The 144,179-nt window shown below is 38.9% G+C and overlaps 3 protein-coding genes across 8 annotated transcripts; 1 reads left to right on the top strand and 2 right to left on the bottom strand.

Moving 5' to 3' along the window:
• Positions 1-8,259: 8,259 nt before the first annotated feature.
• MRPS27 (mitochondrial ribosomal protein S27) lies at positions 8,260-51,066 on the bottom strand. Of its 3 annotated transcripts, none has more exons than XM_030968255.1 (11): positions 50,958-51,066; positions 49,073-49,151; positions 43,432-43,502; positions 41,470-41,528; positions 20,254-20,368; positions 19,699-19,777; positions 18,315-18,430; positions 16,722-16,824; positions 14,422-14,564; positions 12,768-12,923; positions 8,260-8,679 (listed from the first exon to the last, which is right to left on the bottom strand). In XM_030968255.1, exons 2-11 carry the CDS (start codon positions 49,122-49,124, stop codon positions 8,440-8,442), a joined length of 1,134 nt encoding a protein of 377 aa, XP_030824115.1. In that variant the 5' UTR covers positions 49,125-49,151; positions 50,958-51,066; the 3' UTR covers positions 8,260-8,439. The 3 variants fall into 3 exon arrangements, with proteins under 3 accessions (XP_030824115.1, XP_030824117.1, XP_030824116.1); XM_030968257.1 differs by lacking the exon at positions 50,958-51,066 and adding an exon at positions 50,805-50,924; XM_030968256.1 differs by lacking the exon at positions 50,958-51,066 and adding an exon at positions 50,589-50,781.
• PTCD2 (pentatricopeptide repeat domain 2) lies at positions 50,632-68,650 on the top strand. Of its 3 annotated transcripts, none has more exons than XM_030968254.1 (10): positions 50,632-50,846; positions 53,599-53,691; positions 55,938-56,067; positions 56,841-56,958; positions 58,293-58,371; positions 59,716-59,807; positions 62,540-62,653; positions 64,024-64,149; positions 64,917-65,030; positions 66,400-68,650. In XM_030968254.1, the coding sequence occupies exons 2-10, from the start codon at positions 53,652-53,654 to the stop codon at positions 66,622-66,624; spliced, it is 1,038 nt and encodes a 345-aa protein (XP_030824114.1). In that variant the 5' UTR covers positions 50,632-50,846; positions 53,599-53,651; the 3' UTR covers positions 66,625-68,650. The 3 variants fall into 3 exon arrangements, with proteins under 3 accessions (XP_030824114.1, XP_030824112.1, XP_030824113.1); XM_030968252.1 differs by lacking the exon at positions 50,632-50,846 and adding an exon at positions 50,929-51,200; XM_030968253.1 differs by lacking the exon at positions 50,632-50,846 and adding an exon at positions 50,929-51,200 and having other exon boundaries at positions 64,075-64,149.
• Positions 68,651-101,392: 32,742 nt separating this feature from the next.
• On the bottom strand, positions 101,393-134,820 carry ZNF366 (zinc finger protein 366). Of its 2 annotated transcripts, XM_030968766.1 has the most exons (8): positions 134,743-134,771; positions 127,587-127,716; positions 119,711-119,774; positions 115,539-115,664; positions 113,075-114,400; positions 111,048-111,239; positions 105,202-105,376; positions 101,393-103,295 (listed from the first exon to the last, which is right to left on the bottom strand). In XM_030968766.1, exons 4-8 carry the CDS (start codon positions 115,557-115,559, stop codon positions 102,760-102,762), a joined length of 2,250 nt encoding a protein of 749 aa, XP_030824626.1. In that variant the 5' UTR covers positions 115,560-115,664; positions 119,711-119,774; positions 127,587-127,716; positions 134,743-134,771; the 3' UTR covers positions 101,393-102,759. The 2 variants fall into 2 exon arrangements, with proteins under 2 accessions (XP_030824626.1, XP_030824625.1); XM_030968765.1 differs by lacking the exon at positions 127,587-127,716 and having other exon boundaries at positions 134,743-134,820.
• Between the last annotated feature and the right edge of the window lie 9,359 nt (positions 134,821-144,179).

Below are 144,179 nucleotides of genomic sequence, written 5' to 3' on the forward strand. Positions count from 1 at the left end.
ACTTAAAATATCTTAAAATGATTGTGCAAAGGAGACCAGGTCAAGCTTCAATCCCAGTCATTCACTTGCAGCTGCATAGCAAATTTGTGGATTTGCATAGGTGTAACAGGGGCCAGGCCTGCCTGGTATGTGGTGTTTGGCTTGGTGTTTCTAGATGCCACATGAAAGCTCCTTTCTTCAACACAGCTTAAAAAATTCAATAAGCTTATGAGGTATTATTTCAGATTCCATGGGGACATGATGGTTCCTCTTTTCAGTCTATAAAAAAGGCAGGATCTATCTTGTGGCATCCGAGACCGGTAGGCTATTCATTCTTGATTTCTAGTCTTCTGAGGATGGGAGGAAATTTTAGCTTTTCATTGTTCCCAATGTCTTGGTTTGAAAAGACAGGTGTCTGCTAAGGAAAGCAGGAGCCTCCCTTAGGATGGTAAATGTAAACCCCCTCCCTTCAAATTATTGTAATTTTGAAATTAAAAGGCTCTCATGCAAAGGTATGGGAGTAGGAATAACAGTTCTTTATTAGGAAAAACATAAAGATAAAAATGCAGTAATACAAAAGAATACTGACAGAGTCAGAATATGACCAGGGTGTCAGTAGTAGTCTGATTAGATGTTGGCTGCAGTCCTCCTGGAGTGACAGATGTGGTTCTGTTGAAACAATGAGCCTATAGAAAGGGACTATATTTCCTCTGAAGGTCCAGTGGCAGTGTAGATTGGTTTGGTCTTCCTCTGGGAATCCAATGGGAAAAGACTGCTCTGGTGTTCCAAGTCTGAGATTATATCCAGGTAGGAATGCCTGGCTCCTCCCCATGGGCGGAGCATCTCACAATGGGATGATGTAATTTTATCAGTCATGCCCTGACACTCAATGGGCCATTAACAGAAGATATTTCCCAGAGGGAGGATTGGTTGTGGAAGAGATAAAGAAAACAGCCCCAGCTGGTTTTAACAGGTGGCCCAGCTAACAGAAGATAACTGCCCCACCTCTAAGAGATAGCAATAGAATACACACCCCTGGCCAATCCTGCATTTGCAACCTAAGACACTCAGGATGTGGCAAAAAAGAAGTGTTGAGGGGTCTGATTAACAGCTACAGTGACATGCCATAGATCCAGCTTGTGCCCAACATTGCAACAAAACTCCTATGATGCTTTCTAAAGCATCTCTGAGCCCACAAGCATTGCCCATGTCCTTTATTCAGCAAGCAGTTTTTGACTGCTGCCTACTGTTGTAGTCACTATTCATCTTCCACAGATGTGACTAGTCTGCACTAGCACGTACCATGCTCTGTTGTGCTGTGTGTGCCTTCTTTGACACCATCTCCCACTGCACATCCCTGGCAGAGCTGGCAGCCTGCAGCTTGGACAGGACCACCCTTTGCTAAGAACTGGCTAGATGGCCAGGCCCAGAGAGTGGTGGTGAACAGTACTGCCTCCAATTGTGCTCCAGGGGTGTCCCACGGGGATCAGTGCTGGGGCCCAGTTCTATTTAGTATTTTTATTGATGAACTTGATGAGGGGATTGAGTCTACTATGATCAAATTTGCAAATGATATCAAGCTGAAAGCAAGTGTCAATCAGTTGGAGGGCAGGAGAGCACTGGAGAATGACCTGGACAGGCTGGATTGATGGGCAGAAGCCAAGAGTATGAGGTTTAACAAGACCAAGTTCTGGGTCTTGCACTCTGGCTACAACAACCCCAGGCAGAGCTCCAGGCTGGGGACAGAGTGGCTGGGCAGCGGTCAGGCAGAAAGGAATGTGGGAGTGCTGGTGACAGCAGCTGAACATGAGCCAGCAGTGCCCAGGTGGCCAAGAAGGCCAATGGCATCCTGGCCTGTGCCAGCAATAGTGTGGCCAGCAGGAGCAGGGCAGGGATTGTCCCCCTGTACTCAGCACTGGTGAGGCCACATCTCAAATCCTGTGTCCAGTTCCTGGCCCCTCAGTTTAGGAAGGACATTGAGGTGCTGGAGCATGTCCAGAGGAAGGCAATGGAGCTGGTGAAGGGTCTGGAGCTCAAGCCCTGTGAGGAGCAGCTGAGAGAGCTGAGGTTGTTTAGCCTAGACAAAAAGGATGCTCAGGGGGACCCTCATTCCCCTCTACAACTCGCTGAAGGAGGGTGTAGCCGGGTGGGAGCTGGGCTCTTTTCCCAGGCATCCAGGGCAAGAGGACACAGTCCTAAACTGCATCAGGGGAGGTTTAGGTTGAACATTAAAAGGCATTTCTTCACAGAAAGGGTGATAGGGCACTGGAATTCCCAGGGAGGTGGTGGAGTCACTTTCCCTGGAGGTGTTCAAAAAAAGACTGGATGTGGCACATTGTGCCATTGTCTAGTCGACCAGGTGGTATTAGGTCATCCTTGGACTTACTAATCTCAAAGCCTATTTCTCAAATATTTTCCAGCCTAGTTAGTTCTGTGATTCTGTGATTCAGATTCAGCCCAAAACTACCAGGAGCTGCATAATGCTGACTGCCCTCATGATAGCAGGAGGTTTTGCTGGTTTTGTGACTGTTTGCTTGGCATCATTTCCACCAGATATAAAATCCAGAGGAACAATACAGAACTAAATCAGCAGGCACTATAGCCTGGACAAGAATTTTTCGCTGGTCCTCATGGATCATTACCACCTGCTTCTCTACACTTCAACAATTCCTGCATTACCAGTCCCAGTATGAATTGCTGGCAAGGTGGAGGTTGACTGTGCATCTGATGCCAGCTTCACTGCCAAAACAATTGCATGGCATGATTTATATACATCATGGCATGATTTATATACATCATACTGCAGATTGGTCTATCACCTGTGCTTGTGAATCACACAGAAAAGATAATTGAAGTATCTGGAGCTTATGCCCTAATACAAACAAAGCTAAACATACATAACAAGGCTATATGCACTAGAGTGGCATCCTCTATACCTATTAAGGTCCAGAAATTAATTTTGATTGAGCTTTTACAAACCTCATGTTATTTTACCACTGCTCACATGTGTTACTTTCCTAACAGCTGAAGGTACACTGAACCACCAAGTCAATTAAATACTTAATATAAACCCTCCTCGAGAATGCAAGTCAGTATACCCAGAGAGAATTTACAGTTTCCAAAGATGAAATTATACCAGGAGTTACCCTGCGTAAGGATCAGAACAGGCTTGAAAATTTCTTTGCCCAAATCACTTAAAGGAGGAATTGTCAAGATTTGCAATAAGCAAGATATATTGAAAGCTGAATTTTGTCATGTGCTAGTCATTGGGGCTCTAATTCTAAGATTATTTCTGTGCCTGGGGCATTTTCAATTTTGAATGGGTAGAATGGACTTGAGTTCGTTAGAAAGGTTTAAGAGTAGCATGACTCAGTACTATGCAATTGCTAGCTGGGTTCAGTGGCAACTCTGATTTCTGTGGGGACACTGATGCAGAGTAGGTGGCACAGTTTTCTACCACATTCAGCATCTAAAGTTACTTTTGAATTAATGGTTTGTCACTTAGTTTTGACCTATACTTCATTCTCCATGGTTTTATTGTGAAAGAGTCACTGTCACAAGTTCAGGTTGTCAGCAGTATAGCAGTAGCTTCTCTTCTACAGTTGAAAAGCCTTTCCTCATCTCAACAGTTCCTATCATTACATTTCTGGAAAGGTAAATTTAACTCTACTCTCCACAGATGTGTTCAAATATTCAAATATACTTTGCAGGGCCGAATAGTAGTTTTTACTGACCCCAGAACCTCAGGAATTGTAGTTTAAACTGACCCAGGAACCTCAGCAAAAGTGGATGCTGTTCAGCAGACCACATCTTGCATCCTTTTAAATTAGTGGTGCAACTCCCTTTTGTAACTGTTGACTCCAGCTTCCTGAGGAGGCAGGGGAAGATAGGACACTTGCTAACCTGTGTCCCGGACTGTCTTCCGTCTGTCTCAACAGCACAGTGATGACTGCTCAGGTCAGAAATCCCCTTGTACCAGCCAACCTTTACCCAAAGCTGGCAAGCATCATCATCATCCTAGTCCTATTGTTTAAGAGTGACCAGAGAACCCTGGGATGGGCAGGCAAGCAGCTGGGACAGGCCACTTAGGGAAGGAACAGGTGCTTGACATCAGCATTGTGTGTAGGACACAACATATGACCCAGTCTGAAAGCATCTTGTAACCTTATCTTGGCAAGGTCAGGTGTTACCACAAATAGGGCCCATCTGTGCAAGGCTTCTGGCAACATTTATTCGAGCTGCAAGGGTATAAATATGTAATTCTCTTCTTGTGAATAATGGATAATGACCTTCAGTGCTTTGCTGGAACTGTTCTGCCAGTAACACTGGCAGTTACATATTTGCTTGCCTCAGCAGCAGCATATTTGGTGTCTGCCATGGGCTTGAATTGGGATGCTGCTTTTTTTCAAGAGCAACCAAATTCTTACCAACATACCAAGCAGGTTTTGCATTTGTATTGGCCTCTGTTTCTTTTGGCTAGTATTGTTGAAGGGTTTCTCCCAGACTTGGGAAAACATGGGAGAGCTGTTCATACTGGCATGTACAAGTCTGGCAATGCTGTGCCACACACACTACCACAGTCAGGTATTATTTGGGCTGCTTGTCACAGCTCAGTGACTATGCAAGCCAATGCATATACCAATGGGAAATTTTTCCCTGCCTTTAGCAATAAAAACACCCGGAGAATGAGCAGGGAAATTATTCAAAAACTTGCAAGAATAAAGATGCACTACTGTGATTTAGAAATATACTGACAAGGGGAAAACTGCAATAACTTTAATCCTAATCACAGCTGTAGTCAAACGAAAACAGGATGTGAAGGAACATTTCCAGGAGAGGTGTTCCAAAAATATGAGCTAGTGTTACTACTAAGAAAGATTTTGGTCTGTCCCCTCCAGGAAGTATTTAGCCAGTCCTATTCATGTATAGAAAGGTCTAGACAGCTGTCTGAAACAGGACAGCAAGAACCAGAAACGCTTCAAAAAGCTTGAGAGTACCCTAGCATCCTAGTAGAAAGTGCTCATTGGGTTGTGAGCTTGCATCAGACATCAAAAAAAGCACCAGGGAGCAGGGCTGGATGAACTCAGAGCTTTTTGTGTTTGTAGAGCACAAAGATAATTTTTTTATATGCATATATATACAAATCCACACTCTTCCCTTAGCATCAGAGCTCACATTTAAGCAGCCGCAGATCAAAAGAAGCTGTATGACTTCCCTGCCTCTCCTCCTTTTAAATGTGGACAGCTGCATCACAGCAGGCGATGGTGAACACAGCAGAGCACACATGGCTGCAGGCGTCTGGACAGAAAGGCTTTTGACTACTTGGGGCCCAGTTTCACTCCTAGGTGCTGCTTCAAACTTCTTTTTTAAAAGTAATTCAGCAAGCAGGTAAAAAAACAGATTCTGTGTGCAACATGATTTATGCAAGGGGGCAAATAACCAAGTCTTAGATTTCCTGGGGTGGAAAGAAGAAAAGCAGGTAAGTTAAGCCAAGTTAGCTGATATTGTGTGGATTTTTCATGCTGTTGCATTCCTGGGGAAGACGAACAGCACTGGGCTCTGAATTAGCCTGTCTCACAACTTGTCTTACTGTTGACCTTGCTCAAAGCCAGCAGGCAGGAGAGAGCACCAAAGAGAAGAGTACCTTCTTCCCCTCCCTCCAGCTTCATTTGCTAATACATGTTTTGAGCATCTTGACATTCAGCTGTACCCATGGTCCTCAAACCACAGGGTGCCCAAGCACTTGGTACCCCAAGCTGCTTGCACCACTGAGATGGGGCTGCATGGCAGAGACATGGCTAGCCTCCTTGGAAAAGGATAACAAATAAATGTGAGATGGTACATAGGAGGAACTCGAAGGGAATCACAGGTGAGATCAAAAAGGGAGTAGCAATGAGGATTGCTGGAGAATTCAGGAGGGTGCAGGTACACATATTGGACATGTAAGGATTTACTAAGTGGGAAAACACTTTGACTAGACAAAACATTAGAACCTGGCTGCTGTTGAGACCATGGTGAAACCTGTGGTGGGGAGGAGCAGGACAGTAGCTACTGGACCATGGAGAAATACTTAGCTGGGGTCTAAGGGGAAGAAGGTCTCTAGTGTGCAGCTGGTCCAGCTGGTCGAAGTGTCAAAAGTGGCATCTCACTCAGAGTGATACCAAGGGGACAGAAAAATGTGAGGACTTGGCTTTTGGTTCATGTCACAAATAATGTGGATCCTCTGCTCTGGATTCTCTGGTCTTGGGTTTGATATCCTTCATCTCGCCCCATGAATCTGATTTGCTGCCTGCAAAGCATTTTGCAAAGAAATCCCCTTCTCTCAGGGGCAGAGGGCTATATGAGAGGAGACTGGGGAAAAGGCAGAGAAAGGTTGTATCTACTGGTTTATGCTTTGAACTGTTGTCAGAGGATTCCAACCCACATGCCTGGAGTAGAACAAAGAGGCAACCTATAATATTCATTAGCGGGCTACTCAGAGCTCACAGGAGGATTTTTTTTCTCCTATTGAGTTAATAGTTAAGTCTAAATAAATGGGAAGGGGGGGCAGTTGTGGGGGAAGTGAAGCCAACTCTGTGAGACAGCAGGGACACAGCAGCTGGCAGCTTGCTGGAGCTCAATTAGCATTAGCAGCCTGGTGTATCTACCAGCAGGCTGAGGGAGGGAGGGTGGAGGTGCCCACGGAAACACGGCAGCTGCCCACGGCAGCTCCTTGTGCTGCCAAGAGGCCAGCAATAACCAAGGAGAAATGTGTAAAATTGTAGTGTAGTGAAGATCCCAAGAGCTGATGCCTGTAGAGAGAAGCTCATAAAGGAATTTGGATGCAGGAGTGATTGCAAAACCTTTGGAGCTACAGATCATGTTCTGAAACTGAATTACTGAAATAGTGGTCAGGGAAGGGATACTCCATTCTCTTGTGTCTCAACTAGGAGTGACTATGACCTTTTTAAAATGACCAGTTTTAAGGAAATTGTTCTTAAAAGTGTATTTGGCCTTCTATGCTTCCTTACAACTCCCTAACTTCTCCTAGTAATCAGAAAGCATTTAGACCAACAAAGAGAAAAAAAAAATCAGGAGACTTTTCTCAAAAGTGTTCCAGGAAACTCCACTGCTAGGCAAGCCAAAAAATCATCCACTTACCTGGCTGGAGGCAACACTCTTATTGCTTTATGGGATAAACTACGGGAGATGCTGACAAGATGGGGTCAGGGACCTTAGTATCAGGTTTCCTAGACATGAAAGAGCAATCAGGTTCTGAGTGTGTTTGCTGGGAATTCTAAGAAAGGTGTCTGGTGTATTGAATGTATGCTTTCCTACACTTAAAACAAATTCACAGGTTTGCAGCATGTTCTTACTGGATTTACAGTGGGTTTGTGGTGTGAGTTTTATCACTGCAAAACTACACAGATGCACAATAAAACTTGAAATGCTTATTTAGACCCTGTGGTAAAGCACAGTGAGACAACAGTGCTGCTGCCTTAACAAACTGCAATTACAGCACGGCTGTTGCTCAGGTCTCCTTGTTTAAAAGGATCTTGTCCCAATGTGCACTCCAAAAAGTTGCTGGCTGCAGCTGACAAGATTCAGTGGGAATGTATGAAGGGATGGATGCTGATGCATCACAACCACAATCAATGCACTATGATTCTTTCCTGCCTTGCCATTTCCTTGTGCTGTTGTGAATAGCTACATTGTTTTACTGATCTGAAGAATGGGGCATGGGACCGTGAAGGGAATTAGGTCAAAAACCTCATGAAACAGTGCCCAGAATATAAAAGGAAAGTGCACTGCAGTATGAGGCTCCTTGGTGCGTGCTGAGGTGATTGCACATTTCTCTAGTGACTAGAAATAGAGCAAAGCAGCACCACTAAATGCAGAAATTTCTAACATCCTCAGAGTAAAGACACATCTGAATGCATGTTCAAGTGCTAACTCACTAGGCTGAAACTCCTTGTGGTTTTAAAAATAGCCTGAAGTTAGGCTTCCTACCTTCCTACTCCATACACAGAAGCTTGAATTTTCCAAATGGGTTGGGAAAAAGAAAAAAACCCAATCAATATATGTTAATCCTCTTAGTGTCTGCAGTTCAGAGTGGCAAAGGCATTCTTTCCTGTGAGAAACCCCTTCAGAAACAACTTATGTTTGAAATTCTTCCCTTTTCTTTTGTTCTTTCCACCCTCTAGAGCTTTCGTCACAGGCAAGCTACTCTTTATGCCTTTGTTTCTTTGTGTTGTCTCTATCCCATCTCTTGCCTGGCTGACGGTAGAAAGAAAACACAGCATATACAGGATGAAGATTTCTAAACCACATGTGCTTTACTTCAGGAAACAGAGAAAATGGGATGCTTAATTTGCATATAGCAGTCACACCTGCAGCATGACTGAAGTGAAATAATAATAATGGTAAGCACTTCAGTTCACTGACACAGGAGTGCATACCACTGCATTCCTAGTTCCAGTACTAAGCAGATGCTTTAGCTAGCTTCCTAGCTTCCATTTCCTGCTTAGCCTGTTCTCTCATCTCTCTTTCTCTCTCAACGAGAAGTACTTGTAGTTCTTCCCACTTCTTGAGGTTCTGCTCATATTTTGCAATGTCTTCCACTTCACATTCTGGCAGTTTCTGCTTGACAAGTTGGGTGGTCAGGGTTATCAGGCTTTCAGATTCAACCTTGCCAAGTGAATGCAGTTTGGAGTACAGCTCCTGTCGGAAAAAGAGATTTGGTAGGAGTGTCAAGGAGAAAGCCAGTCAATCACAAAACAATCAGACACAAAATACTTCTCTACAACCAACATATCACTGAATTATTACTATTATTATTATTATTATTAGTAGTAGTAGTAGTAGTAGTAGTAGTAGTGGTAGTATTGCTGCTGCTGCCATACAGGCCAGGTTACTATCACAGAGAAAGTGTTTCAGCTGTGGTAGTTGCTACCATTTCCTGAAATGCTAACCTTGAGAGCATTTGTCTTTATAGCAACAAAACTGAACCAATGAAATTTCATTTTTGTAAACTATTCAAATTATCTTCTTTTTCCAAGTCTGGTATTAACAAAGATCAGCTGACCAGTCAACCACAATAAATATTATTTAGACACCTTGGGTTTGTGTCTTGTCTCAAAACCAACTGCAAGATTTCAGCCACACTCTCTGCACCAGCATCCTTCCCAACAGATGCACATCACTTCAAATGTTCTCCTTCTAACTGCATACTAAGTAACTCCCATAATTTTTCTTCCCAGCTTACTGTGTCTGAGGTGTGATTACACTTACATAGATTATACAACACTGCTAAAGCAAGTGATATTTCTTCAGGGATATTCTATACTGAAACAGAACAAAGCCTCAGAAAGGAACTCCAGTTTTCTTTCTTAAGCTTTACTTATATAGATTTCCTGCAGCATAAAATGTTAATACACTTAGGATGGTGAATCATCCAGTGATACTATTTCTGGCTTTCTCTGATCTTTAGCCTGATGGCTCCTTAACATTCTGATTAATTGCCTTGAAAGTGCAGATACACAACCAAGAAGATGATACAGCACTGGAAAATTCTTTTTGCCGTGTTCACTCATTAGGTGAAAACACATTTTCCCAACCCTTCTTTCAAATAAAACATTTTACCCAGTCCAGCACCTTCAAAAATGTTTAAAGTAAGTATGTGCTTTAACGAAATGTACATCTGTATTTTCTTCATTTGAATGAAACTCTTTTTGCATTGCAGTACAATGGAACAAAGATGTGAGGATCATTCTCCCCCAAACAAAATGGCAATTCTAGAGCCATGCAGATATCCGTACTTCCAGTTATCACTGAAAGTTTATGCACTATGCAGCTGATCCACAGTGTTCCTCTTATCCAAGCTCACACTGGCAATAATCTGAAAATGCATATCCCCTCAGCTCCTACCTGCAGGTTCTGCCTTGTTCTTAGGCAGGAAACTATTATGTCCCCTCTCAGGTCCCTCCACTTCTCTCTTCCTTAGCCAACACAACTGCAGGCTTTGTTGTGTTTTACCTTGGAGGTCTGCACTGGACAGACAACAGACTCTCTAAAATGCTAGACAGGCAGGTCTGAGTGGCTTGCATATTTAGTTCTGTCTCTTTTTTGATTTAATGACAAAGAATGAAGACAAAGCCAATGTCTTCAAAGCCAATGGACTAAAACCAAACTCAGTAAAATATTTATGTGTATTAGTCTCAGTAGGTACACAAGGCATCAGTGAGAAAACTGAACAGACTGTACAGCTTGGGTCTGGGGAAGAAACTTGACAACTATGTTCATAGATTAGATATGTAACTAGTTTAGAACATTCACACTCTTCCTATTAAACCCTATCAAGGATGTGCTGAAAAGGGGCTGAACTTAAACACAGGAAATTGAAATACAGAAAGGCAATAAATTATAAACTAGCAGGTCTTGTTTCCTAAGCCATTACTGGTATCACTGGTATCCTGGAATACTACCTGCTCTTCTCTTGTACATTGGTAATACTGATTTAGGAAAGCAGGCTCTATGTCCCACAGGTACCAAAAGAGCACACTCTTAAATGGTTAAATCATGATTTTTATACGCAGTCTCCACAGCTCTGCATATAGACAAGTTAGGGAAGAAGATGCATTGCTTTTGGAGAAGGTGTTCCCAGCATTTATGTGATAAAATGTTTGCCGCCTACTGATCATTGACACAGATGGAAAGAATTGCCTGAAGAACACTATAGTGAGCAGTGAGCCTCAGCATACATCTGAAAACAGGTAATTACAACCTAAATGAATGTCTAGATTACAGCTCTAACAGCTTTTCCTGAAAATAGCCAAATGCCCTCAGGTCCTCTTTTGTTTTTAGTGGAAGCAAAGACAAGTATCCATACCTTTTAGACTTCCATGCCTTTTCCAGGAACTTTACAAATGGTTGTTCTGAAGGTTGGTACGAAACAGAGAGACCATTCCATGGAGTACCACGGAGGAGCCTGTGTATGTCTGGAGCAAACCCATATGCTTTTGCCTGCATTCTGCGGTGTATGGTTTGTGAAGCAGAATTGGGAGTGCAGGAGGCAGAAGCAATTGGATTTGAGGTCAAGGAGAAAGACTGGAGCATCCTGGCTAATTAACGCAGGGATGGACAAAGTGCAACTGCATTTTTTTCAGCATCAGAAGTGCAAACCCTCTGCTGGGGTTACACAGAAGGGGCAGATGATCTGTGCTGGGACAGCAGCTGGGAATCATACATCACTAGGTTGACTCAGAGCTGCCACCTTCCCTCACAGTATTTGTAGTGCACCATGAACTACACCTGTAAGTGTCCCAGGGCACAACTGGGAAGAGCCGCTGTGGCTGGCCTAATGGATTTGAGAGAAGAATCTAGGAACTCCTTCAGGCTTGGCTGAAATGGCATACTAACTCATGAGCTCCTTTTCTCATTCACACAATCAGAGATTTTGGCTTATTACTGTTGGATGCCTAGATGTCACATGGTGGCTATGTCTTTTTAATATTCAGACTTTCCTGGTCAGATTTTAAACACTGGGACTAGTTTTTTGGCCAAAGGTCACTCACTGCCACACCAGGGAATGCCTGAATTGGAATTAATTATGAAATTTGTAGAAAGGCTGAGCTGAGAAGAAAACTAGGTTCTCGGCACTAGTCCCCAATTTGATATTCAGACCTCATTTTGAGCACTCTGCATTATTTTCTTCAAGGCTAGACAATGGATAGACAATAAGAGACACATAAAAAACTTCTCACTCCCTCCTTCAAAGGACATTTGCGTTTACCTAATTCACTGAAATTCATCCAGGCATTAATTACCACATGCTGAATACCCACTGATTCCCAAACACTTCAATTAAAAAGTTTTAACTGCCTACAACACAAGTTTAGTATCTAAAGATTAGTGGCAAAGTTATGTAAGTAAAAATTAAAGCAAGGAAAAGTGTATGTGTGTGTGAGCTGAAACCATAGGATACTAGTCTTTTAACTTTTGAAATTTCTTTAGAACAGTCTGTATCCAGCACAGCTGTCCAAGGTCACAGCCATCCAGCAGAAACAATGGAAACTGATGGGTTATGGAAAGAGCACTGCTCCTGGAACTGTAAGCCAGGTAAGTTTCAACCTGAAGTACTTGATTTTTACCACAGCACAAATCAGAGTTGATAAAGTAAAATTAGCTCATTTAGCTAATTTTTAGATGATCAAATAAAATCAGATGATCAAATTAAATGCACTTATTATACAGATGTGTCCTAATGAACAGCCTTCTGTGTTTTTTAACGTTATCATCAGCATGATGATAACAACCTAAAGATAAAAGGAAGGTGATATGAACCTGATTTAATTCTCCAGTCTGAAAGTACAAGATACAACATTCCATCCATACAACATAATTATAATGTACACAAATTGACAATTAATTCAGGGTAGTCTCACACCCATTACAATTTATTTTAATGAGCAAGAGCCCACACAAGGTCAGATAATGGGTCTCTAAAGACATAGCACTTTTGCAAACAGGACTGGAGTTATCATTTTCAGGTATGAAAAGTGAAGATAAAATTCCAACAGACAGACAAAAGACAAGTAGCCTTGAGCATTATGTCTTTGTAGGCTGCTGCTTCCTGTTTGGAGAAGTGAAAATGTAAGGTGACATTAGTTTCAAAAATGCCAAACAGAACTCCTGATGCACTGAAAGGGTGTCAGTCTACCAGCCATAGTAAGTCAGCATCTGTGTTTTCTAGTATGCATCACAGAGATCTACTACAGCTTGGAATATTTAGAGACATTAAACTGTCTTACCTTGAATCGGTTGTAGTACTCAGGTACTTTAGATTGCTCTGTTTCTTCTGACTCTGCACATTGTGACTTCGGCTCTAATTTCTTGGCTTCTTCAGCCGATTCTGGATCAGGTTTAGCTTCAAGGACAGACTGCAGAATGGTCTCCAAGGCATCAATCTGAACAACAACATTTGTCATGGTTAGAATCAAGTGTTTGGGATTCACTAAATAACACAACTGTCTAAGTAACACAACTGTCATGCATTCAAACAACTTAATGAATTACCTTATATTTTGAGTTGACTTCTGTATATGCTAAACAGGAAACTAAATTCTAAAAGGAAATGAGACAATCTTGGAAGAATTTCGTACTGTGCTTGGGATCTTGGAGTGTGTGGCTCTCATTCAGTCAATGCATTGCTTTTTGGGATCTACAACTGGGTATGTACAGAGATGCAGCATTCATAAAGAATCAGCAAGAACTCTGTTTTACAAATTCTTAGCTATTCGCTGAAAATAGTAAAAAGTACCTCTATACAGATAGCATTTCTAGGTATTAATAGCATTTACTATTTTCCGAGTATCAGCAGGCAGACAGATAGAATCTTCTATGGACCTACAGTACCACAGACATACAGCCCTGTTTCAACACCAGGATGTTCATCTACAACCCAGAGCAAGATGAGGAAGTCTTGAATTCCTCAGAATTCAGGAAAAAAATCACAAGTGTATTAAGGTGAGTTCTTCAGACTTGAAGTAAAAAAGATACCTCCAAAACCACACACCTGAAGAGGTAACTCAAAACTGGTGGAAGTCGCAGACATGACCTGTCTCGGACTGTCCAGTATTATACTGAGAAGCTTCAGAAAATAGAGCAATAGGTAGGAGTACCTGCTGAGCAGTGCCCCAGACTTCTGCTTGTCAGGGGAGGCTGCAAGTTTAGCAGTGACATGAGCAAAAGGGAGGCTCCCATCATCAGGGACATCTTCAGGAAAAAGTACCAAGAAGGAGAGACCTCGGTGATGTTACCATGCTCCAGCCCATGTGGTAGTGACAAACTAAGTTACTCCTAAGCTGTCTGATTCCAGAATCAGCCTGATTCCTCACAGCACTCCTAAGTCCCAAGTCCCTTAGGTAGTGCCAACCTAATCAATGGATTGAATCTAGCCATCCTCCCTGACTGAGGGCAGTACAAACCTTCTAGAAATCATTTTGTCAGCTTTTTGGACCAGTACTACTCAGGACATCATCTGAGGGGACAGAACACATACAATTAGCCATAAGAGCAAGAGATGTGGCAGTTCATCCTCACTGCTAAGAAATATGTCTCTGAGTAGTTTCAAAAACTTGAGAAACAAAGGCGTCTTCCCATCCCTCCAGACACGTGTTTCCTGTGACACAGACAGAGGTGTCTCTGAAAGGAGGGCAAGGCTTAGAAAACTTAAATGGTCTGTGGCAGTAGCACACACTCATTGCCAAGGACATGCCAGTAGACATTATCACTAGCTCATCAACTTAAGCACTGATTCTGTTCTAAACATTACTTCTCCTGTCTTGCATAAGGCCTCTGAAGTTTGCAGGGCATATTTTCATTAACAAGGCACAGAATTCACAGGTTTTACTGTAGTTTTATATGAAATTCCCTGGTTCAGTGGGTTATAGCCTTTATACTTACAGCCTCTTTACAGATTTTGATGTCCCCTGACAATGAAGCCACATTTTCCATCACTTGCAAGGCTCTACTCAAATACCCAGGTGTCCACATCAGTGGCATTAGATTGTATACAGCTCTTAATCCTTTCGTCAACTCCACCTTCCCTGTGATAAAAACACACTTTATGGTTAGTGTTTCAGTATCTGAATCTTAATGGAACCTGTATAGGCTGGCTCTGGTTTCTAGCAGTTACAGCAAGTGTCTTGGCTTCAGTGGGAAAAACAACACACTTATACAAAGTTGCTCTGACAGAATTTCCATTGCTCCAATTTTATTAATGTGCTTTTTTTTTGCTCAACTTCATCTAAGTATGTGCATGTTTCTGGTACCTCCTCATTCACCCTCACCGAAAAATGTTGCCCAGATGGAAATCAGAGTAAGTGGCCAAGTTTTATGGTTGTCAGGCTTTCTAACAGCAGCTTGTAGGATGCCTGAAGATCTCAGACAAATGTCTCCTTAGCTTTCACCTGACTGTGGAGCATGTGTGCACTAAATCTGATTCTCCAGGTTTACCTCTGTGGCCTCTAGAGTTTACTCACCCATAACAGCACATGTTATGGCTAAGTGTTCAGCTTACTACCCCTGTTTCTGCTGAGGTTTCCCAAGAGGAAATGCAGGACACCTGCCAAAAAGGAAATTCTGGTTCTTGATATAACACAATCTGTGCAACAAGGTGTTCATTGATTTTAGCAGGACCTGTGATGTACTGCACCGCTTGCAATGTGGCTTTTCTTCTGAGTAATTACTTGAGATCATGAAACTCCTGCATAACAGAGGAAACAAACATCACATCGCAGTAGATGCAATTTACAATGTTTGTCACTCTTGGGCTTTGATTTTGTTATTGTCAGCAAAACAGATAATACTTCTTCAAGTGTAGCTTACAGGAGTTGTGTCCAAGCTCTCAATCCAATTTGCACTCTGGCTATAATAACACAAAACTATGAGAGATACCCTCTTTACATGGAAGAGAACAGTTTAGGAAAAGCAAGGTAATAAGTGCATAGACAGAGCCTATGGACCATGGCTAAATTAAAATAGCTGAGGTGCTTGAGGCCACTCTGTGCCTGTAGACATCTTTTACTCTCTCAGAGGTCAGTTCCGTTAGTGTTGGCAAGACTTTGGAATATGTGACATAACAGTAAATAGCTTTTGATCCACTGAATGTCAATGTCATGGACCAAGCACTATTGCTCTCAGACAAGAGTGAAGTGCATTTCTGAAATACAGCCACTACTCCACTAATCTACATGACATTTAAAACTCTCCAAACTGAATTCCAACTGGACAGCAAAGTCCCTGTTTGTAACAGTATCTCCACTGGATTACAAACTACAGTGCTATGAAAAATCCTGCTTTCAAATTAGTTTTCACATTTATCTGTCTTTTTGACTGAAAATTAGTTTTTTGTTTTACAGCCATGATAAATACAAATCAGCATCCTAACTCTGCCAACACACATCATATTTTGAGGTGACATTTGAAGAACAAATTCACTTTTGATTACCCTCAATAATGCAGTAATGAAACAAAAATTTACAATAAATTGTTGACTACTTACTTTCTAGTAAATAGTCATTCTGTAGAGAAGAACAAAACCTATCTATACCATATTCTGCTAAAGAGTCAGAGGAAATTCAAGAATTGTTTGCCCATTTCCCTTCCCTTCAATTCTGAATATACTCTGATCTAAATTCTCTTTAATACTATATAGCAAGTTATTAACAGCAAAGACTTCTTAACAGATACAGGATAAAGGCACTGCTATCTGCTGTTCACAACCCCAACATTCACTTTACAGTGACTAGTAGAAGTTCTAAACATAGCGTTTTCCAGGGTGTGCTCTCCCATCTCATAAGGTTTTAAGATATTCTATTAACCAGAAAAAGAGTCTGTTATCCATAACCTTATATTGTGTGTCACAGAAATCTGTACTTTAGGGTATTCTTTTTTAATTTGTTGGAAACCAACAAACCAATCCCACTGCTATTTAAGAATATCTTCTCTCTTTCAGCATCTAACCCAAACATGCAGGGAGCCCTAAAATTGGTTCTGAAGCTGTCTGATGAATCAAATTCAAATCCGTTGCACCCTCCAGGCCTACAAAACAGGCTCACTCGTAACTCTGAAATTGTCCTTCCACTATTTCTTTTTTTCCTTTGCCTTCTCCTTGATTACATTTTAATAAAACAAAGATGCCAATTTAATTCAGCCACTGAAGACAAGAGGGGAAAACTGACAATGAAGGAGGTAAAACTTACCAAGGAATGCATAGCCATAGAGCTGGGAACTAAAACCCACAGTGTTACTTTGCTTTAGACCCGTAAGCAACAGCGAAGCTCCAATATTTCTCTCTTCTTCCCACTGCAAATAATTTATCAACTAAGTAAGTGCTCCTTTAACAAACACAAATAGGAAACGGCAGCAAAACCAGCATGCATGGCTTTCATCACATCTTAGCAATAAAGTAAAGAATCATTAAATATGCCCACTGTTCAGTTACAGCATATCAGTCCTGAGGAACAGTACAAATCGCACTGAGGAACAACTCTCTTTGCAGAAGACTAAAATGTGAGTGGTTGAAATTTTGCAAGAAAGTTCTTCTTACTATGTCTACCCCTAGGTCTTAAAGCAAACACAGAAAACTGGTTCTGAGCATTATGAGGCATTGAATGGTACTTTGAATGGTGTACACAAATAAAAATATCATTTCACTGCTGTCTTTGGATGGGATTACTTCAAAATGTATATTAAATAGGTCACATTTATATAAATAAGCTTGCCTTGAACATGTCTTATGTTCACACCACCTTTGCTTGCACATTCAGTTTTCGTGAAACACTACACATACAAATGCTTATCTCTGCAGTACGGATATACAAACATGGACAAACACAATGGAAAAATGAGATTTTCATCCCTTTGCTTTTCACATACAAGTCACTAAGCATACTTTATTTCCAGGCAATGAAGAAAATATCCAAAATGGTAAATGTGCTTTTCTCTTCTTTGGTGAAAACTCAAACTACAACCCAAATGGGTAAAACCTGAAGGCAACTGTAAAAGGTATTTTGGAAGATGCTTCATGTAACACAGATGGAGGCTTCAAGCATTTGCTATATATATGACAACATGCTATTGAAGGCTTGAGCCAAACTTCATTAAAAATAGCTTCCTACAAGAGATCATGGCAGACCTGACTGAGCCCCTTTACTGACTGAGCCCCATCTGAAAAGATAGAATGATGCCACTTCCAAGACCCTGAACTGTCATTCTGACCTGTATTTACAGTAAGCTGTAAATAATAAACCCATAATCCTTGGAGATAGGAGAAATGTAATAAATTTAATTTTAAAACAGATACGTAATAAGAAGCAATACACCCAAAGCCAATTGGAATTCCAAAAAATCCCTAGTAAAAATGCTTTATAAGTCTGCAACATCATCATTATCAAGCTCTAATGGTGAGCAACACCCAGCTTAATGGGGTTCTATACAATAGGTGACATATTTTTTTGGTCGTAATTGATAGAGTCTGCTTTGAACTGAAGTATCAATCCACATCCTTCAAATGGGCATACATTACAACTACAAATCCCTACACACCCTCCCTTTCAGAGAAAGGAGCAAATAGGGTGACAAATTATTTGATGGTTTTCATACTTGGTTGTTTCTTTTTTCCTTTCTTTCTTTCTTTCTTCTGCAGTTGCAAAAATAATGAGAAAACGGAGCATTTTTTTCCCCAGATAAGCTTAGGGGATATAAACTATGTTCATGACTGAACGTCTAATCGACTGCACCACAACACTTGGAAGCAGAGGCTCTGTGTATCATTCTGAGTGTGGTCAGCTTACCGTATGTTCAGACTTGGTTGCCAGGTACTTGTATAAAACATAGAGAGAAAGAAGCTGTGTTGATAACTCATCAAAACTTTCTTGGAGCATGATCTCTGTTACTATTGACATAGCATCTATGGAGGAAAACAATGCTTAATTATTATAGCTTCCAATACATATCTTCCTTTTGCACCCACTCGTGTTCACTAATGCTTTATTGCTGTGGTATGCTTTGAAATAGTTGAAGAGGAAGTTAAACATTTATTGCAACTAGAACATACCTACAGAATTAGTCTTATTCCTTTGGGTTGCTCAAACACACTGCGAGAGAGAAGAATGGGTTGAACAGCATGAAACTACTGCTAAGGAGCTCTCAAAATTATCTTAGCTCTACACATTTCAGTTGGCTCATCTTTCCTTAGCTCTTCAATCATTAAAAAAAATTAAAACTATTTCTTTGTTCTTGTCTTTTGATTACAAACAAGAGAAGACCGGCTTAACTTCATTAGCCTTAGGGTGACAGGAGAGTACAAAGGATAAGAAATGTTATCACAGATCACCCACAGTGGTCTATTCAGCAAACAGTGCTCTAGAGGAGTTCTATATGGAGTTCCAGTGACACTCCCAATCAAGAGGGACAGTTTGGAAAAGGATCTTCAGTTTCACACAGAACAGAAATATGGGTAAAATAAGGGGAAATTCAAAGATGGAGGGGGTATGTCTCAAAATAAAAAAATTACAGGTATTAATTTGTTGTTTAGCAAAATCTTCAGCTCCTTTCTGTTATCTGTTTTATAAAAGCTTCATGTAAAGGAAAGCTTACTGCAAGGTTACAGTACTAGAAAACCTGAAGTGAAATTAAAATCAGTCATCAAAATTAGTATCTGTCATCAAACATGAGAGGACTCATCCAAACACTTAAAACAGTCAATAATGAAAGGTAGCCCCAGTAAGGCAATTCAGCATAGCTGGCTGCCCTCAGTGACAGACAGGAAGCCTACACAAATAATTTATATATGTAGCTTTTTGAACAGCTAAACGTATGGAAGATGAATACCAACACACATTTTGATTCTAGTAACACTCTAATTAATTGTCACTAATAAGTCCTTTAATATCATTACCACATATGTCAGACTTGTAACTGAAGAAGATGGTTTACACTTGCAGTAGGATTAATAACAGTAGAAACTGTGAATCTCACAAGTTTCAAAACTATATAATAAATAAAATCCCAAAAAAATGAGAGAAAAAACATGCAGAAAATACTTCAAGGGAAGGTGAAATTGTGTTTTATGATGAATTCAGAAAAAATATGGCTATAAGTTTTCAGTTTAAAGAAAAGCTCTGTAAATGTAAGAGCATACAACTAAGGATGCCGTATTGGTACGTGTTTTCTTACCTTCATATTTCTTTTGCTTTATAAAGCAATCCAACAAAATATTGAATGTAAAATTATCTGGAAAAATTCCATACTGAACCTGAAAAAAAGAAGGGAAAAAAGTTGTGTGCAAATGTGCTGCAGATACCAGAAAGAGCAGAACCACGACACTCCACACTGATGCAATGAACATAAGCAACACAAGAGATCAGCATGGCTCCTGTGATATAGGCCCTCCAACTTCTGATGCGTTGGATTTGTTTTAGCTTTTTATCTGAGCCTTTTAGACAAGGAATAGCACTGCCTATCACGTTATTATGCCTCCCCTGCAATTAACATGTTTTGGACACCAACACTATTTAAAACTAAAGAGCTTTCTGAAAAAAGACAGGATTTAAAAGCTGTAAAAAGGCTATTGCTAAAATTCAAGTGCAACAGTAATTTGTTATTTGACGAAGAAACCTGAACTTAAAATCACAGTCTACAGGCCCTGGCTGCAACATGAATTCCTGTCAAACCACACTTGAATCAAAAGCCAATCCAAAATATTCATGTCTCTTCCTTGGTAAAACTTACCTTGTTTTGTATTGTGTATAAGGCTTTATCTTGAGCACCATATTTTAAGCACTGTCTGATCCAGCTGTGAATGGTCCAGTCTCTCAAGTACCAGGAATTCGGGCTATGCCGAAACCTAAAGAGGACAAAAAGTTCTGGTGATAATATGACTCTGATATCACGGAAACAAATTCTGTAATCAACACAACTATGAGTTTCAAAACCTCACCATTCATGAACTCAGACATAAATTTCTCTGTGCTTGACTTGGCAGTCAATCATCACTCTCTAAAGAGCTCCAGATAGCCCTTTCAAGTTAGAGAAACCAAACTTTGACAAATTAATAGAATGTACAAAGGGAAATCTGACCTTTTCACAAATGCATACTATTTAAACTTCTCACTTTCCAGAAAGCCTAGTGCTTTTTTCTCAAAAAAAAAAAAAAAGAATACCAAAAAATAACATTTTGGTGTATTTATGAAGGCCAACTGAGACTGGTATAAATACTGTAGTATTTTTTGACCTTGTCCTTGTGATTCTGTAAGATTGTATTGTGTAACATTTTGATGTATAATGTTGCTGGGCTTCACCAAGCATCAGAATTACATCAAAATATAACTGCATCTGAATCTTTGGAATTGTGTAATCTGGTGTCTCTCACCCTCTCTAAATCATGCCTCACTTCACCAGTTAAGAATTCATTATGCCTCAGCACAGGTCATCCCTGGGCTGCTGCATGCTCCATTTGCCTCAGAAATGCTTCATCAGTGAGGCATACCTCATGCACAGGGAAACTCTGCTGGAAAGCCTTTTCCTGCCTCCCTGCACTGGTTTAATCTATCCTAAGACACCTCATGCCATGACTTCAGCAGTCTTCTAAGGCAACCCACTCCAGTGCTTGACCAATTTGTAAAATTAAATACTTTTAAATTCATTTCATCCTAATTCAGACACATGCACTTTGCTCCACATTTGAACAAATGGTGACAAAAAGCACATGGAACTTCAGCTTTGGCAAACATTCAAGAATCAGTTAAAAGTTCAGTGGTAGGAGCTGCTGCCTTGGTCCTGAGCTGAATTTCACACCCACATGTGAAGAGATGCATGCAGTCTTTCTCAATTCAAATGAAAACTGATCTGAGTCCCCAGCACAGAAGTGACTGCCACTTTCTGTGAAGAACACCAATGACTGAGCTGAGCTCATGTGCAGATGCTCGCAGCCCCAAGCCAAGATGCAGCACCATTTAGAGGCAGGGTAGACTCTTCCATCTGAGTGAGCATGCTTTCCAGAACGTTTATCAGATTAATGTGGCCACCAACCCTCTTTCCCCCTCAGTAAATCTCTTGTCTATCACTGAGGGCTATACAGATGACCAAGGCTGGAAAAGTACTGCAGCCTAGAGAGCCTTCAAAACAAACACAGCCATGCCAAAAGTGAAGCTAAACAACTACAGAATCTAAATGTAAGTACTTGTAAGTGGCATAAAAATCTCCCCATTAAATTAAAATTTAATAGCAAAGAAAAGCATGCTTTGAATATTAAGTTGCAAGCACCCATTCTGGTGCTATAATTACTTTCCATTTTCTTCTCTCTGGAGTTCAAATACTGAGAGTAGCAAGAATGTATATTTGCTTTCACTGAAGTCCTGTGTCATGGACAAATGCTTTCAGGAAGTATCAGTAACAGGAATTTGGATTTTAACATATTTTGATGAAATAATTATCTAATTGCTACAGACTCTTTCACCAGCCATTTAAGAAGGGTCAAGCTGGAACACCAGCACCCAGTAATAATGATGCCAACATATTTTAAAATTTCATTAAATTATTAATATTGTTTTACAAGTGGAAAACAACAGACCCGTCTTTCAAAAAGCATGACACTGATTGTCTAAAATACTTAGGCTTTCTATTGATACAATCTTTGCAAATGAAAAGCAAGTATTCAAAAAACAACAACAAAAAACCCAACCAGCTGTTTTTAATGTATTTGAATATCCAACTTTTTTCACAGCTCTGTTTATTCTCTTGAGTACACCACAGCAAGAGAGAGCACTCCATTATACCCTGTACCTTGGGATTGCTAAAGCTTACTGTAATGGAAGCTTCTAGGTTTCAAAGTAAAATTGGATTTGGATAGCAAAAGGCCTAACAAGGATACAATACGGCCTAGAAACAGAATGAAGCTGATCCAGTCAACACTCATTGCTGGAATCAATATAAACAAAATCCAGAGGCATGCCATAAAACCTTGTAAAAAATCTGTACACCAGCTTTTATAGAGCTGGGACTGATTTTTGCATGTGTGCACACGCATGTGATTTTGTGTGTGTGTGTGTGTGTGTGTGTGTGTGTGTGTGTGTGTGTGTGTGATAACCATAGGATCTTTCAGATATAATTACTGCAACTATGTTACTATTGAGATCTTTATAGTGATCTTTATGCTCAGACCAGATCTTGCCTGCCCTAGGTGCTATGCAAACGAAAAGTAAAGAGCTTCTCAACAAAGTAATTTTCTAGTTAATTCTAACAATTAATTACAAGTCAGGTGCATGGGAATGAAGAGAGGAGACTGGTGCATGAATGCAATATATATGCATGTACAAGATCCCTCAACACAAGACACTTCCATTAATCCACGATGTGGTAGGAGAACTGGAAGTGAAAAGGAAACAACTACACTGCAAACTTTAATTGTTTCTGATCCATGTAATGCTGAGATAAGCTCTGTCTCTATTGTACTAGCTGAGAAGAGAAACCAACAGAGTATCTGTTTTTTACAGTTATCCTAGGCAAATCAACCAAATGTTGTGGCAGGCACTTGTATTTGAAACAGAATCAGGAAAAAGAGGAGGTTGCTTATCATTTTGACAAGCATTAACATCCTCCTCCTTCTCTTTGTCCACCAAACAGGATATAATTAAGCAAGGCAATATGTTCAGGGACAGATGAAAAGACAGAAGGAAGTTAAAACTACAGAAAAAAAGAGGATTCAGAAAGAATTAAAATTAAAATTAAATAAAGGAAGTCTCTAGCAACTGCTGTGTGTTTAATGGAGAGACCAGAAGGTTATCTTGCAGATGCCTGGTGCTGAAATTCATTTTTCTTACAAGTAATAAAAACCAGAGAAGCCCAAGATTCTTACAATGTGTTCAGAAAAGACAAGAAGGAACTCTTAGAGAAGCTCTCTGTTGGTACACTTTAATGTTAATGGCTAAAGAATCAATATGGTCATCCTTCCATTGAACTAAGAACATCTGCCTCCATGGGGAATAAAACCAGAAATATTTGTAATACAGGGAGAGCCTGAAATATCAAGGTCATTGTGAATCTAACAGCACACTATGCAATACTCTAGAGAATTATTTTTATTTTTGAAAGCTTTTCAAATTATGCAGTCCAGAAACTTGATTTTCACTAACAGTTGCTTTGTACTTGCAAAATGATGATAACTTGGAAGACACAGAAGGAGTGTACAGCCTCCAGAACAGGAGGCAACCAGAACATTTTTAGCTAAGCAAGTACATTCTCTTGCTCACAAATAGGCCAGCACATCGGGCTACATTGTCAGTTTACTAAGTTACTGCATAAAGCCTGGTTCCTCATTATTTTCAACAGTGCTGGGGTACTCATGCTGTGTGAAAGAAACTAAACAATAAAAAAGTTTAGCAGACGCTGAGAGTGCTTCATGGGGTGCTGTACTACTACAGCAAGCATGACTTATTTATATTGGTGCACTCACACACCGCAGAAAAGCTGAATTCCTGCCCAGCTCATTTATTTCAGTCTTGCAACTTTGTTTGTGCCATCAAGTGGTGATACACTCTAGTTGCTTTCACCCACCCTGTCTTCTCAAGGGAAGTAATGCAGCAAACCTGAGAGCAAACAGAACCACCCCTTGCTGGTCTGCATTCTTTTTCCTAGGTTGATAGAGGGCACTTCATTGCTTTGGGGACAGTTACAAATGAGGAAGATGGTGAAGGGAAATTTGCTGCATTACAGAGGAGAAAGTGCTGTAGAAGTGACATACCATGAGAAAGAGCTCTGCTTTGCTCTTCCTGGTAGTATAGAGGGAAAACCAGCTCAGCATATCGGTTCCATTATTTGTTGACCACAAGTCCCATTTTGGACTCCTACCACATCGTGGCTTTCTTAAGGGCCAGTCCAATTCCTGACACTGCCAGAAGCTATCCTTGTGCAAGACACACTTTTTTCTCTTCCTCATTCTCCCCCATTCTCAGAAGGAAGAAACCCTTCCTTTCTACACCTTTACCTGGCCTAATGAGAAAGCATCTTGTAATGATCCACACATCCCTACACTTCCTATCTCTCATCTTTAAAAGTAGAGAGAAACATGGGTCTGCATGTTCATATATTTTCAACAGAAGGGAGAGTCCCAAATTACTTCTCATCCACTTAAAATTCTACAAAGTCCCAACACAAAATGTAAAGAGACTTAAAATGAATAAATATAATAGGAAATATCTCTGCAAAGATGAAACTATCTCAATGGAACAAATCCAAAGCAACTCCACATTTTACACAAGTCATACAGGGCTGAGAAGGGTATTAGCAATGCCATGTTTTTTTCTTCCCAGGCACATTTTTTCAGCTACAGTGCATAATGATCAAATGGATTCCAGGCAGGCTTAGCTTGGAAACTGGAAGGCTGTCACCCAAAACTCTCCCTTTGTTTGTCATTTCAAGCCACAAGCCTTGGGGAAAATCATCTACATTTTAAATGGACCCAGAGGCATTGCTCATACATCAGTGTCAAAGAAAACAATCCTGGAAAAGCAATCATTATTGACAGAAATTTCCTTTAAAAAATGAACAGAACTCTATTTTTCCATCTCTTCTTTGACTGCCATTTTAGCCTTCACCTTTTTTGTATAAATCTTGTAAAAATTTCATGTGTAAACCTACCAGTCCTATAGGAAATCCCACAGACATTAACTGCCTACACTCAAAAACAGAGGGAACACATTGCTTTTGTGTTGAAATAAAAAACTCAAGTAGTATATGTACTATAAGATATCAATTATCAAAAGCAGTAATAGGACAGGTTAAAAAATTAGACATGGTAATTATAACAGCATAGTCTAAGGCTGAGACAGCATCTTACACAAGCAGAAAATTGGTTTGCAGACTCCCAGAAGAAAATTCTACATTCAGCCCCTATTCTATTTTAATTTTTATTGACTTTCCCATCTTTTATTTTGAACTAATTTAACTTGATTGTTGTGATGCTAAAATTAATTCTTCTGAATTAAGCTCTCCCCACCTCCACATGAACTCATATTTCATGCACAACATTTTTTGTTCAAGATTTGCACAGAGCTCTTACACCACTAATGCATGTCTGATTATGGCCCCAAAACAGACCAGATGATCAGATATACAGAAACCACAGTACAGAACCACAGCCAAACATCAAGGCTGAGCAGGAGACTTTAAGGATATTTTAAGTATCACATCTTGTTTCATGTTATACCACATTAAGTTTTAACTTCTGTCCACTTCAATGTTACAAGTTCATCTATTTCTTAATCCATAAGCTTAGGAATAAGACTAGATTTGGAAAAGGAGATATTTTGTCTAGAAGAACCTACTACACAGTTATTTAGGAAGACTCAGGATATCACCTGGGTAACTGTCCTCTACCAACAACTGAAGGGAGAAAATTCACTATTCAGTAGTTTCAGGGTAGCTATTGCATTGCTCAAAACTACACAGAAACCTCAGCTTCACAAAGACTCTTTCTAACAGTAACTATCAGCTAGGGTGTAGTTTATTCTTTACTGACCTAGCTATTTTGACCGCTTTTCTTTTTTTTCCTGCCCATTGCTGTCAGCCTGGTATCACTAAATGCTCTTCCTCCTTTGGAAGAATTTAAGGCACCCTCAAGAGTAAAGCATAAGGAACAAGCCTTATTACATTAAAAGTTTAAAAAACAGTACGATCAAAGAATTGCAAAATCCTAGATAAATTTTATACATTTCAAAATAATGCATGAATGGACAAGCAGTTTACCACAGCATGAAAGAAATGCTTTGCTTATACATAAACACACCTAAGAGCTATCACAAAAGAAATAGCAATACAACAGATACAGAGCCTATGGCAAGTTTGAAGCAATTTATTGGTATTCCTGGTATTGCAATATTTTAAGCAGCTACGGGTATTCCTGAAAAATATCTGAATTATTTATCAATCCTTTCATCTAGAGGCAGTCAACCTAACAGGACTGCAGTGAAACTGCTCTTCCAACCTTCTGCCAGCAGGTTACACCAAGCAGCTCTGAACCTCCCTAGAAATATTTGCAAAGCACAAAGCAGCAATCCTTCAGACAACCTGATTAATATCCCACATGTTCACCTTAAATGCTTCAAATCTTTATTCTAATTAGTACAGACTGAAAAGCAAAGTCAAGGCTCAAACAACATACACACTCAGTGCACTCTTTGTCCCTGGGAAAACTCTTAAAGGCTGCTAAATGTGTTTCCTAAAAAGCTTAGAGGAGCTTTTTCACGTGGATTCATAGTACTTCAGAATTATGCATTCCCTGACAGAACTCCAATGGAAGTTCACTACTAAGAAGTGACCTAGTGAAGAATGTGAACTAGTCTGTGTCAGTTCGGCTGAACATGCTCTATATGCCTAACCTGAAATAGGATGACATTAGTCACAGGCCTTATCTAGCTAGAAGCTAAAGACTTTAACATTTAAAAATCCAGTATCAACACAATTCCTTGTTCTAGGTTACAGGGAGGGTCAGCAGCTAGCTCACTAAAAACAGACATTTGGGGTTCCTCACTGGGTAGGTCAAAGAATGCTGCTACCAAGAAAAGGTGGTGATGCCTGCTTTAGTCTCATGAAGGAACATTATAACATCTCATTATCACATTCAATTTTATTTCAAACGCAAACTATGAATAAAGCAACCCCCCTTTCTGACTTAACGAAATGATGAGGTGAACTGCAATGAAGGCAACCAAATAAACAGATTTTTTGAATACAGTACTTATATTTTTCTCCTTTTCCCAGGAAATTAGTTACCCATCACCCTTCACCTCTCTCACTCCTTTTAAAAAAAGACAATCAGGAAAAATCCAGTTTTCTTCTCACACATATAAAGAATCTATACTACTTTCCCCATAAAGATGAAATTCACTCAAAGAGTGACAATTAAGAAGAAAAGGTTGTGTAATAATAATAACCATAATGAAAAACCCAACATCTCCCCAAACTACTGACTATAAGGGACACAGCCCTCTGTGACAAATGCTTCTGGACTTACAATTGAAATGATTGGTTTTGAATATAAATGTCACCAATACTGTATAGAAAGTATCACAGGCTCAGAAAGCACACAGGGAATGATGAAGTGAGCTGTTGCTATAGTGATTCTGATAAGATTCTCTCAAGTGCCTTTCCTTTTCCCATGCAACCACAATCAGGTCTAATTTTAAACCGACTCTTCCATTAATTATATATTTTTCTGGTATTCTGGCATACAAAACCAGACAAATTAAGAACCATACAAGATACTACATGTCTTGCTTCAGGGATTTTTTTTTAATCTCAGCAGTTTCAAAGTGCACCAGGATAAAACCTGCTGTTTCAAAGCTCAACAAAGGGTCAGTTCTGCTGATACTTTTACTTGGATCTCTGAAAACCGATTAACACAAGGCTGTAAAAAGGTACATATAAGTAAAGCACTGATTTGATTGTTACCATTTTACTAACTCAGCGATGCCCGTCATTACTTCAACAAATTAAACTTATCTGAAAGCTAGTATACAAGTTATAAACTTGTTTCTCAAAATGAGAAACAAACGTTGCAAAAGCCTGCTTGCAATTTCTAGTTACTGTTACCACCTTTGCATCAAGTTCACTTTGCCAAGTGACAGACCACTAAAGGCTGCCAGAAAGTTGGCTTCCAGCAGAAAGGTAGCTCCCACTGCTTCACTTCAAAAGTAAGTTTAAAATCTTTTGTGTACCAAGTAGTACTTGTGTCATGGACTTTCTTCAACCACAGTTAACTTTACGTAATTTGAGGGCTAAACTGCTTAAAAGCTCATTAGACTTAATTTTTAAAAAATAAATTACTACAGATGTTTTAGAAAACCTCCATCTCTAAGCTACCAAGTACTGCAGGGATGTCACAGTGAAGCTTGCTTTCCAGTAACCATTAACCAAGCTGGACAGAGATGTAGCACCAAGGGCTTTCCATGCAAACAAAATAGTGACTCTAAGTTCTGTGATAGCTCAGCATCAGAGAGAAGTGCACCACACATTAAGGTGTTTCTGCCTTTTAGCACTAAGCCTAAACCATGCGGGAATACCCCTTTCATGCCATATTAAATAGGCATACTTCCTGTGTACACATAAAAACTGCTGTCAAGAAAAGCAAATAATGACTTCTTGATTTTATGGCAGGAAAAAAATCTCAGCCTTTAACAGACATTGCTATTATTGTATTTGAAAACAGCAACTTTTTAACAATGCCTAATATTCAGTGTAAATTTAACCTGGGGCGAAAATAATGTAATTTTGTTAGAAACCAAATCAGTGAGACCTGCAGTCTACATTGTAACTATGTTGCATTTTCCATTTATTTTACTCAAATTCTTTATGGTTCACAAAATAGCTCCCAGAAATAGATCACACATTAGCTTCAAACTACAGCAACATTTCACCGACTGACATAATCTTTGACACTTTTCAGTTTGATCACAGTCGAACTCACACAGATGATAAGTGATGTACTTCTGTCTTGAGTGTATCAAAGGCTGCAATACAGAGGTGTACAAACCGAACTGTTTATTCTGCAGTTTGTTTCACACCACAATCAGAGCAAAAAAGAGGTGCTGGGAATACAGCACCTCTGAGTGCTTCAGGAATACAAATACTGAATGGAACTCAGTAACCAACTTAAGCAGGGGAAGAGCCAACCTTGCATTTACTGCCAAACACTTCCCAAACTAGATATGCACAGTACAGGTTTTACCTTTCCAGATTTGCTGCCACAGGCACATAATTCAAGTTAGCCTAATTTTGCCCTAATACATTTACATTTTTCACTGCTACAGTCTGATGTCCTCGTGTATTTGCTCTCCTTCTGCACCCCATGAGTGCAGGGGAGGCAGACAAGAAGGCTTTAATACTAAATGTAAACACCTAAAAAGAGGACAAAACCCCTGATACCTGCAGTTTCAGCCACAGCCACTATCAATAAGGCAACCATTTCCAAAAGATCGATCATTGGTGAATAGGCCAGGGCTACCACACAGTTCATCATTATTCTGTTTACTTTTCATGTCATGTCTCAATGAGCAATGCTTACTGGTATTTCTTTTTTCTTCCAACCTTGCATTTTCCTAATAAAAATACTTTTAGCAATGAGTAACAAGAAATGCTCAAATCCTTTACACATTTTAAACTGTTCTCTAACCACAGTACCCAATCACAGCTCTTCTGAGGCATCTAGTTAGCATACCTCTTAGCATATCTAACTTCTGAGATCCGTGAGACCAAAATGTCCTTTGCCTCGTTGCGTATGTCAATCCCAAGGAACAGCAAGTACAACAAGGATAAAAATGGCAAACTGCACTCAAGCATTTTGTAAGGCAGTTTGAAATTTGTGGGCTTTTACCAGCTACATGATTGTTTTGTTATTTTCAGAAAAAGACTATGCTATCAAATCTGTTATTTGAAGAGAGACAGCAGGTACCGCTCTTTAAGTACTGCATGTACTGTAGGACAAATGCTCCCTTGCATAGGTAGCTGCAAGTAAAATGAGGTCATGCTATCCAAAACAGGCAGAGGATTTTATAATCAGCAAGAAGGTATTTTGTAGTTTTTCCACTTTTGAGACAGAACACATCCAAGATTGCTAGTTATAAATATAGCGGTGACAGCACTGAGCCTGTCAGAGTCCAGTAAGCATTTGGACAATGCTCTCAGGCACACGGTGTGATTCTTGGGGTGTCCTGTGCAGAGCCAGGAGTTGGGCTCAATGAGCCTGACTGGTCCCTTCCAACTCAGCATATTCTATGATAACTCACTAATGTTTTTGGTTCTGCTAATGACTGGCCCACAATGCAAGGCCAGGATGACTTGCTACTTTGCCATTTTACAGTGGCCTACTCAGACCTTGTATTCAGGCTCCAAACTGACATTCATACACCACTTAAGGAAAACTGCAAGAAGAAGTAAGCACTGCAGGACAGTAAATTCAATGAAGGCTAAAACTTCTTTTTGCTGGTGAAGTGGACTGTAACACTCCTGCTGCACATGTTCTGCTGTCATGCTCTCACAGTAGCTGCTTCACCTTGTTCACCGCCAATCAGACACACTAGTAGCCAGTCTCGTTTGTGGACTTTGGCACAGACTGTGCAGACAAGGGGGAGGGAGATGGTGTCCATTTTACACCCAATTGTCTGCTGCCAGAGTCCGTCTACTTAGCTTGTAGCTTGATTTAGTCCAGCTCTGCTCACTCGCTAGTGGAACTTTGAAGAAAGGAGTATTTTCCCCCTTTTTTAAATGAAAGCAGTAGCTATAGGGGAGAGAGCAGAATAAATGTCAATGTAAAGAGGATCATCATAAAGTTGACTCTGGAGATTAAAGGCAGCTTTATATCCACACCAATTCTTAAACAACAGATATTACTCATAAGGGTGAAAATCGGTTTGCAAATCCAGATGCCAAAATTTGTGTGCTTTCAGCCTGACAAGTTCTAGACTGAAAGAGTGGGGTGGGGGAGGTGGGGGGAAATAGCCAAAATCCCTGCTCCCTTCCTTTTTCAGCATGAGAAAGGAATTATTATTGGGTCTACATTCACAGCTGAGCAAACACGCATTTCTATCAGCTGCTGCCTTGTATATCCCTTACAAATTTTAACAATAAATCCCAGAAAGCATTCTTCGTTGCTGCTTAAATGCTCGCTAAACTAGATCCTGGGTCTAATCCTCACTTGGTCCAAAGAGAAAACACACAGTTCATCCAAGCTACCAGGGACCTGCCCCAATCAGCTGAGGACCTGACACACCACACATGCATACAATCATTAATTACATGAAAGCTGGGAGACATGGACAACCCCAGCACCTTTAAAAGATGTGCAGTCCAGCATCTCATAGAGATGCATCAGTGGTGAAGACAGAAACCAAATGATGAAAGCAGCCACAGTGCTATTTCTGAAACAACCAACTCCACATTTAATTGAGTCCCTCAGGCTTTCAAACTGATGTAGCAAAGGGGAGACAGAGAGGCAGCTGAAAAGCCTGGGGACATCCTCCTTCAGGGACAGGGACGCATAAGGATTTAAGGAAACAGGTAAGGGGATAAAATCAGCTGACAAGAAAGGTTCGGACTTCTACCTAAGCTTTTTCCAAACCCATACTGTTCTTCCACCCCACAATGCCCTCCACAAAGAAAACCCAAAGAAAGGTAAGGAAGGGACTACTCAGGGATTAGCAAACCTAGTTAGGAACCAAGGATTTATATCAAGTAAATCTCAGAAAGAGGTAAAAGGAACTATGGCAGAAGGAACAGCTGCAGGTAGCTCAGCAGAGTGCTTGCTACAGAGAAGCACAGAAAATGCAATTGGACTCATTCCAGCAGACAGCACAGATACGTTATTTGGAGCATGCAGCTCCAAAATGCTCATTATTAAAGCAGCACTGAAACAAAAAAAAAAAAAAAAAGCCAACCAACCAAGCAAACAGCCGACCAAGCAACCAACACAGCAACCAACCAACAAAAAGTAAGTATCCTGAATGACTGAGTCATTTTTTTTTCATTTTGCTACTGAGCATCTTATAGTCAGAAATTTGCACCTAAACTTAACTTTTCTGTAAACAATAAGAGTAATAACCATGACCTTTGCTTATCTACTGATTCAATACTCCTCTATTCAATTACAGAAAAGCACTGTTTTGTGGATCTGTCTGCAATCAAGCTTCTGCCCTTAGGGAGAACACTTTTTCACAGGCACAAATGTATATGCAGAAATAAGCAGATATACAAGCTGAATAAATGTACCCTCTTATTTTCATTTTTGTTCTGCACTCTAATCTTTCTGAACTTTTCTGAAGATGGAATTATTTAGAAAAAATTGAGCCACTGGAATACAGTAACATAATTGACTTTTCCATTTTTTTAATTGGGGCAAAAAAAATCTACAGTCTGTTGGATATAATTGCATAATTTTCTACATGTCTTGATAACTAAATGCTGACATAACACTTTCAATCCTACAAAAGCATAAACATTATTTTTTTTAATAAAAAGGCAGCTACTTGAAAATTAACATGCCAAATCATTTACAATGTATCTAATGTAAATCTACCTCCTTCTCATCATAATAATTTTCATTATTGGTTATAAAACCATTTTGTCTAAAATGGAGTGTAACAGAACAAAGTAGGTCTGTAACTGTGGTGATTACTCCACCTCTTAACACGGTCATCTTAAATGTTCTTTCCATTTCCAAAGGGTTTCACCTTGTGGAACTTGTATCACACCTGCTACCTGTTACTATATACTATGCAGCAATGTGCATCAAAACCACAGATAGTCTGAGCACAACAGATTATACTGGATCCACTCTACTGTATCATATTACTAAGTTGAATATCTTCACTGTTACCAGCAAAGCACAGAACAGTCTTCTTGACTATCAAGTCCAGTTAGATGGTATAGCTCCTTTTTTATGTGCTTGACCACATCATAGTCATCTTAAAGCCTGTGAAATAAACCAAGATTTTATGAAACAATGATTTTAAACTAAGATCATATGGACTTTTCATTACATATAGTAAAATGAAGGGATGTCCTCATTGAAATACTGCATAAGCCTTGTATTTCATATGTTGGCTGAGGTGTGACAGGAAAAAAATATCTTAACGCCTTTGTCCTTCTCTCCATCAGTCTACCCTATAAACTAGCACGTGACTTGCCATCATTCAAACATACTGGCAGTTTTCTTAACAAGTGTGGTGCAGAATAGGAATTCTCAGGCAGTGGAATGTTAGAGATACTTCGGTCCCGGGCCTGCTTCCATGCAACCGGCAAGAGCATATACTGCTACCATGGTAGAAAACCAAAAATGTCATGAAACTACTTGTATAGGTCTTACTAGCACTCACATTAGTCTCCTGAAAAAATGTTTCCTCAAACATTGTAAAGAAAAAAATATATAGAAAACTGTCAGACAGACAGACATCCCTTTCCATGTTAAACTACCACGTGATATGCCCTGGAGTGTTTAAAAACATTTCACATTCTTAGTGGATGTCCAGTCCCACTTTCTTGTAAGCCTTCCTTTAGTTACAAGTCGGAGAAAACAATCATTAGAAAAAACACAAAGTAAACGCTGGTGAGTGGGTAAACTTTACAGCATATATGTTTAACCCAAGATATATTTTCAACCCAACAGCTGCGACAAGCTATGCAACTCCTATTTTCCAGATTGAGGACATTTGAAAGCCGACACTATTTACTGCATATCTTCACTCTCCAGCTCCTAACTTATTTTTTTTCCATAATAAAATTAGTACAATATAGGCTCTAAATACTCATCCTGTTCTTAAAAATCAATTTTCAATACAACTATTTTTCTCATCAGAAGCTCATCCACAGCAGCTTGCAGAGTCCATTTAAGCCAGCAATACCCTGATTCACCTCTTGGAAAACCACCTTTAATGGCAACAAAATAATATCTCAACTTAGCTCAAAAACTACCTTTATTCTTTCTTTTACTACTGATTACAGTAGAAGAATCCTGATCACTGACATTTCTAAGACTTTTTCTGCCTGGAAGCCTTTTGACTTTGTACTTGGCCCTCTATTTATGACATTTAAACTGTTCAGCATTTTGAGTATGCTGGTTGCAGTAGCACATAATCCTGAATTTCCCGAAGTATAGGATAAACACTCTCCCACTTTTAGCCTATTTTATTATTTCATATGTGCTATGTAAGAATAGATGAATATAAAATGGCCTGATATTTTAATTTGAATGGCTACCCCACAAGCCAGTGCTATTCACTACCACAATTCTGTAAATTCAAGCTAATGAAAAAATCAGCAGAATTCCTATTTAAAAAAAACCAAACCAGTTCGCATGCCCCAAAAATAAAAATCTGTATTAAAGGTACTTGTTTCCCCAATAAACCTATATTGTACAGCTAGCTTTAAAAGCAGCATAACACAAACTAGAGAAGGTTACTAGTTAAGCAACTGAAAACAGAATTTTTAGTAACTATTGCCCCTTCTACAGCTGCAGACATAATATACTCCCCATTCTTCTATGTTATGCTTAGTTTAGCTCAAAAATTACTAATGTGACTCAAAATAGCAGGAATGCACGCTTATCACATCTAAGTTGAAACCGGAATAAAAACTAGCACCTACAAATACAAAAATCCTGACATACTGAGGATCTTATTTCACCAAATAAAAACAAGATTTCCTAAATTAGTACATTTTAAATAGAAAACATTTTCTAAATGCTTTCCATATTGCATTTAATATAATTAATGTTTACATACTCATTAAAATGTGAATATTTGCAGAAAAGCAATACTTTCATTTAAGGTTCTTTCTCAAAGGCAGCTGCCCACATCAGGAAAAACAGCATTCTGGTAAACATTTACCTCTTCTTTAAAAAAAGAAAACCAAATATATAAAACAAAGCTGTAAATAAATACCTCTAAACCATGGAAGTATCTACACAAGACTGTCTCTTTACTCAGTAAGAAAATGGTTCTAAATTGAGTACTATCCTTCCAAAGAAATTAAACTGGTTTGAAGAACCAATTTTCTGCTGCCAGAAAACAGCAATAAGCCTTTCTTTAAAAGGTAGTCTAAATTATAAACATGTAACATTATTAAAAATTTTATTTGAATTAAGGTTTCTTGCTTGCTGGTTTAAACTAAGAACAAGTCAACAATCCAAATAATTCTAATTCTAATCAACCTATCTGCAATAAGACAGCTCTACAGGTCTACAACATGGCAAGATTATTCCATAATAAGTTGATAGTAACAAGTAGGTAATAGTTATTTTTTCCACCATATTTATTTTGATCCAAAAAGGAAATACTTGCACCACACAGAAGAATGATTTAGGTTGATGGACAGAATAATCACAAAGTTAACAGTTCCTAAGGAAGGGACCATGACAACCCTGCTAATGGTTGTAAGCCTAAAAAATAATTCATTTGTTTATACTGGTAGCTGCCACTTTCAACATAACTGAAAGAGAAAAGATTGCTGTACTGTTTAATACTATTTAGGAAAGTTAAAGGACAAGGAACTCAGTAAAACCATTAACTTTTTTATTTTTTTCTGTTTACATGGGGTTGGAGACTGGCTTTGACTGCTGTTGCTGGCCAGGGGCTGTATGGAACCAGGAATTCCTTGTAGGGGAAGCCAGATAGAGTTAATTCTCTAGCATATCTTTATAATTATTAGTCATATTAGTCATTAACTAAAGCTAGCAAAGGAACAGATCTTTGCTTGTACTTGTTTTAAATTCTGAATCTTATAAAAGGTTTTAGTCTGTCCTGGCCATTTGTGTTCATCTGAATCACTCACTCTCTCCATTTCTGGCTGCATTTAACCTCTGTGTGGATTTCCAGTATTTCTAAAACATAATACAAGATCTGCCTCGAGACAGACTTTTTGCTGATGCAGGGGTTTACTAAACAACTTCTGGAATGCCACTGGACACAGCAAAACTGACCTTTAAGGAGGAGCATGGGTCAAACTCTGAGACAAAATTGCCCTTTTTCCTTCAATGTAAGGGTGCAACAGTTGAGATCTGGTCACGTTGTACTTTAGATTATTTCCCACTGAAGCTACTAGACAAAAAGCTCTGAGCTGTTGGCAAGAAAGATGTCAGGTAAAAGATATGGAAATTCTGCTATACCCTTTTCCTCCCAGAATTGTAATGAAAGCCTGTCTTCCAATATTAAATGAAAAACATATCCACATGGAGTGTGGACCAAGTAATTTCTGTCAATTTCTGGATCTGACTGGCTTCATCTGTCTATTGACTCCAGAAATATTGTGGATGAGGAGGAGGAGAGATTACCCCCAATAGTGATACTGCAATCTGTTTGTAGAAGAATCCTTCTTTTACTCTTGTTTTAAATATAAAGCTTTTAAAATCCAAATACTTATCCTTCTAGCACTGTCAACATACAACTAAAGAATCAGTGCTGATGAAAAGCCTTCCAACTTATTGTGCTTTTATATGCAGTGCCTAGAAAATTCTTGACCAGTTTCTGCTACATTTAAAGAAAACTATATATACAAAAGGACAGATGGACTATGAAAGGCAGATGACTGAAAGGGCATGTATTACAGGAAAAGAGCCCTCTGAATGCTCTTCAATGTTTTATCTTTAATGATGGTTCTCCCGTACTTCAAAGCATGTTACACTGAGCACACTGAAATCTGATGTTGTTACAGGATAAGGCTTGCTGCAATTTGGCTCTGGGTTCTGACACATGGTTACTAATGTTTTTTTCTGAAGATTCCAACAGTTCAGACTGGGACAAACCACGGACAGATGAAGACAACAGAGAAACTGAAAGATGAGAGGGAGAGTAAGAACGTGTGCCCCTCTGTGCAGAAATGAGTGAATGCTGGAGCCTCAGCACAGTGGAGTCCCTACAGCCAGAACAGCTACATCTGACAGCACTGGCTTGGACAGTGACCAATATTTCTTCACATAAAGCAGCATTATCACACACTGGCAACCATAGCAGAACAGCACTAAACACTGGTATTTCTGTCATTCACATGAAAAGAATTAAATATTCTAATGAGGTACATCTCTCTGGTATTTCCCTTCCTTGTGCCTCCCTACCTTCTGAAAAGCTGCCCAAATCTTTTGCAAATTAACTTATTTTAAAGCACTCAGCCTAGGCAGGTGTCCAAACTGGTAAAACATACCATGCCAACGAAACGTGCCAACAAATTGTATTTTTCTCTTCAGATACTTCCACCACTTCTCAATATCATTTAAAAATATAACTGCTGCATAACTTGAATAGCAGGCAGCTATTTCTGACTCATTTATTTTTATACCTTTTTTTTTACACCCATATACTTTTCTGGAGGCATTGAAAACCAAGTTTGATCAGTTATTTCACCTACAGCCTTAAGAGACTGAAAATATCTCAAAGGAAGAATTAAGTATGTTACAGGACTGTGTTTACATCTCCTATTTGTGCTGGAACAGGTAATGGTATTCATTATGTACTGCAGATTTCTATACATACTAGTAAGAATGAATGCCTCCCAAATATCATTCAGGAATATATTTTTTTTGGTACACTGCGAAAATTTATTATAAGCAATACTTTAGAGTAATAACATTTTCAGACACTAAGCTGCTTGACTGGTATGAAAGTAAAAGTGCAACTCCTGCACCCACAGACCAGACATGCAAATAATAGCACAGGTGAAACTTGTTTTGCATGTAATGTTGCCCTGAGCAGTGACACACAAGTATTATTAGGAAAAAGCACAATTTCATATGGACAGAGATCAGAGCCCCAAAATGATTTTAAGGCAGAAATCAGGCCTCAAAACTGTAACTTACTACCATCCAACCTAAACAATTCTATTATTCTATTTAAGATAGTACATCTAAGAATGTGAGAGAATAACTTCTAATCATTTGCTATTGTCTCATTTTGTGATTATAATCAGATATGGACCCCAAGTAATAAATCCTGAAGTCTGCAGAAACAGCTGTGTTTTCAAAAAAAATTACCAATAACAGAAAGATAATAAAAAGATCCATGCAGATTGTGCAAGAATTTGTAGAGCACATGCACATACAAAAACATTCTCCAGACATTGTGTATACTTTTTTCTACATGGTGGGTCATGGGTTTAATGCAATTAAAAATTCTCTTGAGGAGTCTCAACATAAGAAAAACTTCACCCATTCTTTTCATACACATTGAAAAATCTTTGTTGGCATAAAACCTACATACAAAATCAGCAGTTACCTCATCACAAAACCTCTCTTCATTATGCTAATGTTTCAATCATAAGAAAAACACCCTGATGTGTGAAATAGTGACATCTCAGTGAGAAAGGACAAAGTACAGCGAACTGCAGATCTTTGATCTGGCTGAAAGTGCTCTGCATTCTGATGAGAATTTTTGCTGGGATCCTAGGAGATGAAAGGATTTTTTTAAAGTCTGACAGTTAACAGAAGGGGGGAGGCATTCAGAAGAGAACAAAAAGAGGAGCACTGAAAGCAGATGACATCATGCCTCAAACTGGCCTTCACCATCCTACTGACATGTTCCACAATAGCAGTTTCCACGCAGCTATTCTTGAGATCAAGATCCTCTGTGGAGACAGTATGGCTGGAAATCCTATGCTTTAAAAGGACAGAAAATTGAAATAGGTCTAAATATAACACATATATTTTATTTTGGGATCCTAAATGCATTATGGTAATGGTCCAGAATACTACTTTTTGAAACTATGTCCTGCCTCACATTATAGATAGAAAGTCTCCAGTCTACAAAGCTAACAATTACAAGATCTGTCACTCGCAGCTCCAGGAAAATCCCACACTACAAGCATGGAAATGCCATTACTTCCCTCTGATTCTTCCCACAGGCACTTTGCCTTTTGTACCAGGAACATCTTCCAACATTGCAGGGCCTTGGAACTGATTATCTTTCCCCTCAGGTTCCCAGAGGCTCCAAACACTAGGGAGAGGTACCAAATTTCCCTCCTTATACTCTACAAGCAGCTAAGAGGAAAACCACAGGACTTTGGGAGCATTCTGATTATGTTCAGTCAAATGCACACACAGTCAACTTACCATGTACAGGCCATGTACACAATACTTGTTTGTAATAGACTTCTATATCTCAGAAGACACACAACATAAAAAACAGACATAAAACCAGTTTTTCTGTGATACTGCTTTTCTCCTGTTCAGAAGTTTCCTCTACTTAAATAAAAGAAAAATTGTACTTGGAATTTTCTCATTAAGGTAGAAAAAGAGACATTTCCTGTCAAAGCTTCTCTGCTTCTTAACTTTCTTCTCTATACCCCTCATTCATGTTTCATGGTGTGGCCATTTACATGGGACATTTTTCTGTGTCAAATATCCTCACAGCTGCAAGACCTATCTTTATAAAAATGTCTTTCATTTTACCCCCAGCCTAGTGCAAACTGTAAAGACCAACTAAAGTGTCTTGCAAATACCTGTATCTCCTATACCTAAAAGCTAGAATGCATATTTTCACTTGACAGAAAAAATGCTGTTATAATGAGGATTTTTACATGCTGTTTCACTACCTGAATACACATCCATTATGAGAATAGTTGGGAATGAAGTCTCCTTGAAAATTGATGCTAATACCAAAAGACAGCATTTTGCAACACCAAAACAAAGCACCATCACAGGGACACAAAGAAAAAAAATTTCACCCAGAGCATGTCTGACAAGCTATGTGACACATCAATACTTTTCTATTCTCCCCATATGGACGACCAAAATCTGTATCAATGGCAAATTATTATATTTGATATCCACACAGCTATACTCTCACCAGCCATAGTGGAATTCTATCTTAGGAAAATTGTAAATAACCATGATTGCTTTTGAACTGTAACTCTCTCTACTAGAAGTTGTTCTTAAGGATAGAAATCCTGAGTTATAACCTGAGGTACTAACTAAGCACATATTAAGATTAAGAAGGTTATTTACTTGTTAGAGATTTCCATAATATTCTCTCCCTCTTACTATGGATCATTTTTTATGCTTCTAAGCTTTTGTCACTCTTTCTGAACTTCTTTTTTCAAGAAGAATCTGTAAGATACATTACAGACACCTTACTGTCTGGATTTTATCTGTACGGTTTTGAGACTTAGCAATTAAAACTACCCCACTTTCCTTTGTATGTCAGGGAAGTCAAAGGTCTCTTGAAATCCCTGACCCTAGAGAGCCTGACTCCATCAGAGAGAAAGTAAGGACATGTGGCATAATACAACACATTCAAGAATGTTACTAAAAGGTACTAGAGGGCTCTCATTAAACTGGCTTTACCTTCTTCTGTTTTCACCTCTGCTGTTGCAAGATGGAAAACTGATTTCTGTCTACAGATTCTGATAAGACCAGTGAAATCTTGATCAAAAGGAATGAAAATGCCACTAACCTGCCCTCCGTGAGTGATTCTTCTTCCTACTTTTATTTTTAAACTACAGGATATTGCTAGTAGTGACCCATTTCTATTGTTTCCATATTGAAGTTCTGAGGTTCGGATACCATCCCAGTATCAGAATCAGTCTAATGCAGTCACATACTTAAAACAATGCATACACCTAAACCAGCTATCCAGAAAACACCTTAACTAAAAAAAACCCAATCATTATTATTTATAAATAACAACCTGGCATTATTTGTAAGGATACTCCCTCATGCGCTTGACAGGATGTGCTACTTTTTCCACCAAAAAACTTAGTTCTCAAAATGTGTGTGCAACTGTCTTAAAATTTATTCTAGTGATCAGCAATAATTGCTACCCTCTCAAAGTCAATATTGAGAGCTATTGACTTGAAGCAAACAAGCATTCAACCTGACACTACCAGAAAATTTGTACACTTCAATCAACACAAAAATAGTTCCCAAAAAATGTAACAACCCATGCACAGAGTGAACTACACAGCTCATCTGCGAAATATACAAGTACTAAGGGGATAATATATTTCATTCACCCTTGACTTGACCATTTCCACAGTATGCCCATTTTCATTCTTCTGTGTTCTAAGGAAACAATCTTCCTTGAGTCCTACACTTAGACATCCAAATATCATGTAGCCAATTGAGATAAATAATGATTCAGAGAACAAAAAAAAAAGTATTGAAAGGAAAAACTGTGAACAAACATGACTATTTATATTTTCAGCATCTCTAACATAAACCAAAGCTGCAGGTTGCATTAGCTGCTAGCTCAGTATCTCAGATTAACATGCTTGACAGGAGACAAGGCCAGAGGTCCAGAGAAGGGCAGCCATAACCATGGAGAAGTTGGCAAGAAAGCCCTTGGCTGTGAGTTGTAAGACAAGTAGATGCACATACTTTGCAAGAGAGAAATCAAAAGCCAAGAAGCTGGAAAGGGTCAGTCTTCAAAGGACAAGATTTCATGGAAAGGACAAGACTTGAGGGGAAATGATGCTTACTTGTAAAGGTAGTATTCAGCTTGATCCACTTCTTCTCGTGAAGAAATGTTGTCAACAAACTGATTAAAAAATAAGAAATAAAAGCTTAAAAAAGGAGCACTCACATGAAGCATATTAGAAGAAAATAACAAATAACAAAATACACTTGTCTGGCACATTTAGCTATCTGACAGTACTGGAATTCTTCGTATCTCTGCTCGCTCCTAATTCTGGTCTCTTCTAGACTGCTAAAACTTAAATCTTTTCAAACTGAGAACTCCCTTCTTTAACTCTGAGAAACTTTATGCATCTTGAAAGCCATCTGAGAATTAAACACCTATAGCTCAGTACCCTGTATTTCTGCTATTCCTTTAAATCTTTGCTCTTTAAACATACCCTTTATTTAAACATATATTCAGTTCCTCACATTTTTGCCACAATTTTGAGAGAGTTTTGACATGCCTCATTGCTTTCTCCAAAAAAATATTATTTTACCTATGGTTTGCCTGTTGTGCCTAATTATAATATATATTGTGAAGCACAGGGACAGCAAAATTTTATATTTCACTATACTTATAAACAATGGTAAGGAAAAAAATCACCCTGCCACACTATACAGCACAATCGTCCTCTCATTTACAATCCTCACTTCTTACAGAACTCCCAGTGCTATCAATTACCTAGATACAAGCCAAGTTTTCAAGATAAAACCAGATTTATCTTATGGTAACAGTGAATCCTGTTTTCCTGTACATTTTACTAACATAAGCATAAAGGTGCTGGAACACTACAGCATCTTAATAATGTAATACCTTTAGTTCAGAATAAACAAACATGTTCTCAAGGCCAGTACTTCTCTTTACCCTAAGCCTAATCTAAAAATAATTGAGCTGACTGGTATTTGGTCTCCCATTCCTTCATTCTCTTTGCATGCTGTATACATAGAGATCTCATCTTCTGAGCGTGGCAACAGCATGCTTGTGTACTTTACCTGCATTCCAGAAAATAAGAATCTGATGTTAGCTTCCGGTATTGGAAAGTGGGGCTGTTTGACAATCTGAAAATGCCATTTCTCCAGGGAGGTCAGCCCAAAGCAGGAAAGGGTTAAATCTGATTCATAAAAAGGAGAGGAACACCCATTTCCCTCGTGGACACTGTCTCAGAAGCAATGGTCAAGAATGCTTGATCTGTGTAAATGCTTGCTCTTGTAACTGAACAAAGTGTTCTGTGACTCCTCAGTTAGTGGTGCAAATAATCCTAGTCGTATTACTGAGATAACTCAGCTTCCCCGGATACTTTTGAAAACTGAAATTAGTTTGTTGTTTTGTTTTTTAAACAACTAACTTTATTTTCCTTCTTCATTACAAACACTCATTTACACAGGGAATTTAAAAACACATATCTCTGCTTTTCCTCCCCTTTTCCAGATTAACCTATCCAGAGGATGGAACTGGTTACTCTTCCCAGTAAAAATAATGGCTTTGCTTAACCCATGTCAGCATTTGCTCTGCCTCAGTCTGCTGCAGTGAAAGAAAGCTATAAAGGCAAAATATGTCCACCTTCACCTCATTCTTGAAAGAAGCCTGGAACTGGAAGAAGACAGACAGTGCAGTGTATTAATTCAATGCATTCCCTTAGCAGCCTGGGCTCTTATGCACTGCCTGAGGAGGTTTTAAAGCTCTCACAAAGAAACCATAGGTAGGCAGGAAACACATATTAGGGAAATACACAACCCAATAACAGCGAGGCCCAATTTTACTGAGGAAAAAAATCTGTTTTGAAGATCCTATGATCTGGGTACTAACTAATGAGTACAAAGTATCAATAAAACAGCTTTATACAGCAATTTAATAGTATAACAAGACATTTATGATCCTGGAACTCCCAACAGAAGTGGTATCATTTATCACCTCTCAGCTCACTTCACTACACAAGCATTCCACAGTACTTCTACCAGTTTATGATTGGGATTTATTTCCTTACCCGGGCTACTGTCAAAGAGCTGACAGGCAGTTTTCTTTCATAGGTTCTGTCCATTAAGTGGGCTAAGTCAGCTGGAGAAAGCAGAAAAAGTACGTCTTTAATCAACCGGCATAACAGGAAAATCTGCAGAGCCATCATATAACCTAGAATACAACCTATGTCCATGAAATCAAATTCCAGGTTCTTAACATTTCCATTTCAAAACTGTATGGAAATAGTACTTTCAAATATTGTTGAACACTTTAACAGAAAATAACGCATGAGAAAATTCTCAACATGATGATCCTAACTTTCTAGGAAAAAAAAAGGGTAAAACAACCACTCTATAAAGTGCTGGATGAAATTGGTATAACTAATATAAGTCACCTAAACCAAAAAATTAGCAGGTGCCCTTAAAATTTGCACTTGCTTTCAAGCCTAGCATATGCTGGACAGTACTTTAGGCATGGATTTTTATTTTACGGTAAAACAATGAGACACAGAAACATATAGTACCATACTGATAAACCTTACAGTCACAAACAGCAATCCAAAGAAATCCTGTCAATCAAATGGGGCACTGTGCCAGTAACTAAGTAGCTTTATAGCATTCTGCTTCAGCAGTCATATTCATCTGACCATGCATGAACTTAAACTTCTGACCGTCGAACAGGCAGCCAGCCATTGCATTTAATGAATTAATTGGAAGCTAAATTAATTTAATTTGGAGTTTTAGCTTTGTACTGTTCCTGAAAAATAAAGGTTATTCAGAAAGAGTAAGCAGCTCAATGTATACCTAATGTCATCTGTTTGATCATGAACTGACAGTATCAAATCTATAAGCTTTAGAGACTTCAACCATACTCTTTCTTGCTATTCTTTTCCATCCTTGAGGACCAGAAATCTAACACATTCCCTCTGCAAGATTTGGAACTTGCTTCCTCCTTCGCAACTGTTACTCAGTGAGTCACTCCTTTGACACCTCTCAGTAAAGCCCACTGGCCATTCTTGGCCAGCTGATGGGTTGGTTCATTTTACAATTAATTTTCCAAAAAGGTCAACCTGCCTCCACCTGCCTGTCAGTGAAACGTGAGATAAGCAGAAATTACAGCACTACATCAGAACAGACTAACCCTTCTACTCTTGCAAAGCTGTCAGGGGCAGGAAATAGCACTGCATCAGTAACATGCTCTGTCTCTGACGGATGCTGTCCATAAAACAAGTGATATCCCTATTTATTACTTTTAAAACACCTGTACCACGGTGAACACCGGAGGGTACAGTTTTAACAGAACAACAAACATTCATTATAGATAATCTGTCAAATTACAGCACATGGATGAAGTTTTCAGTAAAATGACAGAATCCTGACTTGGAATAAAACAGTTGACTCCTAGTCTGTACAACGCTGTTGTCTGCCACATAGCAGTATTCCTTGTTTATTTAACAGCTTTCCTCCTGAAGTGTTCTTCAAAACACAAAATGAGCCTTTATTTTCTGGCTAAGGAAAGGCAAACTTACCATGACCATGAAAGCAAAGAGAAATTTGTAGCAAAGTTAGTAAGGCCAGGATCAGCTTCTACAAAAGACAGCACAAGACGCTGAAGTGATGTGCGCTATCAAGGCCATACTATACAAGATATCCACTAAAAAAATGCAATTTTTTTAATGGTAAAGAAATTTATATGGAAATATCCTTACAAGAAGCGTCTATAAGTGCCTTTGACTGTGTATTACCCATCTCTCCAGAAGTCACAAAGGTCATGATGAAGCACATGGGTAAAGGCACAGGGAGCATTCCCAGTAGTGCTAGAATTTAGAGAGAAGGGATGCTTGTGACCATCTCAGCTTATTCAGGTCAAAGCACCAGGTAGGTCCTTGCCTAAATGAAGTCAACTGTCATCCACCATTCTTTATCTCCATTTTGAGACAGCTGGAAAAAAATGTTTGCTTCAAAATCTGTTATCTTTGATGATACAGCCATGTGGACCTGAGACTCAGAGTTCATTTATCTATCCCAGAACTGGTTTTGTTATGCATACCCTCCCAAAGCTAGAAGGTGATCCCTATGACCACTCTGGGCCACACTCAAGCCCTGAGCTGGGCATTTCTCTTGTCTAGGTGCTCATGAAGATGAAGAGCCTGCTCTAGAAAACACTGACTACTTTAGTAGAATATAAACCAAATGAATACAACGCCATGAATATAAGATCACAACATTGTTAGCCATTATATAACAGCATCCTCTGAAAGATTTCACACATAGAATTTTAAGGGCTGACCTTTATTGCTGCCTACAAAGCTGAAACTCTCCATCAGATTTACAGTATGGAAAGCACTTACCTATGAACTCCATATAAACATTAAACATTTATCTATCATCTCCAGGGTAAGAGTCACAACAAATGGGCTGATTAAATCTAAAACAATAGCAGACAAATGAAGATAATGGAAAATTTAGCTTTGTTTTCAGACAAGTTGTGGTTTCTGCAGTAGTATTATTACAGGAATTAATTGCAATGAGTAATTATTTCCTAGCTTGTTTTCTTTGAGGAACATCTAAAACCAGACTTTTTTTCTCAAATTCATAATTTGAAATAATTCAGCCACCTTTGTAAATCAAGTTTGCTCCATAAGCTGCTATTCAATAATCAAGATTGAAGTTTCTTCTTAGTTAAAGCATCCTGACAGCAGTACTAGAATGCAAGCATGTGAATGCCCAAGTCTCCTAGCATTGTTGACAATAAAACCTGAGTGCTTACACTGTCTATAAACCAAGCCAATATTTTAATGGCCAAATCAGAATCCTATGCACATTTTAACAGATACATACTGCAAATGCTTTTGCCTGGCTCATCAAAAAAAACCACTAGTCTATACAGTCTCTCATATATGCACCCTAAAAATTTCTACAATTCCATAAATTTAGTTTCTCTAAAAATATATTACTGCATGATCAAGAATTAATGAAATTAATGAAACAAACCATAAATTTAAGATTAGGTCATTTAATTTCAGGCCATGACTTCACAAAGGTCTCTATAACACTGGTATATGAGACATCATGTTCACTTTTATTTTCATTTGTCCATAGAAACTTAACATCTTGTTGCCTGCAACAGGGTGGTTCAGGACAATGACTCAGAAAATACTGACCCTCACATTCCAAGTCAGTGGTTATAACTTCTAATACTAGTTTGGTGGCCTAGGAAATCATCATAGTTTCAGTTTGATTCACAGTGTGTACCTATCCACAGAATGTAGCCAAATCAACAAGCAGCCCATTATCAATATGGAGAACATTTGGTCAGCATGTAAGGTCACTTTTATTCTGCTTATGCCCTGGTATTCTCAGAAGTGGTTCACTCAAGACAGAGGTCTGATCCAGTGGTGGGAAACGATGATAAAACTGAGATGCAAAGTTTACCTGTCCTGGGAGTGATAGGCAGAGCTAATACCTTAATTCACAGGCTAAGACTGGTGCTATAAAGAAAGCCTTGTTTTATTTTAAAGACTCAACTAACATATGAAGGCCAAGGCAAGCATTTTGCCTTACAAATTTATTTGTTCCATCTCTATTTCCACGTAACTGGAAAGAACAACAGCTTTGTACTGAACAAGGCTTTGAAGGGAAATTATTCATGTCTTTAAGGGCAGCACCGCCACCTGGTGTTGCAGATGAGCCAATTTAGGTCCTGTGAATCTTTCTAACAAAAAAACAAAATCTCCCACCTCACCTGCATTCTGCCATTCCCTGGGATTCTGGTTTCCTTTGTACTTCATTTTTATTAAATGGAATCCAAATTACTTCTAGGCAGCCATCTTCCTACCAACAAGCAATTTTCAAATTCCAAATTAACATATTTTCAATTCCTATCTTCTTGAACAAAAGCATTTTGGTACACAAAATACAGTCTTGCTCTTTCCCATACATTTTTCAACAGTGAAGTTTGCGAAACTCATTCATACCTGGATTCTAAACTGAGGTTACAGTGAAGACAATAAAGCATGTCTTACATGGACACAGTAAACGAGTCTGTGTCTGGGATAGCACATCACTGCAGCAGAGAAATGGAACTGACTTTAAATCAAAAAATATTTCTTTTGCCCTTAAAAGTAGCTTCACAACATAGTTTGTGTACCAACAGTTCTAGAACTACGTTTGAAACACAGAAATAAAAGAGCATTTCCTTATCACAAGGAACTCACTCTAGCTATAATCACCAGTTAGTACAGACAAGGCTGTATGTGCAACCAGACAATTGACAGCCACAGAGCAGACGTCTGCAGGGCTGTCTCCTCTCTGAAAATGCTAATACAGCTGACACCGTGCTAACTTGTTTTCTCTTTCCTGCGAACACAAAATGAAAATGCAAAGCAGTTCTTTGAAAATCGTGGAATAGACATCTGCTCTGGCTCAAGACCATCAGCAGAGGAGCAGCAAGAACTGTGCCTGCCAAACAGACACAGAAGGTCTTGCCAGGCCTGGAGAAAGCCAAACATGGACTGTAGCAGCACCAGCACAACGGTTTTTTTCTACAGTGGATTTCTATTGGCTATGACACTTGCCAAAATAAGAACTCATTTTCACCTGGAGGTGTGACTAGTTCAAATGCATCCCAGGGCACAAATCTGTGGCTCCAGCCCAAAATACATGGCATGAGCAGTCCTATTGACAGCAAAGTGTAACAAGGTATTAACAGTCTCTGCAGGATCCAAGCTACATACATAAGGACCCGCTAGCTGTTTCTCATCCATGTAGAGCCTAATTCCCACCTAAATGCTCATAGGCAAATAAAGAAAACAAACTAGTGCATAAAAACCAGACTGATTATTTTGTCTGTCCTCCTGCCTGACAAAAACCCCTGAATTTCAGCTGATGATTCTTCTTACAGCCTCATAAACTGTGTTGCAAATAACAACCACAGTTCAGGGGCCCAGTAATGAAAACAGACTATATATTATGGAGTCTCCAAAACACCTGTGGTACAAAACAAAATTAAAAAAAAAATCCATCTTCAGCATGGAAAAATGCTTTACAAGATGCTTTGTCTTTAATGCAGTCACCAAAAAGACAGTGGAATGTCATTTCAAATGTAATGTAGACAAATAATTTAGCTATAAAATTTGCACAGCAGACCTCAGTACCATGTGTAGATACAGTTTAACATATAACTTCTTGAAAATAAAAAGTTTAGCTTCATTCCCGCCACTTCCTAAAAAAAAAAAATCTATAATTCAAGAAGAAACTGCAAAACCCTGAAGAAAATTTCCTCTTTAAAAAATGTCTTTAAATATCATTGTCCTGTAATACTTATAGAAGAGCTTTTTTTTTCACACTGCAGTACTGTTACAACAATGTCAATGAAGACATCAGTCAGAGACAGTCACACACTTTGGATTTTGTGAAAGAAAAAAATTAGCTAGTAGACACTGAACATTAAGTAAACAAGCAAATTCTAACTTGTTTCTGTCCTACGGCTTTGAATACATATGACTAATTTTTAAGACGTTGAGTGCTTTTTGATATAGAAGCTCAGAAGCATATTGTTTCATACCCTTTTTTATTTTGAAGAACTTACAGATGGTAAGGTAACCAAAAATGACCTCTCAGGCTGCAATTAATTAGACAAAGTGGAGACAAGAAACAAACTTTTCTCACCCAGGCTATGCTCCTCTTTTTTGCCTCTTTTCCCATTTTGAGCTATCCACATAGGCTGAAGAAAGAAGAGATCTTCGACCTAATGAAGAGAGAAAACACTATGTAAGCTGGGTTGCTTACATAGCTCTACACAAACATTTTATTAGGTACCACCTTCTTTTGTCGTATTTGCTAAGTGGAATGCATTAACTGTCTTTATGTCAGTAATTCAGATTCTTTATATGTGAATCAACTATTACATTGTAATATTTAAAACTGAAAAGCTTTCCCCAAAAGTTTTTTTTTCAGCATGAAACATGTATTTCCAAATCTAAACTCCGTATTCAAAAAAATAACAAATTTGTAAAGGTAGAAAAAACCCTCAATAATAAAAGCAACTTCTTCGTGCCCACAGACCTTTTTCATCACATGTCAGCAATTAGCTAAATGTAGGTTAGAAACATGAGCAAAAAGAAAAAAAAAACAAACCCACACAAACATGCTTTTCTGTTGTTGCTGAATGGCTATTTCCACCTACAAAGGCATGTCTCACTGAAAATACTTTCATTTTTATAATTGCCAATCTTCCATCTCCTATGAACTGTAGACTCACAGAAATATTTGTGAAAGCTCTTTCCAAACACACTTTGTACCACAAAAACTACTCAAGATGCCGTGCTAGCTTTTGAAACAAAACAGAAAATGCTTCAGCTGGAAGAATTTGTGTATCAGTCATAGATGATAAGGTCTTGAAAATGCATGAGGAACATAAATACTGGATAAAACTCGCTGAAGAAGATACAGAAATACATGAAGAAGGTCGCAGGAATTAACGTTATGAAATAATATTTTAAAAATAGATACTACAATGCTACACAGAAATCTTAGCAACTACTTCAAAGCCTTTATCTAAACATCTAACTGCTAGCACTAAAAGTTTCGTTTTGGTTGTGAAACAATTTTTCCTTCTTATCACCTTTCTGACACAAAATTATACCCACACATCCTGCACTGAACATCTCATGAAACTCTCATCAAAAAGATTCAGTACACAGAATTCCACAGTCAGACTTCAAAATTATGTACAACACTTGACCAACGGTTAGAAAATAATAATAATTTAAAAAGGTATTTCTGGTTGGTTGGTGGCACTTCCTTTAGCAGTCTTTTCCTTATGTTGATAAAAAAGGCACACAAAAGATTCAGGAGGTTTGATGTGGCAGGTTTTGGGTCTTTTATTGCCGGCTTTTTCCCTACGCATAAACAAAAAGTCATTCATTCATTCACAGCTCGGGATGTCACTAGCAAGCACGAGGCTTTCCAGGCCTTTTCCGCAGCACAGGCCCCGCGTGTGCCAGGCCCGGAGCCAGGGGGCTCGGCCGGGCCGCGCGTCTGCAGCCACCGGGAGACACAGAGACACGGGTGCTCGCCGAGGGCGGAAAGCGCAGCAGGCACCCACCACCAGCACAGTGTGCCCAGCATTACTGGGCTGAGTTCTTCCCCAAGGTCAGGTCTTCGGCTTTTCCAAAACACCAACCTTGGTGGCGCCTCTGTCACGGCCAGTACCAGTTTTCCTGAACACGCACTGCCGCGGGTTTGGCGGCCTCCCGTGCAATTCCGCGTGGCTTGCCCTAACCCAAAAAGGCAGGTCCTACCATGTCGAGCTATGAAATCGACTCCGGGAATTGCCTATTAAAAAACAAACTCCCAACAGTCTCCTGCACTACATACTAGCAATTAAACGTCTTCTGACCTATCTCCAAATCCACACGTGCACACAGATGAAGAGCGAAAGGTGAGTGAAGTCCCTACGCAGCACCCCGTCCCTGCTCATGCTCCCCACCGCAGCCAGCGGCAACCACGGCGGCCAGCGCCGCGCCCCCCGCCCCGCCAGCTGCGCACCGACCTGGGGCCGCACCGAGGGCGCTCCCGCTGCAGAGCACGGCGCGCCGGAGCACGGGGGCGGCCATGGCGCCGAGGCCGGAGGAGGCGGGCGGCGGAGCGGGGGCCTGCGAGCGCCCGCCCCGCGGGCTCGGCCGAGAGATGGCGGCGGTGCTGGCGGGCGGCTCCGGGCGGGCGGCGCGGGAGGTGGCGCGGTGCTCGGCGGTCCGCCCGGCTGCTTCGGGCGGCTGGGGCTGCGCGCCCGCAGGTACCGCGGCTTGTGCGGCGGGGGTGGGCGCCGGGATGCCCGCCCGGGGCGCGGAGCTGCCCGCTGTGTGCGGAGCTCCCGGAGTACTGCAGCTCCCGGCAGGCCCGCCCGCCGCTGCCAGCTGTATGCCTGACGGGAGCTGTAGTTCCTGAGCGGGTGCCCTGCTCGGCGCGCGGTGTTGTGTCGGGGGGCGCCGCGGATTGTGCTGCGGTGGACAGGCCGAGCTGGCGCGGCGGAGGTGCACCCCGGGGAGAGACGGCGTAACAGAATCGGTGCAGCAATCACATAATGGCCTGGCTTGGAAGGGACATTAAATATCATCCACTGCGAATCGCGTGCCACGGGGACACTTCCCACTAGACCACATTACTCAGAGCCAGCCTGGCCCTGAGCATGTCCAGGAATGCTAGATCCACAGCTTCTCTGAGCAAATTATTCCACTGTCTCACCACCCTCCCAGTAAAGAATTTCTTCTTCATCTTTTACCTAAACCTTTTTTCTAATCAAAGCCTTTGGCTCCAGTCAAAGGCCATTCCCACTTGTCCTAGCAGTACATGCCCCTGGGTATGTTCCACTCCAGCTCTCTTGCAGGCCCCACTGAAAGACTGCAGTAAGGTCACCCCTGAGGTCAGTGTAAGTCAGCATATCCCCTGCTTGTACTGTCAGGATATGACATAAAAAACAAACAAACAAACAAACATGCAGCTTCATAAATGTGTATCTGTTCTGGGAGGGTGACAGCCTTATGCATACCCTGTGATTCAGAAATAAGGAGAAAGGGGCACATGGAAAAGAGGTATATGGCAGAGTGCTCTCTAGCCTAGGCCCTGGCTGGGCTCTTGTCCTGCTGTGCCAGCAGAGCTGAAAGTTTCGCTCGGGTTACACCTCTGTTATACGCCTCAGAGACATGGAGAACCCTCTCTCTGAGTGGAGTTCTGCCCATTCTCTCCAGGGACTGGCCATGTAGAGGGTTGCAGTGTGCCTGATGCTAAGCAGTTTGGTTGGTTGAGTTCTCTAGGCTAGTCTGCACCGCCTGCACTTGCCAGCTCTCATATCCATCTCCCTCTTTTTCCTTTGGCAGTCCCTTTGGTTTTTTGAAACATTTCTGTAACACTGTAAGGTACGTGTCTAAGGAAGCAGTACAATTCAGCAAATTGAATTCAAGAAAAATAAAATTCTGGTGCCCTAATCTCTCTATTGACACTGATTGTCCATGATGTGTGGGGCACTAGTACCACCCCAGACACCAACATGATTTCTGCACCAGCTTTGGAGAGGCCCATGACAAGAATGGTCTTTCAGTGCTAGACCAACAGAGGTCTGTGGGAAGGAAATGGCAGTGTAATACAGGTCAATTTCATGCTGAATAAAATGTATTTGTTTACCCATTGGAACTGTTTCAATTAAATTTAATGGATAAATGTGCCATTTAATCGATTTTTTTCTTCAGGTTTTATGAAGCGTGTCATTATCATGCTTCACTTGCTTAGAAAATGAGTGTTTTTATTTACATGGCCAGTTACGTTTTCCTAGGGATATGCAGAATGAGAATAAACAACCTAACTCAGTTCAATACTTGCTTTTGTGCTTTCATGGTTAGAATAATTCCTTATAAGCCAAAACCTTAAAATATTAGATTGTAACAGTGTAAGCTGTTATTGTGACACTCTAAGTCAATGGTTTCAAATAAAAATCCTCTGGACACCTGTTTTTGTGTCAGCAAAAACTTGTCAAATAGCTTTTGCATGATGCTTGTTTTAAAGCAGCTTGCAACACAGTACAGTTAAAGTCAGCACCCAAAGTTAATTTTGACATTCTAGACTCAGTGACTGTCTTACCTCTGACATCTGTACAGCAGCAGAACATTACTAGGTTTCCAGAGTGTTACTACAATCCAAATAATATACTTGTTGTTTTTATAAATTAAAAAAATAAGCTTTTTGTGACTTCCTACTGCACTGGGAGCTTCCAGAATGTTTCATTTTATAGCAGCACTTGTGGGGTAAGCAAATTGTGACACTATTGAATTGTGGAAAACAAAGGAAAACAAGACAAATCCTTATAAAAGTGTAAAGGAGAGAGCAGGAATTTTGTGCAGAATCTTCTTGTACCTTGGCTTAGTGGAGAGGAATGTAGCCTCTAGTTTTTCTTTTGCACATCCCATAACTAGATACTTCTTCATCCTTGTACACATAAGCTCTGGAAAGCTGTGACATGTTATTTGGGTTGTTTTGTCAGTAATGTGAGTAACTGCAGTTTTTGCAGTCTGTTTTTTAGTGTCCTATCCCAATGGTCTGGCATCACACAGTTGTCCATAATTCACATGTGCTAGGTTCTGTACTATTAAATCATACAGTGTAACATAAAACCTGACCTTCCTCTTTTTTTCTTATGGCAGGGAAGCGGTATCTGCTAACAGAAGAAGATATAAAGTTACAAGAATTTCAGCAGATGAAAGTGGCAATTAGAAATGAGCTTCATGGCAATAAAGGTATACCATTTATTTCATAGTCACCACTTTAGCATTAGTCTTAGGAAACAGTCTAAGTCATAATAATATGACATCAATTGACCTCATTTAAAGAAACAGATTATGTCTTCCTCTTGCAAATATTTTGCACCTAACATTATTGGAAGATCTGAGGCTTTGTAGAATGAAATGTAGTATTAGTTATGCTATGTTGAGAATACATGTTGAGAAGCTTTCATGTTTGTAAGGTGTTTACACAAGACCTGAAGTGTTTGTGCCCTCACTTTTCCAACTTTGTAAGATAGTCTAATAGAAAAAGCTATTTCAGTCTACAAACCTTGCTTCAAGTATAATATCAGCGCAGAAAGTTAACACAAAGCTAAATAGTTACCTTACTATCCAGAAAAGGACTTTCACAGTATTTTTTTTTATTTGCTTCCTAAATTTTGTTAGCATATTTTTAATTTTTCTTTTTTGCCTGATGTGAGTTCTCAGTTGTACATCTGATTCCAAATCATATATACTACTCAGAATATGAAAAACAAATTCAGGTTTTCCAAATTAATGTAGGAGCAGGATCAGTGGATTTTTTTCTGATCTTTTCATGCTATTTAAAATATATACAAATTCCTTTATTTTAGAAACATAGGTATAAACATGAAGCTGCCCTTATTATTTAGGAAAAGCAAGGTAAAACTCCTGGTTTATCATGCATGGATGTGCTAGTGATACAAATTGACAACTGTTCCAAAGGTTGTAGTTAATTCTAAGGCAGGAAGAGACAAATAATCAGATCTAGTTTTATATAACCCACTCTTCTGGGACAGAGAGGGGTAAAATCATCCTGATATTTTTTCTATATTAAGTAGAATTTAAATTGTGCAGGTGTGAGTCGGGATAATGATATACTCATATCATAATTTATTCATCCTGTACTTGAGAAACATTGAAATTTCTGCTGGGGGTCAATCATTTCTGCTAAAGCAGGTTAGTAGAAGCCAAATATTTCGCTTTATAGATCACAGTTGACCTTCTGGTTTGTGCAAACTGAATCCTTTGAAAACTAATGAAAACATTGTTCCAAGCACCTATTTGTCTGTATGTGTGTGTGGTTTCTGTATTTAGTGTTTAATGTTATACTTGAAAGATGAAAAGAACTATGGCTAATAATAAACTATATTTAGAAATTTCGGGAAAATTTTATACAGAATATATAATAGCTATTATTTATTGTTGCTGTGAGGCAAGTATTAACTACAATTATCTTACAGTAGTTACAATAGTTATACTATTAGCTACAGCAGTTATACAGTTAGCTAGAACAACGTAAATACAGTTCAGATGCCAAATATTTTTGTAATTCCTGCACACCTTTGAACACATCACAGCCATTATATGTGCATACTTGTACATATGCATTTGTCTGGCTTCACAGGCTTCAATTCTGCACCTCAGTCTTGAGTAAGGACTTGTATTTGCATGTTGCCATGGATGTGTATTAAGTCACTGTACACATTGTTCTCTGGGGTGCCTACTTTGCACCTCTTGTGTAGGTTACTAGCTTGGGAACAGCAGTGACCCAGCAACTGCTGTAAAAAAGTTCATTTCCCAGCCCAAGATGCTGGCAGTACCATGAGAGGAATGGAGCTGCTAGGTGGTACATGTTCTTTTAATCTTGAGTATATCTGGGTCAGAAGCTTGAAATTACCAGCTGAAGGACTGGTCTTTCTGCTTGCTTTGTCATAGGAAAATGTGCTGGATAGAGAACCCTCTGTTTTGGAGTAGAAAGGTAGCAACTCCAAGTTTATAGCTATTTAAAGAAATAGGTAGATTATGTATGAAATTCTGTGTGTGTTCATCAGCTGTGAAGGAATTTAAGTCTTCTGTCTGAACAGTATTGAGTAGAAGTTCTTATGGTCATTTGTATACTGAGTGGAAATGGTTTTGTTTGCTTGCTTGCCTTTTAGAAAAAGAACATAAAATGTCACAAAACTTCATTCCTTGTTAAAACTTTTGCATTACCTGATATGCTCCATAACATATATAGTGAAATAAAGTTCACAGTAAGCATCTCCTTGGTTTTCTAAGTCTGACATGACTTCATGGGGACATATTGGCATGCTTGTCTGTTAGAAGTTTTATGCAGTTTTCTTGGTGAAAAAAACCAAGAGTTCTGCTTCACTGAGTCTCCATGTTTCAGGTACTAAGTATGTAATGCAAGTAATGGAATTGTCTACAGACTCTTGCTGTATGTGTTTTATTTTCAGATCAATATTTTAAAAATATTAAAGAAAAGCTAAAGAAAAATGGAATCATTCTCAGAAATGAATTAAAAAATTTGCTGCATTTATGTCAGAATTCATCTGATGTGGAACTAGCCAGAAAAATTATTTACAGGTATTTTTAACAATCCAGGTAACTCTCTTTTCTGTTTTTATCTTTTTGCTTTAATTAGATCATCCCAGGCTATGTCTGCAGTTGAGGTCTTGCCCTAATTGCAATATACATAGTTAATCCCTTAATTTAAGGCTGTATTTTTATTTAAATACTTTGGATCTTCCAACCCTTTAGAGACTCCCAGGTCAAAGGAGAGTTGAGCTATGGGGACAAAGTGGTGCCCTACAGTGTGGTGCACCAGAGAGAAAAATTATCCCGCAGATGTGAGGCAGAGGTGTTCTGGGGCATCCCAGCCAAGACATGCCTGGTTATGACTGGCATGCAACCAATAGTCAGCAGCAGAAGGTTTTGTGAATGAAAACTTTCCCATCAAGTACGATATAGGGACTATAAAGACAAAAGCTAAATGCTTTATGTTTTTGTTGAGCTACTGCTGCTGAAATAAACTGCTGCCACTTCCTTTGCTGTTGTTCCATGAATAGAAGGTAAAGTTGCTCAGAATTTTCAAGGCAGAGATGCATTCTATTATTTATTCGATAAAGGTCACTTTATTGGTAATAAAAGAGATTATTTATTACCAGTTAATTTTTTTGTTTGATCAAAACAGTAATTTTCCTTAAAGTTGATTTTCTGTTATCTATATATCTTCAGCTGGTGCAGCTAGGAAAGTGTGCTTCAGTTATTGCACCTACAGATCTTGTTGTCTATTTAAAGCTGTTCTCCCTTGGCAAATTCCATGCCCTGTGTGATTAATTTTTTAATCTTTCCCATAGGTACCATGAACAGAATAAAATCACAGCCTTGCATAATTTTAAATTTGGGCCACTCTTTATGAGACTGTGTTATGAGCTAGACCTTGAAAGACCTGCAGTAGAACTTATCAAAGATCAGGTAATTCCCCTGTATATATAGTAAATATATTGTTGATCTTATTATTAGTCAGACATGAGTAATGATATGCTACATATGAGCCTTGCATGAGCTGATAGACTTGAAGATGTGTTGCAGTAACAGAGATATCTATGACATTAATTTAGGTGTGCAGATTACATGGTTTTTTATTTTAGCATAGTAATTAAATATTAGTTTGATTGGTAACTTTATTTCTGTGTAACTGCATCATTTGAATAAAATTTGAATAAAAAGTATTGATGAAGAATAATTACTTAGATGAATACAGCTGATGCATGGTTTCCTGCATGTTGTGTTGCATTAAATCATTCTTGGAAATGAGCACTTGTAAGTTTTGCTGTGGTAGAACTCTGAAATTCCTTGGATTACTTGCACCAACCGGTTCACCCTGTTGCTCTGTACTTCAACACACTATAGAGGTGGTATGATACTCATCAGCTCAGAAATTTGGCCATTTTAGTGCTGAAGAAACTGAATGTCTTGTTTCTGAACATTTCTAAAATTCTGTGTGTGCTATTATGCAAGATAATAATCAGGTCCAGTGTGTGCTATAATGTTGTGACTTCAAAAATCTCTGGCAGCCAATGAAAATCTCGCTGATATTAATTCATTACAGCATGAGATATGTCTAGCCAGAAATGGGAGAAGTCTTGCTACTATTCTTAAGTTAGGCCTGTGTAAGAAAGTGTACATGTAGTTTCTATTATGGTTTGAGGTTTTTTAATTGAGATCTATATCATTAAGACAGGAACTGCTGTATTTGTAGTACATAGTAAGTGGTGGATACAGGCTGAGTACCGCTTCTCCAGATTCTGCTACAGAAACTCAGTACCTCTGATATATTTTATTTGTCTATTCACAACATGCAGTGTTTAGTGTCCTAAAATTTAATTCCTTTCTCTTCTGGTACTGTTACCATCATCACTTATCCTCTTGTGCTGATCATTTGATATTGTGATTAGCAAAAATTCATTCCATTTCATGGTGGTGGTACTTCACTCCAAAAGATACTGTTCATTAGCTGCAAACTGTCAGTGATTTCTGCTTCCATTGAGTTAGAGGTAATTTAAAAAAATAGGATAGTGGGACTCTCTGGGAGTTTTCTGTTTGTTTTTAGTGAGCTTTTGACCATAATGAATCACTGGTATTTTAGACATCATTTGACAGAGAGACAGACAGGCAAGAAACCCAGAGAGTTAAATGCTGAACTTGTAAAATCAGACTTATTCCAGTAGGAAGACTTGTTAAATGCTGTACACAGTAAGACTCTTCACTGTCCTGATTTTTTTATGCTTGCTCTATTTTCTCTCCAGAATTTGCATGGTTTTTTCTCAGACAGTACATCATTCCATATTTTGATGACTATGTTGTTTAAAAAGGGCCATTTTGAAAGTAAGTACTGTATTTGCTAAGGCAAATTAATTTTGGGGAGGATGCTTCTCACTGTAAGTGGTGCATGTATGTACATATATATATATGTATTGGCTGATTGGCTATGGTTTTAGATAGCCAAATATCATGTAAATAACTGTTGATGTGAATTTGTTGCATTATAGTATGTAGTAAAAATGGAAGGGTGTATTTGTTTCATATTCCCCACAGAATTCTTGCCATTCAAGTTCCACAGAACTGTTGTTATCCAAGAGAGCTTTTTCCCCCCAAACCGTCTTCACTGAACTGTTACTTTTCTTTGCTTTGTTATTTCCCATAGCATTTTTTCTTCTCTATTGAAAACCTGGTTTATGTGAGCTGGAATGTTAATTTCCTCAACGATTTTTTCTCCATTCTGCATTTGTGTCAGAGCAAGGAGGAGTACCTTTTTACCTGTGTCCTCTCTCAGAGTGGCTATTGCAGTGTAGAAGTCCAATGCTGCACATCAGTTTGGCCCTGTATGAAGACAAGGAGAAATCGTCTGACCTAACTTAAAAGACTTATCATGAAAAAGCCTTAAAGCTTTTCAAGTAAATCCCTTTATTTGATATTTGTTGAATACATTACAGCTGGTTTCTTAACATTTGGCAGATTTGAGTCCAGCTGTTGTCCTAAAAGTTGCAACTTGGCCACTGTAAAAGAAACCTAGATCAGCACCTAAACACAGAACCAGAGGACACAGTCTTAAGCTGCACCAAGGGAAATAGAGATTGGATATTAGGAAAAAGTTTTTTACAGAATGGATGGTAAAGTATTGGAATGGTTTGTTTGGGGAGGTGGTGGAGTCACCATACCTGGGTGGGTTTAAAAAAGGATTGGATGTGGCACTTGGTGCCGTGGTCTAGTTGAGGTCTTAGGGCTGGATTGAACTCGATGATCTTGAAAGTCTCTTCCAACCAAGTGATTCTGTGATCCTGTGATTCAGGATTGTGAAATGGACCATGTGAGTTAATGAGGAGATGCTATGTAGTTTGCCTACAGTGGTGGAAGCTTTCTGGGCAGTTAGGAACAATGAGGGTGGCTTTTTCAAGTGTATAGAATTTAGTTTTAGATTTTCATATAAAAATAATGGAGGGATAAGGCCATGTGCTAGTGTAAACTGAAAACCTTCTTGCTAAATTGAAAGAGATCCAAATGACTGTGCATTAAACTTTTTCAATTTTTTTAATAACAAATTTCAGTTTGCATTCATATTTTCAAATAAACTTACTGAACTCATACCTTATTGACTTGTTTCTTCTTTTCAGTTATGAGAGGTACGGCCTTAAATTTATGAAGTGAGTAACACTAATATATTTTTGATAGGTGCTTTGGAAGTTCTGGTTGAAATGAAAAAACAAGGTATACCTTTCAACAAAGAAACCTATCTACTTGCAGTTGCAATATGCTATAAACTGGTAAGTATTATGAATGAAGAAGTGTTTGAAATGCCTTCTCTATCTCTTCCTTTAGATTTTAAATTTTGGAATTTTTTTTTGGGTTTCCATAATTTCCCTGTCACCATTTTGTATCTAGTGCAAGTATTTTAAACTTATATATGTAAGTCCTAAGGTGCTTCATGGTACATGATATGGTGTGCATACATTGTTTCCCATACAAACTAATGTGACAAAGCAAATCTCTAAAATGTTGCATGGACGTGAGCATTAAGAAACAAATGTAGTACAGCCTTTGATTACCTTAGAGTATTCTTTCTCTGTGATGTTTGCATCTCTTCAGACAATATGCTGTCCTTCAGCCTCAGTATTGGTTTTATGGTCTCGTTTCCTTAAGGCATATACATAGGTTCTATTTGCCAGACATCCCCCATCCCTTTCTCCCCTCCCCCTACAAGCAGTCTTGTAATTTAATTTCTGTAATTGTACACAGATTTGGCAAGGAATAGAATTGTAATCTGTTCCCTACATGCCTGATGAAAAGGGACAGCTGAATGGAGAAAAGAAGTATAAGTGAATGCCTTTAGGTAAACAAACAGCCCCTTGAGCTTACCTGTATGTTTAGCTCAAAGAAAAAGAGCATGAGCATGGTAAGAAACTAGAATACATCAGTTATATGAGTGTCTGCTTAGAACTGTTTCCCTTTCATAGCAAGTGAGATCCCAGAACTTTTTTATTTTGATCTTCCTCTCCAGATTTGAGTCAGTTTTGCAATACCCTTTTCCAGACCCCTCTCTGGGTCAGGAAAAGGGTATTGAAATTTTAATATGAATCTTTCCCAAACTTATTTGGAAACTCTTTTTCCATTTCCTCATCTTTTATAAAGACACTAGCTGGGGAAAAAATTATACCACTAGACAAAACTTTCTCAGGTTTCTCAGTTAACCATACAAGGAAACTGAGTGCAAATGTGATAACAAGGACATAGCCTAAAATGGTACCTCAGCAGCAGTTTATGTGGTTTTTCTGAAATTCTCGGTTCCAGTGAATTTAAGCTGCCTTTAGGCCTGCTGTACCTTCTTTCCTAAAATGTTTTCAAGTTTTTTTAACATGGCCTGCAATTAGAATGCTGATATCCAAGGTATGTGCTACAGGAATAGGTTCTCAAGGCTTCTTTTTCTTCTACTTCTAGCCCTACATATACTTTCAATAGAGAATCTGGCCCATTATTACTGTTGATGAAAAGAGAGGGGGAGATGATTCTACTCTGTCAGCTGCTTGGGTTGAATAGTTACAATAAATTTGTGGGGCTTTTTCACTAAGATAAAATACTATCAATAGGGAAGTAAGCTGTAGTAACCCTTTATGCACTAAATAGGATTAGGTGGAGCTCTTTTAAAAGCTTAATCTATTGACTCATCTCTTAGGAGGGGGAGGAGAAAAGGTGAAGCTCAAACTTGCTTTTTCTCATGACACAGGATAAGACATGTCAGAAAAAATCTTGAAATTAAGTATCTTAAAGATGTAGTACTCAAATAATATAAATAACAGTGTTGGTATCATTAAAAGCTTTGCTGCATTTTTACCATTCTTGGTTTCTTTTGAATAACCCTGCCAGAGACCAGCACAGAAAAATGTACAAGGCTTAAATTCAGATTATTTCCAGTGGATAAACAGAGGAATTAATGTTTAATCTTTGCACAAAGGTATCTTTGAAGTCAACTCTGAAACACTTCTGGGATGGTTTAAGTCTCTGTAAGGCACTGCCTTACTCTGAGGTAACAGCAGGAAAGAGCTACAGGCCTTTTGATGATAACAAAGTATTTATGTAATAATAATCAATCTTCTGGTGGTCAAAATGTTTCTAAATTTTCAAGGAACATATTTTGAACCATATTTTGCAGGAAGACACTATGAATACTAGGAACAGAAATCAACACCAAATCTGAGGACTCTTATTCATATTGGTGGTACCAGTTGTTACAAAACATGCCTGCTGCCAGCTTTTAGGTTTGACAGATACTATTTTGTTTGGGGTCCAGTCAGTTCCACTTGTGATTTCCACTCTCCATTGGTTTGGAGAGTCAATAGTTTGAGAGGTAGCACACAGTTTAACTCATTGGCATTTAGTATCGCCTGTTGAAAATTCCCAACCATAATGGAAGCCTTCTGTGTTGAAAAAAAGCAGATGTCTAAGCTGTAATAATAGAATATATGCTTTGGAAGCATTTTTCAAGAATTAATCCTTAAGAGAGGCTAAAAATGGCTAAATGGTCAAATTAATTAGATTTCTTTAGTGGAATGGTACTTAACAGTTCAAGCTTAGAAAATGTTGATTTTCAGTAACTATCTAATGTAGCTTTTATAATTAAGTAACAACAAAAATTAATCTTCCTTCCTGATTTACAAATTATTTGAAGGTGAAAATGAAAATATCTGTTTGTTTAGGATACTGCTGGGGCTATTCCATCTGTTGCAGAAGCCCAAGTAGTTAGGGCAAGGTGTAGTTGTTAAAATAACAGAAGTTACTTTTACCCTCCTGTGACCTCTGTCACTTTGAATGTCATATTTTTATGTTGTGTTTCTCAAAAAGAGCTGCACAGAATCTGCTTGGTTGGGTTCAGATACATATTGCCTTTGTGATTGTACAGTAAGTTGACTTCTGAATGCTTTCTGAATATGATGGCAGATGCTTATAGTCCTTTCAGGTAACTATAAAAACAAGCACAACTTCCTGTGATATTTCTATGCAGGGCAGCCCTGAGTCTTCCAAAATCTCTATGAGACTGCTTGAAGAAGCACAACTAAAAGGTGACGTGTTACCAATGCGAGTATACTGCTTTGCAATGGCAGCTGCTCTCAAGCAGGTATGGTCTCTTTGGTTTCAATTGTGCCTGGGTCTCTGTAGAGAGATACTCTCTAGTTTTGTTGTAGACAGGTAGTGAAAGGAAGCTAACATGAAGAAAGCATAACTATGTAATAGCTTCAAGTATTGGAACTTTTAGTCTCCTGAAATTGTAGGATTATACAAATTGAATATGGAAGTTTGTAAATGCAAACATATATCTTGAGTGTAATGCACATATATTTTGTGATAATACTATCTAGAACATTGAAAAATTACAGAGTTAGGCCAACAGGTTAGGTGTCACCATGGATCTAGTCCTGCAGATACTGCTACTTAGTGGTAATTTCCATTAAATAGAATTAAGATGATAATTTAAAGTATTTGCGCAATCATCTCTTTTAAATGTTTGTCTTGGGAGGCAGACTCAAGGGCTTTGATATGTATTTCAGTACTGCCAGGGGGGTGGAATTTCTCCACAATATGTTTCTGCCTGGGGGAGTTTTGCTATATCTCATATGCCTAAGTACTGGTATGAAGAGGCTCTGACACAGTGCAGGGTGAAAAGGGGAGCAGGAGAATAACTGTTAGGAAATTCTAAAGTTTGGAACAAATTTTGGATTTCCTCTGCCATTAATTTGTGTATGCAGATTGGGTATGTCCTGAACCTTCTCTGTTTCATGTTAAAATAGAGGTCAGAGACACTGGAAATGCTATAAATTTGGTCTTACTCACAAATTTGGATGAATGGAGTAGAATTGTTAAAAGTTTCTATGCACTCTGTGGTCTTTTTCACCCCGTCTGTGTGAATGGAGACACTGAAAAATAGCATCACTGAAATAAATTTATTCATGTGTACAATGGCATGATAAAATTCTTGTTTTGCAAATGGAATAATGGTCCACATTACATTTAATTGTTTTTTAAGCTGAATGAATTTTGACAGCACTCTTTGCTGTAAGAAAGATGTTTCTTGATCCCAAGTAACATTACTTGGTCTAGTAAATGTCAGTGTAACATTTAATGTCTATTGAAATCAGTTGATGACATAGATACAGTGTTGTAAATATGTATGTCCAAAAGGTTAGAAGGGCTGGGCAGGATAAATACACAGACTAACATATGCTGCACTTCATTACTCTGACATGTGTTGAATGGAGCATGTGTCTAAACCTTCCATCTTTTAGGTGATCTCATGCTCAGTGGTGGTTATATGTGACAGACAGACACAGTACTCAAGAGCCAGATGACACAGGAACTCCAGCGTGGGGTATTCCTTTTGCAGGCTGGGTGCTGTTTGGTGTCTATGGGTCTTGGTAAAGGGGTTCTAGATGGCACATTGTGATTTATTGAAGAGTTGTGAAGGACTGTTGTTTTTCTGTCATTGTGCAGGTTTCTGACACGTATGTGACTATTTTTATATTGTTTATGATTCCTTCCCAGAATGATGTAGCACAAGCCAAATTTTACTGTTCCCAGATAATGAGCCCAGAGAACAAACTATACAATAATCTTAAAGTAAGTATGCTTACCTTGTATTAAAATTTTGCAGAGTATGCTACGCTGGCCAATAAACTCCCAAGTGCAAAGTAACAGAAGACCAGCCTCTTACTAGCACAGGCATGTGTTGGTAGTGTTGCCGAGCTTGTTTTTGAGCCAACAGACAATTTTTGTCAGTTGGATGACTTACATTCTGAACTGTTAACGATCTCCACCCACTTTTTAAAATCACTTCCTGCCATAGGTGGGAGTGTAAAGTAGACCAATCCTACATGTGTGAGTGTAGACCCATGAACGACTTCTAGCTATGATTTTTGCTTTCTAGCTCCAAAAGATTTTAAAAACCCAGCTCTAAGTAAATGGTCTGCCCACTTTAGGCCTCCTTCAGCCCTGCACACCATTTCCACGTGTGTACATAGAACAATTTTTTTCTTTAGTTGTGCAGTCTACAATCTGAGAGAAAGTCTGCATGTGCATGTGTAAGTGACCTCTAAACTATGGTAAAAACCACTTTATTCAAGAACAGGTAGTGCAGCTCCATCAGAGGAGCTCTGCTTCTAGCCTCACCCTTCCTTTCCAGGTCCCACCTGGTAAAAAACCCCAAACATTTGAAGAAATTGATCATTCCATCTCTTTCTTTGCAACAGATGGATTTTTTCTTAGTGCACTGTCTGGAAATGAATTTTACCCAGCTTTGCTTCATGTCTTCCTCAAACGCTTTTGTAAAAATTAACATTCTTATGATATGTACTGTTTGTGTTGTTTGATTTTATTTTATTTTTAAGGTCCTTGTCCAGCTCAGATCTGGTTTGCTAAAAGAAGTGATAAATACATTAGAGGCAGCAGTGGAAGTAGATACACCTCCCTTTGTGAAAAGAACTGAGTTTTCTGAGCAGGTGGTAAGTACACAGTGATGAGAGAAGGTTCATGGCACTGGGCTGAGCCATGACAGTGGTGGCTCACCTACAGAACTTCAGGTGCCTGAGTTCACCCTGCTCTAGTTGTTTGGGTTCTGGTGTATGCCGAGGCCAAAGCAGCTGGCTGGCTTCCTCTGCTCTTGATCAAAACACTTAGCTGTTAGCTTCATTTTTTATTTTGGATCTTACTTCTAGAAGCTCATGTTTCATCTGAATGCAGGTGACACTTTCCTTGGTGGCGTTAAAGGATTTAATCCCTTGCCTCCTATGCTGTTTTCATTTCATGTGAAATGAGAATAAAGTTTCTGGTAACAGTGATATTGTTAGATTGGTGATATATGAAAGACCTATAATACTATACAGGAAAGTGTGATAAGGGAAATAGTAGCTTTGCTGCTTAACTATATGTTACTGTGAAAACTGGTTTTTACAGCCTTGAAGAATAAGAAGGCTTCCTCCAGAACACACACGAAGCCCTTCTCAGTTTGTCAGCATTTCTGCTGCTTTTTCTGAAGCTTTTTTAGTATTTAATTTTGGATATGCCTATAGAGCAAGACATTTTAAGACTGTGTTAATAATTAAGTACTTAGTCTTTCACTGCTGCATATTAAACAAAATTAATATGCAAAATAATAAATATTAGGAGAAGGGGAGGGCCAACCTTTCAAAATATAGCCCATATATATTAACTGCTGTGTTGAAAAGAAATTATTTAAGCAGCATTTTGTTTTGTAAAGTCATTGCAATAAACATTGCATGTGTTAGTGTTGTATTTTGACTTTTTTTGGGAAATATTTAGCTGCCAAAAGAAGACTAAGCATTAGTCCTAGCTGCCCCTTTCCACAAGAGTTTATTGATAATAATATTTTTAAGGGATTTACCTAACATTTGAGCTCATACTCTTGTGTATGGCAAACAGAACTTCTCAGTATTCTATAGTCTGAATTTTATGGATTTGTACTGTACTGTGCATTTACGAAGATACATCATAATAATTAAAATTGTGCTGATCTGGAAAGTAGATTCCAGGAAGCAATTATGTTTCCCGGATTTAAATAGAAAATAATTGTGTTTGTCTGTACTAAGACTGAAAATAGGATTGTACAACTCTGAGGAAGTTTTAAATCTAATAAACTCTCTTTAATAGATAACCAGTGCCTTTCCACCATTTTGTGGTGATGCATAATGTACTTTTCATAAAATCATCATCTTATGAGTCATTGCCTTAGCCACCTATCTTACACTGTGTGCTTTTTTTTTTTACTGTGAGTTATTGCTTTTCTTCAGTGTGGTGGTAGAATGAGAGCTCCACTTGCTGAACTGTAACAACATGTCATTTTCTCTTCCTTAGCTGGCTGCAGTCAGGGAAAAGATGGAAGAGAGCCCTGACCTTTCTGTCAAATTAGGAAATATTTACACGAAACTACAAGCTTCGGGACAGATAACCATGTGCACACTGGAAGACATGCTTTTCCAGATTCCTAGTTCAAAGAAGACCACTGCAAAGCTTTTAAATCAGAAACAATTGGGCTGTCAGGGTACTAATCCACTTTGGTCAAATCTGTTGTTAGGATAGCTCAGTATTTGATGTCAAACTGATTTGCTGATGGCATCTCTTATAATCCAGGTTCAAATAAAATGTCTTTTCCCTTTTTACACAGTGAGAGTTTTAGGTCATTTGTATAAAATTTCATTTTAAATACAGATAATGTAAGTTCCGTGTTTCAATTTTGATCCTAAAAACAAGCTGCAACACTGGTATTTGTGTGTTGTTCAGAAATGGGAGAGATAGAAAGGTTTTACTTTTTCCTTAGGCTTTTGTGTCAGGATTTTCCTATGCTAAATATTCTGGAAGTGAATGGATGGAAGTTAGCAGAGCAAGCAAAGTGGTATGAGTATCTGACCTGACTTCTGTGGTTCATGAGAAGAAAATTTGGTCTGCATCAGATTAAAATGTTTTGACTGAAAGGATGGAGGCAGGCAAGAGTCCAGATAAAAGAGCATGGAAGTGCTTGAATTGTTAATTCAAAGTCTGTAGATCTCAAGAGGATCAGGGGGAAGCATGCATCTTTTGTTCACTTTAATATCTTTTTCTTCTAAAGAAATATATTAGCATTTTTTCCTATCAACTGGGATCATGGAAATGCCATGGGAATTAGCATGGTAACCAAGGGGTTGTTTTCTCACTTAAGGAGATTCCTGATCAAAGTCACTCTCAGAGTGAGTGACTGCACAAATTGCTTCCTTCTCATTTTCTGGTATTAAGATTCCTAGGATAAGCCAATCTTGATGCAAATTTCCAACTAAGTCATAAAGAGTTTTTTAGAGCAATTATGATCACATTTTTAGCTATAATTACACCATCTGCATGGTTTGCCCTATTTTCTGGATTGACAAAAAAGTACAAAGAAGCTGTACTTTGTCCAGCTTTAATGACTCTAGATCAAATGTGCTGGACTCTAGCAATAAAAAACTGTGTCTGTGAGTCCCATGTACCCAAGAATCTGAACTCACTCACCATCCAGAATAGAAGGAATTGGAAACAGATATGCCTTGGCTAACATTCACGTGCCTTTGGGTGCCTTTGCATGTGAAGTGATGAACATGTTGATAAAAGAACTTGGGAGCCTTGTGAACTGACAACTAGGTGGAACTCAGCTTGATACTTGCCAACTTGGGCTGCATTATCTCTCCTCTACCTTCTGTTTATTTATTTTGTCTCTGCCCCACTCAAGCAAAAGTCATGGCTCAGAGTATATTTTCTGTGAATAAATATCTGCATCTGTATCACTGAAGCTATTGAGACACCAAAGAAACAAGAACCCATCCATGCTTCAAAACAAACGTGGCTTCAGTCTGTAGGATGTTGCCTTCTGAAGCTCTAGCTCTGTAACTTATTTCTTTTGTCACAGTGTGTCTTGTTAATATTTAAAATGTACAAAAACTGTTACAAAGTAGATGGAATTTCATGCAAGTGAAGAATAATATGAAGTGTGTATCACACTTCTGTGAATTGTGTGTACCCTTTTTATGATTGGTGGCATAAAGTGCTACATACATTAATCTAAAAACACAGCTATTACTTTTTCTGTAATATTGTGTAGTATGTAATTCCACATCTAGTTTCCTTTCGTTGAAAATTCTTTCAACAGATGTAACCCTTGAGAAGTTCTCAATCTTTTCTCTAGAAATAAATTTGATATGATATTTGTAAAGGCTACTTGCAGTGGGGCAAGGATTAGTGGTAAAAAATTTAATTACTGTTCAGTTTACTCTGTTTGTATGGACAGGAAAACTGTCTGGTGTCATCCAGTACAACTGGGACAGCTGTTTGGTGTTGAAAGTGTATAAATGCCACATTTTTAAAGGCCATCAAAGACAGTTTGACCTATTTAGCTTTGCATAGCAAATAAATAAGGTCAGTTCTGTTTAATTTCCTAACTTGGCACTTTAAAACTTGTATTAATTGCAAGAAGTTGTAAGGTCCTAAGACTGTGCATGTGTGCTTGTTCATTCTAATCAGAATTGTTTAGCTTCCTCACTAAGGCTGTATCCTACCTGCAACTGAAGTAATCATAACTTCTATTAAAATTGTCAAAATATTTGATGTTTTCCTTTTTTTTTTTCTCTTGACTGCTTGTTTTCTTGAGGTTCTTGTTTTCTTGGGGTTTATTTGTAAGTTGATTTTTTTCTTTAGAGAAATAACATCTTTGTTTTGAAAAAGAAAGGAGATGCACTTAACTAGCAGTACTTCAGTAGAAAAGGAAAGCAGGGACTTAAGATTAAAGGAGAGATTCAAAGAAACACACGCAAAATTCAGACAATTAAAATTAGAATATTGACTGTTGCTCTAGAAGTGTTGTAGAAGACTGCTAACATTTTCCCTTAGGGGAAAAAAAAAAGCTGGGAGACATAAGGTAGTTCTAATATTTATGCAGCTGACTTCCAGCTAAGTCTAATTTGTGTCATACAAGTCCCAGAGTCTGTTATTTGGGTAATCTTGAATTTGGATGATTATTTATGGATTCATCTTTTGGTGCATCAAGATTCACACTGACTTTTGTGTTGAAGAGTCTTCAGTCTGATGCTTAGTTGAGTGTACTTAGGTGGAGTTGAATCCTGGTGTCCCAACACCCAGGATCAGGAACCCAAGCTGGTCTAAAGATAAGCAAATACTTAGGGGTTTTGCTGGATTAGAGTGGCTGGAATGTCAAGGCCTGAGTTGCTAGACTGCTGTCATGGAGAATGCCTCAGAAAATAGGATGAGTAACAATTCCATTGTTACTGAAATTGATACTCAGTTTTTATCAATGGTGAACCTTGAACTCAGAAAGAAACCAACATTCTTAAAATCAGTTAATTTTTATTTATTTATTATTATTTTTAAAAAATCTAATGTAATAAATTTATTTATTTATTTATCTATTTATTTATTTATTTATTTATTTTATTAATTTATTTTTAACAGTCTGAAAAAAAAGTCAAATCATTTACATTTCAAAGTGAATTGCTGCACTTTTTTCCTCTAGGTTTCACAGCAAGAGATTCTGTAGGAAGTGCTGCTTAACATGTTATGTGTTGTAAGTAGCTGTGGTGAGGATCTGAGAGCTCTTTGGGGTATTCTTGTGTGGAAAAGGATTGCTCTTTATCATACTCAGATGTTCTTCCTCCAGTAAAATGAAACATGAGTTTTGTGCATCTCCTTGCACTGCAGCAGCCTTTTGGAACAGTGATCCAGGAGACAGCAGGTGGCGTTTCTTGACCATACTCTCCTGCCAACGCTATTTCCAGGGATGGCCTGCAGTGCCACTTACATAAGGCCAGGGCAGAATGAATTGTTTGCCCTATATTTAACATGTGCCATCTTAAAATGGAAAACCCAGACAACAGAAAACTGCCTTGAATTGTTAGTAATGGTTGCCAATGACTGCAAATGTAGAGATTTACAGCACTTTGAAATTTACAGCATTTATTGAAATAACTCATCTTTGTCAGTGATCACAGTGCAATGTGTACAGTATTCTGTGGAAATCCTAATCAATGACTTGTTAATGTTGCTTCTTGTACACCAATGACAATTGCAAGTTCTCACATTGGTATACCTTTAAGAGAATGTTGGACCTCTTTTCTTAATTGAATTTTAAAAGCATTCATTTTTACGTTCAGATAGGATCTGGATTGTATGCGGTCTGCTGTAGATGCTTCTGCATTTCTCCATGGTTTTTGTTTTTCATATTTCTTTCCACAAACATCTTGAGTCTTGGTGAGAAAGGTTCACCTCTTTTGTGCTTCTCTCAAGTTAATTTTCTTCTTCTTCAACACAGTAAAAAGGAAGGTGAAAGGGTTAGTCATTGCAGGAGAGCTCAGGAATGTTTTTAGGCCTCAAGAAGAGCATTCACATATTTAATGAACCTTCTAAACAAGTTTAAATAACATGAAGCAAAGATTTGTTTGAAGTTTGCAGCAGTATAGAAAGCAGGCAGACCTACCATGCAGAGCTCTAAAGATACATAACTTTGTTTTTCTTTTGGGCTTTTTTTCAAGGTTGCTTCAGATTTCCATCCTTCTAAAACTTTTTGATTGTGAAATAAAAGAGTTGTTTTTTGTTTTTAAACTACATCTGTTTTTAAGCTACATCCTTGCCTGCCCTTCTACTGTCACATTCTCCTTAGAATAAGTTTTTGAAAGAAGATGTTATTCAACACCATCTTCTGCTTCTTTCAACCTGCTGCTTATTTACAGCACTTCAAACTCAGCAAATGTCTGGTTGCCTACTTGCAGACTACTTTTTAAGTAATTTCATTTTCATATGAATGATAAATTTAAGCAGCAAGATGAACTAGGGAGACTTAGAACTGCTACTGGTACTACTGGTCCAATGTTTTGTAATGTGCAGTATAGTGCTATTTTCTTACCTATCTTAGTTTGTGCTATTGAAGATGGCTGACTCTAGGCCTTCAGGGGCTTTTGTTGAGCCTTTATGCAGTTGTCTGGATCTCCTAATAATTCCAGCAGCATGTGCAGTAAAAACTGAGATAGTCTGACTTACCAACTCTCCAAGCAGAGATGCTGTTTTTTTCCAAGTACAGATGCTCTAACTATAAACCCTTGTGTACCATCAAATAAAGTCAGCTTCGAAGTTCTGGTGCCAAGCAGCAACTCAAAATAAATGCAGGTGCACTGATACTAGAGGGAAATTGGGTAAGGAACCATGCACATGGATCAAGTGTATGGGATCAAAGTCAGCTGGGCCTGAACCTTGTGTCTCCATGAAGGGTAGAAGCCCTGTGTTAATTAAAGGAGACTCCTTCCGATGGAGATGGAGGCAGTAATCCAGCAGCCAGTCTGGAATATGTGGAGGTGCTGCTCAGGCTTGTTTATACTTTGGATTTTTACCATTTGCTAGTCTTCCATGTGGGCACCTGCAATGCTGCTGAGAACAACCTGGAGTTGTTCTCAGCAGGGATGGCTACACTTGAGGAGGGTAAAGGGCCAGTGGAACAGATGATGTCTGTCAGATCCTGACCAGGAGAGAGGGAAAAGTCTAAGTGGACTAAGCATAACAGTGCGTCAAAGTGTGGCTGGTTTCACAGACAGACCTTTGGCTTCTGTGACCACAGTCACAGAGAGAGCTGGTTGAGATATGCTTGACAAAGGAGGTCTTTGCAAACAAGCTTCCTAACCTAGTGAGGGTGGCTTTACATGAGGTATGCCAGGAAGGGTTACTGTAACATGGAGAGAACGGAGGGCACTGGAGAAAGTGCAGCTGAGTGTGGCAAACAGCATGACAGGGAAGGCTCTCTCGCTTCCCTGTAAAAGCAGTGCAACTTGGGACCCATCTCGAATGCTTGTACACCAATCTATGAGCATAAGTAATAAGCAGGAGGATTGTGTATACACAACTGTAGATCTAAGACCTTGTTAGGGTTATAGTGATGTGGCAGGATAGCTCTAATGACTATAGTGCTGCAGTGAAGGGATGCAGAAAAGACCAGGTGGGTAAAGATGGCAAAGAGGAGAGGTTGAGCTCTATAAAGCAGGTGTGTGGATTTTGCCTTGGGACAGGTGATGAGTGAATAGTGAGCTTTTGGGTAAGGATCAGAGGACAGACAAGCACAGGGATGCTTCAATGGTTATCTGCTACATCCTGCCTGATAAAGAGGGTGTGGACGCACACACACGCCCGCACACACACAAACACAGGTGAAGCCTTCTTTAAGAAGCTGGAGAAGGTCTCAGTCACAGACCCTAGTTCCTCTCTGGGCCTTAGTCACCCTGTTGGAAGGGCAGCATAGCTGGACAAAATAAGTCTAGGAGATTTCTGAAATGTACTATCTTGCTCCATGTGACAGAGGAACGGGTAAGGGAAGATGCTCTCTTGAACCTGTGGCTCATAAATGTACAACAATTGCTGGATCGTGTAAAGGGCAGTGTGAAGTTTAAGATCCTGAGAGTAATCTAGATCCAAAACTTCAGAAGAGTAGGTTTTGGCATGTTCAGGGACTTACCCCTAGGTTCCTGTAGGAAACTGTCCTGGAAGGAAAATGTCTGGGGTGATATGATTGATCTTCAGAGGCAACATTCTCAGAGCACTGGAATGATCTGTCTCAATGTGTATAAAGTCAAGCAAGCTGGCAAACGGCCAGAAAGAATACAGAGCTCCTGACTGAGCTTAAACACAAAAAAAGATGCACACAGAAGATGGAAGTAGGAGAGGTTACTGAGGGGGAATGCAAAGACATTGCCTGTCCATTCAGAAATTAAGTCAGGAAAACCAAAGCTTAGTTGCACTTGAAATTAGCAAAGAATGTGAAGGATGGCAAGAAAGGTCTTTTCTGAGGGTATTGGCAGCAAAAGAAGGTTCGAGGAGATTGTGGCCCTACTGGTCAGTGGGACAGGGGAACTAGTGACAAATGACAGGGAGAAGACTGAGGCACTTTGCCTTTTTGCCACCACTTGACAGAGGAAAAGAGGCTGAGACAGATGGGTTTGCTCAGCCTTAAGAAGAGAAGGCTTAGAGAAAACCTTATTCCTGTCTACAGCATCCTCGTCAGATGACAAAGAGATGGTGGATCTAGACTGTTCTCAGAAATGCATGAAGATAGGATTGGGCACAATGGCCACAAGTTGAAACATGGGACATTCTGGTCAGGTGCTGGGATAAAAGTTATCATGAGGGAGATCAAATACTGAAAGAGTTTACCCAAAGAGGATGTAAAATCTCTATTCTTGGAGGCCTTCAAGACTCACCTGGAACCTGGACACAGCCCTAAGAAACTTGAGCTGCTTAGACCTGCTCTGAGCTGGGCTTTGGAGGTCCATTTCAAACTGAATTGTTCTATTATACGCCTGGATGACCTACTGACTATTCTGTCTTGTGAGAAACAAATGAAGATTTCTTATTCCCCAAACGCCATGATGTTGCTGTCTTATACACAACTATAGAGAAAAGATTCTCTTTTTAGTCTCTTTGATACTGAGACTGGTGATTACCTATCCTGGCCCCAGTGCTGACTTGAGATGTCAGGGTTATGAGTTACAATGGAAGTTCTGGACTCAAACCTAGCCCCTGTGTTGCCCTTTTCCTACCAGAATATAGCAGTGCAAATTCCCAAATCATATGGCAACCATGTGCTCTACAAATAGTCAGGATGATAGCTAGTCTGGCTAATTCCATCACATACATTCCAGCATACTGGGATGTATACTTGCAGCAGTCAGCCCCTGTATCCACTCCAGCACCTGGCCCAGAAAACAAATTGTCATCTTAGTTTACATGAAGGTGTTTTTTTCAAGGTTTGTATTCTAGATAGAGTGTAAGTAGAACTTTTTGTATCCAGTTTCCTAAGTGGTAAGCTAGTCCTTTTTTTCAATTTCTATGCAGTTGAGGGAAGTTTGTGGAGTCTCACTCCCACTGACCTGTGAGTTGCTTGAAGAGAGATTAGGGCCTTCCCCATATCCAGCAGAAACTGCAACATCAAAATGAAATATAAAATCACCAGTCATGTGGCTGCTAGGCAATTCAGGCTAGGAAATTATCATATTTACTTTAAGAACTGGACATGTCTTGCATCAGGAGATTTGGCAGCACCAATCTTGATGGAAAATTTTAGAAAAGAATATTGGAAAAGACAACTTAATAGTAATGCTTGAAACAGCTGAGTGAAAATTCCCATGGCTTAACCCCAGCCAGCAGCCAAGCTCCATACAGCTGCTCACTCAGTCACTTACCAGAGAGATTGGGGAGATAGTTGGAAGGATGAAAGCTAGACAACTCATGGGCTGAGAAAAAGACAGTTTAATAGGGAAAACAAAGGCTGTGCACACAAGCAAAGCAAAACAAGGAATCTACTCACTGCTTCCCAAGAGCATGCAATCCCATGGCAGCTCTCTAGGAGAGCAGGGCCCCATCATGCAAAAGGGTTACTGGGGAAGCAAATGTTATCCCTCCAGATGTGCCCCCGCTCCTCCTTCTTGTCCCCACTTTATACACTGAGCTTGGTGCCACGTGGTCTGGAATAGCCCTTTGGTCAGTTTGGGTCACCTGTCCTGGCTCTGTCTCCTCCCAGCCTGCCAAGCACCCCCAGTCCCCTCCCCAGTGTGGCTGTACCAAAAGCAGAAAAGGCCTTGGCTCTGTGCAAGCCCTGCTCAGCAATAACAGAAACATCTCTGTATTATCAACCCTGTGTTCAGCACAAACTCAAAACACAGCCCCATAGCAGCCACTGAGATGAGAATTAATTCTACCTCAACCCAAACCACCACACCAAGAAACAATTCCCTTGCAATTATTCCATCCATAAGTACTTATAAGTGCTCTAACATTTCTTTCAGCTTTATGACAGTAAATGAATCTTGCTCTGGATGGCAAGATTTTAATAATGGTGTTTTTTGTTGCTGACTTAATTGTTAGAAAGAGTGGTCCTGCAGTCCTTTCAGCCACCATGTGCTGCAGAACTGGAGACAGAGAGTCCAACATAACTTGTTAGAACAGGAAAGAGAATCAGTTCACAAATTCACTTTCCATAACTTAAAAAGTCCTACGTTTATGCTTAAACATGAGTAAAATAGTTTGGGAAACTTCTCATCCTCCTTCTCCACAATACCATCACTTGGGGAGGGGTAAAGGGAAGGGAGGAATAAAAAGGAGAAATAAAAGGCAGAGACATTGTTGAGAACTTCTTCTTTATGTTTGAAGCTTTATCAGTTCTCATATCAGAATGACAGAAAAAGAGAACTGTGATGGAGAAAGGATGATACATCTACAGAATTGCCATAGTGGTTAGGTACTTTCAGGGGAAATTCAGACCACAAAATTTGCTCTGCTGCACTTTTACTACCCTTTGGAAGGGTTTAATATTTGTAAGCATTAGCAAATAAAAGCTTTGAAACATTTCTCACAAAATGCTAAGAAAAGCATGTGCTTGAATTTAGGAAAGAACCTGCAGTGTCTGTTACCCTAATGTAGCTCTTTATGAACAGCCACATATATGAAAACATCAACATGTCAAATTTCAGGCCTGGGAGTTTACACCACATGTACCTTTGCTTGGGCTCAGTGGGTCAGACTGCAAGGCATTCCTCCCTTGAGCTGTCATGTATCTTTATCTTCTGTGCATTTCCAGACAAAGTAGTTTCCTACCTCGAAGAATGTGATGGGAAGAGTGTGGTGCCTTGTAATATTCACATTATCAAAGACAGTTTTAGATTTTTCCTTTTTTTATATGTGCTTGTAACTATCTTAGTGACATCTCTATTTTGGGTTGATTAATTTTTTTTTTTTAATAAACTAATCACTGAACTATAGAGTAACTTACAATGGGAGAGATTTCTGGATGTCACCTTGTCCCACCCCCCATTACATATCAGCAGAGAATAGCATGAAACATCATCAGAGAAAGGAAATTAAAAGGCTTGCCTGTGCAATTATAGCCATGTGCATGAAGCTGCCTTTTTTACCAGTGAAATCAGCCTTGTTCTTTCACTTTTTATTCCGTTTAAGAAACATGTATTTTCAGTTAACTCATTTGCTTTTCACATGATTACAGGTAGCACCTGTTCTTGCCTACTCCTAAAATGACTGTGAGTGTTTTAGGTATGGGCTGAGAACCACTCCAAATTAGGGCCTGCCATAGTAACTAGCTTTTACTGTTTTGTCCCTAAGTTGGGGTGCCTAAAAGTATCCTGTGATCTCCAGAGAGCAGAGCAAAGAGCTCTTCTTGCACTGACAGGTCATTTTAAGTAACTTACCACTGCTCCATTCTTTTCTGTCCACAGACTATTTCTTACTACTGGGTAAATATGATCCAGCACCTTCTGCTACAGGTGAATCTCTACAAAAAACAGTACACAATTTGAAGTCCCATATACTTCATTCATGTTCTTTTTACATGTATGCTATTGTTTTAAAATATCTTTTCCTTTGGGTCAGAGTATATGTTCAACTTCCTGAACCAAGTCCATACTTCCCACGTCAGTCATCTAATGGAATACTTACAGAGTTAGCCACACTTTTTTCCTTTAAGTCCTAGAGGTTGGAGTGTGATATTGATCTGATCAGCTTTTTCCAGATCCTGATGACATATCTTGAAACGTCCAGATCAAGAAAAGACATTTCACACTGCCAAAATAGCAGAAATAAGAAGCAATATCCCAGTATGGCTGTGATTATTCCTGTGTGAGAGTATGTTACAAGGTTTGTAAGTAATATGGGTCTTGCTGTGCTGTCTCTTCTCCTTCACTCAGGTTTGGATGTCCAAACAACAAGCTGCTTTCTCTCCCAACCTGAGCAGTCATATGTTTGCTGCAGTCCCAAGGTGACATGTCAGTGTGTCTCTTTCCTCTCGTGCTCACATATAAAGCCAGGTGTGATTTTGTTCCTCCATTGTGTTGTGCTTGGTCCTATTCCTGCCCTATAATTTAGCAAGAGGTCTCAAACTGTGTTCAATATGCCAATTATCATGCATGTCACTGTAATGCTTTGTTCACCTACATGCTTAAAAGCTGAAAGTCTTCCTGTTAGCTGCAGGGAATAATTTACACATGTGGTTTTTGTCTTTCAGATATTCAAGGTCACTTCTATAAACAGCGAGTCAGGCCATTAGTGTGTGTTTTGAGCAAGACTGCTCCTGTAATTAGTCTAGACATTTATGCAGGCAGCCTGGGAGCAGCAAGTTAGAGTCATACTGTTCTCTTCTTCTGTTTCATTTCTTAATATTGCTGTTCTTACACTTGCACACTCAGAAAGGGGACCCATGAAAACAGGGTTTTGGGGAGAGGAAACAAGATCTGATTCTCTATGGCAGAAGAAAAGTACATCACTGTGGGTTTACTTCATCAGAGCTGCTTTCCTATCCTGGCTGCAGTCACAATTCCTGGTGTGAATCAGGGCAAATAAAAGAAATTACAAAGGGTAATAACAAATCATGTGGTCTGTGTTTATGCCAAGAATGCTTCCCATTTCTTTCAACACCCATGATACCTTATTAAATAGCTCAGTATGCTTCCAATAAATATATATATATATATTTAAAAGGAAACAAATTGAAAATTATTGTAATGCTGAAGAGTTGAATCAGGTCTACTGTGCAATACCTTAGAAAATTTCCTGTGAATAGCATAAGAGACTGCCATGTCTCTCTGATTCTGAGTGCAAGTAGAGGTGTATTCTCAAAATGATGCTGTGACCATAACCAAAAATTCATTGAGAACTGAAATCTGTTCCTTAGGAATACCTGAGATAATTTATTCATCTTGATTCCTTCACTTCTAGCCAGAAACGCCAAGGATCTAAGAAGTAGCATTCATTTAAAGGGATTATGCCATGTATTTTATGGACAAATATGTACTTATAGCCAAAATGTTCATACTTGCCTCTGTTTTAGAGAGATCATCCCTGGAAATTTAGGGACAGAATTTCAGATACTGTTTCACATGGATTTTCCATGCTGCCTGGCAGCTCAGAAAATTGAACAAGGTAAGGTGTCCCAGAAATGAGGTACCTCAGACTGGATGCCTTCCTTAAAATTGTTTTTGGCAGTTTTGGCTGGCAGCTATATAGTATCTTGGTGATTTCCTCCTGTGAAATTAATTAAAAGCTCTTGGCAGTCAAGTCACAGTCAAGTCACTCTAAGTGTACTTAACTAGGGTGATTTACTTCACAAGCCCTTTCTTGTGCCAGAAATATATGTGGTAAGGATGATGGGAAACAGTGTGATCTTGTATTTTTTCCTACATGCCTTGTAAATCAAATGATCCTGGAATCTTGATAATTAATCTGAAAACTTCCATAAAACATAGATTATTTTGAAGTAGAACTAATTTTGTTTTATAGTATCTTAGTTTACTTCATTCAGATACATGAAGCACGTGGACTTCCACAGACACTCAAGAAAATATAAAAGTTAGACCCAGTGGTGTAAATTACTGTGTGCCACTTTGCTTCATTTCAGTTCTGATTACTTCTGTAAGAGAATTTTTCACTGGGTTCCAACACCAAGCACCCAGTCTCTAGACTTTGTAAATGTGTTTAAAAGGCCAGCTCAGCAAATGCTATTGTTTAAACAATAAGCAGAAACTTAATATATGAAAATGCTTCCTGTTCCTCTAAATGACCTTAAGGGAACAAATGAAAGTATAAAACTGAGAATATCAGACATTTCTTAAAACTGCCTTTTTGGATAATAGAGACAAATTCAGTCCAGAAGAATAGAAAAATCCACAGCAGATTTGCAATTTATTGCACAAACCTAATTTTGGCCTGGTCTAATCTAACTTATTTTCCTCGTTGTGTGAGTCAATAAATGCTGCATTTATATTTTAAGATTCATGCCTCGTCATTGGCAAGGTTATTTTGGTATGGCCTGGCCTTCAAGGAAGCCGTTCTCCCTGTGTTGATCTTTATCTGTGCACACAGGTTTGCCTCTCTCTGTGGAGCAGTATTATTGCTCAGGACACGCCTCCTGCTCTGCCAGGTAAGAGAAGAGGCAAAGAGTTTGCTATAGAGGGATCTTTCTTTATGCATTTCACAACTGCAGCTGCTGCTGCTTGTAGCTGCAGCCATTCTTTATTGTTTCTTGTTCCTTTACACATACGGACTAAATTGACACTCTGAATTCACCATTCTTACAGCAAAACAGTGGTAAAGGTGTCTTGCTATGCCTGGACCCATCTATGTCTTTTTCTGCAAACCTAAGGCAAGACTGTAATTAAGTTTACTGCTGGATTCACATGTTTGAAAACTAGTAAGGCCAAAGGGCTTTCTGAGGGAAAAAAATGTTCTGCTTGCATGCTCCAATGAAGCCAGCTGGTGCTTCGTGCACTTCCTCTCCTTAATGATGAATGTGACACTGCTCCTCTGGCATAGAACATCTTTTTGTCTGCATAAACTTTACACTGTGGTTTTAGGCTATAAATTTCAGCAGCATGGACAGAAACTGGGCAAATCCACAGAACAATATTTTGCGGTTTCATGGGACCAGGTAATTGCATGCGCATATTTGAAATACAGTAAATTAAATAATGTGAGATCGGCTCACAGTGATACAAAGCATTTGCATCTGGAGTATCTGGAATCAGGCCTGGCAATACAGATATCATCATCATGCTAAATCAGCAACAGCAGAAGGCAAGACAATGAAGGGACGACAAAGCAAGAGCTTTTCAGGCCCTGAGAAAAGAGCTGTATCTCAAAATCCTGTATGTCATACACAGAATGAGCAGTTACGGCGCACTGTATCTACACAATAGAAACAATCTTCAGCTGGGGACCCAAGAGCAAGTGCTAATTATACTGGATAGTCTACAGAACAAAATCTATTCATATAGTGAAAAAACCAAAACCAAACAAAACAAAACAACCCACTCCCCTGAAAATAAAAACAGAAAAACCAACAAAAAATACCCCCAAAAACCAAATCAAACAAAAAAGAACCAACAAACAAACAAACAGACAGACAGACATATAAAAAACCACAACAAAAATCCAAACAAACAAGCCCCAAACAACTAGGAAACAATGTTTCATCTGGGCAATAGTTACTTAAAATTTACTGTGTCTATTGCATGACATATAAATGAAATTAATTCTTAACATACTTTGTATGTAAGGGGGAATGTGGTTTATATTTCTGAAGTGTTAGAAGCACAACTGCTAGTTTGTCATTGACCCAGTAAGCATGGTTTACCTAAGTCCAATTACTTTCTGTATTTTAGTGATGTATTTGAATGGCCTGGTTTTTGGTAGCAGGTGGGCCACAGAGGTGGCTTCTGTGAGAAGGTGCCAGAAGCTTCCACCATGTCTGGCAGAGCCAATCCCTGGTGGCTCCAAAGATGGACATGCTTCTGGCCAAGCCTGGACCAATCAGAAATGGTGGAAATGTCTCTGTGATAACAGATTTAAGAATAAATCAAAACAAAAATTATTATGCAGTTGTAATTGTGGCCAGAGAAGAGCAGAGTGGGAACATGTGAGAAGAACAACCCTGTGGACACCGAGGTCAGTGAAGAAGGAGGGGCAGGAGATGTTCCCGATGCTGAGATTCCCCTCCAGCCCATGGTGACACAGCCCTGCCCCTGCAGCCCATGGAGATCCATGGGGAATGCAGAGATCCACCTGCAGCCCATGGAGGAGCCTGTGCTGGAGCAGGTGGATGCCTGGAGGAGGCTGTGACCCTGTGGGAGACCCATGGAGAGAGGGGCCCTGCTCCCAGGCTGGAGCAGCCTGCCCTTGGAGGACTGCAGCCGTGGAAGCGTGACCACAGCAGTGTGGGGAGGACTGTTGCCTGTGGGATGACCCACACTGGAGGAGTTCATGGAGATCTGTCTCCATGGGAGGGGAGCCCACAGTGCAGGAGGGGAAGGACTTCTCCCTGAGCAGTGGGAGAAGCCTCAGGTCATGGACTGACCATAACCCCCATTCCCTGTCTTCCTGTGCCACTGGGGGAGGAGGTAGAGCTGGGAAGGAGGGAGGGGGTGAGGGGAAGGTGTTTTTAAGGGTTTGTTTTACTTCTCATTATGCTGCTCTGATTTTTTTTTTAGTAATGAATTCTCTTCATATCTCTAAGTTGAGCCTGTTTTGCCTGTGATGGTATTTGGTGGGGGATCTTTCCCAGCCCTTATCTCGACCCATGAACCCTAAATTAAATTTTCTCTCCTCTGGGCAGTTTGCAGAGGGGGATGAGTGAGTGAGTGGCTTTGGTGGGTGCCTAGCACCAGTGTCAACCCACAAGAGATATTTCCAAGATGATTCTTCTCTCTGTTCAACACCCGTACAAAAATATTGCTGTCTTGGATACTTTGCAGGTAAATATGACTTTTGATTTGTATTGCATACCTGCTGAATTATGTGCTACATTTGCTGATAGAACAGGCATCTAGTAACTACAAAACTTGTAAGTAATTAGAAGATGATTTGCTTAAATTCCACTACTGCTTTTGCAACTTCATGGGGCTACGACCTTAGTTTCAGCTATCAGAAGATAGAACATTGAGGAAACACATTCTTGTGTAAACACTTTTGATCACAAAATCAAAATTTGTCTTACTGTGACACTGATAAAATAAAAATCTTCCCTCTATCATTTAGAGAATGAGATGTTTACTCTAAAGAACTTAATAAACTGTTATTCTAGCAAAGTGATTGCATTGTTTTAATAGTTTCAAGCAGTAATGGAAATATAGAATAATGCTAGAAGTTATGTTTTTAAAGATGCCCCAGAGGTTATTGTGACCTTCATCCATCCACCTCTACACAAAAAAGAACAATTAGAAGAATTTTGTGGTTAAATATATTTACTTCTCTTGACTCACAGTACATGCATTACCAAAATGCTAAATTAAAGAAAAAATTAAAATACCATAATATATAGTAAACATATTGGGGTTTTCTATTCTGAATACATGTTTTGCTGCATTGTACTGGTGCCCCAAATTTGGTGTCCATGGTTCTCAGCAGCCAGGAGTCAAATAGTACATGAGCAACATTGTACCTTGGAAAACTTCTGAAATATCTGAAAAATGTTCGCATGCTGTACAAACATATTCCAGTGAACAAAACTGAAACTAGTCTTCACTAAATACAAAATCAGAAAGTCAGAGTTCCCTGTTCTTGCACCTTGTCTCTGCAGCAGAACTGAAAATAGACCTTCATTCATCATCTTGGTTACAAAAGTTTAATCACTGAGGGAATTATGCTCTTAATGCTCTCTCCAAGGTCTTATATAATAGCATGAAAATGTTATTTTCCCAACATATTTAGGATGCACAACTATGAAGGCTGGTGTCATATGGAATCTGCAGTTTGTCCACAGAGGTACTGATGTTCTCCCTCACATTTGCTACAGAGGCAACTAGAGATGCTTTAGACTCCACAATGAAAAAGCTTAACTATTCCAATACCTTTCTACTAATACTTTAAAAACAAGTTTTTGGAACTTGTAGTCTTTAAAGTATTTCTCTGTTGTATGTGATTGGAGGGAATGTGGTTTCCCTGAGAATAAGCAGCTGTGCAATATAAATAGTCATCCTTTTCCAATTAAGAGGCAAACTGACACCAAGACATGTTGACTCCTCCATGCTAAGTCATTTGTTATTAATGCAGTTTTGCAATATACATTAATGTAATTTCCTTTACCAGGTGGCCACTGTGGATCTTCTTACTTTTCCTATGTGGGAGAACAATAGCAGGAAGGAGAAATATGTGCACATTATTTAAACTGAGGAAGGGACAGGTGCAAAATTAAGTGATTTTTAGCTGAGTAGCACAAAATGCTTACACAAATTCAAATGAGAAACTACGTAGGTATGTGTAATGAGGGATTTGAAAGAGCTGATGTCATGCAAGCATGACACAGGAGCAAGAATACTTTGGCTGCAAAGTTCAAGGAGGTAAGTACAACATCCTGAGAAAGAGTGCAATGGAGATTTGTTAGAGCACATCAGTGATTCATGAGGTCACATGGATGTTGGACACATCACACAACAACGTTAAGTTTTGTAAATCTGTGTTGGTCTGCTTCATTATAGGGATTTGTAAGGAAATAAATGGACCATCCACACAGTTTGATGTGTTGTACAACAATGACAACAACAATAACTATTATTATTATTACATATTATTTTATATTATGTAAAATATAATATCATTAAATATTAGTCTATTATTATACAATACATATATAGTATTAATGTAGCGAATTCATATAATTAATATATAATAATAGAATATTTTCATAACTATATATTATGAAGTATTATTACGATAATTATATTACTATATGTTGTTGTTGTTGTTGTTGTTGTTGTTGTTGTTGTTGTTGTAATTATTATTATTATTATTATTATTATTATTATTATTATTATTATTATTATTATTAATGTTGGGTATTCAAACGCATACTTGAAATATTTATTTGAATAACTGCAACAAAAGTTTCAACAATGGTTTGCAAGCAGACATTTTATTAGGAATGCCTTGGAGCATTACGAAAAGGGTACATAATGGTCATCAGTTCTATCTTTACTTTTAAAGGACATGACTTAATTTTCAACGAGGTTCTAGGGATTCACCACATCTAGCCTCAGCCAACTGATTGAAAATATTTTCTGGCTAAACTGGTCTTCAGCAGAAAACTAAATTTTTTAATTAATATTTTCCCCAAGTACATTCTGTCTTCCATGAAGAAAAATTAACCCTTGTTTTGGCCAAATAATGAAATTCCTAGAAATCAGTACAGGTTTTCATTGTGGTTAAAGTTCACTATATTTTAGCTGAAATTAAAAACTTCTTTTCTGTATAGTGTCTTTGCAAACTGTTGTCTATCAGCAATGATCAAATGGCACCTTCTATCACAGGTCTTGGCTTTGCAAGTGCAAAAAAGTTTCTCTCTTTTCAGAAAAGGAGAACACATAGTACCCTTCTCAGAGGATTCAGGCAGGCAGGGAACCTTGCCAGTAAAGAAAAATAGCATTCTGACTGAAAAATATGTTTCATATGCATGTTGTGCCAACTAGCAGAAGCCATAAGACAGTGCAGGTCTCCTTTCATGGGCTTCTGTTCTTCCATTTACCCTTTTCACATGAAATTTCAGACAGTAGTCTGTTAAGTAGACAACTGAAACCACAAGTTTCAACTGCATATAAATGGCAGGGTAAAAAATAGAAAAGAAATTAAGAGAAACAGGCAAAAATCAAGAAATAAAAATGAATATTTAGCAGCTCAAACATCCCTGCTCCCAAACCTACTGACTCCTATAATGAGATAGCTGCACCACACTTTGCAAAGCTTCTGATGTGATCTCCCATAGTGTCCTAGTACCCAAGGTGGCGAGCCAGAGATTAGATATGCAGATGGTCAAGTACATGGAAAACTGGCATGATGGCAGGACTCAAGGGTTGTGTGACCATGAGTACAGGGAGTGCAGTCTGGTTGTCTCCTCAGGGAGCCAACATGACACCCATTCTTCTTATGTCTCTGTTAATGACCTGGGTGATCAGAGGCTCAGCCACAGCAAGCCTGCCAGTGATGCCAAGCCAGGGGATGGCAGATATGCTGGAGGGCATGCTGAGAGGACGCTGAAACTCTCAAGAGCCTGTAGAAACAAGATGTCAGAAGCCTCCAAGAGTTTAACAAGGACAAGTCCAAAGCCCTGGTGCAGCACTACAGAGAATGGGATGAGTGGTTGCAAGTTATCTTTGATAGTGCCAAAGCCAAACCCTTCATGGAAGTGCACAGGGACAGGACTGGAGGGAACAGGAACAAATCAGAACACAAGAATAAGAAAATGTTTTCATTGGAGAATTTCCACTGCATTGGAACAGATTCCCCCGAGAGATGGTGGAGTTTTCATCCCTGAGAGATACTCAAAATTCAACTGACATCTTCAGCCACCTGATCTAGTTGGATCCATTTTGACAAGATGTTGGACTAGATGACCTCCAGAGGTCCCTTCCAATCTCACTTACCCTGTGATTCTCCAACTCCATAAATACTGTGCTCTCTTCAGATGCTGAAGTTATTAACACAACAAATCTATTTTCCTTTGTCAGTCAGACAACTGGTAGTTTCCATGGTAACAAGGGGAATTCCTTTATCTCAGTTTTCCCCACTTGTTAGATTAATTACCATAGTTTAGGAAGATCTAAGTGAAGGTGAAGGAATTCGTGATTACTACAGGATTATCTTATTTTTCACCATGCTGTTTCTTTATCAGATGGGGATTTTGGAAGACAATGTTCAGTAAATCGTCTGCAAGAGGCTGTTGGTATCAGTAAAACATGTGGAGAGACATTTTACCATCTCCTTATTGCACAAAAGTAGCTAGAGAAAAGTAAACTACTCTTATCTCTTTTACCGGACTTTTATTAACAGCCCTTCATGTAAGAAAAACTCAACATTAAATTATTACTCCTGGTTTATACCATAGAAAGGCAATGAGGTTATATTTCTGGATTTAAAAGTATTATTATGAACCAACAAACAATTAATTGTTTTATATTACTTGCTTTGGAAAGGAGCAATTAGGTTTTATATATCCACTGAAATCCCTTATTCTGTTTCTCTTATTTTGTGTTGCTCTTAGAAATATACTCCACAGTGCTGTAAAACTAAGTCTTTTTGCTGTTTACCTTAATAGTTCTCAGAGTGCATCCCACATAGTTACAAAAAGGGAAACATCAGCTATATTTACAATGTCAAGAAAGACAACTTTTTTTTCCTTAAGCTTTCATCTTGTTTGCTCCCTTAAAAGCACTAAAAATGAATAGAAAAGAATTTCCTGGGGAAAACCCTGAAACACTTAGATAAAATAGAAGGAAATGACAGTGAAAGAGAATGACAGGCCTGTGTGTCATGGATGGGGGTGGGAGACTCCAAATTATGAAGCAGAGGGTAAGAAGCAAAGTCTTTCTTCATAGTCAGTGGCTAAAAAGTCATGACATTATTAATCATTCGTATAGGACAAGAAATGTGCATGGCTCTGTGCTGTGAAAGATAAACAAATAGAAGGATCTGTCATGGGTTTACATTTTAAAGGAAGGGGAAAAGTCAAAGGAACACAGTACTGTACATGTAACCATCACAGCTTTCAAGTTTTAGAGAACAGTTGAAGTTTTTATAAGGTCAGGAGCAGCTACAATTGAAAATCATTTTCTGAGTAACTTCTATCCAAAAAAGTTGCGTCGAATCAACCTGTTTCTCTCCTGCAAAGCTGTACTATGAAAATTTCTGCAGTCAGAAAGTTTTTTGATTCAGAAAACTTCAGACTGCATTTTGGAATCTATTCTGAAAAAGAATAATGTAAGTTGTCCTTTTAGATGTTTCTGGGCACCGAATAGGAACATCAGTGGCTCTTTATTTATAGTGTAACGTGTGACTTAGATTTGCATTATACTGAAACGTTTTGTGGAAAATAAGTTGGTGTATTTGCTACAAAATTTTATCCAGGTAAGTTTTCACTAGGAAGGGTATCCTTACACAACCAGCAGAGAAAGTGATGCATGTGTCTTTTTTCTCTGAGCATGAATCACAGGAACAGGGAGAGTAGATTTGGAGGCTAAGACAATTACTGCCATCTATTTGCTGAAAGGGAATTCTAGAAAAGCTTGAGCTCAGAAAGAATATTTCTGAGGCAATGTTTCAAATTACTCTTCAGTTACGCTATTTCAGCTGGCTTTAGGACCAACACACTAGCTTATTCATGCTCCTTTCCCAGTGATGAATTAACTAACTGTTCTATTTGATTCCTAGACTGGCGTATTCCTAGGGATATGCCACACTTACAAGCAGACAAGAATTTACTAAATCGGAGTATTTTTACTCTCAGCTAATAGCCATTGCTGCTAAGAGCAAGTTTGGCAGAGGGGTTGCATTGTTATACCTTCTGGTTTGTCTATCATCACCTGGAGTGATTTTTCAGAACAATGCTGAATGCTTATTACATACTGCTTCAAGCATTTCAGTATACATTAATGTTACTCTGAGCAGACATTGCATTTCACAGAAGGAGTCAGGAAGGTTTAGATGTAAAAGATGACACTCAAATATGTGAAACAAAATTAATTTTAAAGTACCTAAGGTAAGTGGCATTTAACCTTGTTGTGTACTGGTTTTAAGAATTAAAAGTTTTATCTAGTTTAATTAATATTCAAAGAGAACTTAAGTCCTATCCACACTGCTGTAGCACTTAATTTATCTACATCTGTAAGAATGCTCCTCTTTATGTACATACTTGTATATAGTTCATATTCATCTTCTCAATAGCCAACCTGCCAGCTGAACTCCTGTGTACATAAATTTGTTTTCTTTTAACAAATACAACACTTCTATGCTAAAAGACGTTGGTAACTATCAGGGTTCATAATTCGACATATTGGTAGTTCTCTAACCTCAGTATAGCTGGCTAGTAGACTCTCATATAAATCTTACTGAGAAAATTTTCAGATACCATTTTTGTTTAGCAAGAGAGGAAACAGTAGAAACTGCTATCTGAGTCACAGACCAGCAAAGTTCTAAGGAAAGCCTGGTCTGTATCAGTCAAAAAGCTTTCTTTGGGACATTCTGCAAACAGAGATGACTAGCTGAGACCAGATCATAAGGGTGCATATGTGTGAGTATGACTTGAATCTAACAAAAATGCAGTCAAAGAAGAGCCAGAACCAGCCAAGGAAGCACCAGCAGCATGGATGGTCCTGGAAAAGATCCAGACTGGGAGAGAAAGTTCTAATTTTGGACAGAATGCTGGCTTAAAACAGATTTGATTTTCTGAACAAAGAAACTGCCTCCTGTTGCTTGTCCCTACTGTATTCAAAGAGAGAGAATTTTGTGTACTTTCTTTGTAAACAGAGAGTAACACACACCCTAAATTGCAAACTTTCCAGATTTAACATGTTTTATGTAAAGACTCTTGGCTGAAAGCAGATATATACACCTCAGGGTACTTGATGTTTGATTCAAAGCTATTGCTTTTCTAAAATCCACTGCCTTTTCAAACTCTCCTCCTCAGCTTTTTTTATACAGTTACAAGTGAGTATTTATCCTAGGCAGAAAAAAATAAGCAATTCAAGGATCTAAATTAAACTTGTTTTTTTCCTCCATGCATACTGTGCATAAACAACAGAACACGTCACTGTATCTTTCTCTCCCTGCAGTACTCCCCAGTGATGTCAAGCACACCTCCAGAAAGGCATAGAGTCAGAGAATCTATATTGGGAAAGACGTCTCAGATCATTGAGGCATAACACTGCCAAGTCCACCACTACAACATGTCCCTCAGTACTATACCTACATATCTTTTAAACACCTCCGGGGCTAGTGACTCAACCACTTCCTGTGCTGACTAGTCCATACTTGACAACCCTTTCTCTGAAGAAATTTTTCATAATATCCAATCTAAATCTTCCCTGGAGCAATCTGAGTACCTCCTCTCTTATTCTATTATTTGGAAGAAGAATTGGATCCCCATCTGGCTATAACCTCCTTTCAGGTAGTTGTAGAGAGTAATAATGTTCTCCAGAGATTCTTTTTCTCCAGTCCAAGCAGCCCCAACTCCCTTAGTCACTCTTTACAGTACGAGTGCTCCAGACCTTTCAACAGTTTTGTTGCCCTTCTCTGAACGCACTCCATCATCTCAACACTTCCCCTGTCATGAGGGGCCCAAAACTGGACACAGCAGTCAAGGTGTGGCTTCACCAGTGCCAAGTACAGGGGACAATCCCTGCCCTGCTCCTGCTGGCCACACTATTGCTGGCACAGGCCAGGATGCCATTGGCCTTCTTGGCCACCTGGGCACTGCTGGCTCATGTTCAGCTGCTGTCACCAGCACCCCCAGGTCCTTTTCCTGTGGCAGCTTTGCAGCCACTCTGCCCCAGCCTGTGGCACTGCCTGGGGTTGGTGTGACCCAAGGGCAGGACCCAGCACTGGGCCTTGTTGAACCTCACACCACTGGGCTCAGCCCATGATCCAGCCTGTCCAGACCCCTCTGCAGAGCCTTCCTGCCTTCCAGCAGATCAGCACTCCCACCCAGTTTGGTGTTATCTGCAAATTGCCTAACGGGATAGACTAACAGAGTCTTCAATTCTGAGGAGGTTCCCTAGGCGCTGGCCTGGGCTGTTTTAAGCCAGTGTGGACCAACAGCCTACTGTACAACTTTGTGTGAGTGTCCCCTGCCTTAATTCAACTCTCAGTTTTCTGGGAAACTGGTGGAAAATGATCGGCAAGAGGTAGAAGATTCTCATGGGGTCTTGACTCAAAAATGCCATGGTCACAATGATGAAGTAGCTTGGAGGGAAAGTTCTTCTGCCAAAAGCATTATATTCTTCCATGAATACTCTTGCTTCATTCCTGTTGTGTATTTCTTCTCTCTCTGGCTTAGGCAAATAGAGAGTACACTATGGAGCCTATAGCAGGATATTACAAACTTCAAATTATTCTAATTTCCTTAAAGTCTTTCATCTCAGTGACTTTAATTTCCAGTTGCTCAACTGAACAGTAAAAAAATATAAGTGTGAGGGTATAGGCTGTAACAGGTCTTTTTTGTTTCAGTTGGAGACTAGAATAAAGCCTCCCCATTTCTTCCTGCTGCTGTTTCAAGCTTCTCCTTTCCCTTCAGATAAAGACCTAAGGAGACCCTTATTCAAACACATGGCTTATATTGATGTCATGAGATTCTTAGATGGAACAGATACTCCTAACTTGCTGTCCTCCAGGAAGAATACTGTATATGAGCTCAAGTGACAAGACTAATGAAACCCATTTGTGAAACCTGTTGTAGACTTTAATAGGATTAGAAGTTTCCACAAGGACAGAAAAGAAGAGGAAGAAAGTGATCTCATACAACCAACTTAACAGACGAGAGATGAAGCCCTTCCTACTGGGTTACTATTCCTAGCCAACAAGATTTGTGTAATCAAACTATGCAGTGGCACCTTGAATTCCTGTTTTGATTATCACCTTTTGTGGTCCAATTTTTCCCAGAGATTTGCAGGTCACAAATTTACATCTGAATCTGGAGTGAGTGCTTCTCTAGGATCTATAAAACTTATTCTTTATTGCAAGAACTAATTTTTGTCTTTTCCAGTTTTCCATGGGTAAAGAATAGTTTTTTCTGCTTGTTAGCACAATAAAGCTGAAATAAAGCCTTGGGTCAAGACCCATATTTTATAGGGTCAAATTGTTCTTTATCTAGCTCAGCATCTTTGACTGCACTGCTGCTCAGGCAGAAGAAGAAGGAAGTTTGCATGTCAGGAAGATTGCTTCCTATTGCAGCATGAATAGCCCAACTGGTAGCAAGTTGGCTGTGTGCCATTAAAAATTGAACAGCCAAGTCAAACTGGGTCAGGTTTACATTTTACCAGGGTAATGCTGTCTAGTCAGACACCAGCACAGGAGCATTTTCAGCTCAGAGTCTGCTCAGCCATGGGAGAAGGAAGAGAGAGCAAAGGAAGTTTGGCTGTCAGAAACCTTATTTTATCTTCTATTGTAAATACACAACTGGCAGCTGGTCAGGCATTCAAAGTTGAAAGGTCTACTGGCACCTGTTTTAGGTACATCCCTTCCTCATGGGAAGCAATGGGCTGAAAATGTAAGCTGCAGACAGCAGCCTCAGCTGAGAGCTAAAGCTGTTTTCCATCTGAGCTGTGGGGTGGGCTATGTTGTCTTGTAAGTCCTGCCAGTGTGACTTGCCTCAGGACAAGCAAGTCAGGTTGGTATCATCATTGCCATTGGATGAGGTGACTGCTCTGGCTGTCAAGCTCAATCTGCTGCCCATTAAAGACAGGAGGCAGACCTGAGATGCTGTTCAAGCATGCTGAACTGTCTCCTTGAAGTTCTCTTTACTCTTACATGTGTTACACTTAGCTTGTGGTAAAGCTCGTCAGTTCTGAAAATCAATTCAACTTTCCAATAGAGCTTGGTTTTAAAATTTACCCTTCAAAAAGCAATATTAATAAAATGGCTGAAGATAAAAGAATCAAAATTTGCATTTAGACATGGAGAGTGCAATCCCATCCACCACAAATATCAAGCGATACTCTTACTTTCTCACACAGTGAACCTTAACAGGCTTTGGAGCAGCATGCAGTTTTGCTCTATATTTGGTCTTACAGTCTGGCTAACATAACCGCCTACAGCTTCCCACTTGTCAAGAGGATGTGCCAGTAGCAGCTGCCTGGAGGGAAGAATAAGCAAAAGGAAGATAGAGCAGAAGGAGAAAAAAGATTGCTAAAAGGCAGCTGATGGCACTATCCCCCCTCTCACAAAGGAGGGCTCCAAAATAACTAAATGTATGCCCAAAATGGACATTCTTTAGGTTATAAAGTCAAACACAAAAAGTCTAGCAGAAATAAAGGTGTGAGGAGATGGGCAAGAAATTGGTTCAAATGTCTTCATCAGCATGGTAATCAAGAGAGCTCACACACTCAGTGAGGGAGATCAGTGAGTCACCTTGCTGAGGGAGCAGCACGATGGAGAGAGACATTCCGGAAGGCTGAAGGGAAGAAGGGCTGTTTCCCCTGAGCTTGGAGCTGAGGGTGTGTTTGCTTTACAGATGCTGGAAACCCATAAGAGTAAAATGTGAAAAGGAGCACAAGGACATCCTTGTCAAATGGCTGCTGAAGGCGTTATGAGAATGGCTTGCAGCCTGCAGTTGTGAAGAACCTGGGAAAATGGGGGTAGAGCTAAGTGAAGGGAGGAGCTCGAAGAGGTGAAATACACAGTTGTGTCTCAGGTATGACTGCATTCTTCTCCTCTGACTGAGATATGAGGCTGGTTTTCAGCCTAATTGACTGCTCCTGAGTGTATTCATGCTCTCCTGAAAGGCACCTTTCTGAAAATAATTCCAGCCACTGTACAGAGTGAGTCAAATCAAGACCATACCTCTTGCATCCACTCAGACTGAGCTTTATGGGAGAAATTATAAGTGCTGATTCATGGTAGTCATGGTATACAGATGTAGTTCTGTTTTGTACACTTTTTCAATCCTTTTTTTTTCCCTAGAGCAAAGTTGACTCCAAATTTGCTGTGTGCCACAGGGCAACCCAGACCACTTTCTCCCTGGGAGCAGAGTGTCTGAAGCTTGTGGTCCTCTGTCACAGTGGGGAAAAGCCTCACATCTCTCCCACAAACATGACTCAGAGGCTTATATCCCACAAGACCAAGATGAAAATGTTTTGCTCCATAACCAGCTTGCAAAATGCAGGAGAGTCCTTGGCTGGAGAGGATAGGGCTGCCGGGTGATGGAGATGTGGTTCTGACGACAGCCTTGCCTCCAGGCATCTTCCTGTGGAAGCGAATTAGAAAGTGGCAGGAGGGTCAGAACTGAGAAAGTATAATATAACAAAGATAAAATGCCGAGTAAGTCTTGAAAAGCTACATATTTAATTAAATGGTTTTGGAGGGCTTTCAGGTTTGAATAGTGTAGGACAGCTTTCTACTGCTACTTGCTAGGTAACTAGGCCTTGTCTTCATGTCAACAACATAAAGCACCTCTAAAACAAAAAAAATTTTAGGGATGTTTACTATAGAGTTTGGAAAGCATTTAATATTGGTAAGATTTTCTATTTTATTAATCAAGTAGACCTCCAAAATGATTATGCTGTCTTTCTCTGCTCCCCTAACTCTTTTTGGTATGACTCATGGATATATGGGACAAGATTTTAAGGTGAAAAGTTGAAGATGCTTGAAAACAAAAAATCAAGATGGGAAAGTTTTCTGATGTACAAGCAATTGCTCCTCTCCTTAAGACAACGCTGTAATTGAGCTGCTTGAGCAGCAGAGAGTCACAGAACCACAAAATGACTAGGTTGAAAGAGACCTTCAAGATCATTGAGTCCAACCTAGCCCTAACACTTCAACTAAACCATGGTATCCAGTCTTTTCTTGAACATGTCCAGGGATGGTGACTCTACCACCTCCCCGGCAGGCCATTCCAGAACTTTATCACTCTTTCTGTAAAAACTTTTCCCTAATATCCAACCTATATTTCCCTTGGTGCAGCTTGAGACTGTGTCCTCTGGTTCTGTCTGTTGCTGCCCAGAGAAAGAGACCAACCCCACAACCCCACCTGACTACAACCACCTTTCAGGGAGTTCTAGAGAGTCATAAGGTCACCCCTGAGTCTCTTTTTCTCCAGGCTAAACACCCCCAGCTCCCTCGGTCATTCCTCACAGGGTTTGTGTTCCCAGCCCCTCACCAGCCTCGTTGCCTCCTCTGGATGTGCTCAAGCGTCTCAAGGTCCTTCCCAAACTGAGGGGCCCAGAACTGGACACAGCACTCGAGGTTTGGCCTCACCAGTGCTGAGTACAGGGGAAGAATGACCTCCCTGCTCCTGCTGGCCACACTATTCCTGACACAGGCCAGGATGCCTTTGGCCTTCTTGGCCACCAGGGCACACTGCTGGCTCCTGTCCAGTTGCCTGTTGACCAGTACTTCCAGGTCCCTTTCCCCCTGGGCACTTCCGCAGAGGGTGGCAGATAATTTTTGGCAAACAGATCTTTAACTGTACAACAAACCCACATACACACTAAAGCAAGTGTAGATTTGTTGGCTGTGTTTCTTTATAAAGCTATTGCTTTGGGATGATAGGAACAGGATGAAACCGCTCCTAATAATCTGATTGCAGAATTTTATGGTTGCTGACAATCCAAAGGGTTTTTTGTTTTCATTTGTCTTTGAAAAATTTCACATATGGAAATTGATACATTATAAATATAATCTGTCTGACTGGATTGTTAATTCACAAGCTCTAAAAATAAAAGCAAGATTAAGAATTTTGACAACTCCATGCAAATCTGTATGTTCTAACTGTGTGCTCTTACTCTCATACTCACTCTGTACTCTGAAAAGTGCAAACCCTGAAACATACTTTAAAATTAATCAAAAATTGATTAAATTTAATCTAAAATTGATTAAGTCTTCATTTTGCTGAGTAGCAAGGACTGTTGTACTGTACTTACAGTCTCTTGGAAATGGCAAGGGCACCTGCGCCAGTCACTCTGTCTGCTCATATTCACACTGGGCTGCTCCTTTTTCTTTCAAGTCTTTAATAAGAAAAGGATAGAAATGGTTCTGCAGCAATATTCTCAGAGATCATCCTGACCACTTAGAGTGCTTTGTAGAAAGGTGACTGGTGGTCTAAGCACTAGGGTCCTAAGGAATAAATGAGAACAAGTAAAATAAAAAGAGAATAATTTTATTTTATTTTAATAAAAAAAGAGCAGAAAAGTAAGAATTTTGCTATTTTGCTGCTATCTGTCAAAAACATGCAAATAATCTTTCACTCTCCTGTATATGCATAATAGGATCTACACGAATATTGGCTCTACATGAAAGCCTAAAAATGCACAATTAAAGCCCTAGATAAAAGCCCTAAATAAGTCTGTAAGTATCCAACAGGAATGAGTAGTGGCATGGTTTCACGCTGTACAGGGACTGGATCCTACAAGTCAGGTAGGAAGACCACTGATGACGCTGCTGAAATCAGGAATGCTAGTGCATGTCCTCATCACATGTTCATTAGTGAAATGGGTAGTGAAATATTTAAAATATAACTGTCTTACAGCTGCATGTTACAAAAGAGTGGGTTGAAAAGGCAGCACAAGCATGCCTCATCCCCTTCAGAGTGAAATTAGGCAGGTTTGCTTAACCTGGGGACAATATATTTAAAATGAAGTAGCTGCAGTGTAATGGGTGACATTTGCGGAACTCGCCCTCATGATCCATTCTGCCAGCTGGCTGGGGGTGGTTCCTCCCACAGAGTGCTGGTAACGAACATGTGTGAGCCACTCTGGTCGTGAGCAACCCCAGACACTTCTGTAGGAAGCATTTCAGTGGAATTAGTTTTGCTGGTGTCTAGTCTTGACTGTTCATGTGAAGTCTGCCTCATATAATCCTTTTAGAAGGATTAGCTGCTACTGCTATGCAGAAGCTTTCAGAAAAACTCTCATTAGGAAACGGCTTTTAATGCTTTCCACCAAAGTAAGATCAAGCTTCCAGGCAGTGTCTGCATGTATGTTTATCAGACCTACATAATTTTGGACCTGTCTGATCTTGGTGCTGCTCTCGCAGGCCTCCAGGATAGATTGTACTAGGCACAACACTGTTTCAATTTTAGTGTAACTTTCTTCGCAGCAAGACTGCGCCACAGGTGTCAGTTGTCATTACGTTTATGTTGCTGGCTAGCTTTATAAACTGATTTTGAAAAATCATCCTGGACTTTGAAACAAATAGATTTAAAAATCATGATTACTGATGATGTATCAGCATCAAATGATGAAACAAAGATTTAAATAACGATTTACTGTTTCTAGAAAAGTCCTATAATTTGTAGTAGAAATTTTGTAAAGAATAAAGCAACTTGTAGAATCCCCTTGCAACATATCACCCTGTGTCAATATATATTCTTCTGGGTTTATATCTGCCAGTTATCTTGTATAACTGTATTTCTTTAAGAGACATCTATGTGACACCTTCTCTGACATTATTAGACAGTTTCTATCTCCATTAATTTCATAATAGTCCTCCACAAGGTAGAAATATCTTTCTAGTTTTCACACAACCCCATCATTGTCAGTTTTACTGCAACCCATTTTTAGTTGGTTAATTAGTGTCTTGAATTTTTTAGCGTCTTGAATAATGATTTAGTGTCTTGAATAATTTATTCCTCAGTTATTTTCCATTCAGAAGAGTAAGAGTATTTAAGTACTGAAAAAAGTGCAGTACAACCAGAGAATCCCAACTCCAAAAACACAAGATAACATTCTCTACTAATGTTAATTGATAGAGGTCTTTTGAATAAAATGTTCCCACTACAAGAAATACGTCAGTACAGGAAATAATTCAGTAAAAGGAATGTCTGGCTTCACCCAAATTAAATCATTTCTGTAATGGGATAGATGTAAAGTATATTTTCAGAAAGCATAATCAAAATGATAGAACACCAGAAGACTTATTCATAATGTATCTGTTCTCTGTTCAGCTGTACTTTCATTACAGGCAATCATTAGGAAAATCTATGCTATATGATTCATCACATAGCATACACCATCATATCACACATTATCATATATAGAAGTGGCATTAGCAGTGTGTTTCATCATTTGCAAATGCTGAAATTACTGACATCCTACATGTGTTTTTTAGATCAGATTTTCACTTTGGGAGCCAGTGGGCAAGTACATTCAACTGTATCACTCTACATGAACCTAAGAGTGTATTAATGGGACAAATTTGGTAAGAGGTTGTGTAATAATTTGGTTGTCTCCACACCTTTAGATACTCTGGGCCTTTCAAGATGGCGTGATTTTCACAGAAATGTCCCCCAGGAGCATTTGAGAGGCTCTCTTTCTCTTCTAATTAACTTCTGATGGTTTGAAAATGTAATTTAAAACTTAAGTGAACACAGCTCAGTTTTGAACTAAGGTGAAGATGAAGTTTGTGAAAAATATCAAACATACATTTTTCTAAATCATATTTTTCCGACTGAGTTTCAAAGGAGAAACTTTAAGATTCACTTATACTGAGTCACACGGGCATGAACTAGGTCACTCTCCAACATATCTTCATCCTCCTCATGTAGAGGTAGTCTATAATCCTAAAAGTAGTTGTTACCTACCATCAAAGCATCAGGAAAAACAAAAGAAAATGGGGGGAAAACCAAAGGCTTAGTTCTGGGGTATTATTTTAGCCTCCAGCATGTATTTCTAGTGTTTGCATAAGGCTTCTTTCACTTTTTAAGGCATATATCTCTGAGAATTAGAAACAGAATATCTTTGTTATTATTTATCTTATAGCAAACATTCCTGTTGTCTTCTTTATGCTCAAAAAGTTTGAAATTCTCTCTTGATGATGCCAATTGAATCAGGGTCTCATTTGAACAAACAAATTTAAGAGGTTAATTAGTATTTAAAAGTGACCCTTTCATTTAGAAAAAGCAACATTAAGTCTCTTATTCCAATCTTCTGCTTATTCCTTAATATAATGGTATTTCTATTTTTTTAACTTCAATCTTACAATACATCTGGTTGTTTTTTCCTCTCTTTTTACATGATGTGGTTCTTCGAAAAATCTCAAAGAAAAAGATCTTTCTCTTTTAGCTTGTCTGAAGCCAAGCTGACAAATACCACAATCACTCCAGACCATTTTTTATGTCCTCCTGTAATAATAAAGTCTGTAATAATAAAATGATCTCTCTGCCTTAAAGGACCAGGCAGCTCTTCTGCTCTTGTCTTCTAACTAGTCCTCCATCATTGATTTAGTCTTCCCTTAACAAGAACCACTCTTCGGGGAAGGTCAGAGAAGAATGACCTTGTCAGATCAAACCCATGCATTTGCCATATAAAATACCTAGAATGCCAAGAACTCAATATCCATTTCAATACAAAGTACAGCAGCTTCTCCAGTACATATTTATTTGCTTAAATTAATACAATACATCATACATGCTTTTACTATTGAGATAGAAAGCCAGAAACTAAAGATTCACATATAGTTTGTTCACTTCACGAGCTGTGGCTTTAAACAGGAACTCAATGTTCTACAAGAAATAAATATGCAACATATTATTTGCAAAATCTGTTAGGAGTACAAAATGTTAGCTCTGTTACATCTTGTTCAGCTAAGCAGATATGACATTTTCAAAACTGTTAATAATTATTAAAACTTCTAGGAATAATAAATATGGTACTTATATTACTTCTTAACTGTACACTCAAAACAGCAGAGTCCAGCAGCACCATATGAAGAGAGAAATCAAAGAATAGGTAGTAGACAAACAGAGAGTTGTAAAAAGGTGGGTGCAGTGGTATTACTTGGTCTTTCCACTAACTTGTTTTACAGGAAACAAGACAGGATAAACTTTAATTATTATATTAATCACAACATATTTTACCCTTTGAGCTTCTGAACACAGAGAACCTGTCTTTGCTGTCACAAATTGAAGGCTGTCTGGCAGCCAGGAAAACTCAGCTTCATAAGGAGATGGCTGAGTCCTTGTGGCCAGACTGAAAACACTTTGCTCCAAGGTCACGTACAACTTTGCTTTTCCTTTAAATATGTTGTCTATCTTCACCCTTAAACTTTACTAGCCCAGATTTTGGGTTTTCCTCCACCTACTCTGTGCTCCAAAGTGTCTTGCAGAACTCTCCCTGCTACCCTTAACATCAGAAAAGCCCCTAACTTAAACCACATGCCTTCACTTGCCCAGACTCTTTATGGTAGGGCAAATTTATCTTTTCCTCAGCCTGACTTCTGGAAGCATCTCAGCTATGCAAGTTTGTAGCCACTCTTATTTGCTGTAATGCTCTCTGAAAGGATGAAACAAGGCTGCATAAACAATGCAGGGAAATGGTATAGATGTACTTTTATATGGAGGTTGTGTAGACTGGGCTTTAGTTTCATATGTCCCCATAAACTGAAAAAAATGGAAACCCAAATAACAGTGAATAGTAGAAAGATAAAGACTTTTTTTATTTTTTCCCACAACATAGCTAGAAGACGATAGATAAACTCACATTAGGAATGAGAAAAAGAAGAAAATATATCCCCCAATGTCCAGGACACAGGCAATGTCTCTACTGGACTTCTGAGCCTCTACATAAGGCAAAATAAGGAAGCTAATCCCTTGAAAATTATAAATGGGAAATAGCTTCATTATGAGAGCAAATTTCTATAAAGCATTTTCAAAGCTATTAAAAAGCAAAGGCTGTTACTGTCTGTTCCCAAAGTGGTGCCAATGTAAATAGTGTGAAAATAACTTATGTTTGAAAAGCAAGGTGCTTCACAATGAAGGCTGTTATTTCACTTTTAATTTGTCCCTTGAGGCCTCTTTGTAACAAGTGTCACAGACCCATCTACATTATGTTCTACAGTAGGGAGGACTGTCATCTTCTAACCACTTTGCTTGGGTCACTTGGCACGGTCTTTTTACTTCAGTAATAATTTTGTTTGTAATTTCTCTTATTGATAATTTACAGTTTTAAATTAGGTTTTTACTATTCTGACATGAATTAGACTTGCTTGTTTGAGAATTAGCTTAGAATGACTTTGTGTCTGGGCAGAATCTCAAAGTCCCATTATGAAGAAATATTCTGCTTTCTAGTAAAATGCGATGAAAAAGGGTTCACATTATGAATTACTTGCAAATAGTATTGCCATTCTGGAGCTTTTTCCCAGCTGTCTGTATGTGGTTGTCCAGTACTTCTGCTCCAGTGATAACTGCACCTGTAGAACTGGGTAAATTGACTGATGTCAGTGTGGTTGAAGGAGTTTGAAGTAACCATTTAGACAATCCAGAACTGTCTGCAGTGATTTCCTTTCCTAAGGACACATCTGGCACATTCTCTTACAAGGTCAGTAAGGAAACTCTGGACTGCATGCTTCCAGTAAACACAGTTTTGCAGTTGCAGAATCATATAATCACAGAAGCATTTAGGTAAGAAAAGACCTCTCAATATCATGAAGTCCAATGTTTGAGCAATCACCACCTGGTCAACCAGATTAAATGCTAGGAGTGAAAGGAGTGAAAAGCCAAAATTAGACACAGGATTTGAGGTGTGGCCTCACCAGTGCTGAGTACAGGGGGACAATCCCTGCCCTGCTCCTGCTGGCCACACTATTGCTGGCACAGGCCAGGATGCCATTGGCCTTCTTGGCCACCTGGGCACTGCTGGCTCATGTTCAGCTGCTGTCACCAGCACCCCCAGGTCCTTTTCCTGCGGCAGCTTTGCAGCCACTCTGCCCCAGCCTGTGGCACTGCCTGGGGTTGGTGTGACCCAAGGGCAGGACCCAGCACTGGGCCTTGTTGAACCTCACACCACTGGCTTTGGCCCATGATCCAGCCTGTCCAGACCCCTCTGCAGAGCTTTCCTGCCCTCCAGCAGATCAGCACTCCCACCCAGCTTGGTGTTATCTGTTAAGTGACTGAGGGGGCTCTCCATCCCCCCATACAGATGGCTAATAAAGATATTAAACAGGGCCAGGCAATTTACCCCTGGGCAACACCACTAGTGACTGTCTACCAACTGCAGTTAACTCCATTAATCACTACTCTCTGGCCTGGCCATACAGCCATGTTTTAACCCAAGCAAATATTTCATCTGCCCAAGCCACGAGCTGTCAGCTTTTCCAGGAGAATGCCATGGATAATATATCAAAGTCTTTGCTGAAGCCCAGATAGAATACATCCTATGATATTAGTGGCTGGGAGCTGAACTCTGCTGAAAATGTCTCTTTTGCTCCATTTGTCTGGACTGCAACTGGTATGTAATACTTTGTTTCTTTCTTGATAAGGATTGTCTAGCTGTCCCATAGCACTCTCCAATTAATAGACAAGAGTTTGCAATGGAAGGGCTGTGTACTTTCCTGCTTTACACACCACAGGACTGAAGGACTTGCTAAATTCCACCCACCTGCATGATCACCTTTCTAGAAATTGCGAAGAGATTCCCAATTCCTTGCTTGTTCCTCTTATCATGTAAACTAATATACCTGGAAATGTGGACCTAACAGATATTGAACCACGCACAGCTGGAAACTATACTACCAAGAGGGAGACAATTCTAAGAGTTAGCAGCTCCCAGCTCTTGGCTGTATACACGCTCAAATGGGAGCTTTTGTCTGGTAGAGACAAGCTAGTGCCAATAAGTTAACTGAAGGAGTTGCTCCCATTTCTGAGGAACCATCTACTAGACCATGCTGAATTTCTACCGGATCATTTCCCCTAATGTCTAAGAAATAATACCATTTCACTCATTATTCTAAAAATTTCCTAACTTTTTTGCTTGACCACAATGTCTTCCTTGAAAGAAAGATGGCTCCTTTTTCACTAGGCATCGTCTTACAGCTAAAGCAAGGAAGAGGAATGTTTATGATAGAACAGTTAAACCCTGAAGCAACATGACCATGGACCTCTAAAATACACCTCAAAGACTTTTTAAATTCTTTGAGTGACCTACCTTCCAGTTCAATTTGGCATAACATTTTTATTTTTAAAAATATGCACATCAGACATAGATTTAATTTAGGAAATTCACCTGGATATTACTCTTTCTTTTATCAATAGTTTTTTCTGCATGAATTTCTGCATATGTTATGCCATGTTTGAGCCTTGAAAAAGGAAAACACTGCCGGTAGCCCTGGACTACACAAATCCAGTTATATGAGAAATAAGGACTTTGCCCTGTGAAAGTTGCTTAACTGGTAGGCATAAGGATCCTTAATTTGAGTGTGTTTTCTTATAGGCAGCTACGTTACTTGTCTTAGCAAGTCATAAAAGTAGATGACTATATCTAATTACAACTTGTTATATAGAGAACATGATTGCAATGCATTTCAAATCAAGAACCTGACAGGTAAGTGAAGAATGCAGTAATATTTGGAAGAGATGTACCATATATATGGATTTTAACATTTTGAGCTGGGATGTCCAAAGGACATAGGACAAATTTTATGATTAATTGAATTTTTATTTCCACGTAAGCAATAGGATGATGCAGGGCTGCTTTTCGTCTTTCTTGAAGATGTAGGAATTAATACGCTGTTCAAAGTATTCATGTAATTAATGAAATGTTTAATGGAATATGCTTTTCCCATGTTGGTTATAAGCTTATAACTGTAGGGGAATCAGAGGATGAAAAGCTAAGTTTGACTCAATAAAAACAGCATGAGTGAAATTTGTCTGAAAGGCCTGCCACTTACTGCTCAAGAAGTGTTTAATAAGAGACGTTTTCTGACTTTAATAAGAGGAAGATTTTCCTCTGTGAGGTACTTCTTGTTCTGTAAGGGTGGTTTTTACCTTCTGAAACAAAAAATGACCAGATCTGTGTATTCCAAAATTATCCTTACTAGCAATGATAAACTGAAGAGATAAATGGTAAAGCTGCATAATTTTTTCAATTGAATGACTCATACCGTGTTATGTGTAACTATGGCAAGATTGTGAATGCTGCATGCTGATGCCACCCAGTACATGTGTTGGTCCAAGCAGGCAGTAGAACAAAATGTCAACACAATCTATGCTATTTCACTTCAAGATATTCTGAACACTCCCATACTGGATGAAACACAGCAAAGCACGAATATTCCTTGTGCCAGAGAACTAGCTTTTGTAATAAATTCCTTTTAAAACCTTAGAGAACTGTCCTTTACTGCCTCCCCAGACATTAGTTCTTCTTATTATTTTGTTTCACATTTCTCATTGTAAGTAGTTGCACTAAGAATCACTTCAGTAAATCAAAGCATTTGGACTGTGTTAGTTCTGAACATTGACAGCATTTTCATGCATGCCATGTTTAATAGTACTCTGGCTTATAATGTGAAATACTTTGTATTTTCAGATATTTTTGAGGCATATGGTTAGAAGTTTTCATATATATTTAGTCAGATAATAAATCAGATGCTAAAGTATGTTGCTTTCTGCTAAGTAGAAAATTGCATGTAAGTATCTATCCCCATATGATAGGAAGTAAACTTCTGTACCCAACCCATTGTCTGTTATACTTTAAACGGATAAATATTAAAGTGTTATTTTTCAATATCTATTGCATTTCTTGGTGACCTCAAGCTGCTTTATTCTTTTAAAGTATGTGTTTTACCCTAAATTATTTTTAATAATTTGGCTTATTTATTTCTAAATACTACTACAGAGTTCCAGGCTTTAGTAGCTTACAATTCATGTTAAAATCTACCTGGTTACCATTTTCCAGCTGTTTTAAAATGTCCATTTTAAATGCCTATAAGCACTGTTTGTTTTTCCATCTTTCTTTCCAGCAATTCTTTCAAACTCTTGTTCTTGTGCTTGAAATACAAGTAATCAGAGAGAGAGTGACCAAGTCTGGCCTTTTCAAAGGATCTAAAGCTGAGATGTTCTTTGTTGTTTGCAAGCTCTCCCTCTCCACGTCTCTCCTCTTTGTCTGAATTTCCTATTCTCTTCCCCAGTCCTCCCTCACTTAACACCTCTTCCTTCTCCTTGCAGTAGGACTCTCTGAAGTCCTTCATCATGCAGCCAGGTTTGCCAGAGAGATCTTGAGCCATGTACAGCTTGTTGTCATCATGATGGTACGTGGCAGGGCTGTATCGCTCTGCCTCATAGCAGTTGTCTTCCTCTTCTTCCTGGCATGAGCTTCCCTTGGCACTCTCACCATCAGAATGAAATGAGATTCCCTTCCCTTGGCTTTTCTGGGAAAGATCAAATGGCTCTTCCTGTTCCAAGCTTCTCAAGACATTTGTCTGGGACAGAGCAATCCTTCCTCTTCCAAAACCTTGTAGTGGTTTGAGGGGAGGAGAAAAGGAAATAATTATATATAGGAAATTTTACTACTTAATACATGGCTAAAAACAAAATCTGAGGTGTCTTTGTATTTCATTTTTTACCTTCGTCTTCCATCCAGCTATCTCCTATTTACATCTCATGGCATCTCCTTCAAGATGCTGCAAAAAGGAGTGCTATTGTATACACTTCACAGCCAGGTTAGGACACACAAAACATTGTTTCATACAGCCAGACTCTGGATGATGCAGCTGGGAAGAAAAGTGAAATGGTCTGGCTTTTTGTAAACTGAATTTTGCCTCAACCTACTCACTTCGTCCTTCCTATTCTTTTTCTAAAATAAAACTTGAATCTAAAGCACCACAGTCCATAATCCAAGTCCCAGGTTTTGTATGTTATGTTTCAGAGGAGTGGAAGAGACTAAAAACATGGTAACGTATTTGTTCTATGGACACTGCGGTTCAAAGTTAATACTTTACAAATGAAAAGGCAACAGTCTCAGCAGCCCATGACTGTCCTTAATTTTTCCCCTTTCATCCACTGAGAAACAATCAACTGAAAAGCTCTATGCACTAGACAGTGCTTCAGCTTGAGGAAATCGTTATAAACAAATGATGATTTTGAGCAGTGTATATGAATATGCTTCTAATCCTGGATCTGGTTTGTCTTAGTATTTGTCAGTGTCTTCCCTCTTGCTGGAAATATAGATTATCCAAGAGGCACCTGTGGACTCAAAAATGCTCGAAACATCATCAGGATATATTTTAAAAAATCAGATACTACAGGCATAGGCCAGCTTCATTAAAGACTAGTGACAATACAAGCTGAGACCTTCACCCAATACCTATGAAAGTCACTATTTTACCTGCTTTTGTTTTCTTTGTTTTTTATTTTCCCCTCAGTAATTGAATCAAGTTTCTGAAGGATCTATGCAGTATCACTAAATAGCAGATTTTATTTTGCAACAAAGTGCATTTGTTAAAAGGATTCATAAACAGGTATCAGACCTCACAAATTTTTTCATAATTGGTAAGCCTCAAGGGCCACAGAATCTCTGTACAACAAAAAGATCTTAGGCAATCTCCAATTATGAGCAATTCTCTAATTAGCATGATGCTGTAGGAGATTTACAGAAAAAAAACAAACTTCTTTCATTAGCCATTAGGATCTTCATAAATTTTACACCAAATGTCATTAGAGTAAGTGTTTTGCACATGTGCTAAGCTGCCCTAAAGTTTGAGAAATGCCAAGAAATCTTGCCCACTAAAGAATTATTCATCTACAAAATCTTAAAAAAGGGATCTTGGATACCCAAGCCCTCAAAAAATTCTCCCTAATTCTCCCACTTTTTTAGATAGCATTGATCTGTTTACATGCTTGCAGGTGACTTCAGGAAGTATATGTGGTAAGTGGCAGACAGGAAATGTTTCGTAGGATGCCCTCAGTAGTCAAAAATCCTTATACTGTGACACTTATACTTTGAGGAATATCCCCTCCTATTCATGTGCTTCCTTGTAAATGGGATCTTGAGCCTATGGTATTCATCTGACACCAGCTATGCCCATACAGTATAGAATGACCAAGGCTCCTAGATGTAGACCCATTGAGGATTCCATCCCTGCTCCAGACTGGAATCCAATAAACCATCAGAAAGGACCATAAGTGTCTCAGATTTTCTTTTTCTGTCAATTTAGGATTAATTTATGATTTATCTGGGACATGTAATGCTGCCAAGTAATGCTATAGTAATATAGCTAATAACAACTTCACAGGTTTATGGGATTCTATCTCTTGCAATAGTTGGCACAAGTTTGTGCATCTGTCATACAAAGATCATTTATGTTTACTGATATGCATATTCAGATCTCATGGAGAATAATCTCGCTGAAAATTATTACCTTGAGAGTGAAATCCTCTTTCCATGACCCCATGTTTGACTTTCATGTGCCTGGTTAGGTTCCCCTTCAAGGTGAATTTGCTGGGACAGTAGAGGCACTTAAACGGCTTACTATCTGAGTGCAAGTGCATGTGTCCCATTAAATTGTGCATTCTGTTAAACTCCTTTCCACACAGCTGTAAAAATGGTAAAAATGAAAATTATTAGTTTAAAGCAGTATTTTCAAGGACAACATTTTTAAAGAAAAGAGGACCTACACTTCTCAACTTAAACTCTGGCAGGTTTTGGCTGCAACATGTTTTTCAAAGTTCCATCAAAAATCCTACAGGCAAAAACGCGTGGTTGAGTATCTAAGGCACTCTGAACTGCTGACATTTTTTAATATTGGTGACCAGCACACATAGTCCAGGATCACCCAAAAGCAGTCAATGTTGTTGTAAGGAGGGGAAAGACTTAAGGGAGTAATCTGGAAGGTTCATAACTTGAATGAGATTCAAAGTAAAAGTTTCTGCCCTGGTGAACCATTCCATTTGTAGTTTATACATTTAGCCTTTAATCAACTACAATGCCAGGTAGGAATGGAATTATAAAATAAAAATTATAAAATAAAACCAATTGTGGGTTTCTGTGAAACAGCCGGAGTAACAGAATATTATTTATTTTTAAATGGGAATTAAATGGCTGCACATTTTGCTTAAAGCTAGAAAAAGCAATTCCTTGTTTTTCTGTGTTTCTTGCTCACTCCTTTTTCCCCCTGATTCTTTCATCATTTGTTTATCAACTCCTGTGTTTTGGTGTCTCTGGTGAGTAAGCTGCAATTTAAACAGGTTGCAAGAATGACTCAGCTTTCCCTGAAGCATGTTCCTGCCAGCTCAAGCCATTGATCATGAAATTTTTCCTTTGATGGAACAATACCAGTGGGTTTAATTCATTGTTGTTTATTTAGATGGGTCCTTTTGTAGACTGGACTCTTATGTATTCTTAAGACATGAGAGTTTGACATCACTATTACAGGCATCCAGTCTTATTTGTCTTCTGGTCTTTCTTTACCAGGATTTATAATTTTATTCACATTCAAGTGGCTATTTCCATCCTCTGCAAACTTCAGTGCTTGCTTTCTACTTTTCTTTTCCTGACTTGTTTTATCATTGGATTTTAATTTTTTTAAATTATTCTTATTACTATATGAACCAGAGTCACCATTACTGAGTAACTGAAACCTTCATCTAGCAGGGTAACCATCTGGCAGACAATTAATAAATAGAAATTACTAAGACTCCACCAGATTTTTTGTATAATCTGAATTCAAATTTTACTTATTTGGTATTACAGAAGAACTGATACAGAACTTGTAGATGTAAATTCAGAAAGTCATCACTTAGAATATCTGGATGAAATGTAAATAGCGAAAGAATCCTTGGAAAAACAGCACTGTATTCTTTGTGTTTTAAGACCTCTCTTGAGGGAAAATGGAATCAGTTCGTAAATACAAAAATTAGCAGGTCCACTGTTTTAAAATAAAAACTAGAGCTGAGTCAGAGCTGCAAAAAGAGTCTGAAAACATTCACTTGCTTTTCAAAAAATTATTTGCTTCAGCTGCATATGTACCATTTGTGTTTTTCTGTCTGTGATTTTACTAAAACGAAAACTCTAGCAAATAAATTTATCAGCAAAGTTTTAGAGAAGACCATTGGTAGAAGAAAATAATAGCCACTGAAAGTGAGTAATTCCTTTTTAAAAGTAAGATAGCTGTTTCCAAGCGTCATCCATCCACTGAGGAAAGAATACTGTCTTCTTCATGTTCAAAGAAAGTTAATATGCAGGATTATTTACACTCAGAGAAATTATGGAACCACAAAATACCTCAGAAAGTGCTGGGAGGAACCAGACTCTCATCTACTGAGACTACTAATGAGCACAGAAAATTTGCAAGCAGTAACAGCAGCTGATTGTGTCTTGACAGCTGCTGGAACAACCTATGACATGTCAATACTACTCTTGCTACAAGAATGTCAACAATAATATCTCTCTAACACCTCTTTGCGGAAGGCTTCTGGTTATCTGGTTGTATTGTGGCTGACATATGTTATCACCAGAACTTGCTTTCCTCTATCTAGGTCTTCTCTGTCTGAACTGGTAAACAAGGAAAATCATGTTGAGTGGATGAGTGGCTTCAGTACTCCATGCAAACACTTATCTTTATAAGGTCTTGAGTATTAAAATTTATTTAGAAGGAGCATTTAGTTGCTTTCTGTCAAGGCAATATTAGTTTCTCTTTCTTCTTACTGAAAAGACAGGGACTTGGTAAAGGTTATTTCTTTATGGCATAAAAGTTCTGTGTCTGAATAAAGTTGATGGATTTTCCGTTTGCCAGAGTCAGGCACATCTTTGAGATGTGTAATATGTTCTTGTCCCAAAATCCCCTCTGGGGACATGAGGAAATGGTACTAGAGTGCAGAGGTGTGGCAGGAAAATTAAAGAAATGCTGATAGGAAAATTGTTTTTTGAGATGATGGGTCTCTGTGGCACAATCTCTGTTTTACTGGTCATTTAAAAAAGGCACAAGACATATTTCAGATGAATATCTATGATCCAAATGTAAAAGAAGTAGGTTTCTCACTTGTATGCTGGAAGACTGCAATTCAAATCTAGCTGGAGTACTAATAGCTAATACTCAATGAAGAGCTTCAGTCTGCAGATCAAATTAGAAGACTGTACAAGATTTTCTTTCTCTCTGACATGACAGGTTTGTGAGCAGAGTGTGAAAGATGATCCTGAGAAAGTTGCATGGGAGGAGCTCCAGCAGAACCCAGGGCACTATAGCACTCAGGGAGATGAAAAGTTTATGCAGGAGAACTTGGGATATCAGGAGCAACATGATTTGCTTGCGGACTTTCTGTTAGACTGTCTAACAAAATAATGTTCAACAAAATGTTTAGACAAAATAAAATTAAAGTCTTGAAGAGAACAGCTCAGCTGCAAGTCTGCTGAACACAGTTGCACTGGCTGGTGAAATGGACTTCAGTATAGTTTGCTAGAATAGTCTACATTAGCTCCACCCTAGATTTTTTCCTCCTCAGCCAGCATGTGAAGTATCGTCTTTCTAGATTTGTCACCAGTTTTGTGCCTTCTCAAGGTACTTCTCTCTCTCTGTTTAAAAAATACATTTTTAGATAGGGAAAAAAGTGGTGTTCCAAACATCTGTTACAGATATTTGTCTGGGGTGAAGAAAAATCTATTGCACCCTTTATTGGAGGTCTGAAACATTGATTACTTTAGCACTAAAAGCAACAGTAAATTTCATGGAACCTTTCTCTACAAATCCAAATTAGTACTGTTGCACCAGTTGTTGGAATACCTTCATAATTCTTCAGTGTTTGGGGTTTTTTTTCTCTTAAACAGAAATAAACAAGACAACATGGGCTCAGGCCTTTAAATACTACAGACAAGTTCACTCTTCAGCAGAAAATCAAACAGAGATCCAGGCTGCAGCTGGGTGAGGAAACAGAAGGGACAACTATTTGCTACTCCCTCACTTCTGATAGTATGTGCTTAGCTGTGATTAGACACATAGGAAAGCTCATGTTTTCTTTTGCTGTGAGAAAAAGGTAAAGAAAACCATTGCATGCGGTGAAGTATAAAGGCTACTGCTGTGCTCTCTTTCCCTTGCATTCTTCTTCTTCTTCTTTTTTTTCTTTATAAGAAGGGTGTTCCTTTCCTCAAAGAAAGAAGGAGAGGGAGAATGACTGTAAACTGTCCAAAAGGACCGTGAGAAAACAGGAAGCTTTGAAAAGTACAAGAGAAAGCAAGATGAAATCTATTTGCAGGCGGTTCCCCGGGGACATGTGAGCCATTGTTAAGCAGGCTGTTCATACAGCTATATCCTTCCTTCTGCTGAGGAGGAGCTTGGTGCCAAAAGGCTGCTATCTGGTCATTGCCTTAACCCTCCAAGTACCAGCTAGAAATAGTTGCTTTCAAGAGTCTTCAGGGGCTCTATCAGAGAGGTAGTGTTAGGATGTTCCTAATGCAAAAAAAGCAATTCCTGATTCTGTGTCTGCTTATTGTTGCGATCTTCACTGTCAGGGGCACTGATGCTGATTCATACCCCTCCAGACATATGAGAAACAGATTCACTATGCTTACTTGTTTCTTTCCTCATTGGAACACTGGGTGGGGACAGAAAAGTAAAAAAATAAGAAAAACAGGTGTTCCTGTAGAGCTTTTGTTACTGTCTGGAAAACATACTGGTGATATACTCTATTTCCCAGTTCCAACTATTGCCCTCTCCAAGTTTCAATAGTCTGTCATCATCAAACACTGAGCTGAACACAACCTTCCAGCTAATCTGCACGTACCCAAAAAGTCATGTGGATCCACATACTGCACCCACAAAATCTGATCCAAAATTTGAGATTCTTTTCTGAAGTTTGAGGAGTCGTAGAAGGACTTCAACAAAATGGGAACAAGGCAGGTCTGCAGACGTTTTTAAAGAATGAAAACCTCCAGCAGACCTGACTTGTTACACCCTAAGAATTTCAGTAAAAGAAATTATTTTATCAACAGAGTAATGTAAGCATTACTACAGAACATACTACTTTCATAAGACATAAAATAAAACAAAGTACTGAAGTTGGAAGATTTTGCTGCTAGTTTTTTCAAAGTAAAATGTTTGAAGTTAAGAAAGAAAAATTATGAAGTCAGAAATATTCATTCTGACATTTTTTACTAAAACTAGGGCTGAATATCATATATTCCTATGACATTTTGAAATTCTACATTTTTTCAAGACAAAATAATTCCATTTAAATTTTTTCATCCATCTCTACTTCTTCATGAGAAGTTCCTTTTAAGAAAACATTCAATACCATAAAGATGTAGGATGAAAGAGTTCTAGAAATTGCTTCCAATCAGCCTTTAGTTACTTATACATAAACTGGGTAATAGGATCTACTCTGTATTTACAGCCATCTTAGAACCATCCAAATTAAAGCGGGAAAAAAATCTACAGCCTTTGACTTCACAAAGTATGACAACAGTAATGAACCACATAGGCAGCAAAAGAACTTATGTAGCATCCAATACTGAGTAAGAATATAGATATAAATAATTCATAAGAAATATATTACAAGTAAACAGGGTCAACAAAGTCTTAAAGGTTTATGGGGAGGGAGGAGAAGAGAGGATGGAAAGGGAATGCCAGCCTCCAGTGCTGGGGGGAAGTGGCAAACTGGAATTTGAACAGGACTGTAGAAAGGTCAGGTGGTCTCAGAGGCTGTTTTGTTAGCATACTGATATCCTGCCTTGAATTCCAGTCTGGTAATTACACTCTACCCATTCAAATCCCTTCTGTAGTTTTATTTTGCTGTGGCTTTTTCTGACCCCTTTCTTGAACTGTTGCATAGCATCACTATGTGAAATTGTGGCTGCTGCTTTTATATGATCCTCTGCAGGGTGCATGACTTGATTCCTGCTTTTTGTCAGTGTTTCAAGCTATTAACCACTTAAAGTTTTGTTTGTATGGTTGTACTAAGCAAATGTCAGATATGTTTTTGTCCTCAAATGTCTGTGGCACTTAAACAATCACAGGGCAAAACAACCCCAAAACTTATGTGAGGATGAATGATCCTGATGGGAAAGGGAGTAAACCACAGGCATTTATCTCCATTATTTTGTGCTACATAAGCAGAACCTGGGTAAAGAAAGAAAATCAGGCTGGTTTATGCTAATTTTTGAATACAAGTGCAGTATGTGTAAGCAAGGTTTGTTTTCTAATTCTATCATATGATAAGATGATAATATCAGAGAAATATACTTTAGGTTAATACCTCTGCCACCAAACGTACTTACTTTGCATTTAAAGGGTTTGACATCAGAGTGAACAATCATGTGGGCCTTGAGAGTCTGCTTTTGCACAAAGCTCTTGAAGCACAAATGGCATTGATAGGCTCTGATATTGGTGTGGATCAGGACATGTCGCTTCATGTTGGCCAGCAGAGTAAATTCCCGGCCACAAATTCCACATTTGTGCTCTTTCACACCCTGAAAGAAAAGAAAAATTCTGTAGATGTAAAATTTTCTAGGTAGTTTAATCATCAGTACAGCAACGTATGTATTATTCATTATGCATGAGCAAAGTTATTTCACTTTTAACATTTTTCAAGGAATTTTCTCCTGACAAATTCTTACAAGCTTCTGAGAAGCAGAGAAGAAAACAAAATATAAGCTTAATGAAATAATTAAGTCTGTTTTCAAATATATCAGACATAGTCAGGGTCAGAGCTTCCCTCTCCTGCTGTGCTGCTTAAGTACTGATTTTACATCTCACATTTATTGCAGAGAGAAAAACCTGCTTATTCCTGGTGAGATTTTCAGTAACCACTATGGAATTATTTCATTTTATATGAGGTTTATTGAATATTTCTATCACTTTTTATGCTATCCACTCAATTTACGACTGTGTAATTCAATATTCTTACTCACACCCATGTGGTCTGTCAGCTTCTCAGTGATTAAGATACTATGAAAATCAAAGAATTTGCTACTAAACAGCTTAAGAGTTTTACTTGTTGAAGGTAATAAGGATTTACCAGTGAGGTGCTGAGAGCAATCACTCCTTCCACAGCCCTTCTTTAAAAATTGTGACATTACTGTCAGTGGTTTTCACAGTTAATTACAAAGCTAAAACTGAACATCACCAGCAGTTTCAAGTGTCTGCTCATTTGATATGAGGCTGTGTTTAGTCAGCTAAGTACTATAAATTATTTTCATGGTGAATCCACCTGCGGCTGTGGACAAAGAAACAGAAGCTCTCCAAGAGTGCAGAGGCATTTCATTCTCTGTGCCAAAAAACATACCAAGTCTTCAATTAGTGGAATCTTGCATAGTAAATCTGAAGAGCAGGGAATCTCCAAAAAGAACAGAAATTATAAGCATGAAGCAGAAAAGAAAAAGCAAATGTGGAAGTAGAAGTTGTGTCGTTTTCAAAGAATATGTGACTATAAGACTCAAGGGCTGTAGCTTTCTGTATTTCTAATGTTTTTCATGTAAAAGCCAAAATTCAAATGTTAAAGGAAAAATATGCATATCTGGAAACAACTTTTTTTAAAGTGAAAGGATTTGATTTATCTTATTATTTTTGTAAAAGTGGATAGTCAATTTCAGAGCTTCTTGAACAGAACAATTGCATTTTTCCTATTTTTGAAAGCAATCTTTTCAAGAGTTTCAAAGCTTTCTCATACCCTATGCTGACCCTGCTGTCACCACTGTCAGCAGAGGCAAGACTGCTACTTGATATGAATTGGGTGTTATTATGATCCTGCATGTCCATTTCTATTAACTGGCATTCTGGATAACATATGCACAGAGGGGAATTTTCTTAGAGTTATTTTGTTTTTTAAATGTCTCATTATAATGATTCTTCAAAATCTGATGAGTAATAACATACTTTTTTTTTTTGCTACAGTCCACTACAAACCCACATACCTCCTAATTAAGGGAACAAAGTATCACAACTGGCCTTCAGTAAAAAAAATATTTTAAAATTTTGGGATGGGGGGAGGAGTTATACAGCTCTGAAAAATTTTACAGAAGGTCATTCTGAAAAAAGCCCCAAGAAACAGAGAGATGTGAATCCAGTTTGGGGAAGTGATACAGGGGGTTTAATTGAATTCCTGCTTATAACAAAGTTGGGTTTGTGTGTACTTTCTTAAGGCTGACAAAGACATCTGGCTGATACAACTGCCAGCAATGCTGGAGTTTCTGTGTAAGCCTCTGCAGCTGGCAAGAAACCACGTTTCTGAGGAGGTACCTGCCTTTGTGTAGCTTTAATTGCCTGTAATCCTTGTACTACCTTCAGATGCAAGGTGAGTGCTTACCTTGTGAGTCAGGGAGTGTTGCTTCAGGTGGTGGGGCTGCACAAACTCCATGCCACATTCAGTGCAGATGTATGGGCGGATGTCTTTGTGCTTCATCATGTGGTTTTGCAGCTGACTTGGGTACTGGAAGGTCTTATCACACTCGGTGCAATTGTACTGTATAGGGCCACGGTGGGTGGTTAGGTGTCTCTTCAGCTGGGCCAGAGTTGGAAAGTCCAGACCACACTCCACACAAATGTTCTCTCGTCCACTCTCATGCTTAGACTCGTGCGCTTTCAGCTCACTGGGGTAGGCAAAACCCCTGCCACAGATCCTGCAGTTGTAAGGTTTGATATCACTGTGTTGCATCATGTGTCTCTTAAGGTGACTGGTTTGAGTGAAAGCCTTGTGGCACACCTGGCACTTATGTGGCCGAGTGCCCTGGTGTGTCAACATATGCGTGTGCAAGTGGCTCAGCTGCTTGAAAAGCTTGCCACATCGGGTGCAAGCATGTGGTTTAATGCCACTGTGACCCAAAATATGGGTGACCAAATTGTACTTGGATGTATAGGACTTCTCACACATGGGACATTGCCAGCGTTTCTGTTCACCCCCCACATCAACATAGTAGCTGTCATCTATCTGAAGGTTGACATCTACTCTTTCCACTTTCTGTTTGTTTTCACCACTTTCTCTAACTTCAGTCCTCCTGAAGGGTGATTCTGTAGGTCTTTTCATTTGAAAAGGGTTCCTGAAATGAAAGTTTGGTGGTACAATGAAAGGAAACATTAAGCCAGGATGGACTTTAGGATAATAAGGGTAAGGACCCTGCATGAATGCTGGGCTACTGGGCCATGCCATATTAGGCTTCACTGGTTCTTGCTTAATGGGCTTGGCTCCAAAATGCTCCAGAGTTCTGTAGAATTGAAAACCAAAGTTGCAGAGGTCAATCATCTGGGAACTGTACTTGGGCTGAGCTGGCTGTTGGAACACCAAGGGGAGACTGGAAGAGCCCATGTCGTGATCCTCAGGTCGATCTGGTGATGATGAGGAATCTTCAAGGGTGATGGGAGGAGGCATTTTTGTTGGCATGCTCTTACGTTTGCGAGACCTTCCTTCCAAGGACCCCTGCAATGTTTCCATGTTTTCAAGAGGAGGAGGACCATAGCGGAAATGTGAGAGGTGTGTTCTGAATTCTTCATCAAATTGCATTGCTCTGTGTGGCTTTGTAACGGGGCTGAGCGGCTGCAGGCAGAGGGAGAAGGGAGAGGCTCGGGTATTGTCCACATTAAAACTTGTTTCTTCGTTCTTCATCATATTCAATTTTTTTCTCTGTGGCCCAAATTCCTTAAAATAAGCAAAAGAAATGCCAAATCTGTTTATTTCTTCATGTTCTTCTGGATTTAACAATCTATTGACCATTTTATTGTCTTGAAGATTGTTGGGTTTTTTAAAATAAATAAAACTAAGGATTTCTTAGGTCCATATAGGACAAAGGACTTTTAAAGCAGAATTAAATTGGTAAGTGAAAAGCAAAAACCTTTGGTCTTCCTGCAGCAGATTTGACCCACACAACATTTTTACAACTTAAACATCCTGTACTGTGACACATTACTTCACAGATTAACCAGTATGGCAATGCTTCTGCCTAATTTTATTCAGTCAGTCTGTTTGTGGGCAAAATTCTGTCCTTGGCTGTGCATGAACAGCTCTAGAAATTGGCAGTGCATATAAAGGATATGGCAATAGAAACAATAATATGCACATTTATTATGGTTGTGACATGAAAAGCCAAAGCCAAAAAATGTTAAGCTTCTTTGTATCATTAACATGTGCTGCTGTGAGAGAAAACAATGGCCAAGTGATCTAAGGACACTGTGTACCATCAGGTTTTGCGCCATGTTTCCTGGCTGCTCGCACTTTGTATTGTAATAAGAAGGCGGAGATTAATTTATTTTCTTTGTTTTAATCACAGAGATATTTGCCTGGCAGACCTGGGGAAGGAAAGACATTTGACAACTCTCCAAATTACACTCAGTTTAATAGGTTTTATCTAAGATTTGTTTTTTGTTTGTTTGTTTGTTTGTTTGTTTCTAAACAGGTGGGCAAAATCACCACTATAAAACTAAACATAGAACTGATGTCAACAAAACCCCTGAGACTCCAGAGTAACTGGCACCTAAAAATGCTCTGAGCATATCTGATGATAGAATGTGATGAGGCAGATTAATAATTTTCTCCTGGCAAAATTTTATGTTCCACTGATCATACAGGGAACTTCATCTGAATTTGTGGTTCATCTAAAACATTGGTTATAAATTTTGGTTAATCTTAAATAAGGCTGCTACCTTTTCCCTCATCCCTCTAGAGTCATAGAATCAGAAAACTTTCATTAGAAAAGACCTTTAAGATCATCAAGTCCAGACATTAATTGCCAAATCCACCACAAAAACATGTCCCTAAGCACCACAAGTCTTTTAAATACCTCCAAGGATGGTGACTCCATCACTTCTGTGGGCAGCCTGTTTCAATTCTTGACCACTTTTTCTGTGAAGAGGTTTTTTTTCTGGAACAACTTGAGGCCATTTCCTCTTGTCCTATCACTTGTTACCTGGGAAAAGAGACAAATACCCACCTGGTTATAACCTCCTTTCAGGCAGCTGTAGAGAGCGATAATGTTACCCTGAAGCTCCTTTTCTCCAGGCTAAACAACCCTAGCTCCCTCAGACACTCATTACAGGACTTGTGAATGTTATGTTTGCCCAATTATCCCTTCATAAAAAAACCAAACAATATTTAAGATAGCAGCAATTTTAATTGAATAATTTAGAGAATATATATTGACAATATAATTTGATTAAAATAAGGGATAATTTGGTTCAGATAATAGCGCATAAGCAAAAGATAACCGCGGGGTACGGAGTGCAGGGCTCTTGGACCCCGGCCACCTCACGTACGAGCTTGCCAAGGGAAGATTCACTCCTTATAAGCCAGGTGTCAATATCATCTCCTCCCATTTTCGATTCATCACACTTCTATCTCCGCCCTCGTCTCCACCTTTACGGCGCATGCTCCATCACTCATTTTGGTGGTCGCACAAGTCTTTGAGGGTCGTCCTGATGAAGGCTCTCCTCTTCCTCTTTTGTCCTTTAGTTCACCTTTCGGTTACGCATGCGCACCAAGCCAATATAATGTAAGCCAAAACTAACATTCTACTATATTTTAGCATCAAAGCAATAAATCTCTTATAATTAGCATTTTCCTGGGACCCAACCAGATTTTCTCCTTCTTTTTGTTAATTTTGGTAACCATTATCTCTTGCTATTTCCTCCTATCCTGAACATCTGCAGGGAAGGGGTGTAGAGCCCCTCCTCTCGCTTTCCTTATTGGCATTTCAACTTTTTAACTGTTTTATTATTTCCAAATATTGATTACTGTATCCATATTTATTACTCTTTCAATTTTATAAGCACGAATCATACCTATTTACCACATGAACCAGACCCTTCGCTAGCTCCACTGGCCTTCTCTGGACATGCTCCAGCACCTCAATGTCTTTCTTGGAGTGAAAGGCCCAAAACTGGACACAGGATTTGAAGTGTGGCCTCACCAGTGCCAAGTACAGGAGGGTAATCCCTGCCCTGCTCCTGCTGGCACACTATTGCTGGCACAGGCCAGGATGCCATTGGCCTTCTTGGCCACCTGGGCACTGCTGGCTCATGTTCAGCTGCTGTCACCAGCACCCCCAGGTCCTTTTCCTGTGGCAGCTTTGCAGCCACTCTGCCCCAGCCTGTGGCACTGTGGGGTTGGTGTGACCCAAGGGCAGGACCCAGCACTGGGCCTTGTTGAACCTCACACCACTAGCTTTGGCCCATGACCCAGCCTGTCCAGACCCCTCTGCAGAGCCTTCCTGCCCTCCAGCAGATCAGCACTCCCACCCAGCTTGGAGTAATCCACAAACTTAGCAAGGAGACACTTGATCCCCACATTCATCAGTAAAGATATTAAACCAGGCTGGGCCCAGTACTGAGCCCTGGGCAACATCACTGGTGGTCATCTGCCAGCTGGATGTAACTATTCACTACCACTCTCCAGACCAGGGCATACTGGCATTTTTTTATATAGGAAACAGAGCACTCATGAAGCCATGAGCTGTCTGTTTCTCCAGGAGAATGCTGTGGGAAATGGTGTGAGAAGCTTTGCTGAAGCCCAGAAAGACAGAATACATAGCTTTTCCCTCTTCCACTAAGTGAGTCATAAAACGAGTTCCTGTTGGGGAAGTAGAACTTGTCTTTCCCAAACACATGCTGGCTGAGCCTGATACCCTGCTGAGCTGTTCTATACATGCTGTGTGATGGCACTCAGGATGAGCTGACCCACAACCCTCCTTCCAACCTTTCTTGTAGGTGGGAGCCATATTTTCCAACATCCAGTTAACTGGGGCCTCCTTAGACATCCAGGAGTGCTGGTAAATTATGGAAAGTAGCTCAGTGAGCACTTTCACCAGCTCCATTGGTACCCTTGGATGGACCCCATCAGTCCCACAGACTTGTGCAGGTCTAAGCGTTGTGGCAGGCTGGTGACTATTTCCCCTTGGAGTATGGGGGATTCATTTGGCTCCCTGTCTCTGTTTTTCAGCTCAGATGCTTGAGCATCCTGAGAACAACTGATCTGCCTATGTAAGATTGAAGCAAAGAAGGCACAAAGTACCACAGCCTTTTCTTCACCATTCGACACTAAGTTTCACCCCACATCCAACAAAGAATCAAGACTCTCCTTGGCCCTCTTTTTTATGTGCATGTATATATGGAAACATTTTGTGTTATTTTTTGTGGGAGTAGCTGGATTAAGTGCAAGTTGGGCTTTGGCCTCTCCAGTTTTCTCTGCATTAGTTTGCAACATCCCTGTAGCCCTCCTGAGGGATGCATTTATATGTGTGTGTTTGTGTGCAAGTAGCTAGCCAACCACACAAAGGTTACATTGGAAAACTAGACACATTTTCCCTCTATCATCTGTGACATGCTGATTCTATTTATAACATCATTCTTGGAAATGCTGGGTGGAGAGCATGAAGGTGAGTGGAGCACTAAATACACTCCTATTTCTATTTCAGGAAGCTCCATGCTGGATAAGCCTTCTTCCAAAGATAGATGAAAGCACATCTCTTGTGACCTAGTTAAGCCATGGGCAAGAGAAGGCATCTTAAAAACTTTTCTGCAAACAGACTGTTTCCTTCTGAGACTGTAGACTCAATAATTCTCTTTGAGATAAAAGTGTGAAACTAAAGGCTCAGTGACAAAACTCTAAGACGGAAAGTTTACAAAAAAGGATCAAACAACTCATGAAGAAGGAGGACTAACTGAAGGAAAAACTGAAGGATATCTAAACTTATGACTCAAAACTCACAGTGGATAGAGGGAAAAGATAAAATAATTGCTTACAACTTGAACAAGTAACTCATAATTATACCACAATATTACTTTCAGTTGTTAGTGCACTAACTGGAAATAGTGCACATATATATACACACACAATATCAATTCAAGTAATCAGTAATCCTGATTTCCAAGGGACCCACAAGGATCATCAAAGTCCAACTCCTGGCCCTGCACAGGACACCCTCAAGCATTACTCCATATACCTCAGACAACCTGAGCTGTCCAAATACTTCTTGAATTCTGTCAGGTTTGGCGCTGTGACCATTTCCCTTGGGAGCCTCTTCCAGGGCTTGGCCACCATCTGTATGAAACATCTACTCTTGATATTCAAACCAAATGTCCCCTGACTCTGTATCAGGCTGTTTCCTCAATTCCTCTCACTGGTCAACAGAGTGAAGAGATTGTTACCTGCCCTGCCTCTTCCCCTCATGAGGAAGTTGTAGACTGCAATGAGGTCTTCCCTCATTCTCTTCTCCAGGCTGAAAAAGACAAATTACCTCAACTGCTCTTCATATGGCATCCCCTCAAGGCCCTTCACTATCTTCATTTATATCCTTCCTATAACGTGGTACCCAAAACTGCACACTATGATGTCTGTGTGTGTGAATACATATATATTTAATATATGTATGTATGTTTCATCAGAGAGAATTTCTACTGGCTTTTTATCCTAATGTTTCCTTGTCACCCTAAATTCCTAGTCAAAATAAGGAACAGTTAGATCTTAAAAACTCTTTGGGTACAAAAGTTTGGCTTATTAAAAAGGGAAAGGGGGTAAGGAATCTCCCAAATACTGAAAAATCCTCAACTTCTTTCCAAAAGAAAAAAACTGCTTTTAAAAATCCTTTTTAGCAGAGTAAACTTACACAATTTGAACACAACACTTATAGATCAAAACCTTCCCTATAAAGTATGTGCCTCAAACATCTTCCAACTTTGACTCATTTTTCCCCAGCAATAAGGGTACAAAATTCTTTAGAAAGTGCATAGTAATTGAGGACCCAGCTATGTTATTTACTGCTTTTGTTGGATTATTGAAATGCTGCCAAAAGTAACAGAAATGACAGTGAGTTGTTTCTAATTGCTTTCTTGTTTCTTGGCTGCCAGTTACTCCCCTCTTCCACACACAGTTTTGTGTGAAGTTTCACTCTTTCTGGAACACAGAGCTGTAGAACCCCTTGAAATTACTAGAAAGAAACATTTTCCTTGCACTACTAACCTTTGACTGCTTTCACTGAGCATATGGGCTGATTCCACTGGCCACAGGCATCATAGGACCAATCCTACAAGGGAAAGTGTTTATAGTCAGCAACCAGCACAATCAGAGATATGCTGTATAATCCAACACAAGAGGACTTTAAAAGAAAGTAGAAGTCTATATATGGATCACCTTGCTGGTTTTTCTACCCCTGAAACCACTATGATAATGTATAAATTAATTATTTCTTCTTTCATTCTAGTGACAAAGCCTTGCTAATTTTTATGGAGCCATGATCTTAACTATGTCCAGAACTTAATTCCACAAAAACATGAGTTCTGACAAAACCATAGAAGAGACAACAGGTTTGACCCCAATGCAAAATATACTTAGGGAACAGTCCCTTGTTCTTTAAATAATTTCAGCAGAGAACTTTTAAGTTTTAGTACAGGTTCACAGTACTCTTTTTCTACCAGGCCCTGGAGTAGCAGATGTCATTTTAATACTCAACACCAAGGTGTTTGAATTCAAATTTTTTTGCATTATTTTAATATTTATTTTTATTTACATATTTTTATATTCAAATATCACATAGGTACCTTTTGCATTTTCTATATAAGAACTTTAAACTTCTTTCTTTCTGTAGAACTTATTATTTAAAAGGTAGTGCTATGTAGTGTGATTCCAAACACTGGATGGTCATAGAAAATTCTAGCTTTTATCAGTAATAGATAAGCTACTAGGTTTGAAAAGCTGGTTTGGAAACTCACTGACTCAGAGATTTCCATGCTATATTGGTCCTTACACATAAGACAGCCCACTAAACTTAGCTCTCCAGAACTCAAGTCAGTTTCTGTAGAAGAGACAAGCATCCTCAAATTTTATTTCTTTACATAAATGGAAATACAGTATTTTGAAGAATAGAACTACATATTAACTCTTCCTGCCCTTTCAAAACAAGAAAAGTTAGAGTGAGTTGAGATAGTTGTTGAGGAATTTCTGAAATAGAAATCTATGCAGCAGCTAAGATTCTTGTTAACTTCCATGACAGAGGAAGAGATTTTAATGCAGAATATAAATCACAATTTACTTTCTCATGTTCACTCATTTCTAAGACAAAGGATTAGAGAAAGTATGTAAATTATGCTATTAACTCTATAAGCAAATACGTTGTTACAGTTTCCAGCTAATATCAAGTACCGGAGTCAACAGCAAATTTTCTTAAGAATTCAATAGAATCAAGATTTTGCTTCCTGGAAAAAAGTACTTTCTGTCTATAGACTAATAACATGCCCCGCCATAAAAATGTGAGGTTATGAAGCTTCTCCAATTTAAACACTGACTACAACTATTCTGATTTTACTTCTGGGCAACACAATCACAAAGCCAGAAATAAGGCTAAGATGAATGAAAGAGATATGACAAAGGTTAATGGGTTACTTTATTAGGACATTTGCACTTATGTTTGCTCTTTCAGAAGAAGATGAAACACACAAAGTGGAGTAAGTCAAAAGGGGGCCAAATTCGCAAAGCAGCTTCTCTTCTCTGGAAGAGAAATTCCATGGTTAATTAAACATGGAGGACTGTAGAAACCATGCCCTGTAAGAGTACAATTCTGCTCCCCTTTTGAGGCCTGAAATATGGGTGTCTATAAGCAAAAAATTAAAACTAACAGCTCTTTCTGTTGGATGTGGTAAGGATTCCTGACAGATTTAACACTATTACATTTCTTGAGCTGAAGTTGAGCAGTTGGTGAGCTTCAGCTTTATTGAACAACCAGCCAGGTTTTTTTTCAATCACTGATTCTTGTCAACTGTTATTATGGCGATAATTATCATTATCTTAATAGGTTTAATGAGCTCTCAGTCTGCTCTTCCAAATATGTTTTGGTTTTAAATGTATTCAGTTATACAGCTGTTGAACTAAGCAGAAAATTATTTACACAGTTTTCTCTCATCTGCTATTTATGCAAAACTTGCATCTGGCTCAGGATCTGACTGAGGGATTTTATCATACTGAAGTAATTTCATTTCAGCAGTGAAGTGCTCCCTACTGAATCTAGACAGCTTTAACTTATTTGTTAGACTTTGAAAATGCTAAGAACACCTGTACTAAGGTGAAAATGCCCATTACTGGTAATCAAGTATTTTCAGGTGGTACATATCTGATCCCTCCTTACAATTTTCCCTGCTATTTTCCTTCAATGAAAGCATGAATCCTTCTAGGCAGAAAGTAGTAAAACATGTCCATGCCCATATCAGAATTTCTCAAAAATCAGTGTCAAACCTATCAACCTATTCTTTAGGGAAGCCAGTGCACGGTGTACTCTCTATCCCTATTCTCCAGGCATAAATATCTACATTTCAAGCACAACATTTTGAAAAATGGTCCTCATTAACACATATGGAGTGTATGCTAATAAATTCAATCTGAGTATATAAACTGTGAATATTATGTGCATGCATAACTAAGTATGTATTAATACATCCAAATCAGCCTTCAAGTTTCTAGCTACAATATTTGAAGCTAACTTAAAAGATTATTTTTGTTTTAAATTTAAAAAGCACTTTTGCTGTCATAGTTTGGAGCTAGGAGAAGACAAAAATTTGGACTACCTTGTGAAATTTTGACTACCTTGTAAAAACAAATATGGATTTGTGGAAAGTATCCAAAATCAATGAGTGCAGATGTTGATGAGGAGACACAAATATAGTGGAAGTTTTTAGAAAAACAAATCTGAGCTGGGAATAATAGTCACTGAGTTTAGTCAAATCCTTTTCAATATCACTTCTACAAACACTTGTTTTCTCAGTCTCACATGCATTGCAGTGAGATGTCAAACGAAGTCCATGATTTAACCATTAACTTAATTGTCTATGGAGATAAGGTTTCTTGTCCCATGCCTTTTACAAGGGATATGTCTGCTTAAATGGAGAGTACTATCAAGATAAAGATACTGCTATATATATTTCTCTTCCCTTTATGGATTATCACCACTAACAGAACTGGAATTGGAAATAAGTAAGCAATTGTTCATGAACATGATCTGGAATGACTGAAAATGAGAAGTGGACCAGATCAGGTTTTTTCTTCCTACATTAGTATGATAGTACTAAGAAGATCACTGTCTTTTCACTTCTCCCTGGGAAATTACCTTCATCTGCTGGTAGTAGGCTTCAGGATAAAACTTCTTCTTTCCATCAACAAATGTGAGGTTTTTTCCTCAGTGAATGCTTTGTAAAATAAAAGTGATAACCTTTGTCACTTGTCATAGGACATAATCAGACCTCACTAAGGCCTGTGGGAAGACTTCCAATGGCGTCAGAAAGTACTTCTCACAGTTTGCCTTATTATTTGTTATCTGTTCTCTTGCCCAATGAAATAGGAACCCATCTATTCCTCAAAAAACAAAAACAATACTTGTATCTTCAGAACATATGTCAGCAGGTGACAACCTCTGCAGACAAGCTTAATGAAAATCAAAGGATGTTAGTTGATTAAAAATCTGTCAGCTTGAAATGACATAGTAAACAGATACAACAAGAAATGAACTGTCAAGGATATCTTTTTTTTTTTTTTTTTTTTTGCCATCATTTGCTATTTTGGTACCATCTGAGCTTCTAGTTTGAAGTTAAGTCATTTTAGATATGCCTTCAGGTCTAAGGGCTTTCTATCCAGCATAGCTGCATTAATATTGTCTGGGAGGTGTCACCAATACAAAGAAATGGGTCTTCTCACAGGAAACTGCAGCAGAAATAGTCTCCCTGCATTGTTGCTTCTCCCAAATTTTAATATTTTAACTTGCATAATTTTTTTGTATATTAGCTGAAATATGCAGAAGTCGAACATACCCATTTGCCTGCACTGTCTTTGAAATCATCTTGGATTTGTGTGTAACTTGTATTCATTTGTTTCACTGTTTGTATTCATTTTCAGTGAGCAAGACACTATGAGCACTTTCACAGGAGTGTAGTTACTTTGGTATTCATTATAATAGAGGAAATGCCTTAAAATAGTATCAAAATTATACACATTCACTTTTCCATAACTTACAGATAATTTTTATTTTAATAATTACCGAAAGTATTAAACAAGACTTTCAGATTTCCTTTGCTGAAAGTCTGGAGCAGTCCTACCATGCAGCCTGCCAAAGCTGGGGTACTGTTTGTGGCATCAGATGTGTTTCTGGGTTTATGGCATAATTTGTGTTCCATGATTGCATTGATTCAATTGAAACCAAAAATAATTTGACAGATGCTGTAGTGAGGTAGCTGCAGATTTCTTCTCTCCAGTGTAAGCGCTTAGTTGTCACTTTAGCAAAATGGTTTGTTATCCCTCTTGTTGCTTTTACGTGTGCTCTGTCCTTATTCTAGAGACACCTTTGTTACCATTCTCTCTACCCTTCTGCCACCTAACAAGGGAGTGGGTGAGGGTGACAGAGCAGTATGTCTGGGTTCCCACAGACCATCTACCCCAGGGGCTTATGGGCAATGCCTCCAGCAGTACTTAGCCCTGTGGACCTCTCTAGTTATTTCTGGTCACGAACAAACTAGTTTTTTGAGTATAGTTTAGAGTGCTGGTTTGGATCTTTATTTTCTTTTTCTTATCCTTCTTTCTCCTTTTTTCTATTTTCTTTTTTTTTTTCTTCCTATTCATGAGTTTTCTTAGTCCTTCTCTTCCCTCTCCATTTCTGTATTCCACCTGTTGTTCACTCCCTCTCTATTTCTCTATTCTGTTTGCTAAAACAGAACACAGAGACAACCTGCATAATGAAATGAATGTTAAGTCAACAAACTCGTATGTATTACCTGTTTACACAAAGTCACCCCAAACCACAGCTACACATGATAGGAGCCTGCAAGGCACAGCAAACGGACCAAGATTTTAAGTCCTCAGCTGAACACCGGCATCGGCCTGGTTTGCTGGTACTGCCACGGAATTCGAAGCCAACCCGGAGCGCAAGGCAGCGGCAGCAGCCACTCGCGGCCAGGCCCCGAGCCCGCAGTGCAGGCCTGGCCCGCCCCTGCCCTCAGCGCGGCGCGCTCCGGCCCGGCCGCTCGCCGTTCGCGGCTCCTCCGCAAAAACCTGCTAAGCCCATCTTAGGGGAAACGGAGCTTCTGGTGAGGCACAGGGCGATGTAAAACCAGGCATGTCAGCCGTGTAGCTAGCCCAAGGCACTGGTCTTGGGAAGAATACAAGAAACAGGAAGGCATAATATGTCAACTTTCCAGCCTGATCTTCAGGCATCTTAAAAAACTTCCTGCAAACAGATTGTAACCTGAAGTTACACCTGAGAGGAGTCCAGACTCCAGGGGGTTGGAGTCTGCAGCCCCTAACAATCACATTTGATTCCCTTCCCTCTGCTCGCTGCCCCTTGGCACTTGTAATTTTATTAGCCTAAGGCCCAGCTCCCGCCAAAGGAGACCAGAGAAACCAGCACAGACTTTAGGCAGGGCACTCCCCTAAGAGGTTAGAGATGTGGGTCCAAACTACTTGGGAGGGAAATTAATCAGTCTGCTGTCTTGTGGCTGTTGTATTTTTCCCTAAATTTTATGTTGTCAGAGTATATTCAGTTACATGTAAATATTCTTACAGGACTTGGTTCCTGAGAGTATTTAGGCATAGGTATCCTGAGTTTTCAGACCCTGCTCAAAGCTCAGGGCTGACAAGATCAGGTTTGCCATAATGGTGATATTTGCAGCACCTGTAGTAGAAGAGTTTCAAACGTGCAAAGTGTAACTGGTGCCAGAAGACAGGGTGGAAATGCAATTTGATCGTGCCCTCACTAGGCATTGGAATTAAAAATGATGGATTGGCCTGCTCAATTAATTACTCAATTAAACAACTCTCATCCTAAGCAGCCTACTTAATTCTTTCTCTGACATCATCTGTGTTGCACTGAAATAATTATGGAATATCTGGGGTGTAGCTGAGAGCAAGATTTGGGATTAGACTACTGTGAGGTGATGACAATTAGACAAATTTCTTCCTTTTCTTAAGTGGGTAAGGCGATCTCATGATGTAGGCTGGAACCATGGATGTGTCCCTGCCTTTATGAAGTATGTGGAGTTACTTTAATCACTGTTTGTAGAAGTCCTATCACTCCATCCCTGTTTCCTGTCTATCCCATATATGCCAATGCAAATTAAAATGATGCATTTTTGGCACTGTGGAAATCCTATGTGTTAAATCCTTTTTCCTCTGGAAAATTACCAAATCATGTCCATGAAGCTTTAGGGGTTTTTTTTCCTCTCCATACAAAATAAATAAATATATCTATAAAAATAGATATAAAAAGAGACAGGGTGAACAAAAAGAACAAATGAATAATATAAATATTAGGAAGGATTTTGTAGTAAAATAGCAATGTATGATAGAGTGTGGAGTCCTTAAAGAACACTTTGGATATAATCTTTCCACCTACAATGCACAATCATTAAACACTATAAACAGAACAGAGAGGGTTTGAGCTGTTATTTTAAGAAAAATAACAGAGCTATGAAGAACATCCAAAATTAGAATGATCAAAAAAGCATGCCCTTCCATAACCCTCATGCTGTCCTATTTGAGCTTTTATTTTGAAGGCAAACCTTTCACTGGCACTCATGACCTTTAAAAAGGAAATACACTGAGCCTTCCTTCCTACTGTAATCCCAGTGTCCTTATCACCTATATGGAGGCCAGAGAGATGGTCTGTTCTCCTCCCATCTCTTTGTTGTCTTAAAAGGTAGCTAAGGGCCACCTTCAGCTTGGTTCTTCAAGCCAGCCACCTGGCTCCCCCATCAGCAGTCAGTAGCACCTTATGGGTGGCACATGTACCTCTAAAAAGAAAGGACCAGATAAAATGTGTACACATGATTGGAAAAGGGCTAAGGGATTAGAGGATTGTATGGAAGAGACCTTGTAAAAAGCTTCCGAAACAGATTAAATTTTAAGGAAAGGTTAGTTTTTTTGAAACATGGAAGAGTATAATTAGTCTTCAGCAGAACCATTGCTTTTTTGTATTTATTTTGTGCTCAATTCCTTTTTTCACACAATTCAAAACTCATAGTGAAACTGAAGGTTGCTAAAGTGGTATGTACCATGTGTTTCAGTAAGACATGTTCTATCCTGCAAGAACTGAAAGAAGAGGATTTCACCCACAAAGTGACAGAAGTGAGTATATATTTATATGTGTGTGTGTGTGTGTGTGTGTGTGTGTGTGTGTGAGTGATTTATAAAAACATATCTGCTACCAAACACTTATCATTGTCCAGTTATGAAAAGTAATCACCAGATAATGCTTTCCTATTCATTTAGGAAAGATGAATAAATTTTATTTCAGCTGAAGACTGAGCAGATTTCTTGCTGGAAAAGCTGCTTGGCTGTAAAGACTGATTAATCCTTATTAGCCTGTATTACTCACTTGTAATTAAGCTGGCTTAGTAATGACTTAGATATTTCCCTCGGAACCTAAGTACAACGGAAAACACAGTAAAGGAATTAGACACATCAGTGCTGTTCTTAGGACACCACTGTGTTTATTTTGTTGAGACCCAACAAGAATAAAATAGGAATCATATCAATAAGAAAGCATTATAAAAGGCTCTTAAGGCAAATTGCTGCACCATTGGAAGGAACTTCTTTTGATATATCTGCATTGTGATTAGGGAGCTCTGCTTTCCAAACTACCAAAGCATAAAACTTGTGTTAAAGCTTTGAAACTGCACTGAATATGTATTTATTGTCCAGAAAAATTATCGCTTGCACATACATCTCACAATTTCATTCAATGAGGGTTCCTTCTTTTTAAAAAAAATTATTTACTTTGAAGATAAATGTGTTTACTTCTTCAGTTCCAGCACAGAATGGCATTTTTGTCTGATCGTATGAAGTACCTGCAAGAAGTTTAAGATACCTTCCTCTCTGCCTTTGCCCTTCACTTGTGTTGGCAAACTTGAATCTTGTCCTTGACTGAACAACAGAAATTCTTTCCCTCGTTGATCCCCAAAACACATCCTGCGTCTTGCTCTTAGTGATTCTGTTAACTATAGAAAGTTGTAAAAATAAGCACTAGTTTGTTGCCAAAACTACAGAAAATCTGAAATTCCAAACAAATTCTATCTTGCTTCTACAATTTTCATCGATTAGAAAACAAATTCCTTTGGTCAATATGGGGAAAAATTCTTGAGGTTAATTATTTTAAACTGAAACAGATTTAAAGTGCTAGTTTTACTGAATTCAATAAACTAACATATTGAGTGGGAAAGACATCTCAGACTTAGCCAAGTATCACCAGCAGATACAGGAATGGAGACCAGAATCACAAATAAATAAGCAATTCTTTTTTTGCCAAAAAAAAAAAAAAGTAAAAAGAAAACCGACATAATTTGAAACCTTAAATTCTGAACATATCCCAAACCACTCTAGTACTAATCTTTCCTTCATCGTGAGTGATGCTCTGGATACTAACTCAGTTCAGATTTTCATCACAAGAAAAAGGAAACCAAAAACTCCATCAAACCACTGTGACTCTACAGCATGACTAAGCATGGCCAACTAGCATCATAAAATGAAGTTTTGTGAGAAATCACCTTATGTATTAATCAAACTGTCTGTACCAATCTCTGCCCATACCTCCACAACTTCATCCCAAGTCATTCTATCCAGGACCTTTTCCCTGGAAAAAACAAGTATCACATACGAAAACATGGAAAATTAATAGGAATTATTGCAGTATTTTAGGAGAAATAGAAGGTAAAGAGCTGGTCTGAGCATGGGAACATTACCCAGTGAATTATGTCATGACTCACTGTCCTAACCAGATTCATTGCCTTCCAGTGGGAGCCTGTTCATTGTTTTTTATCAGAAAACAAACTAACCAAAATTCTTGCAGCAAGTATTAGGGTGAGCTCTGAGTCCTGATCACTAATGATTCCTCTAGAATCCAGTGGTAGCCATTCAACTGCATTCCTTACCCATGTCTGAAGTTTAAGCGGGATTCACTTTCTGTGGGATGTGAAAAAATCAATTAATGTGTTTGAAATGAAAGACTGGTACTTCCATTTTTCTGGCAGAGGAAAGAGGAGTTGGTGAGAACCATTCCTCTGATATCCTTTGTCAGGATGTCACTCTTTCTGTGACATCCTGACAAAATGTTGCCTATGGACTCAATATTCTTTGAGAAGTCTGGGTGACTTCATACTGTGAGTGCAGCATTATGCAGGAAAACTCTTTCATATAGCATTCATACTGCTGTGATTCCTTGCTGTGTTGTTCTATAGAAAAAAAAATTTTCCTTCTCATTTATAAACGGATGGCTTAATTTCTGGTGAACCTATGAACAAATTGTTGTCAGGTGGCTCTTCCAGGAGGTCCTCTGCAGTTTTCTGGAATTCCTATCACAGGACAATGGTTTTGGACAAATACAGGATGGTCTTCACAGCTTCAGAAATCTGCACTAAGGAACTGACCCAGTGTGGGCTCGTGCCTACCAGATGCCTCAAACAACTTCTGCTGGTTCTTAGAAGCTGACAGATGCTCTAAAAACAAGTCATTCCTTCCCTTTCCACCTCCTGGTATTGTTTTCATTACACATGTACTCTAAATACTTTTAAGAAAAAGCAGAATAGTAGCAAAATATTGTGCTAACTGGAAGTACTGTAGGACAGATGCTGCCTTTTCAAATAATGCTCTCAAATAATATTTATCTGGAGCTGAAAGACCAAAGCTGAAACACTGTATGCTCTAGAAAGCAGCTCAGAGAAACAACTAAACCTGAAATGCTCGTTACATTCCAACACATCCATCCTGGATACCTTTCGATTTGTTCTAATTCCCATGTATTTCGTGTTATTAAGAGCAACTCTTTCTCTTACTCTTTCCAGTTTAAAAAGTTTTAAGTGCCAGATCCAGCACAGAGCCCACCATGAAACAGGAAGTCTTTCATCACTGCAAAGACGGGGTCTAACAGTTGCATTACAACCCTAAAAAGATAAGACTGAAGTATAAGTGGCTCTTTCACAACCAGCAATAGCAACAAAAAATTTTAAAGGAAGACTAGAAATCATTTTGTCCTTCCCAGCCAACACTTGTGCCTTATCAGAGGAGCTGGTGTCAGAACAGGAAGGGGCAAAGCCACATGGTTCTCTCCCAGAACCACCACATCTGGTCCTCTGTTGTGGGGAGACCAAGATTCTTCCATGCAAGGAAATTAGGTGATATCTATTCCTCATCAGGCCTGCAGACAGAGGACTGTGTGGGTCTTGCTGTGCATTAACATCGCTTCTACTACAGCATCATCCAAAAAGAACAGCTAAAAATGTGTGCTCCTTCTCACAGCCTTGCTTTCAATTTTAAATCAGTTTTACCTATTTCAGAAAATGTGATATTATCAGTGTAGGAGACTCATTTTAACCTATCACTTTTAGTAATTAAACCAATCATCAACTCTCTATTTTTCAGTGTTCTCTGAATTCTAGTGCTTCTAATGAGCATATGCAGATGAAAGCTGGGTGTTTCCAGGTTTACTTTTTTGAAAATTGACAAGGGAAAAATAGGTTTTTAGGAAACACACTTCTTAAGGCGTTTCCTTTCAAATAAATCAAATTAATTCCTGCATATCCACAAAGTAGAAGGAAAATCTGGCCGGGTTTTAGCTTCCATGGTAGAAGAGGGAGGAAGGGAAGAGAAATTAAAAATAGGGTGGTATTTTCATCCTACATTTAAATAATTAATAACAGGTTTTTTCTAACATCAAAAGCAGGATATTAGAAATGAAAGTAAAAAAACCTCCAATTATTCACATAATTTCTGCTCATAACCTCCAGAGCACAAAAATATTTTCTTTTACTGCATAATTACTTAGCTTAATTACTACCAGTGACATTACAGTTTTTACAGTACATTGAGAATTGTTGGTTGAGAAAGAAAAGCCTGTGTTTTACTCATTAAGAGCACAGTAATAAATATAAAAAGTTTTACAGAAACAAGTAAAAGCGTTTTTTACACTTGGAAGGATCTAAACCAAACATTAAGTAATATTTTTTCACTGGATCATTAGTATTTTAGAAGTCAAGCAAGAAAGACCAGTCCCTGTCAGGTAGGTACAAACAAAAAATACACATGCAGCATGCAACTCAATGCATGTTTTAAATAATTTCTGAGGATTAACTTAGGCCTCTTCACTGGATAAAAATCTGAATGTCATTTATAAAATGCCACTGCATTTTTACAGCAATGGAGAGCTGTTCCAGTCTCAACTTCGGAATAGCAAATTTTCAGTAAAAATAAGCCCATCTTTTTTCCCCCCTGGATTTATTTCTTTCTTTTCAAAAGCTTTGCATTATTTGTGTCTCTATAATTCTTTCTTCTCCAAGATGACATTCCTTTCTTTTTAGTGATCTTCTGAGATTGTAAGCTAGTTCGTGGAAAATTACTGTACATAAGAAGAAAGTAACTATTTTGTTTTAATAGGTGGTTTATTTTTAAAATTTTGTTGGGTTATAAAATTAATCCATCAAACAAATGAATAATTTGACAACAATCTGTAGCAGTCGTACAGCGCTTACAAGGTCCGTTTGAAGGAGCTGTTTGATTGGATCACTTGGTACTGAAGAACATGCATTGGTGCTCAAAAACTATGGATCATTTCTTATCAGCTAAGAAAGAATAAATAAGATCTTGCCTTACACACCATTGATTTGTGTCCTTTCAGCACAGCCACAGAAAATCCCCATTAACTTATGCAGCCTTTAGTGCTTTTGTTTCTTATGATGAGATTCTGCTGACATGTCCAGAAGAGTGGAGCAGTCAACTCAGAAACTTTTTTGCACCACTGAGTTTGCAATTTCAAAGATTGAAAAATTCTGTCTGAAATCCATACTCTTCTGTCGCAGTGTATGGGGCTTGAATTGGGTTGCTCCCATGATTCATCCCCCTCATGCTTATCCTGTTCTAAATCCTGTGTATCTCTCTGGCACTACTAGGAGCAGCACCTTAAAGACATGACACTACGTTTCTCTGTGAGATGCACATCATGTCTTTCAAACCACCACTTTCTGCTTGGCACCCAGATAGTCCTAAAACAAGGCTCTTTTTGATATGCTTGTTTCTAAGAATGAAAAACAATTTAAAAACCAAAACAAAACAACAACAACAACAACCAAACAAACAACAAACAAACAAACAGACAAAAAACCTGCTTGGGATTCAAAGTTTCAAATTATGTCCTGGCCAAAAATGTACATTAGACATGTCAAAATTTACTAGGAATGTAACTCAGTACTACTATTCTGCATCCAAAAATTCTCAATAGTTTACACCATTAAAGAAACTGGTATTAAATATAAAAAGGCAATGACATTTACCGAAAGACATCTCTTAGCCTCTATGCTTTGTGAACCTGATCTGTTAACTTGGGATTTCCACAGGCTACAAATTGTTTCTGTAACCTCTCGGCCATTATTGGTATGGCTTTATTTTTCTATTTCCAAACAAAAGCAATAATCTTCTGTATTTTATTTCATTATAACTGAGAACACATCAGAAGGAAATAATAGCTTGAAATAGTTCTCTGAGGAAATACATACACTGACTTATCATTTACTTATTTATGTTATATACATAAATATGGCTATTACCAGTAGAAGCAGTAAGACTTTAAGCAAAATAAACACAAATTGTCTCTTTTTATTATTGGCCTGTAATTTTAAGAGTTGATTCATTAACCATTAACAGTCCGGTCTCTCACAAACATTGGGGTGAGTAACTGAAAATTCATTGCACAAATATTTAATTTGTGCCGTAAACCAGTAGCAAATCTGTACCCAATACAGACTGAGACTCTATCTTTCTCTGCTGTGCATATCTCAGTGAGGTAGGAATAACATGTCAGCCAAAAAATCATTTTTCTGACACCTTAGGAAAGATATTAGACTCTTGTACTAAATCATGTTACAGTGGTTCTGGCAAAAAATTATACAAAGTGAAAATAAATAAACTCCAAAGGATTGCAAAAATATTTTTTTAAAAGGAAAATAAACATAATGGGTAAAATATAAGAATGAAATTCAAAATTCAAGGTCTGTTTTTTATTGTCAAATTACTAAGCATTCCTTTTAAAAAGGTTTCTCTGTGCGTATTATTTGGGACTGGGTTTTAAAACAGTAGGTACTGCTTTTGTTCACCTACTATGATTTGAACAAATTTGTTCATATTTATGTGTTTCAGACAATGTCTCAGAGAAAGGATTTATTGTATATATGATCTAAATGAAGAAAACACAAATGGTTATCATCTTCAGCAATAAAACCTGGATGCAAATGCTGCATCTTACTTTTACCTACATGGCAAACTTAACTTTTGAACCAACCAGACCAAAAATTTAAAAGTGATTGCAATCCAGACTAATACCCTGCAGTTTGAACAAAATACTGTCACAAACATAGAGCTTATGTAATTTTTTCTGTGTGTTTGGAAGACTCCTATACATCTCACTTGACGTAAAAACTAGGATTCCAGGTGTTTGACATGTCAAAATAGCTGTCCAAATCATGTCTTTAATTTGAATCAGTATATATTCACATAAAAATAAACCCAGATATCTCAAGGGGAAGATGTGGCAGATGGTTTTCATGTCAAGACCTGGCACACATTTGTTATTAGCAGATAACAAATTTTTTGTGAGTTAAGTATAACCAAATAAACAATTACCTCATACCGAACTAGACTGAGTGGCAGCATTAAGCTAAGGAGTTCAAGATAGAAGTTATTCCCATATCCTTTGGCAAAGCCCCCTTTGGCTACTCCCAAAGCAAAAGAAATCTACAACTTACCCAGAAACTGGGCTGAAATTGTGGTAGATCATTCCTCCTTATGGAAAAGCCTGGAGAAAGACACCAGATAGAAGGAGGCAGAAAGTCCTTTCCACTAGTTGTTTCAGGGAGGGCTGGGAGCAGGAGGCTGTCCCAGGGTGGAAGCGTAACCCAGGTACCCTGGTAGGAGCATGATTTGGAACTGGGCAGCTGGAGCTGCCTGACAGCCCTCTGCAATATCTGCCCACCATTTGTAGCCTCTCTGTCTGGGCTCTGGGCATTCTGCACTTCAGAGGACCCTGCACTTCAGAGAGCAGCAGCTTGAAGAAACGATCATAAGATGAGCAAATTCTCCTTTTGCAAAGAAATGGACACCTGTCCTATTTCTTGCCCCACCTCTGCATTCTGCTTCTATAAAAGAGTGCAGGGGGGGAATTTTTCTCACACAATATTTGAAACATACTTTTGCATCCAGTCACTCATTTTACATGGCAATTCTAATCATTCTGATGCATTCATGATCAATATGAAAAACATAATTGATGTCTAAAAAGTTGCAAACAGATATACAATTGAGTCCATCCTATTACTGATGCTCAGTACTCAGTGCTGTTATGTACTGCACAACATGAACTTTTGTTTTGTTTTTTTCCAAGTGAGATCCAGGAACCATCTTACCACCTCCTAAATGTCATTGTTCCTAGACTAATCATATACACAGATGAGTAGAGATAAATGTGTGTAATCGTAAACACAATGCAGTTTGAAGGGAGCAAAAACAGCCACAGTAGTTCTTCTCTCAATATAGCACAGGTTGGTATGTTGGAGCAGACTTCAGTACTGGCAGATGATAAATGAAATACATTGATTCCTGTATGACACAGCTCCTCTCTATATTTTAGCAATGGCCCAGTGAATCTTGCTGAAACTGTTGGGATAAAGTTAGTGAAGCCTGTAACAAGATTCTCGCAGCAGGACTTATATACACAAAATCCACAGCAGGTTATATTATGAATATTATCAGCCTCTTTGGAAAATACTTTCCTATCTACATAGGTTAAACCATATGGTAATAGCACCAGTATCTAAAAACCATACTATAGGTATCTCTAGCGTAAATAGACTGCTTATTAATGCATGTGGTTATTATTATTTTATCAGTTAAATGTGTATCTAATTAACACCTTTTCTTAATACTAACGCAGATATAGATATTGCACTTTTAAAGAGTTAACCATAAAAGCATTTTACTTAACTTACCAGTTGTTGAAGCTGGAAGGAGTCTTGCCCTAAACACTACCTGCTCTGATGTTTGTAATATCTGTCTCTCTCTCCCACTGTCTCCCTCCCCCCCGTGCAGAGATTGCGGTAAACTTAGAAAACTAGCAGGGACAATGTTTCAAATGACTTAAGAAGGAGAACAGGAACAATCATTTCGTTCTCTTTTTTTTTTTCAGATGAGTACAGTACCTTCAGAAAGAAGGAAGGAAGGGAGGGGAGAGGAAGTCAACAACCCTTTGCTTTCCTGCAAAAAAATAAGGAAACAGCAGATAGCAATCTCGTTTTCTCTCAAACAAAATGTTTGGAAAAATAAATATATCCAATCCAAAAGGAATTCTTCAAGTATTATATCTGCATTATTGGCTTCATAAAACCTTCTTTACAACTTGTTATGTGCAACTACATGAAATGAATTTCCGAAGTAGTAGGTAGGAATAAGACACCCATATCTCATGCAAAACAATTAGCTTTAAGCTTGCATAGATAATGAAGGCTTTTACTCTAGAGAAAGACTAATCGTAGATGTATACACAGATCTTGTTTCCATGGTGATATAGGTAAAAAAATGCCTAAAACCCCTGTTTAGAGTGATCACAAGAAAATAGCACATTGGCTATTTATAGAACACTGTGGGGGAAAAAGAAGGGTGATGAAAGGGGTCAGAAAAAAGGCAAGGATCATAGCTTGATACTGGCAGTGCAATAATGAGTAATTGATCTCAAAGAGTGGCAATATGGAAGGCATACTGATTTAACCAAACAGAACCAATGTACTATGTTCTAGAACAGATTTTTTACTTCATTTGTTTCTTTCGTTCTTTCCCCATTAAACATATTTTGACAATCAGATACTGGCCAGCTGGCTGGAGTTATACTTGGGATAAGTTTAGCCCATTGTGCTCCACTGTGTTTTTGTTTGCTTGTATCTTTCCCCCTAATTTTATCTATCATCTGAAGGTCACTTAGAGTGATTAGATGCTCCCTTTTCTTTCCCATTAATTTTTTTCATTCTAACACACTTGCCAGTAAACACCCTCACACTGTCATGGAGCTGTATCTTTAGTTTGTCTGGTAACACAGTAGTGAATATGGAGCTGCAATTCAGCTTGATTTTTGTGAAAAGCTTTTTAAAAAAAGCCCTTTCAAAAGGCCCTCTCCTACATACTCTGCATCCAGACTTTGCTGTGGAAGCAATATCTAGATCAATGCTGCTGAAACAATTTAGATTACTGACTTTTATGAAAGAACAAGTTAGTATGTTATCCCATAGAGATTACTATTTCATTTATTGTACAATAATGAGAATTTACAAGCTTTAAACCAACATAGGAAGTAGTTCTTCAGCACCTATGTTCCTTCATGTGATTCCTGGTGCTATTTCCTGAAGCTATCTAGCCATATTTGGTTGAAGACACTTTTATCTTAATATTCAGAAAATCAAATCTTTGATAATGGACATCAGCATTTGACAAAGCATGGCAGGTGCTATGAGTGATCTTCCAACACCCCCAGGGTTTTCTGAAATGGGCAAAACCATATAAAAGCAAAAGTATGCAATGCACTTGGATTATATACTGCAAGTGAAGTCCTTTACTCTTCCTTGGGAATGGAGGTCCTAATCAAAGAGATCTCCTCTGCATACTGAGCACAAGGAAAGTAAAGAGGCATGGAAAGCCACCAAAGTAATGTATTGTCCTGCAGGGTCAGCCTAATAGCGCAAAACCTGTAATTGTATTTCAAATTTGTTTGTAATCGTCTTGAAGATAGTAGCAGCTTCCAGTCCATTCTAGATAGTTTAATTTATTAATTTTCCAGGCACAACAAGCTAATGAGACTCTGTATGCTGCCATTATATAGCATTTTTGTTTCTTTTCATTGGGAACCCAGTGCAGAAGCATATTTGAAAACCTATACTGATTAAGTTGGGATCATTCTTAATTAAGTCTCTGAGTATATGTGATAGTCTGTGTAGTCCTCTGTGAAGTAATTCATTGTCACAGCTATCCTATACTTCTTCAAAGAGTCCTTCCTTGAGGACTGCAAAGCTAAGGAGCTGGACAAAAATATCTAGGAAGTACCTTCAACAGGTACTTTGCGATTCTGATAAAAGGGGACTGTGAAAGACCCCTACTTCAGCAAGGATAGCAGGAGATATAAGGTCTTCCTTCACTTAATTCTATCTCATGTTCCATTGTCAGCTGCCCTTCCATCCTTCCAAGAGGTCAGAACTTAGTCGCCCCAGCCAAGTCCCAGCATGCTGCCACTGAAGTACTTGACCTGTTCTTACTTTTGCCAGTTTCTCCCAACTGCTGACAGAAAATCACAACCCAATGAGGAAAAGGAACTAAAACTGTGATTTTCATGCCATAAAAATACCTTGCAAGGTCATATATTTTGCGTATCTTTTGCATGTCAGGTCAATGTGCAGTTACTGATGGTGGAGGAAAAAAAAGCATGTACAAAATCATTAGTATCAAGTGTCATGCAAATCCAGTAACAAGGCAGGATATTTACCCAAGTTTTAAGGGACAAGTTGGTGGGGCTTTTGGAATATTTCTAGAAGAAATGTTTGCCTGTTTTTCTGTTGTTTTTATTTTAACAATTTTTATTTGTTGTTTTACCTTTTCTCAGTCTACTGTTATCAAAATGAAGGCACTGATACAAATTCAGAGAGATACAGTGTCAGCCTCAATGCAGTTAGATGAGTGCTGTTGAGTGTAAAAACTTCCTGGGTCCAGTGCATAATGTCCTGGAAGGAGTGGTCATGAAGAAAAGCCAGTATTGTGTTGTTCATGGTCAAAGTAAATTCTAAAAATCAAGAAGATTTGTACCAGTACCAGTCTTGTACCAGTACAAGATTTGTACCTCTAGTACCAGTCTGTATGATTAGACTAGACCTTTAATTTGATTAGCATATATGAAGTTAAGGCCCTTTGTTTTTTTTTTTTTTGGCTTTTTGCTTCATTGAGGAATAAATTCTGTTTCACAGTCTCTTTCCAATAAGGAATACAGCACAGATGCTTTTCTATATGTTCAAAATAAGAATAGAATAAACAAATTCAGCCTCTATCCAGTATAATAGGAGACAATGCAGAGGTAACTGTACCAGTAATAATATCCCACTTCATCTTGAGAAAATCAAACCAGAGGCAAAGTCTAGACAAATTTACTGGCTTTCTTTGTTGCTTTAGGACAATAATCATATATATCTGAACTGCCTGTGAAATAATAAGATTAATGTCTTCCTTCTGATCTACAGCATAACTGTGGCATTTTAGCAGAGTAAAAATAATATACTTCTCATTTGGTGACAAAAGTACTGAAGGACACGTAATTGTTTTGCATAAATCCCTCTCTTATGTGCTTTCCTGGTCTATTTTCTGCATTGCATGTTCAACATAGATTGTTCAGGAACAATCTGGCAGAAAGCTAATGGGACCAGGTGCTGGCTGAGTCTAAAGAACTCCTGTGTTCCACCATGTGGAGCACATAATTCTAGTTACCAATATTATGTAATGTTTTGCAATTTATTGTATTGTGACAAAACAAACACTGGTATGTTTCTCAGTTTATAATATATTAGAATGCTAGGAGATATTCCAAAGGTTTTACGCTACTGCCTATCTTTCATTATTATAGTATGACCAGATTATTCTCATGAGTATGTGTATGTTGCACAGCCAAATCTGCTAGTGTTTTATCAATGTATTCATTACTTTTGAGAGACAGGTAACACCCAATTGCCACTTTAAAGAGCAGTTAGCATTTGCAGACTCTAACCTCTGGACCCACCACTTATGGGTCAGTTGTTTTGGGGAAATTTGTATCAAAGAGAGTGGTGTTCCTGGCAATAAATATCTTACTATCATTTAAAGTGGCCTTTAAAACTTATCCTGGGCCAAGATAATTTCTGGTAAATTACATTGGCTGCAGTCTTTTAAAGACATGCTTTTCCTGTACCCTGTGCAATCATCACAACTACCTTTACTAAAACAATGCGATCAAAAGCTATTTTAAAATTTGGTGGTCTGATTAAGAGGATGTGTTTTTATCTTTTAACATGTATGAAGTTAGGAGAGCAGGACTGTGAGCCTCATTCAGGTCAGAGGTGGACGAGAACCTGGCTTTGGGCACTATGTTTGAATTTGGTGTCACAATGAAGATCTGTGACATATGGAAATGGACAAAATATTGATCAAGTTTTTTGGTGGTTTCTCAAAATGGCCACTTGACAGCAGTTTTACCTGCAGTTTTACCTCTTACTTAGATGGGAAAATAAATCCAGCATTTGTTCTGGTCTTTCTTAGTTGTCTTGCTCAGTTAAGTATGCTCATGGACTCTGATGTCTGATTAATGTACTGTAGTACTGAAATTACTTAATATGTTTACAGGTGAAGGGTGAGCATCTAATGTGGCAAAATGTGTGACTCTCCACAAAATGTGAAGAAAAGGCATTTTTGCATATTCTTCCTTGTATTGTGATGTTTCTTACCTTGTTACATCTGATAATAGAACTACTTCTGGAAACCGGACACTCTATCTCAAGATTAATTTGAAAAGAGTATGAATTTGTCTTTTTTTTTTTCAACCAGCAGCTGTACACTTTTTGTGCTTTAGTTTCTGACACTTTTCCCAAATTATCCAGTGATTGTGCTACAGCTGAAGTTCTGTGGGCACTTTACAAAAGCCCTTTCTGAGAGCAAAATGAAGGGGTGCTACCTAGTGTTGCGCCTCTAGACAGTAGAGCCAAAAACTGTAGGGAAATGTGTATTCCATACCAGTGTGAATGGTGCTAAATTGTGTCTCCAAGGCTTCCTTATAGCCTGAGGAAGGTGAAGGGGGGGAGGAAGGGGGGGAGGAAGGGGGGGAGGAAGTGGGGGAGGGGGGGAGGAAGGAAGGAAGGAAGGAAGGAAGGAAGGAAGGAAGGAAGGAAGGAAGGAAGGAAGGAAGGAAGGAAGGAAGGAAGGAAGGAAGGAAGGAAGGAAGGAAGGAAGGAAGGAAGGAAGGAAGGAAGGAAGGAAGGAAGGAAGTTTGGGGTTGTTTGTTTCATTATTTTGGGTTTGGATTTTCTTGTATTTTGACATTTATTTTCTTTGAAATACTCAGCAGAGCAAGCACTCCTGAAATCCTCATTCATTTGATGCTCTTGACTTCTCTAAGACTTCCCCATAACTGGAGATAATTGTGTTAGGCCCCATACATGTATTAAAGACTACAGCCAGTAGTCACAATGTAAAGTAATTGAATGTGATAGAGCATGCGGATTGACACATGACCTTACAGTACTTCAAAACTGTTATCAATAAATAAAAAGTGCGTGTTATGATATGTAGCGAAGAATAATTTGGAGGAAAGAAAAGCAGACCTCTTCGGTTTGTTAGATTTCCTCTTTTCTCCCAAAAGCTGAAATGGGTTTTGTTTTCAGACTGTACTCTTTTTATTTTAACAAAACACCTTTGCTAAAACTGCTATTGTTTTGCAAAAAAGCATTTGGTTAAGATTTAAAGCACAGGGAAAAAAAACCCACTTACAGGAAAAACCTCAGACTACACTAGAAATCTTGTTACTAGGATTTCTTTAGCTCTACATTCACCTTTGGTCCATCAGGGCTACTTGCTTTGGTTCATACACCATAAGCATACCCTGATACAACTCTGCTTGTGATCATTCTGTATGAGCATACAACCAGAATATCCCTTCTGAGAAGTTGCCAATCATGCAACAGTGTTGCAGGATTCCTAAATATTTCTGAAGAAGCTGTCTGTGTTCTAAAACTTCTTTAATGCAATAATTTTTAAAAAACAACTCACAGATTATGAAGATCTTTTCCTTTTCTTTTCTTTTACTTCTCCCATGTCTGCTTGAAACACAGATTTCCTTTTTATCTTCCTTGCCAACAGCTGTCACTGAACCAGATACATGGAGAGATAGTCACATGAAGATCACCTGTGTGTTAACAACAACAATTTGCTTCTATAACCTAAAAAGTGAAAAGTCTTCAATCTCTGGTGCATCTCATTTTCACATCAACACAATGTCACTGAAGGATAAGATTTGAAGCGATTTGCAATTGCAAGAGAGATCACAACCTATTGAAGAATAAAGTGGGAGATAAACATTTCATAAATGTATCACCCATTCTTGGAAAGCACAAAAAATGTTCATTTTGTAGGCTTTTTATTGCATCCTGTCTATCTTTGATATAACGATCATAGCCTCATGAGTCCTTCTGCCATTCCCTCGGAAGACAGAAGAAACTCAGGTATGGCCATTTATGTCAAAGGGGTCTCTTCAGATGAGTACCACAAAGAACACGTGTGCAAACACATAGCAGTGCTTGCTAACAGGGGACCTCCCCATGCCCCAGTCATAGCCCCTTGCAGGGGCTGGTCAATCAGGAGAAGAAATGCTGGGGAATTTTTGCTCCCTCCACCAGCTGGCAGCCCCTGCTGCTGGAGTTCAAGAGAGTGGAGCTTCTGCAAATGTATAGTCTCAATATTTTGGACCACTTTGGACTTGTAACTGCAGGAGACAATGCAGAAGAGCCAGGAGAGCCTGAGCTCTCACAGAGTTAATGGAGAAAAAGACAGGACTGTTCAGTATGCAAGTTAGAGCACATACATTAGTTGTCTAAAATTAGAGTGTCAACACATCTCTAGGGAGCTTATGTTGCCTAGATAAGCTCTAATTGTCTTATGAAGCATCCTAGGAGTTGATCACAGCTCAAAGGAGAAATTGAATCCACAGCAACCCTCACTTTTTTCATGGCTGTCTCTCTTTCCTCTCCATCTAGCCCTGAAATGTCTCTGGGACCTGTTGGCAAATGAGAAAGAGTATGAGAGAACCTGCTGTATGTCTGTGACCTCCCTAGCAGGCTTCCCAGTGCTAAAAGTCATTCTTCCAGCTGGGCTGCAATGGGGCAAGAATGAGCTACTGGTGACAGAGGAAATGAAATTTTAGGACAGACCTGCAGCACATTGGGCAGGATGTGCTTTGGGCAGGAGATGCAGAGACTGTGTGCTTAAACGTCCCACCTGGAACAGTGATTCATCATCCCAAACTAAAGGAATAGTCTCTGTTTGCCAGGTCACTTAGAAATGGCACCACTGCCGCAGACAATCCGTGTAGAGTGGGGAAATCAGGACTGCAACGTCTTGAGCAGGTTCTACTGCAAAAATGTCATGTCCTGAAGCCACAGGTGCATGAATCAACCACCTTCTGAAAGGAAGGTGCATGAGGAAGGAAGGGGAGAGGTGATGTTTTAGCCTGTCATTCTAAGGCCACCTGGAAGTCCTGCGGAGTTCTTGGATCAACAGCTCCACATCTGCACCAAAGAGCACTCCTGGAACAGCCGGGGACTCCCACCCTCTCATTCCCTTAGGCAAAGCTAGAGTCAAGTGGTCATTAGTTCTTCCCTTCTTGATTTATCTTGCTGGTTTGCTGCTGTGTCTTGGAACAGCCCATAGAAATAGACTTCCTACTTTTATATCCTTTTTTTGCTACAGCAGAACAATAATATTTGGTCTAGATGTACTTGTGGGGTATTCTCCAAAGAATCAGTAGATTTTATTTCTGTGTTTTGGATAAAACCCTAGATAAGTAGATTGCAGCATATAGGCCTGGTTCTTACAGTATCAAAATTTTACTTTCAGTGTACAAATAATTCTCCAACCACAATTTACTGAGGGAAGATTTTCTCAGCTTTACAGAAGATGACAGCAAAACACAGCGCTGTAGTTCCTCAAACATAACCCAGTACTTGCAAGGTGCTGAATTCACCGATCCTCATTAAAAAGAAGAAGTGAGGATGTTCAGCTTCATGCTTTGTACGGGCCTCTTCTATTCCCAACCAGAGAAACTGTGATTTGAAGAGTCAAATAGTGAAGCCAGTACTCCAAAGATGAGTCACTCTCTTCATTGTCACAGCAAATGTCCATGCATTAGTGTTTTGCATAATCTGTTCCCAAGCTAAATCTCTTCTCACCATGTTTTAAAAGGTGTCCAACTTGTGGTTTGAAATTCTAAATTCAATATTTAAGTGCACAGGTTTTGTTTATGTGATTTCTTATTGGAATTCAAAAACATATCAAGTAGACGTGAGTCTAAGAGTCTAGCATAAGACTCCTGTGCTAATTCTTCCAGCTTCTGATCTGCCTTCAATGAGTTGCCCCATCTGCCTTACTTTAGTACACCAGGTGTTTATTTTGTCCCAAAATCACACATTTGATAAAAACAGTGCTCTATTGCTACTGGATAGAAACTCTGTAGTTTAATATTTATCCTCCTCTTATAGTTTTCATCTGATTATAGGAATGGATTATGCCAAAATAAACATAAATGCTCAATAAAAGAACTTTCTATGTAGCATAGGGTGGAGATCCTACTGTTAAAAATTTTGAGGCTGAGATGTAGCCAAACACAGAGCTTCCAACAGTCTGTAAAACTTTCCCTTTTTGAGATGATATTTTCCAGAATTTGTAGGGCCCTCCTTGGGATTTGAAATGGGCCACAATGATATACTGCAACAAATTAATTAAAACCAACCAGCATGAAAATACTACTAGTTAAGCTTTGTGAAAACTCACAAGAGGACTCTTTCAGCTACCAGCCTCAGCCTTACATGCTTACCTTGTCACATCTCACCCAAGGAAAAAAAAAATTATGTTAATATATAATTATGCTATTACAACACCTGTTTTACATACAAATTGTCTGTAGGGCTCTAAGAAAACAGATGATTTTTTTTTTTAATTTCACTGCCTGGTTGGCTTTACTCCAGACAAGGCCCTCTCCAACTGGCAGAGCAGACAGCAGGCTTTCCACCTGAAATCCACAGAAGTGCCTGTCCCTAGTAGCCACGATCCAGACATGTACTCTCCTCATCCACCCTGAAAGCAGGGTCAGCATCATGTTACTGACTGTCTGCAGATAAAATTCACCCTGTTGAGATGATCTGGGAGAGGGATACTTACCCAACATTCTTTGGCATGACTTAGGGTTGGAAATAAATCCAACATGGTTGGAAATAAATCCAAATCCAGCCATGCATGATGTAGGAAAAAGCATGTTTCAGCAATTAGTTGTGTGGAGCTTCTCTGTCCCAAGCAGCAAAAAAGAATAAAAAACCCATAATATTTTGGTATTCCAGTTAATAGACTAAGACTCAATAGTTGGTGTTTAGTGTGCTTTTTAAAATCAATAAATTTTTTTAAGACTGATCTCTCCCCAGAGATCTTAAAGAAAACAAGACTATTTAAAATGTTTGTAATTTAATTTGAATTGGAGCATTTTTTAAAGGTTTTTTTTATTTCTTTAGGGTTTTGACTGTTGTTAGTTTAGTCCTTTTGAGTCAGTTCTCTATTCTGGCTTTTCTGCAATTAAATCTAAGAGAAACATGATATATGAAATAACATGGAT

This window comes from Camarhynchus parvulus, chromosome Z (genome assembly GCF_901933205.1).
Source record: "Camarhynchus parvulus chromosome Z, STF_HiC, whole genome shotgun sequence".
Classification (NCBI taxonomy): Eukaryota; Metazoa; Chordata; class Aves; order Passeriformes; family Thraupidae; genus Camarhynchus; species Camarhynchus parvulus.

What these genes read in the sequence shown, in the direction of transcription:
- ZNF366 (XM_030968765.1), bottom strand. Translation starts at nt 115,559, where the DNA reads ATGGAGTCACCATCCTTGGAG. An exon ending in TCAAACCCTTTAAATGCAAA is followed by an intron (nt 105,377 to 111,047) that starts GTAAGTACGTTT and finishes CCATTTTTACAG; the next exon opens with CTGTGTGGAAAGGAGTTTAA. An exon ending in AAGAGGATTTCACTCTCAAG is followed by an intron (nt 103,296 to 105,201) that starts GTAATAATTTTC and finishes AACCACTACAAG; the next exon opens with GTTTTGGAAGAGGAAGGATT.
- PTCD2 (XM_030968252.1), top strand. Translation starts at nt 51,020, where the DNA reads ATGGCGCCGAGGCCGGAGGAGGCGGGCGGCGGAGCGGGGGCCTGCGAG. An exon ending in TTGCAATATGCTATAAACTG is followed by an intron (nt 59,808 to 62,539) that starts GTAAGTATTATG and finishes ATTTCTATGCAG; the next exon opens with GGCAGCCCTGAGTCTTCCAA. An exon ending in AACTATACAATAATCTTAAA is followed by an intron (nt 64,150 to 64,916) that starts GTAAGTATGCTT and finishes TTTATTTTTAAG; the next exon opens with GTCCTTGTCCAGCTCAGATC.
- MRPS27 (XM_030968255.1), bottom strand. Translation starts at nt 49,124, where the DNA reads ATGTGGATAGCTCAAAATGGGAAAAGAGGCAAAAAAGAGGAGCATAGC. An exon ending in AAAAGAGGAGCATAGCCTGG is followed by an intron (nt 43,503 to 49,072) that starts GTGAGAAAAGTT and finishes TGCTTTCTCCAG; the next exon opens with CTGACTTAGCCCACTTAATG. An exon ending in CTATGGCTATGCATTCCTTG is followed by an intron (nt 14,565 to 16,721) that starts GTAAGTTTTACC and finishes TTTTTATCACAG; the next exon opens with GGAAGGTGGAGTTGACGAAA.